The sequence below is a fragment of the Lactuca saligna genome, chromosome 5, assembly GCF_052625555.1.
Source record: "Lactuca saligna cultivar CGN05327 chromosome 5, ASM5262555v1, whole genome shotgun sequence".
Classification (NCBI taxonomy): domain Eukaryota; kingdom Viridiplantae; phylum Streptophyta; class Magnoliopsida; order Asterales; family Asteraceae; genus Lactuca; species Lactuca saligna.
The window spans coordinates 2437294-2581472 of NC_136421.1; the positions used below are offsets into that span (position 1 = coordinate 2437294).

A 144179-nucleotide genomic window follows, 5' to 3' on the forward strand; every position below is an offset into this window, starting at 1 on the left:
TAATTTCTCCTTTATTTATTCTACTCAATTTGGGTCTTGAGGGCAACCCAAAAGGACCCTGCTATTATTAGAAATATTACCAATAGTTAATGACCTTGGACACTATTCCAAAATTACATTGGGCGTACGTAATGGTTTGCCAAAATCTGAATAAGTGCTTAATGGCTTAAGCACTTAAGCCTAAACTTCAGATCCAGTGACCAAATGTGCCTAGGATCCATAACGTCACAAACTTTAACACTTTGGACGTCCACAAAGCTCTTAATACTTGGTCTTAATCCATTAAGACCTTCCTACTCCATGCATGGGACATATTAAGCCTTTGGGACCTTATTTTAATCACTCAAAACCCCTTCAAGAGTCTAGAAGGACAACTCATTTTGTCCCAATCACATCATGCACCATCTTGGGACTTTTTGTGACAAGAAGTGGTTCTTTAAAGCAAAATGGCAAGATCTATACATATATGCATAAGTTTGAAGCTTTTTACCTATTGGAACTTCTAGGGCACAAGCCAAATTCATATCTAGAAGCTTGATCTTCTTCTCCAACTCCTTGATGCAACACCTTCTTCTTAAAACACTCAAAAAACACTCAATAAGCTCAAACACTCAAGGAAATGGCTAGGGTTTTGGGTGTTACAACTCTCCCCCACTTAAACTAGACTTTGTCCTCGAAGTCCGCTACGGCCAACTATCCTGCAATCCGCTCGCATCACCCCTTCCTGATGGATACAATACCGGCCGACCACTTCCATTGACCTTCCTCCCGGTCACTAAGAATACAGCTAGTCCTTGTAGATAACATTCCTCAACTGCACTCTAAACCCGTTAATCCTTAGCACACAACTTACTCAACTGACAATCCTTCCGGTACTCCCCGAGTACCTATGTTGGACATCCTAGGGGTTCTCCCCCTTTTTCCGTGCATGTTTACTAGCCTTCCCAAGGAAACGTTCCTCTACTAACCACCTCCTTCACCACTATGAAGGACATATCCTTCATGGTATCGATTACTCCAGTCACCCCCAATGCTAGTCACTACTGCTGATACACACTGAATACTTCTTGCTACTATAACTTAGTGCTGAGCACCCAACCTAGCAAATGGATCAGGTAATCCTTCGAGTAAAAGATTCATCCTAGTAATGGTTAGACTCATACAAGAGTTGCACAATAGGGCCAAACCCTTCCCTCTGAGATGGTTTAACCCTGCTCTGAGAGGTGTAGCACTCCTTGGTCAACTAGCTATCTCGCACCACTCTCCTCTTATCATTACTCCCCTGACTGAGAACCCTGATATCTTTTTATCCGCCTCCTGGAAAAACCGAGGTCACCCTAGTCCTAACTAATCTGCCGTTAATTGGGTTACCGGACTCCTACCGGTTTTTACACCCAGCATAATCTCTTAGTCGCTCTCAGCAACTTCCATAATCTCTTAGTCGCTCGATCCCTTATCTTGACCCTAAGGTCGCTACCAGGTCCTACCTACGTTGTTATAATCTCACCGGCCTCGCCCATGGGTCTCACCCGACTATACTACTGGGAAATCCTGCCCCCAGGTCTCACCTATACCGCTACTAACATACGGGCCTCGCCCACAGGTCTCACCCAACTGCATCCTGGAGTGATCTCTCCTAAGGTCTCACCTTTCTAGGGCTATACAAGCCAACTCCACACTAAACCTCAACGACTCAACCTTTCCTGATCCCTACCTTGCTAACTAGGAGATACGGGCCTCCACCCACACTCCACTAACTAAACTTCTAATGAATGCTACGGATTACCCGTAGTCTTACATCACTTCCCTTAATGACTCGCTGCTGGGGAAAGTTGTGGCTATCCCGTAGTCCTACTACACTCTCCATGTTGTCTTTATCACTGATTACTATTACGAGGGCATCCTGACTCACCCGAGTCCTGGTAGCGATCCTCCAACCTGATTTCCAAAACCAACTCTCAATCATCAAATGCTACAACCACCTTGTAGTCTTTCATCCCTGCTATACTCGTGTCTTGTCGAGAAAATCTTTAGCTTGGTTTCCCCAAACCAATCGTCTACTAATCCCAAATACATGAGCCGAAAGTTGGGAAGTTTTTGAAAAATTCCAACTCCTGAACCCACTCGCCCCTCAGACTGCTTTCGCTTCCTTCTCGGAGGTCACTAATCCTTCTACGTCTAGAATCCTACCGACCCTGAATACTTGAAGGGTTCTCCCCCACTTTGATCTTGCTAATACCTTACGACTCAATTCTTGAAAGGATTCCCAATCCTTCCTATCATCCAGTGACTGATTTTCTGAACACCCTAAGCTTACCATAGCTAGGGATCTAACCGGTCTATCCCCAAACGACACCTTCCTGAAACTAGCGAAAGACTACCGAGTCTCGCACATACATTCTACAATTATTGCATCCAAAGTAACCTGCTCTACAGGGGACATCCTCAACTATCATTCTAAAATCCAAGGTATGCAGATGGCATATAACTCAGTCACAAGCAGGCCACAAAATTCTGAAATATCGTTATCCTCACTGATGCAGAACCATAACAATATAATCATGAGTAAAAATTAACAGTGGAACAAAAGATACACACCTGCAGCGTCCGGTGCTTTTCACGTCTCCAAAGTAGACAACTGAAAAGCCTTGTCTCCCACCGCAAGCACCTCTGCTCGGCCCTGATGGCCGTCGATGATCATCAAAGTCTGATCCCATCTTGCCAGAACCAGACTCGGACAGTGGGCCTTCTTGTGGCCCCGCTAACTACAATGAAAACATATCAGGTCTGGTCCCTGAGTGGTGGGAATAGTAGAATCTCTGCTAAAATGACCAGTCCGGCCGCACTTAAAGCCGCCAGAATCCCCACCAGTACCACTCCTACACGCACCATCGTGCGTCCTGCCACACTTCCCGCATCGGTTGCGTCTCTGATACTCCCTCGATCTCGAATCTGACCCCTGGGGCCTTTTGCCCGAACTTGTGGCTACCTGAATCTCATCCAACTTCCTCTTCCTGATCTGCTCTAGATCAATCTCCCTCTCTCTGGCCCGAGAAATCATGTCCTCTAGCGTCTTGCAGCTGGACCTGCTCACAAATTCCCTAATGTCACTCCTTAGCATCTCATGATATAGGTCCTTCTTCATCTCCTCATCCGCGACATATTGTGGAACAAGAAGATCCCTCTCTCTGAACTTGGTGGTGATCTTTGCTACAGTCTCAGTCGTCTACTAAAGATCCTGGAACTCCCGTGCCAACTGCTGCACCTCAATAATTGGTGCAAACTCAGCCCTGAAACTGGCCGAGAAATCACTCCATGTCATCGCGTCCAATGCAGCATCATCACAAATGGCATGTTCAACCTCCTCCCACCAATATCGTTCTCTGTCCTTCAGAAGATAGGAAGTAAGTCGGACATTTTCCCCCTCAGGACACCGGCTCGTACGAAAAGCGTTTGCAACATCGGCCAACCATCTACAGCTAGCAATGGGGTCCCTAGCCCCATGATAATCTGGAGCTCCACATGCTCTAAACTCCCAGAATGTCAAGGTACGTGCTCCCATCAAATCCATCATCTCTATGCGAAAGGCTCCTATCCCCTCGTCCAAAATCTCTAGTATACCCTCTATCACACCCCCGAACTGGACGGCGGAAACGTCCGAGGGCTCTTGTGACTCAAATTGAATACCATCACAATGAATATACATGAATCATAACATAATTCATCACCATGCATTGGAATATTACAACTGATATTGTTTACATTCAGTAAATTGTTTTAGACATTACAAATCCATAACATAAACTGTCTGACAGATAATTTAAGCAAAACACCATGACATTTCTTGAAGCTTATTCTTCGGCTTACCTGTTACCTGAGAATACAAGTTATTTTGGAAAACGTCAACATATGAAATGTTGGTGAGTTCATAAGTAATGTTATGGTAAAATGATTTGGTGAAGTTTGAAAACCCCAGAAAATCCGATATTTTCTGGAAAAAAAAATGTTTGTTTATAAAAAATGTGAAGATCCGTAAATATGCTTGTTGATTTTCAAAGCATGTTTAATGGTTGAACTTTATATACGTCACACAAGTGACAATGTTGAACTTCCCGGGAAAACCCGATGTTTTTCCCAATACGTAAATTACATGACTTGTTTATTGTTATACCGATACGACGAATGTTTTGATTACCCAAGTGACATTGGATTAATTAGGGTTTGTGAGTCGTTACAATCACGCATTTAAAGAAATAACTAGTTTATAACTACAGATTACGAACGATCCTTAAGGCGTCGCTCGTACTACTCACTTAATCCAACCACGCTGATTTCTCCTGATTAACGCCATGAATCTGTTTACTTGATTTCTCATAAACCCAACAACTGAGGAAAAAGGAGGGTATGAAGCCCCCTTTATTTCCAAGAGTTATTCAAGGCTATCGGGAATGCAAAAGACACTTGGCCCAACTCGCATTTGACTTCTCGACCTCACTAGCAGTACTAATGGGCCATTAGGGCCCAATAACACATTAGAGCTATTGAAAGTCCTTTTACGTGGAATTGGGTCATAGAAGGCCCAATATCACATAAGCATAATCCCTTTGGGCCCAAAGATCATGTTGATGGGCTAGCAAGGCCCAACAAGCATGATTTGAAACTTTCAAGCCCAAAGTTTGTATATTGACTCATTGTAATTATCGCGTGATTAACGAATTACTTTGGTTTAACGATTTTGTGTTGTTATTGATTCGAGACCGAATCAATTCGTTTTGTAACGATATGTGTTATTGAGAGTGTATTTATTTTCCATTTCGTCGGTAGTCGCGAATCTTGTATCTTGATTTGATTTGTTTGTAAGTAAAGTTTGACCCATTTCATTACTCTTCCTTATATAAAAATAACACTTTTGGTCCTTTTATATAAAAGAATTTCATTTTTAGTCCTTAAAACACTTTTCTTGACACTTTTGTATAATTTATTTGATGAAAACACGATTTTAACCCAAAGTTTATTTAGTCGACAGCTTCAGCCCCTCTAGAATAGTGATTCTCGGTTAAGGATCCATTTTTCACAACTTTTACAGTTTTGGCACTAAATCTAAAAAGTTTGCATTTTTAGTCCTTTTTGATAATGAAAAGCATTTTTGAATCTTATAAACATTTTATTATGCTAATTACTCCCTGTTTTACAAAAAATTTCATTTCCAGCCCTTCAACTTGTAAAATTTTCGCATTTTGAGGCTTACTGGGCCGAAAAGCCCAAAATTAGCCCATTAGGTTAAAAATTTACATTTTAAGTCCTTAAAAATTTCTAAAAATCAGGAAAATATTTATGGAAACTGTTTTAGCCCCTTTTTACCTTCCAGAAACCGTGACTTGTTGATTTTTACCCTAATTTTGCATTTTTGACAATTTAGGCCCAAAAATGGGTCTCATGTTCAAGTATGTTGATCCTAACCTTATAAACTATTTTTCTAGACTTGATTAGTGTATAATAGCTTAAGTTATGTTTATTTCCTTTCTCATGTCTTAGATCTCGATTTTTACACACTTTTTGATAACATATTCATCCCAAAACACATGATAACACACACATACATGCATCAAATCACACATAGCATACATTTACACATAGATCTACACATTTTCTTGTATTCTCCCCCATAAAAATCATAAAACCCGAAAAGGAAGGGGTATGAAACTCACCTTGAGTTGTGATTTCAGTTTTGAAGAATGTTGGGAGGAGTTTGATGTTACTTTCGGCCCTAGCAAGCCCTCCTTTGTTGATTTCGAACTTAGAGGGTTTCTAAGAGAGTGAGCATGATTTTGCATGGGTTAGGAAGAGATTTTTGATAAAACAAAGAATCTAGATCATAGATCCAAGCATTATCTTACCTTAGATGAAGAATTTGTGGGATAATTTCCTTTAAAGCTCCCTAGATCTCGAAAATTTTGGAGAGGAATGGAGAGAGTTTCTTTGAGAGATTTTTGAGTGAAGTGTGTGTGTTGGTGTTGTTTCGGCCGAGAGAAAGAGAAAGGAGAAGAGAGAGGTCTTGAGGTGATGCGTGTATGGAGACATGGGATAAGTTGCACGGAAGACCATTATGTAAAAATGAGGTGGCCATGAGAAGTCAACTCCTCCTTTCATTTGGGCTTGGGCCGAGATTTGGAGAGGGAAAAGGAAAGAATTGGGCCCTTAAATGCCTAATTCCAAATCTTAGATAATTTAGATAACTATTGGCCCAAAATAAATCAAGAAATGATTTTTATGGCCCATTAGGGCTAATTAGGTTAGTTATGGCCCAATGAGGTCCATTAAGGTATTTTATTTCATTCTAGGCCCAATATGGCCCAAAATGTTAAAATAAATGAAAGTGGGTCCAATTAGAGCCCATTCAAGAGTTCTAAGCCCAAGATAGTCCAATTGGAAGCTTATTGGTCCATTGGGCCCAATAAGGAAATCCTAGTCCAAAAATGGACTCGAACAAGGATTTTTTTTTTTTGGGTTTCCAATTGTTTGTTGGCTATTTGCAGTGCATGTATGATGTGTTTGACTGAGATTTTGTTGTTAATGAATAAGCATCTTACATGCTTTCCCATTGTTGGTTTACATTTGTTATCTGTGTTCAATGCTTACAAGGCTTCAAATTCCTAGTTGTGACATCATCCCCCCGTTAGAGGGAATTCCGTCCCGAAATTCTTTTGAAAGCCCAATTTGAGAATGTTAGAATAGATGAGGGTACTTTTGCTTCATTTTATCTTCGTGTTCCCATGTGATTTCTGGCCCACGCTTCGCATTCCACCGTACTTTCACGATCGGGATGCAACTTAGCTTAGTACGCTTCACCTCCCTATCCATGATTTCGACTGGTTCTTCAACGAACAGGAGATTCTCGTTGATTTCAATTTCGTCAAAGGGAATGATGAGAGTTTCATCGGATAGGCACTTCTTTAGATTGGAAACATGGAACACGGGGTGTACACTGCTGAGCTCAGCGGGTAGCTGTAGTCTGTACGCCACTGGACCAATTCGAGCAAGAATCTCGAAAGGTCCAATGTATCGTGGGTTCAGTTTTCCCCGTTTTCCAAAACGAATGACCCCTTTCCAGGGAGAAACTTTTAACATCACTTGATCCCCGACCTGAAACTCTAAGGGCTTTCACCGTCTATCAGCGTAGCTCTTTTGTCAGGCGCACGATGCTTGTAGTCGAGCTCTGATTTGAACTATCTTTTCTGTGGTTTCACGTATGATCTCCGGTCCCGTTAAAGTCTTGTCTGGTGCTAGTTCCCTCGCTAGCTGGGTGTCGCCCACCTCAGCCCAACACAACGGTGATCTACACTTACGTCCATATAGCGCTTCGAAAGGAGTGACTTTGATGCTCGAATGGTAACTGTTGTTATACGAGAATTCAACTAAGGGTAAGTGGGTATCTGAGGACTTCCCAAAGTCTATCACGCATGCGTGAAGCATGTCTTCGAGCGTCTGAATGGTTCGTTCGCTTTGACCATCCGTTTGTGGGTGATAACCAGTGCTCATGTCAAGATGGGCTCCCAGTGCTTTCTGAAGTGATTGCCAAAAACGTGAAGTAAACCTACTATCTCTATCTGAGATGATAGACACTGGTACTCCATGAAGCCTCACGATTTCTCGAATGTATATTCTTGTCAGTCTCTCCATCTTGTAGGATTCTTTTATTGGCAGGAAATGATCGGATTTCATCAGTCGGTCAACTATTACCCATATAGTGTCCAATCCACCTGACGTCTTGGGTAGCTTGTTCACAAAGTCCATAGAAATCCCTTCCCATTTCCACTCGGGAATTACTGGTTGCTGTAATTGTTGGGTTATGAGCATTCTAACACTCCTAAGTGTACATGCAACCCTAAATACCTTGGATCTATGTTTTCTCTATTATACATGCAAATATCAACTTTCCAAGGTATTGTTCTATTCTAGCATACTAAACTTTGAATAACACAAGTTAGAATAACATACCTTTTGTTAGTGCTTGTCTTCATGAAGCTTGAGTGCCTAGTGCCCCAAGTGTGACACCTCAAATGGTTCACACAACACCAAATACACTTGGAATAACTTGAGAGAATTCTACACTTCATGAAATCGGCTAGCCCTCTCTAGAATCATACTAGTACCGATTTTGTCAAGAATAATATCTTTATATAGTGTTACAATTAGGGAAAACCCTAATTGTCATGACTTTCCATTTCCTTGGATCCATGGGTTCAAATACACCATGGAGCATCCATGGATCATCATATGGGTTTTGGCCCAACTAGATAATCCATGGAGCATTAGCCCACTATACAAGTATGGATGATTTACACAATCAACCCATATATTTCATTAGTCTTCTTTTGATCACTTAATTAATCCTAGATTAATTCTTGATCAATACTAATTAAATAATCTTATTATTCTTATTATTAATATACTAGAACTTATAATATATTAATAACCATAAGTGTCTTATTTCTCTCATTATAGTCTATCCAAGTGCATGATGCCATGCAACCCAAATGGACCATGCCGGGTCGGGTCAAGTCTTACCAATTATAGTTATGGACTTAGACATTAATCCAACAGTCTCCCACTTGGATAAGTCTAAAACTATTACTGCGTATGACTTCAGGAACCAACTGGCAATCGTAGCTCTCAAAAGCTTCTGTCGAACTCTGGCCTTGTCGATAAACACTGACCTTTGTCAATGACTTGTCCATTAGATAAGGGATCATATATTCCTCCATTCTAGATATCATATGGACTGAGACATGGATTATAATCATTCTCTCTGTCCATTTGTTGTTTCCCGATTTCCGATTTATGACGACTGACTAATTGAACAAATCAAATCAGTCCTGGCCCGGCTGAGCACTTCCATTTGTCATCATCAAATCATCAAGGGGGCCACAGATATCGCTTTTATCCCGAAGGTAAAAGGAATGGATAAACTTCGACTCATATGGCTTGTTCTACTACTTGTTGAATCATACACAAAGGCACGTTTTATAGCACCGAGTTACCAAATGCGGTTTCGTGCAATCAATGTACAACTAACTCATAGTAACAACTCATATCTCTAGGTTTGAAGAATATAAGATATTATCGTCTCATGATCACTCGTGATAAAATCCATGAAGTGATTCCAATGACCGCGGGTTGAATCCAATACTCAGAACTTATGAGCACTCATGAGTGTTGTGGCCCTTTGTCCAACACCTTAGACCTCTACAAGCCAACCCATGACAGTCTTAATTCATATCTACTTCCAACATATGACTGACTGTGGATGGTTTGAATAACTTAGTCATTCCGGAAGAATAACCTAGTTTATTCGGGAAGTCAAAACATGCAAAGTGAAACACAATAATAATTGAATCCAATATGGTATCAAAACCTATGAACATAAATAAAACACCTTTTATTTATCACCATATGATTACACATTATTCATTGTATACTGCTTCAGCTATCAACTTTATTCTTGAATTTAAAACAATAGTTGTCCCATGCTCCAAGCATGTACACTATGTTTTCTAAACACTAGTCATGCCATACACCAAGTATGCACACTATGTTTATCTATGATCTTTACTTTGTGAACTAGATCCATTGAACATAACTTCAATGATTCTCTTTTCACACTCTCAAATCCTTACTGTAAATACAAGAATTCCAAATTCATGTCATTTACTGAAATCTGTTAGATTCTAAACTTATATGCATTGATCCTCTTGTAATGATTATGCACAAAGTCAGAAAGACTTGGCAACAATCATTACAGAGCATTCCAAAGGAGATCAACTCCTTGGAAACATCCTTCTTGCATTAAGTTTCCTTAATCTTACACAGATTGAACTTTCTGACTTTGAAACATTTCCAGATTCATTTTGACTATCACTTCTGAACAAGAGTTGCCTCCTTACAAATTATGTCAATATGGTCCTTCCAGAATTATCACTATACTTCCAATTGTCCTTTAGCAACCAATCTTTGGTAAACCTTAGATTGTCCTTGACAATTGTTTAATCCTTTTAGTCATATCCAGTTCTAAACCTTTTCCTTTCTTATTGCCCCAGGCAATTGGAAACTTTTAGAAAGGATGAATATAGCACATGTAATCGATCCTATATCCGAAGCATATGGGACACGATTCATGATGTCTCACATAAAGACTAAACCAGTCTTTTGCTATAACATTTCCATTTCTATTTGCCAAGTTCTCATAATTCGGATTATGAAAAGGGATGCCGTAATCATAATCGAATTTTAGAACGCAAATAATGGACCCATATACAAAATTTCCTTATGTTGAGCCATTCCAACATAAAATTCATATATATCCTTGACTAAATGATTAAAACCTCACGATCTAAGCTTATAGATTTGAGATGAAGTATAATTTCCTCTCCCTTAATTATAGCAAAACAACTTTTTCCCAATTGAAACCTTTTGTTTTCTATAATTAACATTGCTAACTTGCAACTTTTATCATAATTATCATGCTCCCACTAACATGATGATTATTAGCATAACACTTATGCTCCCACTAGCTTTGACATGTACTCAGAAATCAGCTGGACTTCTATAAATCAATACTTTATTGACTTTCTTACCAAAGTTCAGATTTCTGATACTGGATTGTTTTGATAGAACTTTATCAAAATCATACACCTTCCCTTAGATAGCACACTTGTGTGTCTAAACAATTATGAAGAGGGATGCCGTAATCATAATGGTTAGACCTTTTTGCCACTTCTCACAAATCCAGGTTAGTGTGCCGGTAAACCACACACGCTCCACTAACGAGTTTGAGAATGCAAAATATCACAATTGCTATCTAGCTAAATTCTACTTAGTGAAAGTGTTTCCTCACCATCATTTTCATGAATCAGAGAGAAACCTTATGACACTTAGATTTAATGGTGTATGTGTTCTTATCCATGTGAATTGTCAAAACCATAGTCACAAGACAAGGATAATGACAAATCCAAACTCATATGGACTGAACTCTATCTTAACTTCTTGCCACCTGGCAGCTCAAGGGTCTGCCATTGCTTCCAAGTTGTTGTGCAACCAATTGAGAACTCTAAGAACTCAACTTTAACTGGAATGGGCACAGACTATGTCAACACGATAGGTTATAAACCTCAAGTCGTGTGCTAGTGAAGAACTTTAGGTTTTATTCTTGATTAGTTCTTGAGACTTTCAAGATCTTTAAGACTCCCACTGTCCTCTTGACCTATAAGACTCCCTTGTCAAACATCCAAGAGATAGTGTGGATTCTAACCAAGACAAACACTTCACATAGTTGGCCTAAGTTGGTCTTTGTTTTATCCAAAACATCACAACTTACCAACTTCAAATGAACAAGAGTAGGACACTTTTACTCTTACATTTGACACGTGTTTTAAACCTTCGTAAAGACATATCACTCAAATTACAATCTTGGAGTATGACTCTAAGACTTGTATTGGAACGAAGTATGACTCATCTTCTTGATTTAACCATTTCAACAATTCAAGATCCCTTCTTCTTAGTCATAAGAATGCACTAAGACTTCCTTAGAGAACTAATTTTGATATGGTTTCTTAATCATTAAGATGATCACAAAACTGATACTAAAGTACTCTCCCATCTTTTCAGATTTGAGAAACTTTTATCCTTCTGCCTAATTTGATTCTTCTTATTCGCTCTGCCTTACATTGGAACCTTTTCCAATGTCTCATAGTTACACTTAAGCTTGTAAGTATAATCATATTTATTGAGCTTTAGTAAACTATGAGGAATAGCCTTATATCTTTTGTGGTGGACTTAATCAGTGCACATGACTATATACTCGATCCCTTAGTCCATTACTTGACTCACACATCCATGTGAATAAGTAATTAGTCTTAATTTTTCCAATACTTGAAAGTTCTCATTCATCATGCTATACAACTTGCATGATTCCAAGTCCCGGTCCAATTGAGGCTTTGGATGATGAGAATCTTTCCTTATTTGGTAAATTTAGACATTACCACAAATGAAGGAATCAATTTCATATTTCCACTCTTGTTATTAATGGAATCATATAAGCAACAATTTTTCCTCAAATGCCATTGTAAGGATATTTTTAAAATAACTAAAATCAAAATTTTCTTTTATTTTAAAACTATGCGGAAAAACTTATCCTTACAACTCATATGAAAACTTGTTGTTATCTATTCCTAAGCAATATCTCATAACTCCTAAGAAGTAGCTCAAGAATCCGATTTTCAAACTATGCGATAGAAATCCATCTATGCGATCAGATTCAGCATACTCTTTCTTTAAGTTTCTTTACTTTTCTTTGATTCTTAAACATCACCATGTGACCCAGTCTCATCATGTATCAAGAATCTCAGAATAGAAACTTAACAGAGTTAGATAGTGGACTTTACCTGAAGTAGAGTCAAACTTATTGACTTTAACATCCTTAGGTAAACTTGGCAGCTTCACAACTAATGACCCTTCCTTTGGCAATATAAACATATGGACCCTTTGATAATGGTACACGGGACTATTACAGACTTAGCCTTTTCTCTTTACCATTTGGTCAACCTAGTTGACTATGGTCAATCCCTTTCCTTGGGAAGATAATGTTTTTTCTGTATTTCCAGTGTCACCATTGTCAATGTCCATAAAGTTTCAGGAAGTTGATCTTAGCAAATAAATAAGATCATTAAGGGTCTTGTCATAGTCTGTTTCATAGGTGTTCCAAAAGAACTCACTATGTGACTTAGAAAGTGATTGAACCACCAACTTTCTCAAGACTTTGACACCCAACTCTCCCGGCTTGTCAATATGTGACTACATCTCCAAGATGTGACCACACCTAGACCTTTACTTGCCAATAGGGCTCGAGTGACCTTAAACTTTTCAAGAACTTGTGGGGTAGGGAGAATAATTGGAGGAGGTGAAAGAAGCATGATTTCCATGGGACATCATCTTCATTTAGGAAAGCTTGTTTCAAGAGATTTGGGAAGATCATAAATGTCTAAACCAGACATGTTTTGGGAGATATTCAAGATAGTTGATTTAAAGTCCTTAATATGACACCCAATATGAAATATTAAGGCTAGGACCCAACAAAACTATTTTTCTAACTTAGAAGAGGTATGCCATAATCCAAGCTATAAAATATTTGAAGGTAGGTGAATGACGATTCACCAATTTCCACCAAGATAAACGAAATATATTATTAGGTTTTAATTGGATTTGAAACTCCTAGATCTTTGAGATTCATTGAACTGTTCAATGGCATGTTTCGATCTCGAGTGTGCCCTTCAGGTTTTGTGACTGGGATGCCGAGGATCACAAAACAAGGTGTGAAGTAACCATGCAAATTACTTGCTACCCTTAAGTGTTTACCCCTCAATCGATGTGCCGGTTAACCACACACGCTCCATCGATACTATGATAAATATTAAGTTACCCTTTGCCTACCTTGTTAAATACGAGTTAGTGTGCCGGTTAACCACACATGCTCCACTAACCGACTTAAACAAAGTGCAAAGTGTAATTTCATGGATTAGCACCTTATTCACATTTTCCTAAGTAACTAAGATTGCGTATTATTAAGAGTTTAGTTACCTAGTATTTATCATTAATACTTTTAATGAAGGGAGAATTATAGTCCTGTCAAACCCGTTCGGCTAACGACCCTCCACCAGTCAAGCAAGCGGTGGGTGAGAGTGGACACCCATTAAGTTGCCATTTTATAGGCAACAACCTTATACCCACCTTATAGACCGGCTTCGTGAATGAGGCGTACTAGCGGTAAGACTGACTTTACTCTTATACATACATATATATATATATATATATATATATATATATATATATATATATATATATATATAATTAACTTATAATATTATAAAGTATAAGGGTTGAATTTGAACTTTTAAAATTCTAAGGGCTAACTTGGAATTAAAGTATTCATAAGAGAAAACTTTACAAATTCCAAAACTTGAGGGCAAGTTTTGAAACTATTCAAAACTAATTAATTCCATAATTTATGTGTTTAAAGTAGTTTTAATCCAAAAAACTCTTCAAGTTCCATAACTTATGGAAGACTTTAAACTAATAAAAGAATTAACTTTTCTTTATTTTTATAACTTATGGAATTAATTAAGGTTATATTTTTTTATTATTATTATTTTTTATTTAATGAAGAGACTCTTGGTCCTCCATAACTTGAGGACAAATTATGGAGTCATAACTCCAATTAATTAGAACTAGACTCTTCATTTTTGTAACCTTTGCCAACTTTTACGAGTTTTATGAAACTTAAATGTGACTTTTCATATAACTTGAGGACAAGTTACAAAAACATATTTTAGAATCAACTCTTAGATTAATTTGGATTGAAAACAAGTATTTCATTCAACTTTTCTATTAATCTAAGCAACTCATAAGAACAAGATAATTCAAATCAAACTTTTTCATGTAATTAGTCTAACCTTTAAACTAATACAAAACATGAATCTATTAACAATTATCTTTGAAATTGGATTAGCATGAACATCACCACATCAAAAACAAGTTTATAAGTTCAAAAACCTCTTAGGGTAATGTTCCTAGTCCATTTCTAGCCAAAAAAACTCAAAAATATGTTGTCTGGGGGTCCAACTCGTCGAGTGCATGAACCAACTCGGCGAGTTGGATCGAATTGATCACATTTTAGGCATGGACTCGCTGAGTCTCCTGATGGACTCGCCGAGTCTGATGATCAGACAGCAACAAATTCGTTTTTCAGCTTCTATTGCAGGTATAACAAGAAAACAAGCCTAGGCTCTGATACCACTGTTGGGTTATGAGCATTCTAACACTCCTAAGTGTACATGCAACCATAAATACCTTGGATCTATGTTTTCTCTATTATACATGCAAATATCAACTTTCCAAGGTATTGTTCTATTCTAGCATACTAAACTTTGAATAACACAAGTTAGAATAACATACCTTTTGTTAGTGCTTGTCTTCATGAAGCTTGAGTGCCTAGTGCCCCAAGTGTGACACCTCAAATGGTTCACACAACACCAAATACACTTGGAATAACTTGAGAGAATTCTACACTTCATGAAATCGGCTAGCCCTCTCTAGAATCATACTAGTACCGATTTTGTCAAGAATAATATCTTTATATAGTGTTACAATTAGGGAAAACCCTAATTGTCATGACTTTCCATTTCCTTGGATCCATGGGTTCAAATACACCATGGAGCATCCATGGAGCATCATATGGGTTTTGGCCCAACTAGATAATCCATGGAGCATTAGCCCAATATACAAGTATGGATGATTTACACAATCAACCCATATATTTAATTAGTCTTCTTTTGATCACTTAATTAATCCTAGATTAATTCTTGATCAATACTAATTAAATAATCTTATTATTCTTATTATTAATATACTAGAACCTATAATATATTAATAACCATAAGTGTCTTATTTCTCTCATTATAGTCTATCCAAGTGCATGATGCCATGCAACCCAAATGGACCATGCCGGGTCGGGTCAAGTCTTACCAATTATAGTTATGGACTTAGACATTAATCCAACAGTAATAACCCCGAGGGCTTCTGGTATTCCACCTTTACCTTGGCGCAAGTAAGGCATTTGCTGACATAGGTGGCAATTTCTGCCTTCATGTTAGGCCACCAATAATGTTGTTTAATATCCAAGTACATTTTGTCCGAACCCGGATGGATGGAGTATCGCGTCTTGTGAGCTTCACTCATGACTACCTCCCTAAATCCTCTAAGTTTCGGGATCCAAATACGGTTCATGAAATAGTATACTCCGCCCTCTTTCACCTCGAGATTCTTCTCCATTCCGTGTAATGCTTCGTTCGTTCTGTCTTTCGCCTTCATAGCATCTGACTGGGCTACCCTGATCTGAGTGGTTAGGTGGGATTGGATGGTTATTGAGAGAGTTTTCACACGATGATTAGAGTACTCTTTCCGACTCAAGGCATCAGCTACCACATTGGCTTTGCCTGGGTGGTACTTGATTTCACACTCATAATCGTTTAATAGTTCAACCCACCTTCGTTGCCTCATATTCAGCTCTTTTTGATTCAAGATGTGCTGGAGACTCTTGTGGTCCGTGAAGATGGTGCACTTCGTACCATAAAGGTAATTCCTCTAAATCTTCAAGGCAAAGACCACTGCTCCTAACTCTAGATCGTGGGTTGTGTAATTCACTTCGTGTGTCTTGAGTTGTCGGGACGCATAAGCTATCACCTTTCCACGCTGCATAAGAACGTAACCTAAACCCTGATTTGAAGCGTCACAGTAGAGTACGAAATCTTCTGTTCCCTCTGGTAGTGATAGTACCGGGGCACTGTAGAGTACTCGCTTCAGAGTTCGGAATGCAACTTCTTGTTTGTCTGTCCATTTGAATGGTACGCCCTTTTGTGTAAGCGAGGTAAGTGGCTTGGCGATCTTAGAGAAGTTTTGAATGAACCTCCTGTAGTAACCTGCTAGTCCTAAGAATTGGTGAATTTATGTGTGTGTTGTCGGGACTGCCGATCCTTTGATGGTTTTGACCTTAGAAGGATCCACATGTATTCCTTCCTGACTAACAACATGACCCAAAAAGTTCACGCTACGGAGCCAGAACTCACACTTGCAGAGTTTTGCGCATAGCTTCTCAGTTCGCAAGGTTTCCAGGATTTGTTGGAGATGTTGGCCATGCTCTTCTTCGCTTCGGGAATAGACTAGAATGTCGTCAATGAAAACAATAACAAAGTTATCGAGGAATGGTTGGCAGATTCGATTCATTAGGTCCATGAATGAGGCAGGGGCATTCGTTAGACCGAAGGGCATTACGACAAATTCATAATGTCCGTAACGAGTTCGGAAAGCGGTTTTGGGAATATCCTCTTCTCGGACCTTGAGTTGATGGTACCCAGATTGTAGATCTATCTTAGAGAAGTAATTGGATCCTTGGAGCTGGTCAAATAGATCGTCAATTCGTGGGAGTGGATAGCGATTTTTGACAGTGAGCTTGTTTAGTTCCTTGTAATCAATGCACATCCTAAAAGATCTGTCTTTCTTCTTGACAAAGAGGATTGGAGCTCCCCATGGAGAGAAGATGGGTCGGATGAATCCTTTGCCCAGGAGTTCACTGAGTTGGCTGGACAATTCCTGCATCTCAGCAGGAGCTAATCGGTAAGGCGATTTAGCGATGGGAGTAGCTCCTGGAACAAGATCAATTCGGAGTTCAACTTGTCTCTATGGGGGTACTCCAGGAAGATCTTTAGGAAATATGTCTAGGAATTCACGTGCTACAGGAATGTATCAAACGTTAACCTCTTCCTTGGTTTTATCCACAATATGCGCCAGGAACATCAAATCGTTCTTTCACAGATGCTTCTCTGCCTGGATGCACGGGATGAAACAAAGGTTCGTGCTAGGTTTGTCTCCGTAAATAACTAGGGTTTCATGATTTGGAAGGTGAAGGCGAACAGCCTTCTCATGACACATAATTTCAGCATGGTGGGGGCTTAACCAGTCCATGCCAATAATCACATCAAAACTCCTAATGGAAACATGCATTAAGTCTATTCGGAAGACGTGTTGATTTAGAGTTAGGGTACATCCGATGTAGACTTCCCCAGTGGATTCAGTTTTCCCATTGGCCATTTCCACCATAAAGGTTTCATTGAGCTTCTGGGGTTGTTGTTTTAACAAATGTTTAAACTTATTGCTCACAAAACTTCGTTATGCTCCGGTATCAAATAGGATGCATGCATAAGTGTGGTTTAGGAGGAACGTACCGGTAACAACAACGGGATCCTGAATCGCTTCTCCCTGACCCATGGTCAGCACCCTTCCTGTTCCTCCATTTCCGAGATTGTTGTTGTTGGGGCAATTTCGACGGAAATGCCCAGTCCGTCCACATCCATAGCAGGTGTGAGTTGGTCCTGCATTGTTGCCTCCATTATCAGTGTTGTTGTTGTTGCGATTATTGTTGTTGTTGTTTCCCTGTTGTTGGTTCTGAGGAGGGTAAGTCATGCAGTACTTTGTCGTGTGCCCCTTACGATTGCAACTGGTGCACTGCATCTCTCTGCATTCTCCATTGTGATGGAAACCGCACTTGTTGCACTTGGGAAGGTTACCAGAATAAGGTCTAGGAGCACTTGGAGCAGTTGAGGCTGGAGCATGTGGTGTGGATGGAACTTGTGTGGTTGCAACATCAACTGCCACCGTTTGCTGTTTCTTGGATGATTCGGAGCCTTGACGTCCTTTCCTCTTACTGTTCTTTCCCTTTTTGTTGTCACTTTCCTTCTTAACTTCAGTCTCCACTGGCTTCTCACCCTTCTTGTTGTTGTGGTCATACAGCTTCTTGGCCAATCTCTTGGCACTGTCGAAAGTTTTGGGATTTGCAGCTATCACGTTTCCTTGGATCGGGGAGGTTAGTCCCCAGATGAATCGCTCGATCTTCTTACCTTCTAAGGTGATCATGCCAGGGCACAACAGAGGCAGTTCACTAAACCTTGATATGTATGCATCTATATCCGCGTTGCGGACGGTGAGATTCCACAACTCTTGTTCCATTTTCTGAATTTCGCCACGAGGGTAGTATTCGGCCATCAACATTTCTTTCATCTCTGCCCATGGCATGGAATTGGCTACGGGGAGTGTCATGGCTTCCACATGTCCGTTCCACCTGTTGGATTAATGTCTAAGTCCATAACTATATTTGGTATGTACTTGACCGACCTGGCATGGTCCAATTGGGTTGCACTTCACCGGCACAATTTATATGGATAGTATTTTGAGAATAGTATATTTATGATTTATATTAATATATCATAAGTTCTAATACATTAATATAATCATATTATTTAATTAGTATTGATCAAGAATTAATTTATAATTAATTAAGTGATCAAAATGAACTAATTAAATATGGACTCTTAGATATATATGTGTAGTGGGCCAAGTTCATTTAGGTTGGGCTAAGTCTTCATGGATAGTCCATGGAGCTTTAACCCATGGATCCTAGGAAATGAAAGGTCATGGGTATTAGGGTTTAACCCTAATCCTCCACACTATATAAAGATGTCCTTGGTTGGTGAAATGGGCACTAGTGTGGTACACTAAGAAGGGCTAGCCGATTTCACTAGAGAGAACCAAGTATCCATATTCTCTAAAGTCTTCCAAGGTGTTTTGGTGATTTGTGATTCCATTTGAGGCTTCCACACTATTGGGGCTAAGCTCTTAAAGCTTGAAGACATCAAGCTACATCAAAAGGTATGTTATCTAACTAGAACTTTGTAGTATAAGAACTTCATAATATGCTAGTTAGGATTAAAGCCTTGGAAAGTTCTTATTTGCATGTATAATATAGAAAACATAGATCCAAGGTTTATAGGGTTGCATGTACACCATAGGAGTGTTAGAATGCTCAAAACCCAACAGTGGTATCAGAGCCACGAGTTGTTTTCTGTTATATTGATGCAAGTATTTTATTTTCAAAGTTGAAAAAAAAGGAAAAAAAAAACATGAAGTTTGTCAAATTTTAAGATAATTACTTGTTCTTGTGAAAAACTAATTATTTGTAAAATATGAATAATTTGCTTTATGAGTTGAATTAGGTCAAATTTAATAAAAGATAAAATGATATGATTATTTTATTAGTTTTAAAAGTTTGATCTAAAGAGTTTTATTTTTTGAAACGTCCATAAGTTATGGATATGAAAAGGTTTTTAAAAAAATTTGATTCAAAGTTTTTATGGAGTTACAAAATTTGGTGTTAATGTTTTAAAGGATTTCATAACTTAAGAATAAGTTATGGATCACCAAAAGTTTTTTGTTTTACCTTGTTTTATGAGTGAATTTAGATTAATGAATAAAATTATGTGATAGTTGGTTTTAATCCAAATTAATCTAAAAGAAGTTCATAAAATGTGTTTATGTAACTTATAAGTCACATTTATGAATCTTAAAACTCATAAAAGTTGCCATATGTTACAAAATGAAGAGTCTTTTTCCTCATTAAATTGTTTTATGACTCCATAACTTGTCCTCAAGTTATGGATGTTCAAGAGTCACTTCATTAAAGTTTTTAAAACTTTAATTAAACTCGTAAGTTATGAAAATCCAAGAGTTTTGAATAGTTTCAAAACTTGCCCTTATGTTTTGGAATTTGTAAATTTTTCCCCATGAATACTTTAATTCCAAGTTAGCCCTTAGAATTTAAAAGTTAAAATGCAACCCTTATACATTATAATATTATAAGTTAATAATATATATATATATATATATATATATATATATATGTATAAGAGTAAAGTCAGTCTTACCGCTAGTACGCCTCATTCACGAAGCCGGTCTATAAGGTGGGTATAAGGTTGTTGCCTATAAAATGACAACTTAATGGGTGTCCACTCTCACCCACCGCTTGCTTGACTGGTGGAGGGTCATTAGCCGAACGGGTTTGACAAGACTATAATTCTCCCTTCATTAAAAGTATTAATGATAAATACTAAGTAACTAAACTCTTAATAATACCCAATCTTAGTTACTTAGGAAAATGTGAATAAAGTGCTAATCCATGAAATTACACTTTGCACTTTGTTTAAGTCGGTTAGTGGAGTGTGTGTGGTTAACCGGCACACTAACTCGTATTTAACAAGGTAGGCAAAGGGTAACTTAATGCTTATCATAGTATCGATGGAGAGTGTGTGGTTAACCGGCACATCGATTGAGGGGTAAACACTTAAGGGTACCAAGTAATTTGCATGGTTACTTCACACCTTGTTTTGTGATCCTCGGCATCCCAGTCACAAAACCTGAAGGGCACACTCGAGATTGAAACATGCTAAGGGGTCTAAGGCACCAAAGGCCGACCCATTGGATTTGATATCCTAGTAGTTATTGATATGTTGAGTTGAGTTAGTGATGAATGTCAGTTGATATACTAGTCGGATAGATTTGTAGGACTGCCTGTGATACTGTATGATTATTTGTATGTGCATTAGTCATGATACATGTCGACATGTTATGTGGGATGGGTTGAGGTTGTATTGCTCCGTGCGGTAGCCAACAAACCCTAGAGTATTCCAGATATGAGCTGAGGGCCCGGTAGGCATTCCAGACTCATACTAAGGACTCGAGAGCATTCCAGATACGAGTTAAGGGCCCGGTAGGCATTCCAGACTCGTACTGAGGGATCGATGGCATTCCAGATACGAGCTGAGGGCCCGGTAGGCATTCCAGACTCATAATGAGGGCCCAGGTGGTAGTCCAGCTTGAAAAGCTATGGACCCAGTGCATGATGTTCTGTTTTGATTGATATGATATGTTAATGTTGATATTGCTATGTGGAATGTATGTGTATCGGTATTTTAAGGGAAACTCACTAAGCTTTCAGGCTTTGAGGCTTACAGTTTCAGTTTATTATTTCAGGTACATTAGAGGATCAAGGTAAGGCCAAGGCGTGATCGTACAACGCCTCCTATTGTGTTTAAGTTTCTGGGAAAAACTATGATAATCAATATTTTGAAAACAAAGTTGAAATGTTTTGATGAACTTGACATGTTTTGAAAAGTTTAAATTGGTTTGAAATTTTGGATGTTACATGTCTTCATAAAAGGGATCTTTCAAGAATTTATTAAAGCTTCGATCGTCACGATGGATTACTTCTTGCTGATTATAATGGAAGAATTTTATTATCCTTTGCACAAGGATTGCCCTTTAATCAAGGTATTTCGACCAGCAGTCCTTGGATCAGTGTTTACGGACAAGTTATCTTCCATATCGCAGTCGTACATCATATTTTTCTTCGCGAGGATTGCACAATAGTTGCGTTTGATTAACGAAGTTACTTCGTAACTTCGCTCTACGAAGACTTTTTGTGACTTGTCGCTCGTGATATTTGGTTGACGAACCATGTATCTTGAGCAAGTGGAATTTATTTATTGAAGACAGATTCAAGAGTTCCGACACCACATTTTGGGTACATCAGCATATTTCAGCAGAGCATAGATTTTTCACGCGTAGTTCTTGTTGTTACTTTGGTACTTGTTCGAGCAGTTTTCAACAATAGAATCAACCGACTACATATGACCGGATAGTAGTTATTTTACTCTCATTCTCATGTTTTATCGAGACCCTTCATACATCTAGGGTGAACATGTGAAGTTCTTGGTATCCAACATTCTCTTGTTTGGTTTATTTATTTTTAATATCCTGGCATTGTTTATCAAAAATAGGGAGAAGATTATGTTAACATCCAGATCTGATTTATGATTGTTTGATCTTGGATTTCAAGACTTCTGAAGATGATGATTTATTTAGTGATGCGATGTGGCACTGGCTTTTGGTCATCATGATCAAATTTTTGGCCTCACTAGATACTTCCCAGATCCAAATTATTTATTATTCAGACTCTACTTCGGGATGTTTTCATGTTTTAGCAGGTTATTCTTTTTGAATTACTTTGGGTGTTTTATGGATCGAGAATAAGATTTGTTTCATAATCTTTGAAGACGAAGTGTGATTTGATTATGGGACATACAGTTCAGGAGTTATTGGTAAACTTTTGAAATTGATCAACGTGGTTCACTGATCACATCTATGGATTGGAATCTCACTCTTCAGCACCGAAGATGCTTAAGTCTTGGTATTTAGAAGAATTTGATTACACTACAGAGATTTCATCGCCCGGTCTCAGAGATCACAGACACTTCAGAGTTTCATAGACATTTCAACATTTGGTTCTCATTATGTATCATTTTATTACCGCACTTGCTAGTTGGATATTATGTATTTTAGTCTTTTATCATTGTATTTGCATCCTTCATCATTTGTGAGCATTTAGGGAGAACCTGTTGGGGGTAGAAATGCTCTACAAATTATGATTCATAGATAGGTTATTTTATTCCCTTTATTGTGTGTAAGTTATCTCTCTATAAATAGAGAGGGAGTGGTCATGTATTATGTGTGCACCTAAAATGTAGTCCCTTTGTCTAGTTAGAGTGAACGGGAGAGTTGTCTCTCCCAACCCATGTGTTCTTCATTATATTATTTTATCTCTCTTTCTAGTAAAATCATTGGATTACTCATCTCATCGTGTTCTTCATATTTTTATTATCGTTAAATCTCAATATATTCTTATTACGTACAAGCCACTCGTCAAAATGGGTTCCTAAATAAAGAACTATCATGTGTCTTAAACTTAGTCCGGTTTTGTTGTAATAGTTTTTGTCTATTTTTTGGTGATTATTTGAACTCTAAAAAACAATGTGTACAAGTAGACTAGAAAATCAGGTACACTTTGTTGTTTAAGACGCCATAATAAAGTGATCATACAAAGGCTATGTTAGTAAAATATTTTTAAAATGTTGATTTATAGTTAGAAATTTCATGATATTGTCTAACAACCTGAGTCACCCAAAAGTATGGCTCAGTTAGGGCATTATAAAATCGTGACTAAACTACAATTTCATCCTTAAAGTTTTCCATGATTTATATATTTAGTTTATAAGTTTCAATTGATGCCATCTAAATCTAAAATAATTAATTTATGAAGCTTTATCATTTACTTAACTCCCTTAAAATTAAAATATTAAGTAATGTCAAGGAGTAACCCTAAAAATTAATGGGTTTGGGCTGCTACAGCCACCATGTCGTGGCACTCTACTTGCCATGTCGTGGTGATCAATAAAACACGCATCCCTAGGATGTCAAGCCACATCGTGGTATTTCATGCACCATGTTATGACAGATGGTTTTCCTTAAAAACTACACTTTTGATTCCTCTAGATAACCAACTAATTCATTCTGGAAAACGAGTGTTACACCTTGTCTCAACTTATTCCACTTTTTTTACTGATTAAAAAGTTGTAATTTTAAAGAGATTGAAATCGATTTTAATGAGATTGACATCGATTATAACCTTAAGGCGTAAAGAACTACCATGTGTCTTAAACTTAGGTGCTGTTTGATTTTCTGAAGCAAAAATTCATGAAGTCTGCGGACCACCTCTGCAACCCTCTGCAGTAGAAGAGGTGGATCAAACGGCTGCAGACTATAATAAGAAGCGTGTTTGTTTTTTTTAACATCTGCATACTGCTGCAGATATTAAAAAATTAAAATAAATTAATTTTATAAACCGAAAATAACTTTTTAATACGTAAAATTTAATAATGTATAACATTTCGGTAAAAATTAATGATATTTCAGTAAAAAAGAATGATATTTCAACAAAAAATAAAGATATTTTAGTAAAAAAATAATGATATTTCATTAAGAAATTATCATTATTGAATATAAAAAAATAAAAAATAAATTCAATAAGAATAAACGAAAAAAAAACGAAAAAAAAATGTGAAATAAAATTTTAATAACATATAATCAAATTTTCAGCAATAAAAAAAGAAGAAGATGTTGGAAGAGGTTAGAAGAGGCAGTACAAGTGCTGCGCCAAACAGAGTCTGCGTAGAGGTTTTTGACTCAGAAGACTTCTAAAAAACAAACAACTGCAATATGAAAATTGTTGCGCGTGTGCTGCACCAGCAGTAAGAGATTTGAAGAGGTTTTTTTCAAAAAACAAACAAAACCTTAGTTTGGTTTTGTTGTATTAGTTTTTTTTGTCTATTTTTTGGTGATTATTTGAAATCTAAAAAACAATGTGTACAAGTAGACTACAAAATCGAGTACACTTTGCTATTCATGATACCATAATAAAAGTTATCATACAAAGGCTATGTTAATAAAATATTTTAAAATGTTGATTTATAGTTAGAAATTCTATGATAAAACCGTAATTAAACTACAATTTCATCCCTAATAAAATATTTTAAAATGTTGATTTATAGTTATCATACAAAGGCTATGTCTAACCTGATCCACACCCGATCCACCCGAAAGTATGGCTCAGTTAGGGCACTATAAAACCGTAATTAAACTACAATTTCATCCCTAATGTTTTCATGATTTACAGATTTACTTTATAAGTTTCAATTGATGCAATCTAAATCTAAAATAATTAATTTACGGAGATTTATCATTTGCTTAACTCCCTCAAAATTAAAACATTAAGTAATGTGAAATGAGATACTTACACTTGATCGTTTTTATCCCTTTTCGTTTATTTTTTCATGTTTTCAAATACAAAAACTTTTAATTAAAATCGAAGTCAGGTATTCGAATATATATATATATATATATATATATATATATATATATATATATATATATATATATATATATATATATATATATATATATATATATATATATATATATATATATATATATATATAAACAAAAAAATATGTCCACGAGAAATAAGTGATCTGCAACCCAAAGTTTTCTTCGATATTTGAATTTGGATAGAGAACACAACAAAGAGTTGGTCTTTTTTTTAACAATCAAATCGCTCATAACCTAAACTTGTTTGAAAATAATTTTCCCGTTAGTAATAATGATCTTAATTCATGGAAACATATTAAAGTGCAATATGTAATAACATCTAAAATTCAGGAAAACATATTTAAGTGCAATATGTAATAACATCTAACCTAATGGTCCGTAGGCCAAGACTACGAAAACATATACGTACACTAATATGCACCCTCAGATGGAGGATTCATGCAGGTATATTCTTAATGAAGATATCAACATGCATGTTGAGAACGGAAAGGGACATGAAAAACACGTACATCACCTAAAGTAACCTTGTCATGAGCAAATGATGTATCTCTATATATCTGGCTTGCTTATATTGAACGGGGTTTGTAGAAATGTATACTAAGATAATAATATCATAGTAGACAATGATGGCTTTGGTGGGTAAGGGATGTCATTCACATAACAAACTGTGTAACCAACATGTTTTGGTTGTTTTGTTGGTTATATTGCATCAACGCTTGATAGGGTGATAATACATTGACTTTTTGGATGGACAAAAGATCTAATTCACGTTGAAAAATACATAATAGTCTGAAGAGGAACGTCTATTGATCATAGAACATTCACCATAAGAAATGTCTAAGTAGGTATAATATCTTATTGATCATAGAACATTCACCATAAGAAATGTCTAAGTAGGTATAATATCTTGCTATCATAGATAACGATTTAATCAAAAACCATGATGAAGAATACCATAACTATAATATGTTTAAGTAGACTATGTAACGTATAATCAAAAATCATGATGAAGAATATCACAAATATAATTGCATAATTCACTTTAAGTTCAGAGACATTAAAATGTTGCTATCTTAGATAATGATTTAGTAAGTTTTGTTAGTGTGACATATATAGACTAAACATGATCTCATATGTCTTTATATACGTTGACTATGTCATCTCGCCATAACGACATGTATCTTACGTGGTATCATAGTCAGCGTCTAGCTCCTTCATGGCTTAACACCGCCTTATTTATCAATACAGAGAATTTGTCTTCGGGAAGAGTGTTGTTGTGTCCCATATCGAATAAACATGATCTTGAATGTCTCTATGTATGTTGGAGTCTACCATTTTATCCATATAGACTCTTTTGGATAGTAAACCATGGATTCTATGTATATCTTACAAGCTTTAAAACACGGTGATATACTGTTATTTCAATGCAATGTTTTTGAACTGTTCGATTTTGGTTCTCATGGGAAAAAAATTCAATGCAATGTTTTTGAACTGTTCGATTTTGGTTCTCATGGGAAAAAAAGATATCTTCTTTAAGTGTAGACGTAGACGATCACCTCGATAGTGTAACCATGTTAAAAAAACGTTTTGTCATGTGGTTAGTAATTTTACTTTTCGGGCTGATTATTTACAATGTATTCTTTAAAATACTGTTAGTTGACATCGGCTAACGATTATTTTGCTCCTAGTTGTTTTCTGCAATCATATTTGTGTTTTCACACCAAGATCTTGAACGTTTTTTCATCAAACCTATTAATCCTTGGTTGTGACTATTTAATACATGTTAGAATGTGTGAAATCATAAGAACTTAATTTTAGATGAAGACAAAGTTTCAATTTTTTTTTAAAAAAAGATCGCTTTCGATATTTTTGGAACGAAATGGATTTGATTTGATTGTAGTTTTTTAATTCCTCTTCTTCAATAAAATAAAATAAAAAAAACAGCGATCGTTAATTAAAACAAGACCGAGAAAGAAGCAAATTGTTACATCAATGCATCTCATCAAATAACTTAACATAATAACACATTAGTATATGGAATAAAAAATGGTGTTATTATGTGTATCTACATCATTCACATAAATCGTTACATCATGGGAGGTACATAAAGTCCTACTACACTCACATCGGGGTTACACAAGGCAAATGAAGGGGTACGAATAGAATTTCCCATAAAAAACAGCGACCAAATTTTCATTAATTGATTATTTTAAACTTCAATTGTAGTTATTAATAGTTTTAGACTGAACATGTAGATTGTGATATATTAAAGGACTGGAATTGTAATTAATCTAAAATTGTCCGGCCTAAGAACAACCTATGACTTCGTATTGGGTTGGGTCAAACTTTTTCGGTCATGTTTTTTTTTACTTCCGCCTCATTCTCAACCATTTATGTATTTCAACTTATAACCCAAAACGAATCAAAGGTAAAGTAGGTAATAATATTTTGCTCTTTCGTTTCTCAGTTATCCATAGTCCTTAACTTGAGTCTAAAAGTTCTCATGGTGTTCCTTAAACTGATTAATATGTGTTTGTATCAAATGAGAATGTCGTTGGTGGTGGCGATGGCGGCGATAATAGTGTTTTTAACGGCTAACACAGGGGGAGTGTTTGGGATAAGATTTGTGATAGATAGGAGAGATTGTTTTTCACAAAAATTTGAGTATGGTGTGACGGTTCGATTTTCGTTTGTGGTTATTAATGTTGAAGATCATGATGATATTCACTATACGGAATTTCCCACCGATCTTGTGGTATTTGTTTATCTTTTTCTATAATTTTACTCTTTGAAAAATTGCATTCATCGACTTCTTTTATTAAAAGCGAAAACCTAATTCATTAAATATAATAACTACAACTCTACAAGGATTTTCTTACTTGTTAGCTTCAACTTTATTTATTGAATACTTAATTGTTTGATGTAGTTACGTCATCTTCAACCCCAACATTTTACTAAGCTCATTTTATTTATCATTCTCTATAATTTTACTCTTTGCAAGATGCCAATATTGCATCCCTCGACCTTTTTTTTTAAAAGCGGAAACCTACTTTATTAAATTTAATAACTACAAACTCTACAAGGATTTTTCTAACTTATTAGCTTCAACTTTATTTATTGAAACATTATATATAAATAGTGTTTGGTACGGAATGTTTGGAAACTTCTAACAGTTAGCGTTTGACAAAATGTTATTCTTTAAACAAATTAAAAAGCTTCGTTTGACGCTACAAACTTTAGCGTTTAGTCTAAACAAAACGCTTCAAATTCAAAATTTACTCGCGTAGTGTTTAACAAAACGCTACCAGCTACTCACTACTAATTACACATTATCCACTACTCACTATCAACTAGTTATGTGAGAGCACACCCATAGTGTTGGTGAATACTATAACACTAAACATAATGGTATATTATTCATCGACATTATCTTTTACACTACTGGATAAAATGAAATATATCTAGAATATTATTTTTAGTGTTAAATAGTATAATGGGATAAGATAGTGTTAAAGATTGAATATGGTTTTACGGATGTTCTCTATGACTTCAGGACGTTGAATGATATCTTTCATCTTACTATCATAATCTTATGATTTGAAGTCACAAATAATTTGATAAACAATTTAAGATTGTTGCAACGAAAAGAAGTATCCAAAAGAAAAAAAAAAATTAGTATATTAGGTCAAAGTGTCCCTTACGGATTAAAATTTTGGATTGAAGAACATAGTTTAAAGACTTGCATTAAAAATAGATTGAACTTAATAGTCTTTTAAGATCTATAAAAGAAATTATTTACAGCTTATATATCATTTATCAAACGATATAACCTCGTGTATAGTTTTTTAATTTGTCATGTCATATTTACATTGCTTTTTAACTAGTAAAATGTTATCGACTTAAACAATATTCAATCACAAATCTGTTTCTAAAAAAAAAAAACTTACAAAAATAACTAATTTATACTTATGTTTATGAAATATTTTATAAAACCTCTAATCTAATTTGTTATTTTTTTTAAGTACGTGTGATATGGATAAAATTAAAAAGTACTTAACAAAAACATGAAATAAAAATGTCAGTGTGGGATTAGTTCGTTTGTTAGAGGTTTTGACTCTAAGATTTGAGGTTTTTGGTTCTAATCCGAATATTGATGATTATTAACTTCTAACCACCAACCAGTCATTAAAAAAAATATGAAATAAAATAAATATATTACAATAGACAAAATTAAATATTACTATTATATCTAGAGTCCATATTTCATATTTTTATCTTGTTAAACAACATTACATATATAATTAGATTAAGAGGAATGATGATACTCTTGGCACTTTATCACATAAGTATTTTTAATGTCACGTCATTTTTCTTTGTTTAACACTTACACTTAACATTTTGTAAGGAGTGGTAATACTCTTAGCACTCAATTTTTTGTATTTTCTTTTTTCTAATTTAATTTAATTACTATCTTTTAATAAATATATTTTTTCTATTTATTTTATGTAATTTAATTTAATTACTTTATTTTAATAAACAAATAATTTTTTATTTAATACACAAAAAAACACACTTCATTATTAAAACATGATTTAATACATAAAAAAACGCACTTCATTATTAAAACTCACTTCATAAAAAAAAACCCACACACTACAGCAACGGGTCTTCCTCCAAATACTGGCCTTCCAATTCGAATTCTGGTGGCATATTTAGATCAAGATTATCCATCGTCCAAAGATGATCGGTCAAATGGCGGCAAAGATCGGTATGGATTACTGCACTCTGAATTATCCTCAATCTTTGCATCCATTCTTGACCACCATATTCTAGTGGTTGTGTCTCCGGGATGACTTCATTCTCGTCGTACTCACATATCGTGTTTCCTTCATGTTCTAATATCATATTATGCAATATGATACATATATACATTACCTCTGTCATATTAGAAATATCACGAAACATGGATGGTTTTGCAACTATCTGCCAACGCTTTTTAAGTGCTCGAAACACTCGTTCAATATCTTTTCTTGCTTTTTCTTAAACTTTCTTAAATTTAGCTCTCTGAGGGTCATCCGGACATGACAAACTTTTAACAAAAACAGAAAGGTCAGGATAGATCTCATCCACAAGATAGTACCCACATTTGTATTATGTTCCTCGCAATACAAATGATGAATCTGGGGCAGTACCGTCATACACCTTGTTGAATATTTGTGAATTATTGATAATATTAACGTCATTAAGCGAACCGGCACTACCGAAAAAGGCATGTCATATCCACAAATCTTGTGACGTTACAACTTCAAGTACGACTGTGGGATAATGATAATTGCCCTTTGTGTATTGTCCTTGATATGCGTTAGGACACACATTCCATCTCCAGTGCATGAAATCTAAACTTCCTAACATCCCAAGCAAACCATGGACATTCCCATGATGATCATACAATTGTTGTATGTCACAAGCAGTAGGCCGATTGGCCTACGCAAATATCGTGGACCATACAAAGACATGACAACTATGCAAAATTCATGAAGACTATATCGGGCAGTATATGCAGACATTCTAAAACTCCCGTCTAGTGCATCAGGGGGGTTCCATATGCTAACATACGAAATACGACAGCACATTTTTGAATTGGATCAAAGCCTAATGTACCTCTTCCGTCTGCACGTTGTTGCATATACTCAGACACTGAAGTCACACCTTCTACAATACGTATAAACAAATCTTTATGCATCCGGAACCGTCTGCGGAAATAATATCCTTCAAAGAGAGCATTCTCGTCAAAATAATCATGCAAACTGAAAAGTAAAGCTAGAACATTGCATGCAACCAATCGAAACCAAGCAAGCTTTTTCTTTCACCTCATTAAGACTATGACGACTCAACAATGGCAGGCCCCCTAGCGAGAGCTAGGGGCGGTGTTTCAATGTAGTTGGCGAGCTTAACACTTGGCTTGGCACTTTCGACTCCGCATAACCTTATAAAATTAGATAATGATAAGAATATCATACGATCATTACGAATTTAATATTTAGTATTGGTGATCAAAATGAAACAAATAAAAATAATAAATAATAATAATAAAGTTTTAAAGGTTTAATAAGGAGGGTAAATATATCATTAGTAAACCAAAAAAATGATAATTATACAAAAAATTTAATAGATAAAAATGGTTAGTATTATCGACCCCAAGATAACTATTTTGTCCATAATAGATCATTCCAAAGAGTTCTTCGGAACACTGGAGTATGATTCCGGACACTCGTTTTGGAATGGTTTTTTTTTTATGCGTAAAATGTGTTTTGTGTTATTTTTTTCTTTTTCTTTTTGTATAAGTTTTGTTTTTATTAAATCTAAAATTGAATTATAATTTTAAAATCAACAAAAACTAATAAATACATATACTTAAGTGATATGTTTTAAGTAATATTGTAATGTTCAAATGGCCTTTATCCTTATACCCTAAAAAATTTCTCAGTTATCAACATCTGCAGGAACCAATACAAAAACACCCCACAATCTCTTATATTGGCAATCTATTATGGTATGTCTGGGGCCTTTTCGAGGGTCATGTTGAAACTCTCAACTGAGATTGCATCAATTGATTCGGTACCTTAGTAGTTGATACTCACTAACAGTCTGTGGTTGCGATCTCGCATACCTATAAACCATTCATCTTCTTCTGAAAAATATACGCTCTTCTAGTTACTATCCTATATAGTCATTTTAAATGTCTTCAAATCCAAAACACCCAAAAACAATTGAGCAAATGGTATATTGATTAGGATATAAAACCACATAAAAGTTTGGAATTAATTAATGATGAAATAACATTATATTACAAATTACTATTACTTAGGTAATGTAATCCAAACACAATTATATTGTATCACATTCCGCCTAAGCTGAGTAAACGGATCCGTTAGCCATGTCACTCCAGTTAAATACATCAATGTTGAAGGCTTTTGGCACAACCATCCACCGGGCATCATCTCGTCTACACTCTATCAATTATGAGATCCACAACATGATGTGCTGCCAAGCAAAAAATATGCAGTGAAGTAAGTATTATTATTAGAAGCGTAGTACGTAATGAGCACACAATTATATAACTTACATCACATTAAAACCATCCTATGTGACTTTCCACATATAACCATGTCCAAAACTCAATCATCGGAATACTAGTCAAATAACGATGAGCAAACAACAATGAACCATCTCGTTCTTTATATAGATTGTGTATGGTAGGTTTTAAAAGATTGTCTGATGGTGTTGGATGTTGTCATGCAACACCTTTCCTTTTCATTTTTATCCATGGGTACTTACCATATGTACATAAATTTTTGGCGCATAGAATGCCTAAGAGGTGTTGTTAGTGGCGTTTTGTATTCATTCCACATAATCTTTTTTACATCTGACGATTGAATAGATGCATACATTTGCTCATGGTCGTTATTCAATGGTTTTTCGGGTGTCCCTAACCCATAATCATGCTCCCATATCTTATGGTCGTTGTATTTTGTGGTACCAGCATCTTACACGATAAGTTTTAGAAGCATGGCTAAAGTAATGTCATGCTCTGCTAAACGTTTATCATGAGGCTTCAAATGTTAGCGAAATTAACTGACCTTTTTTTTTCAATTCACAGACCTTGTTTTGTAACTCAGTAATAAGTTGGTCCATATCAATTGAAAGTGCACTGGGCGGAGGTGGTGGTGGTGGTGGGGTGAGAATGTCACACTCTCGGCCGGTAGGGGAAGCGTCGAGTTGTGTGATGTGGTACACAGTTATTAACTACATTGAACAATACACAAAAGATATAACATAACCATTAATTTTATTTATTATACATAATAGGTTACATCATTGTTTGTGGTACAAGCACATGACCATAACTTAACAAAGATTAAACTATAAGAGAACAGATAAGACTTTTAGTAGCTTCTTTAATAACTCCTCCCTTCACACTGCCACTTCCACTGCTAATTTTTCTAAGAAAACATTTGGTTTGAAAATGTCAACATAATGTTGGTGAGTTCACAAGTTTTTATAGTTTTATACTTAGAATAGTTTTATCTTTGAAATTTAGATGAAATTCTATTCAACCTGACTTTTCATTTTAGGATATATCACTCCTTTCGTACTATCCGGTAACTTCTCTTTAAAGATTTTTCATCCTTTTTGCTTATTGTTGCATACTATTACTACTTTAAGGCGTTCCCCTGTAGGGAATTTATTTTTTTCAGGTTGGCCAAACATTTTTTACAATGAGTTCCAATAATCGAGCTTTCAACTTGATATTTGCCTCACACGATGCTTCATCGGACTTCGTAAATAGTTTAGAAAGTTATGTCTACTATGACTCGACCATCAAGGTTGTAGCTAGCAACTGCAAGTGGGGGTGTTAGCCACATACAGATCTATACATATCATTTATGTTCACTTAAGATTTAACAATAATAGGACAGGATTAGCTGAAAACTAATCAGCTAAATGATGAATAGTGTCATTCTCATGTAACAACTTTTTTGTTTAACCTTAAAGTATGATTATCGATCTTGTTATTCATATATTTGGTTTTCCTTTAATACGAACTCTCTTTCATAATTACATTGATACGTGTGTATATACATATATATATATATATATATATATATATATATATATATATATATATATATATATATATATATAATTATCGTAGTTTTTGATGTTTTGTTAGGATATTAGGGTTCAGTAACAACTAGGTATAATGTTTATCCTTAGGTTTGGTCAGCGTAAGAAATAGGTATTATGTTACCCTAGAGAATCTGCCAACATAACGACTAGGTATAATATTATCGTATAATTTTAGGCAAAGTTTCTACCATGTATAATATCTTCTTATGAAACGTGAGGATAGTATTATGCCTGGTAGTATGGGTGGAATTTGTACGTTACCGGTCATTTTTTTCCCTAAACCATGTATTGTACCAATTATAGTTGGTACAAAAAAAATTATACCACTATCGTACCAAGTATAATTGGTATCAATTTGTTTGGCTACCACTAAGTTCGGTTGATACATGTTGGTAATGGTATATACCAACATGTATGAAGGTTTTTCAAATGAGGATTTCTATATTCTTGAGTATTGTGAAACGTGAATGAAGGTTTTGTGAATAAGGGTTTTGCAATTGTTACGATCGAAAAGTTGATCCAAAAGGATTTTATTAATTTCTAACATGAGAGTGGATGAAAATGGGACATGCAAAGATGAATTTAAAATTTAAACTTTACTAATATAGTAAATGCTAATATCAAAGCTCTTAAAATGTTAACCACTAAACATACTTCTTGAGAGTCGACGCATGGACGACGTCGTGCATGTTATTGAGTTCTTGGGGCAACTTGAGTTGGTAGACTGTTGTATTGATCCTTACGAGTATCTTGAAAGGTCCTATGTATCTTGGATTAAGTTTACCCCGATTTTCTAACCTTATGATTTCTTTCCAAGGAGAGACCTTTAGCATTACCTTGTCTCCAAATTGGAATTCAAGAGGTTTGCGTCTAACATCGGCATATCTCTTTTGGTGACTACGAGCGGTCTCCAGACACTTTCTGATTTGTATGATCTTCTTAGTGGTCTCTTGGATAAATTGTGTATCACCAACCTCTGCCCAGCATATCGGTGATCGACACTTCCTACCATAGAGATACTCAAATGGCGTAGCCTTAATGCTTGTTTGATAGTTATTATTGTAAGAGAAATCAATCAAGGGTAGATGACTATACCCATGCTCTTCCAAAATCTATCACACAAGCTCTGAGCATATGCTCCAGCATATGGATTGTTCTATCGATTTAACCCTCGGTCTAGGGATGATAGGTTGTGCTCATGTCCAGGCGGGTACCAAGAGATTTATGTAGGCTTTTCCATAATCGAGAGGTGAATCTACTATCTCTATCTGAGATAAGGGATAATGACACGTCATGTAATCTGACTATATCTTAGAGCTACATCCCAGTTAGCTTCTCTATTTTATCTATTTCCTTTATTGGTAGGAATTGAGCGGACTTGGTTAATCTATCGACCATTACCCATATAGTGTCGTAGCCAGTAGATGTCTTGGCAGTTTGGTTATGAAATCCATCACAATATGGTCCCACTTCCACTCAGGAATCTATGGTTGTTGTGACAATCTTGACAGCTTCTGATGCTCTACTCTGACTTTAAATCAAGTTAGATACTTGCTTACAAATGTAGCAATTTCGGCCTTCATGTTCGACCACCAATAAAGATTCTTCAAATCCATGTACATCTTCTCTACTATGGGATGAATGAAGTATCTCATCTTATGAGACTCTTCCATGGCCAGGTTCCTGGTATCTTTCTCCATCATCCCTAAGTTTGAGTTGTGTCTCCATTCCTTGCAAGCACTTTGTATCGATGTTTTCTTCCATGAGAGCATCATATTTGGCACCTTGAATATGGGTGGTCATATTGGATTGGATTGTATTGTATTGTCATCATGAGTGCTCTAACTCTGCGAGGTTTGTCTCATTCTTTACGGCTCAAGGCATCAGCCACTATGTTGGCTTTGCTAGGATGATAGTGGATCTCACATTCATAATTATTCAACAGCTCTAACCATCTTCGTTACCTCATATTAAGCTCTTTCTGATCGAAGATGTGTTGAAGACTCTTGTGGTCCATGTAAATAGTGCCCTTTGTCCCGTAAAGATAGTGGCATCATATTTTCTAGGCGAAAACTACAACTCCCAACTCTAGGTCGTGGGTGATATAGTTATTCTCATACACCTTAAGTTGTCGTGAGGCGTAAGCTATAATATTCTCTCTTTGCATCAATACACACTCGAATCCATGATGTGAAGCATTGCAATCTACAACGAAGTCATCAGTTCCTTCTAGAAGGGATAGTAATGGTGCACTACACATCATTTCCTTTGGTTTTTGTAAGGCAACCTCTTGTTTGTCTTAGAAAACAAAGTTTATTTCCTTTAGTGTTAATGTTGTGAGAGGTTTAGCTATTGTATAGATGTTCTCTATGAATTTCCTATAATAGCCTGCGATGCCTAGGGATTGACACACTTCGGTTGGTGTCTTGGGTGCTTCCCGGTTCTTTAAAGCCTCAATTTTAGAGCGATCGACATGGATTCCTTTCCTACTAACCACGTTCTGTAGAAAATGTACTTCTCTAATCAATAGTTCACATTTAGAGAATTTGGCATACAAATTTTCTTTTCTTAGCAATTCCAAGATTATTCATAGAAGATGCTCTTGCTCTTCCTTAGTTCATGAGTATATTAGTATATCATCGATAAATACAATAATGAATTTGTACAAGTAGGTTTTGCAAACACGATTCATGAGATCCATGAAAACAGTTGGAGCATTGGTTAATATGAATGGCATAACTAAGAGCTTGTAATGTCCGTAGCGAGTTTTGAATGCGGTCTTTAGAATGTCTTCTTCCATGACTCAAAGTTGATGATATCCATGTTGGGTTTTGAGCAATCTAACACTTCCTAAGTGTGCATGCAACCCTAATAAACCTTGGATCTATGTTTATCTAAATACATGCAAAATAATAATTTTCCAAGGTTTATAACCTATCTAACATGGCATGGGGAACATTTCAACATAAAAGAGTTAGAAGAGATTACATACCTTTTGGTGATTTTGGTTCTAAGGAGTTTGAGGGCCAAGCACCAATAGTGTGAATGCCTCAAATGGAATCACAAACACCACAAACTCTTGGAAAACTTTGATGAGAATATACACCTTGTATAAATCGGCCACACACATGCACACACACACTAGTTCACTAGTTTTCTCTTAGGCTCCATTTCATGCTCCATAAGCATGCTTATATAGTGTGCATGGTTAGGGTGAAACCCTAATAACCCATGTCTTTTCCTTTTCCAAGGATCCATGGGTTAAAATCTCCATGGATCATCCATGGACTTCCACATAAGCCTAGCCCATTAACAAATGAGTATTAGCCCACACTATATAAAACAAATAGCCCATAATTTAATTAGTATTCCTTTTAATCTCTAAATTAACTCATAATTAATTTAAGACTAAAACTAATTAAATAACGTAACTTCATATTAATATATTATAACTCATAATATATTAATAAACATATGTGTATAACTCTCATAAAATTATCCATAATAGTTTGGATGAGATGCAACCCAAATGGACCATGCCGGTCGGGTCAAGTATATACCAAATAAGTTATGGACTTAGACACCTTATCCAACAGACTCCCACTTGGATAAGTCTAATAACTATATTTGCCTATAACTTCAGGAACCAACCAACAATCGTAGCTCTCGAAAACTCCCTCGAACAATGAAGACTCTGTCGAACTATGAAGCGCCATTTTAGATAAGTGATCACATAATCCTCTGTTCTCATGATATCAGCCGGACAAACACATGGAACTATGTCTTGCTTATTGTCTAGCAGTTGTTTCTCGATTTTCCGATTTGTTTGACGAAGAACTTCACTGAACACATCGGTTTAGTTCTGACCAGGCCTGGTACATGGGTCAACACAAAATCATCGAGGGGCCCAGATATTGCTTCTATTTCTAGAAGGAACAGATAAACTTCGACTGATATGCTTGTTTTACTACTTATTGAATTGTACACAAAGGCACGTTTTATAACATCAAGTTACTGATGCGTTTACGTGCAATCAATGCACAAACAACTCATAGGTAACAACTCATATCTCTAGGTTTAAAGATTTATATGATGTTATCGTCTCACGATCACTCGAGATAAATTCCATGAAGTGATACAAGTGAGCGTGGGTTTATACCAATACTCATAACTTATGAGTACTCATGAATGTTGCAGCAACCATTGCCATGTCTAAACACCTTTAAGGCATCTACAAACCCAATTCATGACAATCTTGATTCATACCTACTTCCGACGTATGATCGATTGTGGAGGTTTGAATAAATTAATTATTCTGGAAGTCAAAACATGCAAAACTGAAACAATAGTAAATATTTGACAATGATAGTAACACTTTACTCATAAATAAATCACAAATTTTATTCATCATCAAACGTCGATTACATTTTACAAGTTTCAGAAAAACTATCTAATCTGTAAAACTAATATCGTCCCTCAGCCCGATGCGTCTCGCATGCTGAAAATGCTTAACCCTCGTCAGTCCCTTCGTAAGGGGATCTGCAGGATTCTCATCTGACGATATCCTCCTTGTCACAAGGAGTCCTTCTTCAATCTTGTGTCTTATGAAGTGATATTTTTGTTGGGTTATGAGCATTCTAACACTCCTAAGTGTACATGCAACCCTAAATACCTTGGATCTATGTTTTCTCTATTATACATGCAAATATGAACATCCAAGGTATTATCCTAATCTAGCATACAAAATAATGGATATAACAAAATAGAATACATACCTCTTTGATAGTGCTTGTCTTCATGAAGCTTGAGTGCTTAGTGCCCCAAGTGTGACACCTCAAATGGTTCACACAACACCATAAGCACTTGGAATAACTTAGAGAGAAATTAGAACACTTCATGAAATCGTGTAGCCCTCATACATACACATAGTGTTAGTCATTGTCACGATTTCTTGAGCCATGGGTTTCTTTTATATGGTGGCTATTAGGGTTACACCATGTAACTCATGACTTTACCCATTCCTTATGCTCCATGGGTTTTAACCTCCATGGAGTATCCATGGGTCACCCCATGGACTTAGTCCAACATAAGGAATCTTGGATCACAAGCCCACATATATAAGAATGAATGATTTACACAATCAACCCATATATTTAATTAGTCTTCTTTTGATCACTTAATTAATTCTAGATTAATTCTTGATCAATACTAATTAAATAATCTCATTATTCTTATTATTAATATACTAGAACTTATAATATATTAATAACCGTAAGTGTCTTATTTCTCTCATTATAGTCTATCCAAGTGCATGATGCCATGCAACCCAAATGGACCATGCCGGGTCGGGTCAAGTCTTACCAATTATAGTTATGGACTTAGACATTAATCCAACAGTCTCCCACTTGGATAAGTCTAAAACTATTATTGCGTATGACTTCAGGAACCAACTAGCAATCGTAGCTCTCAAAAGCTTCTGTCGAACTCTGACCTTGTAGATGAACTCTGATCTTTGTCAACGACTTGTCCATTAGATAAGGGATCATATATTCCTCCATTCTAGATATCATATGGACTGAGACATGGATTATAATCATTCTCTCTGTCCATTAGTTGTTTCCCGATTTCCGATTTATGACGACTGACTAATTGAACAAATCAAATCAGTCTTGGCCCGGCCGAGCACTTCCATTTGTCATCATCAAATCATCGAGGGGCCCACAGATATCGCTTTTATCCCGAAGGTAAAAGGAATGGATAAACTTCGACTCATATGGCTTGTTCTACTACTTGTTGAATCATACACAAAGGCACGTTTTATAGCACCGAGTTACCAAATGCAGTTTCGTGCAATCAATGTACAACCAACTCATAGTAACAACTCATATCTCTAGGTTTGAAGAATATAAGATATTATCGTCTCATGATCACTCGTGATAAAATCCATGAAGTGATTCCAATGAGCGCGGGTTAAATCCAATACTCAGAACTTATGAGCACTCATGAGTGTTGTAGCCCTTTGTCCAACAACTTAGACCTCTACAAGCCAACCCATGACAGTCTTAATTCATATCTACTTCCAACATATGACCGACTGTGGATGGTTTGAATAACTTAGTCATTCCGGAAGAATAACCTAGTTTATTCGGGAAGTCAAAACATGCAAAGTGAAACACAATAATAATTGAATCCAATATGGTCTCAGAACTTATGAATATAAATAAAACACCTTTTATTTATCACCATATGATTACACATTATTCATTGTATATTGTTTCAGCTATCAACATTATTCTTGAATTTAAAACAATAGTTGTCCCATGCTCCAAGCATGCACACTATGTTTTCTAAACACTAGTCATGCCATACACCAAGTATGCATACTATGTTTGTCTATGATCTTTACTTTGTGAACTAGATCAATTGAACATAACTTCAATGATTCTCTTTTCACACTCTCAAATCCTTACTGTAAATACAAGAATTCCAAATTCATGTTATTTACTGAAATCTGTTAGATTCTAAACTTATATGCATTGATCCTCTTGTAATGATTATGCACAAAGTCAGAAAGACTTTGCAACAATCATTACAGAGTATTCCAAAGGAGATCAATTCCTTGGAAACATCCTTCTTGCATTAAGTTTCCTTAATCTTACACAGATTGAAAATTCTAACTTTGAAAACATTTCCAGATTCCATTTCGACTATCACTTCTGAACAAGAGTTGCCTCCTTACAGATTATGTCAATATGGTCCTTCCAGAATTATCACTATACTTCCAATTGTCCTTGAGAAACCGATCTTTGGTAAACCTTAGATTGTCATCGACAATTGTTTAATCCTTTTTAGTCATATCCAGTTCTAAACCTTTTCCATTCTTAACACCCCAGGCATTTGGAAAATTTTAGAAAGGATGAATATAGCACATGTAGTCGGTCCTATATCCGAAGCATATGGGACACGATTCATGATGTCTCACATAAAGACTAAACCAGTCTTTTGCTATAACATTTCCATTTCAATTTGCCAAGTTCTCATAATTCAGATTATGAAAAGGGATGCCGTAATCATAATCGAATTTAAGAACGCAAATAATGGACCCATATACAGAATTTCCTTATGTTGAGCCATTCCAACATGAAATTCATATATATCCTTGACTAAATGATTAAAACCTCACGATCTAAGCTTATAGATTTGAGATGAAGTATATATGTTGAGCCATTCCAACATGAAATTCATATATATCCTTGACTAAATGATTAAAACCTCACGATCTAAGCTTATAGATTTGAGATGAAGTATAATTTCCTCTCCCTTAATTATAGCAAAACAACTTTTTCCCAATTGAAACCTTTTGTTTTCTATAATTAACATTGCTAGCTTGCAATACTTATCGTAATTATCATGCTCCCACTAACATGATGATTATTAGCATAACACTTATGCTCCCACTAGCTTTGACATATAATCAGAAAGCTCGACTTCTAGAAATCAATACTTTATTGACTTTCTTACCAAAGTTCAGATTTCTGATACTAGATTGTTTTGATAAGACTTTATCAAAATCATACACCTTCTCTTAGATAGCTCATGGGTGTGTCAAAACAATTTTAAGAACTATGAAAAGGGATGTCGTAATCATAGTCTTGATCGTTTTGACCTTTGCCATTTCTCACAAGTCCAAGTTAGTGTGCCGGTAAACCACACACGCTCCACTAACGACTTTGAGAATGCAAATATCCCAATTGCTATCTAGCTAAAATCTACTTAGTGGAAGTGTTTCCTCACCATCATTTTCATGAATCGGAGAGAAACCTTATGACACTTAGATTTAATGGTGCATGAGTTCTTATCCATGTGAATTGTCAAAACCATAGTCACAAGACAAGGATAATGACAAATCCAAAACCATATGGATTGAACTCAATCTTAACTTCTTGCCACCTGGCAGCACAAGGGCCTACCATTGCTTCCAAGTTTTTGTGCAACACATTGAGAACTCTAAGAACTCATATGCGAAGCCAACTTTAACTAGAATGGGCACAGAATATGTCAACACGATAGGTTATAAACCTCAAGTCGTGTGCTAGTGAAGAACTTCAGGTTTCATTCTTGATTAGTTCTTGAGACTTTCAAGACCTTTAAGACTCCCACTGTCCTCTTGACCTATAAGACTCTCTTGTCAGATATTCAAGAGATAGTGTGGATTCTAATCAAGACAAACACTTCACACAATTGGCCTAAGTTGGTCTTTGTTTTATCCAAAACATCACAACTTACCAATTTCAAATGTACAAGAGTAGAAAACTTTTACTCTTACATTTGATAAGTGTTCTTAAACCTTCTTCAAGACATGTCACTCATATTACAATCTTGGAGTATGACTCTAAGACTTGTATTGGAACGAAGTATGACTCGTCTTCTTGATTTAACCATTTCAACAATTCAAGATCCCTTCTTCTTAGTCATAAGAATGCACTAAGACTTCCTTAGAGAACTAATTTTGATATGGTTTCTTAATCATTAAGATGATCACAAAACTGATACTAAAGTACTCTCCCATCTTTTCAGATTTGAGAAACTTTTATCCTTCTGCCTAATTTGATTCTTCTTATTCGCTCTGCCATGCATTGGAACCTTTTCCAATGTCTCAGAGTTACACTTAAGCTTGTAAGTATAATCATATTTACTAAGCTTTAGTAAACTATGACGAATAGCCTTACATCTTTTGTGGTGGACTTAATCAGTGCACATGACTATGTACTCGACCCCTTAGTCCATTACTTGACTCACACATTCATGTGAATAACTAATTAGTCTTAATTTTCCAATACTTGAAAGTTCTCATTCATCATGCTATAGAATTTGCATGATTCCAAGTCCCGGTCCAATTGAGACTTTGGATGATGAGAATCTTTCCTTGTTTGGTAAATTTAGACATTACCACAAATGAAAGAATCAATTTCATATTTCCACTCTTGCTATTAATGGAATCATATAAGCAACAATTTTTCCTCAAATGCCATTGTAAGGATATTTTAAAATAAATAAAATCAAAAATTTTCTTTTATTTTAAAACTATGCGGAAAAACTTATCCTTACAATCCATATGAAAACTTGTTGTTATCTATTCCTTAGCAATATCTCATAACTCCTAAGAAGTAGCTCAAGAATCCGATCTTCAAACTACGCGATAGAAATCCATCTATGCGATCAGATTCAGCATATTCTTTCTTTAAGTTCCTTTACTTTTCTTTGATTCTTAAAACATTACCATGTGACCCAGTCACATCATGTAATAAGAATCTCAGAATAGAAACTTAACAGAGTTAGAGTAGTGGATTTTACCTGAAGTAGAGTCAACCTTATTGACTTTAACATCCTTAGGTAAATTTGGCAGCTTCGCAAATAATGACCCTTTCTTTGGCAATATAAACATATGGACCCTTTGATAATGGTACACGGGACTATCACAAACTTAGCTTTTCTCTTTACCATTTGTTCAACCGAGTTGACTATGGCCGATCCCTTTCCATTGGGAAGAGAATGCTTTTCCTGTATTTCCAGTGTCACCATTGTCAATGTCCATAAAGTTTCAGGAAGTTGATCTTAGCAAATAGATAAGATCATTAAGGGTCTTGTCATAGTCTGTTTCATAGGTGTTCCAAAAGAACTCACTATGTGACTTAGAAAGTAGTTGAGCCACTAACTTTCTCAAGACTTTGACACCCAACTCTCCCGGCTTGTCAATATGTGACTACATCTCCAAGATGTGATCACACCTAGACCTTGCCTTGCCATTAGGGTTCGAGTGACCTTAAATTTTTCAAGAACTTGTGGGTTAGGGAGAATAATTGGAAGAGGAGAGAGAAGTATGATATCCATGGGACATCATCTTCATTTAGGAAAGCTTGTTTCAAGAGATTTGGGAAGATCATAAATGTTTAATCCAGACATGTTATGGGAGATATTCAAGATAGTTGATCTTAAGTCCTTAATATAACACCCAATATGAAATATTAAGGCTAGGACCCAACAAACTATTTTATAACTTAGAAAAGGTATGCCGTAATCCAAGCTATAAAACAATTTGAAGGTAGGTGAATGACGATTCACCAATTTCCACCAAGATAAACGAAATGTATTATTAGGTTTTAATTGGTTTTGAAACTCCTAGATCTTTTGAGATTCATTGAACTGTTCAATGGCATGTTTCAATCTCGAGTGTGCCCTTCAGGTTTTGTGACTGGGATGCCGAGGATCACAAAACAAGGTGTGAAGTAACCATGAAAATTACTGGGTACCCTTAAGTGTTTATCCCTCAATCGATGTGCCGGTTAACCACACACGCTCCATCGATACTATGATAAACATTAAGTTACCATTTGCCTACCTTGTTAAATACGAGTTAGTGTGCCGGTTAACCACACACGCTCCACTAACCGACTTAAACAAAGTGCAAAGTGTAATTTCATGGATTAGCACCTTATTCACATTTTTCTAAGTAACTAAGATTGGGTATTATTAAAAGTTTAGTTACTTAGTATTTATCATTAATACTTTTAATGAAGGGAGAATTATAGTCATGTCAAACCGTTCGGCTAACGACCCTCCACCAGTCAAGCGAGCGGTGGGTGAGAGTGAACACCCATTAAGTTGCCATTTTATAGGCAACAACCTTATACCCACCTTATAGACCGGCTTCGTGAATGAGGCGTACTAGCGGTAAGACCGACTTTACTCTTATACATATAAATATTATTAACTTATAATATTATAAAGTATAAGGGTTGAATTTTAACTTTTAAAATTCTAAGGGCTAACTTGGAATTAAAGTATTCATAAGAGAAAACTTTACAAATTCCAAAACTTGAGGGCAAGTTTTGAAACTATTCAAAACTAATTAATTCCATAACTTATGTATTTAAAGTAGTTTTAATCCAAAAACTCTTCAAGTTCCATAACTTGTGGACAAATTATGGAAGACTTTAAACTAATAAAGAATTAATCTTTTCTTTATTTTATAACTTATGGAATTAATTAAGGTTACATATTTTATTTATTTATTTATTAATGAAGTGACTCTTGAACCTCCATAACTTAAGGACAAGACTCTTCATCTTTTTGTAACCTTTGCCAACTTTATGAGTTTTATGAGTCTTTAATGTGACTCTTCATGTAACTTAAGGATAATTTACACAAACACATTTTATACTCAACTCTTAGATTAATTTGGATTGAAAACAACTTTTTCACTCAACTTTTCTATTAATCTAAGCAACTCATAAGAACAAGATAATTCAAATCAAACTTTTTCATGTAATTAGTCTAACCTTTAAACTAATACAAAACATGAATCTATTGACAATTATCTTGAAAATGGATTAGCATGAACATTACCACATTTAAAAACAAGTTTATAAGTTCAAAACAACTTAGGGTAATGTTCCTAGTCCATTTCTAGCCAAAAACCTCGAAGATATGCTGTCTGGGGTCCAACTCGTCGAGTGCATGAACACAACTCGGCGAGTTGGATGCATTTTGCCTTGGACTCGTCGAGTCCCTTTATGGACTCAGCGAGTCAGCTGGGCTGACAGCATCAAAACTCGATTTTTCAGCTTCTATTGCAGGTATAACAAGAAAACAAGCCTAGGCTTTGATACCACTGTTGGGTTATGAGCATTCTAACACTCCTAAGTGTACATGCAACCCTAAATACCTTGGATCTATGTTTTCTCTATTATACATGCAAATATGAACATCCAAGGTATTATCCTAATCTAGCATACAAAATAATGGATATAACAAAATAGAATACATACCTCTTTGATAGTGCTTGTCTTCATGAAGCTTGAGTGCTTAGTGCCCCAAGTGTGACACCTCAAATGGTTCACACAACACCATAAGCACTTGGAATAACTTAGAGAGAAATTAGAACACTTCATGAAATCGTGTAGCCCTCATACATACACATAGTGTTAGTCATTGTCACGATTTCTTGAGCCATGGGTTTCTTTTATATGGTGGCTATTAGGGTTACACCATGTAACTCATGACTTTACCCATTCCTTATGCTCCATGGGTTTTAACCTCCATGGAGTATCCATGGGTCACCCCATGGACTTAGTCCAACATAAGGAATCTTGGATCACAAGCCCACATATATAAGAATGAATGATTTACACAATCAACCCATATATTTAATTAGTCTTCTTTTGATCACTTAATTAATTCTAGATTAATTCTTGATCAATACTAATTAAATAATCTCATTATTCTTATTATTAATATACTAGAACTTATAATATATTAATAACCGTAAGTGTCTTATTTCTCTCATTATAGTCTATCCAAGTGCATGATGCCATGCAACCCAAATGGACCATGTCGGGTCGGGTCAAGTCTTACAAATTATAGTTATGGACTTAGACATTAATCCAACAATTTTCTGTCAATGTGTCGGGATCTGCCATGATCTCTCGGTTCCTTGGCTAAGATAACCGCAGCATTGTTGTCACAGAAAATCTCTATAGGTTCCTTAATAGCTGGTACAACTCCAAGGTCTCCGATGAAGTTCTTTAGCCATATCGCCTCCTTCGCTGCTTCACTCGCTGCTATATACTCTGATTCACAAGTCGAATCAGCCACCGTCTCCTGTTTGGAACTTTTCCAAGAAATTGCCCCTCCATTTAAGGTAAAGGTCCAGCCCGACTGAGAGCGGAAATTATCCCTATCAGTCTGAAAACCAGCATCACTATACCCTAATATTCTCAAGTCATCACTGCCACCAAGGGTAAGGATCCAATCCTTAGTCCTCCGCAGGTACTTGAGAATGTTCTTTACCGCGGTCCAATGAGCCTTGCCAGGGTTCCCCTGATACCTGCTGACCATGCTCAAAGCAAATGCCACATCAGGACGGGTACAAGTCATAGCATACATGATCGAGCCAACTGCGGAAGCATATGGTAATTGGCTCATCTCAGCTATCTCTGCCTCTGTACTCGGACTCTGAGTCTTACTCAGTTTGGTATTGCTTTGGATCGGTAAATCTCCTTTCTTGGAATTCTCCATGTTGAACCTTTTCAACACCTTATCCAAGTAGATACTCTGACTAAGTCCAATTAGTCTTCTACTCCTTTCTCTTAATATCCTTATCCCTAGGATATAGGTAGCCTCCCCTAGGTCCTTCATAGCAAAGCACTTCCCAAGCCAGGACTTAACCTCCTGCAAGGTTGGGATGTCATTTCCTATGAGTAGTATGTCATCCACATACAGTACCAAGAAGCTAACTATACTCCCACTAGCTCTGACATACACGCAAGACTCATCTTCGCTTCTCAAGAAGCCAAACTCTTTTACCTTCTCATCAAAACAAAGATTCCAGCTACGAGATGCTTGTTTTAATCCATAAATGGATTTCTCAAGCTTGCATACTCTATTAGGGTACTCTGCATTGACAAAACCCTCTGGCTGATTCATGTACACATCCTCAGCCAACTTTCCATTAAGGAAAGCGGTTTTGACATCCATTTGCCATATTTCATAATCATGAAATGCTGCAATGGCTAACATAACCCTAATAGACTTAATCTTGGCTACCGGCGAGAAGGTTTCATCATAATCAACACCTTGAGTTTGAGTAAAACCCTTCGCAACCAGTCGAGCCTTATAAGTATGCACTTTTCCTTCCATGTCTGTCTTCTTCTTGAAGATCCATTTGCACCCGACTGTTTTACGGCCCGGTACATTGTCAACCAAGTTCCAAACTTGATTGTCATACATGGACTGTATCTCGCTATCCATAGCCTCCTTCCATTTAGCAGACTCCGGGCCTGCCATGGCTTCCTTAACACTGCTAGGTTCATCCAAATTTACTAGTGTACTATCACTAATAAACGTATCACCTTCCGTAGTAATATGAAAACCATAATAAAACGAAGGTGTGTTCCTAACCCGTGTGGAACGTCTCGGAGGTACAGACTCGTCAGCTGGATCAACAGGAGTTTCTTCCTCAGGTTGATTGCTAGTGTCTGAGGTTCCTTCATCAATTGATTCTTGAATTTCTTCAAGATCAATCTGCCTCCCACTGTCTCCTTGGCTTATAAATTCTTTCTCGCGAAAGATCCCTCTTCGTGCTACAAAGACCACATTCTCACTGGGTCTGTAGAAAAGGTAACCGAAGGATTTCTGTGGGTAGCCGATGAAAATACACCTTTCACTTCGGGGTTCAAGCTTATCATGAGTTTCACGCCTCACGAAAGCTTCGCAACCCCAAATTTTGATGTGGTCCAAATTGGGAACCTTCCCAGTCCACATCTCATGAGGTGTTTTGGTAACCTTCTTTGTAGGGACTAGATTAAGGATATGGGCGGCAGTCTCTAAGGCATACCCCCAAAAAGAGATTGGTAACGAAACTTGACTCATCATAGAGCGAACCATGTCCAACAAGGTACGATTACGCCTCTCAGCTACACCATTCAGCTGTGGTGTCCTGGGAGGAGTCAATTGTGAGACAATCCCACACTCCTTAAGGTAGTCAAGGAACTCGGTACTAAGATACTCACCACCTCGATCGGATCGAAGCATCTTAATGTTCCTGCCCAATTGATTTTCTACTTCCTGTTTGAATTCCTTAAACCTTTCAAAGGTTTATGACTTATGTTTGATTAAGTAGACATACCCATATCTACTATAATCATCAATAAAAGTCACATAATACCGATTAGCATCCCTTATGGCGGTTTTGAATGGCCCACATACATCAGTATGTATTAGGTCCAACAAACCCTCACCCCTCTCACAAGTTCCAGTGAAGGGTGATTTTGTCATTTTTCCAAGTAGACAAGATTCACAACTATCATCTGATTTGAGGTCAAATGATTCCAAGACTCCACTCTTTTGGAGTTGGCCTATGCGTTTCTTGTTTACATGTCCAAGACGACAATGCCACAATGATGCTTTATCTAGGCTAGTAGAAGAATCAATATACAACACATTATTTCCTAAGTTGTCTACAATCGACACAGTTTCATACACGCCATCACAAGGTAATGCTTTAAAATAAAACACATTATTAAAGAAAGCATTAATACCACCACATTCATTATCAAACAAAAAGGTAAAACCTTGTTTGTACAAAGCATGAAAAGAAATAATATTCCTCGCCATTTCAGACGAGTACACACATTTATTCAAATCTAATTTTAACCCATTATTAAGCAACAAAGTATAAACTCCAATCTTGGAAACAGGTGAAGCCTTCCTATTCCCCATGATTAAGTTTATCTTCCCGTGCTCCACATCCTCACTTCTTCTTAGGCCCTGCAAATCAGAACATATGTGAATACCACATCCTGTATCAAGCACCCAAGAGTTAGAATATGTTGAGTAATTAGACAATATAGTGTAAATACCTGCATAGGTGGGTTTCACTTTCCCATCCTTTAGATCCTGCAAGTACTTAGGGCAGTTTCGCTTCCAGTGTGCCTTTTCATGGCAATAAAAGCATTCAGCATCCTTTGGAATGGCAGAAGGAGTGACAGAACCGTTCTTAGTCTTTGATGAGGAGCCTTCAAGAGACTTTCCCTTGGTACCCTTCGAAGGGTGCTTCCTCTTTTTCCCTTTGCCTTGCCCAATAGCTAAAACAGGGGTAGAAGTTGGAGTAGGAGTAGTAGAGGTAACAACCGCTTTACCCTTAAGACCGGTTTCAGCGGTCTTCAAGAGTCCTTGAAGCTTGCTGAGGGTAACTTCCTCCTTGTTCATATGATATGTCATTCGAAAATGATCATAACAAGAAGGTAAGGAGTGCAAAATGATGTCAATCGCCAACTCCTCGGGGATGTTAACATTCAGCTTCAGCAAACAGTCCACATACCTTTGCATCTTTTGCATGTGGCCCGTGACGGATTCACCGTCCTTCATGCGGGTAGTTATTATGGAGGAGATTATTTCATACCGCTCCTGACGAGCACTCTGATGGTACCTTTCCATCAGGTCTTGGTGCATCTCAAAAGGGTAGAAATCTTCATACGACTTTTGGAGCTCGGCTGTCATCGTGGCCATCATGATACATGCCACCTTAGTAGCATCTCTCTCATGAGTCCTGAATTCAGCGATCTCCTCAGGAGTAGCAGTAGACTCATCAAGTTCTTTTAACTCCTTATCGAGGACATATTCCTTGTCCTCGTAACGAGTAACCATCCTGATGTTCCTAATCCAATCCATGAAGTTGGAACCATCAAAGATGACCCTCCCACAAAGATTCATGAGAGAGAAAGAACCAGTTGGGTTAGAGCCTGAAGCATTAGTGTTGGAAGACATCTGAAAGAAGAAAATAAGTTTAGATTAGATATTTAGGATCCTTAATAAGACACCCAAATGTAATATTAAGGCTAGGATCCAATCACAATATATTACACTTAGAAGAGGGATGCCGTAATCTAAGTAATAATATATTTGAAAGGTAGGTGAATGACGATTCACCAATTTCCACCATGAAAACGAAATGATTTATTAGGTTTAATTGGATTTGAAATTCCTAGATTCTTTTGAGATTCATTGAACTTTTCAATGGCATGTTTCAATCTCGATTGTGCACTTCAAGTTTTGTGACTGGGATGCCGAGGATCACAAAACAAGGTGTGAATAACCATGCTAACTCACTCGGTACTCTTAATATTATCACCTAATCAATGTTCCGGTTAACCACACACGCTCCATTGATCTATGACAACATTAAGTCACCCTTCGTGATCCTTACTAGTCCTAGTTAGTGTGTCGGTTAACCACACACGCTCCACCAACGACTTGGTAAGGTACAAAGTGTGAATTCCATGGACTAGCACCATGTTCACATTTTCCTAAAATAACTAAGATTGGGAATTAAAAGAGTTTAGTTATTTTATAATATTCATTATACTTTTAATGAGGATTTAAAGTCATTGTTCTACCCGTTCGGCTAACGACCCTCCACCGATCAAGCAAGCGGTGGGTGAGAGTATACACCCATTAAGTCGCCATTTTATAGGCAACAACCTTATACCCACCTTATAGACCGGCTTCGTGAATGAGGCCTACTAACGGTAAAACGACTTATTCTTATACATATATATAATAATTAACCATTAATGTTATAAATAGTATAAGGGTTGAATTTTAACTATTAAAACTCTAAGGTTTGGAATTAAAGTTTATTAAAGTGTGTGAAACTTTACAAGTTCCAAAACTTGAGGGCAAGTTTTGTAACTTTGCAAAACTCTTCATTTCATAACTTATGAATTAAAGGTTCATAAAAATGAAGACTCTTCATTTTCATGTAACTTATGTGTTTTAAGTGTGTGTTAAATGAAAGTGACCTTTGGTAATCCATAACTTGAGGACAAATTATGGACTCCATTAAAACACATAAATGATAAAGAATTAATCCTAAACAATTCAGCAAATAATTCCTATCATTTTCTAAATTCATAAGAACATGAACATGATCATCAAAATTCAAGAATTATATGAACACATAAAATCATGGAATTTTGATATATGCTATTGTAAATGGATTAGAACAACCATTACACCAACTAAAATAAGTTTTATAACACCAAAACAGTTTAGGGTAATGTTTCTAGTCCATTTCCAGCAGCAAAAGTCGAGATTCTGCATTCTTTCGATCCTACTCGCCGAGTGCACGAACTGACTCGCCGAGTAGGTTGAAGTTTGCCTTGGACTCGTCGAGTCCCCCCAATGGACTCGGCGAGTCCACCATGCAGACAGCAACGATTTCGACTTTTTTCACTATTTTGCATCAAGTATCAAACAAGCAAGCCTAGGCTCTGATACCACTGTTGGGTTTTGAGCAATCTAACACTTCCTAAGTGTGCATGCAACCCTAATAAACCTTGGATCTATGTTTGTCTAAATACATGCAAAATAATAATTTTCCAAGGTTTATAACCTATCTAACATGGCATGGGGAACATTTCAACATAAAAGAGTTAGAAGAGATTACATACCTTTTGGTGAGTTTGGTTCTAAGGAGTTTGAGGGCCAAGCACCAATAGTGTGAATGCCTCAAATGGAATCACAAACACCACAAACTCTTGGAAAACTTTGATGAGAATATACACCTTGTATAAATCGGCCACACACATGCACACACACACTAGTTCACTAGTTTTCTCTTAGGCTCCATTTCATGCTCCATAAGCATGCTTATATAGTGTGCATGGTTAGGGTGAAACCCTAATAACCCATGTCTTTTCCTTTTCCAAGGATCCATGGGTTAAAAGCTCCATGGATCATCCATGGACTTCCACATAAGCCTAGCCCATTAACAAATGAGTATTAGCCCACACTATATAAAACAAATAGCCCATAATTTAATTAGTATTCCTTTTAATCTCTAAATTAACTCATAATTAATTTAAGACTAAAACTAATTAAATAACGTAACTTCATATTAATATATTATAACTCATAATATATTAATAAACATATGTGTATAACTCTCATAAAATTATCCATAATAGTTTGGATGAGATGCAACCCAAATGGACCATGCCGGTCGGGTCAAGTATATACCAAATAAGTTATGGACTTAGACACCTTATCCAACAATCCATACCTCAATTTGATCTTCAAATAATAACTGGATCCTTGCAGTTGATCAAAAGTATCATTGATTATTGGGATTGGGTATCTATTCTTGATGGTTAGTTTATTCAACTCGCGGTAGTCAATTCACATTCGAAAAGATCCATTTTTCTACTTGACAAATATCATTGGCGCTCCCCAAGGTAAGAAGCTTGGTCTAATGAAGCCTTTGTCAAGAAGTTCCTATAATTGGCTAGAGATTTCTTGCATCTCAAACGATGCCAATCCATAAGAAGACTTTGCTACTTGTGCCGCTCCTGGAACTAGGTCAATTCAAAATTCGACTTGACACACCAGTGGTAATCTGAGTAGATTCTCGGGAAATACATCAGGGTACTTACACACATGATGTACATCCTTGATCTCTTTCTATTTCTCCCTCTTATCAATGATATGGACTAGAAAGGCATAACACTTCTTCTGTAGGTACTTCATGGCCTTCATACAGGAAATAATCCTAAGGTTCTTACTAGGTTTGTCTCCATAGACAACTAATGATTCTCCGTTTGGTAAGGGAAAATGTACTGCTTTTTCGAAGCATAGGATCTCATCGTGATGTGGGGATAACCAATCCATGCCTATTATTATGCCAAAGCTTCCAAGGATTATAGGCATGAGGTTGACGTGAAAGGTGTGATTATTTAACGTTAATGTAAAATTCTATAATACTTCTTGGGTACTACTGATTCGGCCATTACCCATTTATACTATATAAGTTTCCCTAATTTTATTAGAGGGGTGGTTTAATAATTGTCTAAACTTAGGAGTGACGTAGCTTTTATCGGCACCCAAATCAAAAAGTATATTTGCATACAAGTTGTTAATTAGAACGTAACACTAACCACATTTGGATCTTGGATAACATCCCTGACTCCTATCACAGATGCCCTTCTTCTGGTATTTCCAACCTGATCTCTTAACTTTGGGCAAATCCTATTGAAATGTCTAGTTTCTCCACACTTGTAACAAGCTCTAATCCCAGTAATTGTTGCAGTTTCTTGGTTCACAACAGGTGCTGGTGTAGATGTTGGGGACTTGCATTTCTGAACAAGGTGGCCCTTCCTGCCACATTTACTACAAACCCAGCAAGCACCGGTATGATGATAGTTTCACTGATTGCATTTAGGGTTATTCCCCGTATATTGTCTTGGGGTGGTAGCCTCTGTTTTTGTTGTCGGAGTAATCGCATATGCTTTAACCGTTTCATGCTTCTTCTCATATGGTTTCCTTGACCTTCCCTTGGAATCTCTCCTAAAAGTTATGTTGTTACTCGCTGTCTTTAGGAGGTCATCCTTCTGAACCATAGTGTCACGATGTATTTGCTAACTTATTAGGTTGAATGTCATCCGTTTAGCACTATCGTATGATGATGTTTTAGAAGTGGTGACTAGTCCTTGGATAGGTTGGGGTAGCCCCTAGATGTATCTATCAATCTTTGTGTAGTCCGGGGTGAAAATTCTAGGGCACAACATGGCGAGATCATTAAAACGGTTGGTATATGCGGCTATATCAGCTTCCTTCATTGTCAAATTCCATAGTTCATGTTCCAGTTATTGCATCTCCTTACAGGGACATTATTCCTTAATTACGTTCTGCTTAAGTTTGCTCCAGGAGATGGCATTAGCACTGCTATTGCCTATAGTTTTCACGTGGCTATTCCTCCATGATAGGGTTGCATCCGCCAAAGTGCATGTAGTAAATTTCACCTTGCAGTCCTCCACGCAGAAACTGATTTCAAAAACAAACTCCATCTTCTCTATCCATTGAGTTAACCCAACTACACTTTCGTTTCCATAAAAAGATTTTTGCTTACAATTAATGAAATCTTTATATGTACACGCTCTTGGTAGACCTCAGCTTTCACCTTGAGAACTGTCACCTCTAGTTTCTTCACCTGATCCTATATTCCTAGTGGCTTAAAAATTATCCATCGCGTCAGTGACGCTTTGGGCTACCAATACTTGTATGACAGCTGGATACATAGCTATAGAAATCAGGTTTGTCTGTGATCCTAGGTTGCTTTGGGTGACTCTCTGTAACCCCTAATCCAAAAATACCACTCCTAATCCAAAAATACCACTCTTAGCAATTTATGTTGGAATCGTCTACCATAACCCAAAGTAAACCACCAAAAGCGCTGACAGCTACACCACCTACTGATAAAGAAAACTGATCACCATGTATGAGGCATATGCCCTCACCTCAGAAACTATCACACTCTCCTCCAATGTCTCCATACCAAGCTCATCTCCTTCATCAAAATTTGCTACATCAGGAGATGTGACTGAGCCTCCTCAATGTGGTCATAAGTGTGTAGGATCCTTGGCTCATCGATGTCTCTACCCCACTCTAACTCTCGGAATCTACCTGTCAGTAACCTCACCTCGCTCCTCAACCCTCTAAGCTCCTCCTCTTTAAGTTATATCCTCTGCGAATGTGAAGTCGGGAGGATCTGTGGGAGGGTGGGGGTAAAGATGGTATGAAATCTAATGGTGAATCGGGAATTTATAAAAGGTTTAGTTACTTTATATTTATCATTAATACTTTTAATGAAGGGAGAATTCTAGTCATTGTCCTACCCGTTCGGCTAACGACCCTCCACCAGTCAAGGAAGCGGTGGGTGAGAGTGGACACCCAATAAACTGTCATTTTATAGGCAGTAACCTTATACCCTCCCTTATAGACTGACTTCGTGAATGAGGCTTACTAACGGTAATATTGACTTTGTTCTTATATATATATATATATATATATATATATATAAACTTATAATACTATAAAGTATAATGGTTGAATTTTAACTTTTAAAATTCTAAGGCTTAATTTGGAATTAAAGTATTCATGAGGGGAAACTTTACAAATTCCAAAACTTAAGGGCAAGTTTTTAACAATTCAAAAACTTTTCAATTCCATAACTTATGTTTTTAAAGTAGTTTTAATGAAAAACTCTTCAAGTTCCATAACTTGAGGACAAGTTATGGAAGACTTTAAAACATTTAAAAATGAGACTCTCCATTTTTCATAACTTATGGAAATTTTATGAATTTTAATAATCACAAATGTGACTTTTCATATAACTTAAGGACAAGTTACAAAAACACATATTATGAACAACTTTTAGATTAATTTAAGTTGAAAACATGTTATCACATAACTTTTCTATTAATCTAAATCAACTCATAAGAACAAGATAATTCAAATCAAACACTTTTCATGTAATTAGACTAACCATTAAACTATAACAAAACATGAATCTATTGATATTTATCTATGAAATTGGATTAGCATGAACATTACCACATCAAAAATAGGTTTACAAGTTCAAAAACAGCTTAGGGTAATGTTCCTAGTCCAATTCCAACCAAAAAACACGAAAATCTGCAAACTGGAAGCTCAACTCGTCGATTTCCCCAAGGAACTCATCGGTTTCATTCCTTAACACATGAACTCGGCAAGTTTTTGGCCAGAACTCGTCGAGTTTTCCAGTCTGGGCAGTTTTTGATTTTGAAAAACAAGTTTGCTTCAAGTATAAATGAAAACAAGCCTAGTCTCTAATACCACTAAAGGGTTTTGAGCATTCTAACACTCCTATGGTGTACATGCAACCCTAAATACCTTGGATCTATGTTTTCTCTTTTATACATGCAAACTTGAACTTTCCAAGGTATTACCCTAACTAGCATACAATCATTGATACTTGGGTAATATAAACAAGTTAGAAGACATACCTTTTCATGTAGCTTGATTCCATGGAGCTTAAGATCCTAGTGCCTCAAGTGTGACACCTCAAATGGTTCACACAACATCACCAACAACTTGGAATAACTTGAGAGAAAAGGTTCCTATGCTCAAATCGGCTAGCCATCATGTGTACAGACACTAGTGCCAATTTCTTGAGCCATAGGGTCCTTATATATTGTGGCTATTAGGGTTACACCATGTAACTCATGTCTTTCCATATTCTTCATGCTCCATGGGTTAAAACCTCTATGGAGTATACATGGGTTGCTCCATGGGTTTAGCCCAAGATGAAGAACTGTGGATCATTAGCCCATATATAAGAATGAATGATTTACACAACCAATCCCCTTATACTTAATTAGTCTCCTTTATACCACAAAATTAATTCCAAATTAATTCTTGATAATAACTAATTAAATAATATGATTTCATATTAATATATTAGAACTTATAGTATATTAACAAATCATAAATATCCTTTTCTCACAAAAGTCTATCTAAATTGTTCTGATGTCATGCAACCCAAATGGACCATGCCAATCAGGTCAAGTACATACCAGTTATAGTTATGTATTTAGACACTAATCCAACAGAATCTGGATAAGGTGAACTATCAGTTGAATTCCCGCCATTTTCCTCCTCATGGGACTCCTCTTCCTTGAAGGTTTCATCCTCCCCCATCAGGCTCCTCCTCTACTGATATGGGTGTAAGTGGTAATGGCATCGTTGGATCATAATCGTCCTCTGCCTCTGGTGTATGAGGTACCACCTGGTCCTCTTCTGGTAAGGGAAGAGTCATCCAGATACCCATGTTGGCCATGATACTCCAACAATCCTACATAAGACATCAAACACGACATATGTTTATGATAGATAGTGTGAGAATCAAAAATACAAATAATATTCATTTATAGTTATGTAGTATATAGTATTAGTGTTTCCTACAACTCTTTACATGGGTATGTCGGATACATGACTCTAGACCATCAATCCAACCATCCTTAATAGTGTAACTCAAGCTAAGTCTTGAATCCTCAAGTAGTATATCTCAATTAAAGTCTCCAATCCAAGAATCTCAAGTAATCGAACTAAGTTACCGATCCGAGAATCCTCAAGTAGTCGAATTAAGTCACCAATCCAAAGATCCTCAATCGTTTAGTTTTTCATTTATTGTACTCGAGTTTATTTGTGCGTCATTTAGATCATAATAAAACTTAGTTGTGCATTCTAGGTCTACTTGTGGTACGACTAATGTATAGTACTGACTCTAGATAGTGTATTTGACCTAAAATATTGAGTTTATGATTGCATGGATTTTGGTTATGATAGGTAGGTATATTTATAAGAGTTTATGTATATATCTCTATATCTTAATATTGTTTTATTTGGTGTATTTAATTAAAAAAAATGTACTTCAAGACTATCAATTAAGGATCAGCCAAGTAGGAAAATTCAGAGAGTATGACCATCTTGGCGTATAGTCGTTCTAAAATCCAGTAACCCAAGCGACAATTTCCAGTCTTGACACCTCTCCCATAAGTAGTCTATCAGTAGGGTAATTAATAGTAATACTTTCATTTATTAGGCTTAAGGTTTAACCCTAATTAGAGTGTATACCCGAGGTTATATCCATAGTTCCTAAGGAATTAATAGTTCTTTATAACCAATAAATCTAATACCATTTCTGTCACACCTCCGGTCGGCGGCGGAAGCATCAGATGTGCGACATTAATGATGTGGTACACAGTTATTGACTACATTGAACAATACACAGAAGATATACCACAACCATTACTTTTATTTATTATATATAATAGGTTACATGATTATTTGTGGTACAAGCACACGCCCATAACTTAAGAAAGACTAAACAATAAGAGAACAAATAAGACTTCTAATAAATTCCTTGATAACTCATCCCTTCACACTGCCATTTCCACTGCTTATTTTCCTAAGAATAAATGTGGTTTGAAAACCTCATAAGTTTTTATATTTTAATACTTAGAATAGTTTTATCTCTGAAGTTTAGATAAAATTCTATTCTTCCTAACTTTTCTTTTTAGGATATATCACCCCTTTCTTATTATCCTATAACGTCTCTTTAAAGATTTTCCACCACTTTCGCTTATTGTTGGATACTATTACTATTTCAAGGAGTTCCCCTCAAGGTAGTTTATTTTATTAAGTTTGGTCGAACATTTGTTACAATGAGTTCCTATAATCGAGCTTTCGACTTGATATTTGTCCCACACAACGCTTCATCATACATCGTAAAATAGTTTAGAAATTTATGCATGTTGTGACTTGACAATCAAGATTTTAGCTAGAAACCGCATGTGAGGGTGTTATCCCCATATAGATCTATGCATATCATTCCCGCTCATTTATGATTTAACTATTATAGGTCGGGGTTAATTGAAAACTAATCAGCTAAAGGATGAATAATGTTGTTCTCATTTAACAATTGTTTTGTTTAACCTTATATTAGGATCATCAATGTTGTTATTCATATATTAGTTTTCTTTTAATACAAATTCCCTTTCATAACTATGATATATACATATATATATATATATATATATATATATATATATATATATATATATATATATATCATAGTTTTCGATGTATTGTTAGGATATTAGGATAGAGTAACAATTAGGCACAATGCTTATCCTTTGTTTGGCCAACATAACAACTAGGTACTATGTTGCCCTAGAGAATCTGTTAGCATAACGAATAGGTATAATATTATCGTAGAGTTTCTACAAGGTATAATTGTATCTTATGGTTTGTACAGCATAACAACTAGGCATAATATTATTCCTATGATTTTAGCTAGGTAACTACCATGGTACCATGCACAATACCAACCTAACGTTTCGTGCATTTTGTAAAGTACTGATATATTACAAATAATAATACTTTGTCAAATTGATAATGTAGTATTATAGCATGTATTCCCCCCGTAAAACTTTTAAAAGCTATGAAATTGGGATCGTGAACTCACCCTAGTAGCATGAATCATGAAAGTAGGGTAGCTTTGGGACTCGACAACTTGGAGACCTCTTGCGAGCTGAAGCAGATCGACCAGAGGGGGAGAGAGATGCTTTGAGAGGGGTGCAGGAAATGCTTTGCGATCATTGTTATTTAGAGTAAATTTTTGGACCAAGCGTAGCGTAATTTGATGTGTGTGTCACGTAACTGCATTGAGGATCCAACCGGGTGTCGCCAGGTGTCACTCTCTCGCTCGGCCACATCATCCTAAATTTTCGTGAATCCAATGTCAGTGCGCGCGTCGCACATGGCATGCATGGCGTGTGTACATAAATGTTTTTCAAAATTTCGTATCTCTTGCATACAAGCTCGGTTCTTTACCCTCTTTATACCCAAGCGATGCTCTCGACTAGCACTACAACTTTCCTTTAGGTTGATTTGGTTTCATCTTTTAGCCTAAAGGGGGTATCCATAAATGATTTTATAAAAATTATAACTTCCCCATACGGACTCCGATCTTGATGTTCTCCGTCTCAAAATTCTTATATTGAGGAGCACTATGACTTTCGTTTTTGTGAAATTATTCAAAATTTAACCACTCTCTTTGTACTCTTTTTACGTCGTAAAGTTATTTATGCGGTTGATTTTTATAACTGGTAAAAATCATAAGTTCTCCATACGAAGTCGGATTTTTACGAAGTTTATATTTTTGGAATAACGTTGTCGTGTACTTTTCGAATATGTTAACCGTCATAGGTGGCGGTACGACTTTTTGCACACTTATTTTTGAGCCTTTTTGCCAAAAATAGTTGTATTCTTATGATTGTGTAACCACGTAATTGCATATATTTATTAAGATGTTATTGTATTACACTTTTATTTTGTTACATGCGTTTGATTGTCCTTAGTCCTAACTATAACACCCCAAAAATTTCAAACTTTTTCAAAGCTATGGTTATAAAATCTTTTCGGGTTTTTACCCACATTTAACAAAAATTGCTCCCACAAAACATGTATGATTAAAACATTGGGTGTTACCATTAAGGATCATACAAACCATAGCAAGAAAATAAGAATTACATCAATAATACATAAGGAACTTAACAGGTTTCGCTCCATTCTCTATTGCATAACTTCTACTTCCATCTATCAATTTTCTCCTTGAATATAACTTGGAATACATGACATTAAAAGGGATATGTAAGAAAAAATGTCCCGTGAGTTACGTGGGTTTGTGACTCAAAACATTTCAAGCATTTGTATGAAAAATCATTTCATTCATAACATACCATAGTTATAGACCATAAACATTTGCAAGCATTTTCAAGGTAAACTCTTTTAATATACATCAAAAATATCATTTCATATCTTACCATTTCATGCCTTATCATATCATTTCATTTAATCCTTTTCCATTTTCCATTTCCAAGACCAAGGTGGAAAGAACGAATCAATCCATAAAGGCATCATGCTTTCAAAGGCCAAGGTGAAAAGAACAAATTCAATTAACCAGGGTATCATTCCCTTGGATTTCTATCCAAGTACAGTGCTGAGGTGAAAATAAAGAATCGATCCACCAATGTATCATGTTGATCATGTCATCTACTTCGCGAAGGGAAGGTGCCACCCCAGTAGATTCCTCTAGTGCCTCTTATGAGGTATCATGGCCCGAACAATTTTCATTATTGCTTTACTTTCTTTCCTTTTCATTACTTTCCATTTCTTGTCATTACTTTCTTTTCTTTACAGATTTTATACGTTAGTATTAAAATACTCATATCAATAATTAAAGCATCTATATTTCAAAACCTTTCAAATACATTGTCAAAAGATTTGTTCTTCCAAAACATTCTTTGCTTTCAAAAACATTTTTTCTTTCAAGACATTCTTTCAAAAAATTCTTTTCAAAAACATTTAACACTTTCTCTTCAAAACATTTCATATATCAAAGAATTTTCATTATAATTAAATCATTTTTCCATGTACCCCAAAAGTGGGAAAATGTCAACACGTACTCACTTCAACCATACGTAGGCTAGCTAGTCTTCTTTTAGTTCTTTTCCTTTGAGCAACACTCTCAAGCACAACCTATACGAAAAGTAAGTAAAGGTCAATGAAAATGACCAAAATACTCCTCAAAGGTTCCATTACTAAATTTTTTTGATTCGCTTGTCCCTTATGAAACAATATGAACCTAGGCAAATATCGTGCGTAAATCCGAGTTCGTATGAAAAAGTTATGAGAAAAGTAATTTGACCTTTAACAGGGTGGAACACAGGCTGTGTTGATTTAGGCTAAAATAACACGGGCCATATTCACATGATTGTACCATTTCTTAACTCATTTATTCTTAAAATAACACTCTACTTTACATAACTCTTGAAGACACTTATCCACATCACTTTGCACCACTTATATAGGTTCTCACACATGATTAGGTGGTGTTTTATCATCAAAATACACCCCACTTAATCCAATAAGTGCTCATTGAAACCTTTAATATCATGATGATCCTTAAACATTAAATGAAGGGTTAATTAGTCCATTTTGCACTTGAACATTCCAAAGTCCACAAAACTTGTTCTTAACTTGTTGAATAATCATATGAAAGTTGTCAAGTACATAAATTTATAACTAATCTTATTGTAAATACCTAATCCAACTATGTAATCCTCAATTCCATTCCATGTTTCCCAAATTGCCCTTTAGGCCAATTATTCCATGTATCCATCAAGGAATCAAGTAACACCTTATGTTTTGAATCCAATTCATTCCAGAGTATTCATTCATGATTATGAACTTCCTTTACGCATCAAATGCTCAACTACAAAGGATTCTATTGATTTCATCATATTGTCCCCAAATCCATTTCAATCCAAGCTTATACATGATTCTACCATCATGGATGAGTTTAAGCATTCCCATTAGGTTTATTGTTGCCAAAATTCATCTAGGTCATAGAATCCATTCCAGTAAAACATATAAACATGAAATCACCAATTTGAATTTCTAGGGTTCATGAGGGTTTTCACCCATATCATTAAATCCATCAATATGATTATTATATTGAGATTGCGATCATCAAAACAACTCAAGGGAGGTTAGAAAACAAAACCCTAATAAAGGAATCAAACTAATTTCGAAATTGGGGTTTTCCCAAAACCTTGAAGTCTAAATATAAAGTTAGAGGATGAGAAATTACACTTCCCAAGCTTGATGTTGCGTCATATTTTTAATTCCTAGTTTGATTCCTCAACAACCACTCTAAATATCCCTTTGCTTCCTAGAAATCGCCATTCCCCTCTTATTTTCTCTCAATTACATTCTTCCCAAGAAAATGGGACCCATTAACTAGGGGTGACAATTGTTGATACGACACGATAAAAATACACAAAATGAAATAAAATTGGGATGAAACTGAAATTCGAATTCGTGTTCGTGTCAAGTGTAAAACTACGATGTCGTGTCGTGTTCGTGTTCAAAATTCGACATGAAATTGACACGATTTAGTATTTATTTTTTGTGTTTTTCATGTTTGTCGTGTTATGTATTATTAAATATTAATTAAATAAACTAATTATTACATTATGTTATTTTTATCATGTCGTGTCATGTTTGTTGTTTTTTAATTAGTTTGTTTTCGTGTTAGTTAAAAAAACATGGCATCTAGTTGTGTCGTGTTCGTGTTACATAAAACATTGTCGTGTCGTGTCGTGTCAGAAAAAAACACGACACGATGATCCGATTTGCCACCCCTACCATTAACTAGTTTTGAACTTTCCCAACTTGCCATTTTTGGTCCCTCCTTGCAAAAGCTCTTTTAAAATAACTCCAAACTAACTTAGAAGCTTCAATATATTTCCAAAATGGTCATTTTCATCCTAATCTTCACAAACATATTCCAAGTTATTAAGTTGGTCAAATCTCTAGTCAAACCTAAGTTTCACCCTATTGCCAAAAATGGCCTTTTAACTTTTAACATGTTATTATTTTCACTTATAATTTTCTAAACTTCATATAAATTAATGATATAATTATTCATTGGTGATTTATTTATATAAATCATCTTTTATTTATTTAATTTGTTATTTTAAGAATGCGGTCTTAAATTTTTGGATGTTACACTAACGGCGGTCGGTAGTGTATTTTCGTTAGTTGTCACAAAGATGGAACATTTATTTGTACTTTCTTTTGTCAAGGCTCGTGGTTAGGGGAGTGTTTGGGTGATGGTGTTAGGGAAAGTGGTCTGTAAACTTTTGTGTCAGGAAAATCAAGGCGATCATTCCACGTCAAGCTAACTATCCACCATTCAGCACGATCCTCAGCTTCCATCGACTCCAACTTCTGTATAAGTCTATTATCCTGCTAACAAAATTTTAATATTATAAATAAACATAAAGTATACATATAAAAGATAATTATAATATATATGAGTAACCATACGTTGTTGACTTTTATAAATTGGTTGCACTAAGTCGCATGTAAAGGTCTCGGTTTTGACCATGCAACAACTCAAGGGACCACATTTGCTTGTCGGATACCAAAGAGACTCCTCACAGGAAAACTCTCAAGAATCTATATCTGAAAGAATCATATATTAGATTATTTAACAAACAAAAAATAACTAATAAATTGTTAATTATGTATGTTACTTTAAAAGCATGTAGAAAAAACCGTGTACGTCAATTTTTTAGGTTGTTTTGTCTTTGGTTCCACTGGATGTATAAGCTTATCAACCGTATTGAATATAGTCAATAATTGTGAGTATAATTTATCTCAAATTATCCTCTCCATGGATATATGCGACATAAAAAATTCCTAATTAATTTTGTAAAAAATAGTAGTAATGATAACTAATTATAATCCATAATAATAAATTAAGGACATGATAAATGCTAAATTCATTAAGGTCGGATATCAAAGCAAAATACTCCTCTAAAGTAGGATGTTACCGCCCATTAAACCCCTTCTCTAACAAATATAAAAGACATACACGGACTGCATTGTTGTCTGATAAGTCATTAAGCGAATGATTAAACACATTCTTCACATCGTCTAATTTCATGGTGACATTCCTCTCGGTCCCAGGAAACACACAGGAATGGAAGACGGCGCCAGAATTGGAGGCAAGAAAATAATCTCCAAAGCGGAAGCCAGTGACAAGACAAAATTATTTCTTCCAGAAAGACAACTTGTAACCTCCAATCTCTAAAACCATTTCATCTACTTCTCTTTGGGGGTTCGTGATAACTGTGTGGAAAAACACGTAATGTAGAAGTAAAGGACCTCCATCTACCTTAGGAATGTCTAACCACCTCCCAAAACATGAATTTTAGAACATAGTTTTGCATGTCGATCTGTCTTTGATTTCCGCAAGAACATCCGCACCAGGGTTTGGGTTTACAAGACATTGTAATGGATGCATCAAAAACCTTATCGTGTTGCAAATAAAAAATTGTTATTAACCAACTCGGAAACAAAAAGTGGCGGCCAAATTTTTGAACACTTCTCAATGTTCCGGATCAATTCCTCGTGTTCCGGACCAATTCCTCACATTCAAGATCGTTCCGGAATGAAATTTTATGTACCAAAACAATATATTTCGATGTATAATAACATTATATAAATAACTAGACTACTTTTGGGATGGTCCTAATGCACTGACATCATCTATTTGTATTCCAGAACGTGGTCAGTTCATTTCCAGAGGTGTTCTTCGAATTCCAAAATATATTTTCTTGTTCTGGAACATTACTTTTCAATGAATAAACGCATTATATAAACAACTAAAGTAGGTTTGGGTTGATCTTAATGCACTAGAATCTTTTATTGCAACTTGAAAACGTTGTTAATTAGTTCATCCCAAAGGATATAAATATAAATAAAAAACTTAAGTGGGAGTAAAGGACCTACCCGTAAAACAACCGGTTCATAATGATTTTCTTCCATATTTGTAGTCGGAGTTCGGAATGAGTGTCGGAATCGGAGAGTCGGAATGGCGTGTCAGAGATCAGAATCAGAGTCGAAGAGTCGGAGTGGCGTATCGGAGAGTTGAAATCAGTATCGAAAAGTCGAGATCCATAATGAATTCGGAATATATTCCGGAATTTGAAATTCAAAAATTTAGTTCGGAATAAGTACGGATACTCCGGAATGGTCATTCCAGAGGAAAATTGATAGGTCGGCCCACCAGAAAACAATTACGAATTTGTTTCCGGAACAGCCCATTCCGGAGAATATGGTCATTTTACAAATATATATATATATATATATATATATATATATATATATATATATATATATATATATATATATATATATATATATATATATTAAAAGAAGATACACGAAAAAAATGGTTAGCTTACTCAATTTCCCTTAAAAAAAACTTCTGATTTAGAGATGCTTTTATTACATCGCCGGTATTATTAGAAAAGTACACCTTAACTAATTTCGTCAAGTATGACTTATTATATCTTTCAATTTATAAATATGTATTAGAAAATTATTAAAGGGCATGGTTACCAACGTACCATATAAGTTTTCAGAAACGATAATCAACACTTGGAAGAAATAGTTGTATCATGTGATCACGTTTGCTTTTTAACACATACATTGGTCATTTGATATTTTAAAGGCTTGTGTAATTTCTAATTGTTTTACTAGCTTCTGGTACTATGATTTGTTATCGGTTACATACTTTGGTTCCTTAATGAATATTTATCACATAATATGATTTTCTGCATAGATATTACTCATATTAGTAACCATAAACCATGTTGTGATTATTAGGTGAAGGGACCTAAGGGTGAACAAATATACGATTTTCGTGAGAAAACAAGTGGCAAATCTGATTTCGTTGTGCATAATGAAGGCGTTTATGAGTTCTGTTTCTCTAACAAATCGCCCTACATGGAAACCGTAGACTTTGATGTCCATTCTAGCCACTTTTATAAAGATGTTAAACATGCACAAAATGGTGAGACCTTGACTTGTTTGTATTACATGGGAGATTTCTTGCACTATGTAACAATACCTAGCTAGCTGTCACTTAGTCATCGGGATTGTCCATAATATTTGCATGTCTTGTTCGCGTTATGTTAATTTTTTTACTATAATGGTTTGACCATTTGCAACATACACTGTGAAACAAGTTTTTGAACCATCTTACTGGGTTGTTACGTACAAACAAAACGATGTTATAAAACAATACTACACTTGATGACTTGAGTAAAAATCCCAGTATCGTGGTCCTTACATTTGCATTTCCACAGTTTTGTCAAAGCTATTATTCTGCAAAATATAGTGGTTATTGGCAATTTAATTACTATAGCAGTTGTATGGCAATTTAATTAGAACAATGGTTATTTTAAACTGAAAAGTCAATCTTTGTGCATATGTCTACATATATAGTTGCTATTGCAATTTTATAGGACACGATATATAGATAATTAAATAATGAATAACGTTTTGTTTTGCAGATCATTTCAATTCGATTATGGAACAAATATCTAAGTTGGGAGATGCTCTACATAAGATTCAATTTGAACAACATTGGCTTCAGGCTCAGGCTGATCGACATGCAATAAGTATGATCTTTTATTCTTTAAATAGAAGCAAAACTAATAAAGCATTCATTAAACTTTTGTTTTTGTTGGTGTGGTTTAGTGGTTTGGTTCACAAATATTATGGTGAGTAAAGTTTGAATGGGTTTCTTCTTATATGCACAAAATGCCCAAATAAAAAAAACCAAGATAGTCATTTCTTGTGAGTAAAAAGTCATTTTATTTTGTTGTTGGCAAGGGCTTGTCTTTTGCGGACACTATAGAAAGTTAGGACAATTTCTCACCTTATAACTAGAGACAATGCAATCTAATTTCATTCATATTGGGGTGTGCATAAATTATTTGGAACCGAACCAATTATAAATCAACAAATTGGATTGAATATCTAATTATAATTGGATTGGATCGGATGCGAAATTTCAAAATCCAACCGGATTTGATCGATTATTGGATTATCCTAAAAATCTAATGGACAACCAAACTGATCAAATCCAATTTGATATCCAATTTTAATCCAATAAATACCCATTATTCTTGTACATATCTTATTAATGTTATAAATTATTCAATAAAGAATAAGATGAAGACTTGAGGTTAATGTTACTTAGTTAGTCTTATTTTTACTGTAATTGTGTACATTTTTATTTTTAGTTATCATAGTTTATTTTTTTATTCGATAGAAATTCATTAAACTTAGTTGAATAATAGATAATCAGTGGATTAACCTATCAAAATATCCAATGAATAAAATCAATCCAATCTAACATCCAATCGGACTAGTTCAATTCGGTTTTATACTAAAATGGATCGATCAGTTGGCAAAATCCAATATCCAACGAATGATTGGATTGGATCGGATCCATCGAAATCCACTGGATTTGAACCAATGAACACCCTTATTCTTACAATTATCCAAACATAATAGATATAAATTCCAAGAAATAAATTTTCAAAAGACGATCCCTTTAATTTATTTGATATTAATATCCTAAAAGTATAGTCTATGCCACCAGAGTCTAGTGGTGGAAGCTGCAAATTCTCATAAGTAAAGTCTAGGGTTCAATGGCACGCCTAAAATACTTTTATTACTTTGGGATTTACTTCTCTTTTATCTCCTAACTTTCTCTCCAATTTGGAAGGATTAAAAAAATTGAACAAAATATTTAATTTTCCGTTTCTCTCTAACTTGGAAATATAAAATATAATTTTTTTTCTCCCTACTTTCTTTCCCAAAACTAGGGAACAAAGTATAAGGAATTAAGGATAAAGAATGTGACTTGCCCAAAAGTATGATGTTTTATATGTTAGGATTTTAAATGACAAAAACATAATAAATATAAGAATAATTAAAAAAAAATAAGAATTAGTTGGTTCAGACGATTAATAACTCTATTATGTCCATGAAATGATCCGTAATGGTTTTTATATCTTTCCAAAACATCAAAGGGTTTTTGTTTCGTTTGATTTCTAAGGAATTTAAAGGAATTATAAACTAAATTCCAATACAAAACATGTTTGGCTTACAAAAGGAATGAAATATAATTTCCATAATTAATTTTTAATTTCCTATATGAAAAATTTTCAATTCATTCCCCAAACATCAAAAATCCACTTTGTTTCTTATCTTTTTTTTTTTCTAATTTCATAATTATCCTTCTATGTATATGAGATTTTGGTAAAAAAAAATAATATCATCTACGTGTTTATATTATTATATAATAAATGACTTCTTGTTTTGTATTATTATATATAATTATTTTATTTCAATTTAAAAAAAAATATATATTTTACTATTTGATTGTGTTCTACGAAATGTTAGTTATTTTTTTAATTTATATTTTATAGAATAGTTCAATAAAAGAAGTTGTAATTAAATAAAACTTTGTCTTGTTTATTAAAAAATATAAAGGGTATTTTTGTCATATTATAAAATTTATTTTCCAATTTCTTTGTAAAATAGCAAACCAATCCAAAAACGTATTTTATTCCTTGTAATCCAAACACATTTCAGCTTCTAGTACCTTCGGATTCTAATTTTGTTGGATTTCAATTCTTTTGACAAGTTCTATTCTTTCAAAAAATATTCTGCAAAAAAACACCCCGGGTTTACAAAATAATTAAGAGCTATATAAATTGAGAAATTTTTTCTCATATCCCAATAGATATATGGAAACTCAACCAGTGGACCTTTAGAGACCAAATTCGTCTCGAGGCCTCTAGCCTCCACCAAAATCTTTGATCCAATATCTCTCAACTATTACTAGGTCTCACTTGTGACAATAATAATCAGGCTCCATAACTCAAGAATATATATGAAACATACAAATTAACTTAAAGCAATGACTTGCTTCTCAGTTTATAGAGCCAAATAATTCCATACAATGTTACCATTTATTTCATGCAAGATTGTAGCTTTTTAGAGGAGTAAACAAAATTCTAGTCCAAAATGACGAAGTGTCCTTTGTTTGGGCCACACAAGTAACCTATTTGCAACCTATATGTGTACAAACCGGTTTTAAAACCAATACAAAAACGATTTTCCCCAAACTAGTTTTTCCCCAAAAAAATATTCTAATCCAGTTTCTTATAATTTTTCAATCTATGACTAGACTAGTTCATAACCAGTTAAGTTGTCCATGTTACAATTGTAACCTTGTTTCCACATCGAGATTGTGAACTGGTTAAAGTCGACCGTCGATCTGGTTTTAATAAAATAAAGCTGGTTTGAGATCAGATCAAGTCATCAAGATCCAAATTAGATAACCGGTTTTATTGTGAACCTCTAATGCAATCTTAATTTCCTTTCCATGTCCTTTTGGAGTTGAGATGTCGAGGATGACCCTTTATTCCATCCAAACAACAGTTTTGCAAAATAATAAATGATATATCTTATTCTAATTGATTAAATGTGTTTGAGGTGCAGTAAATGAAAAAATGAGTAAGAGAGCTATGCACAAAGCTCTCGGGGAATCTGCTGCTTTGATCGGTGCTAGCATACTACAAGTGTACCTTCTCAAACGTCTCTTTGAACGAAAGATTGGGATGTAAGAGCTTAATGCATGATCGATCTTAGAATGTTTACACTCTTCAATGTGATAGACCCTTTTTTTTAATGTTATGAAACTATCTATATAGACATACAGACAACTAGACAAGTTTCCACTTGTAACTATGTATCATTAGACATGTGAAAATAAAAGAATTAGTTACTTTTCAACACTACATCCTGTCTTTCCTGATATGATCTTAAGTTTGAACTTTGAACCTGGGCTTGAAGACCTTTTAACAAATCCGTTGGGCCGGAGAAGCCTTTTAGACTAGAGCCCGAGTCTTGCAAACTTACGGCTCGTTGACACATAAAACCGTCAAACATAAGAACAACTTACGACTTCCTGTTGGAGTTGGGTGAAACTTGTTTCTACTTCGGTCGTGTGTTCCGACTTCTGCTCCATCCTCATCGTATCTGTATTCCAACGCATAATCCGAAACGATTCAAAGGTAAACCAGTTACTGATCTGTTGCTCTTACAGTTCTCAATTACAATCCTTAATTTGGAGCGAAATTTTCAGATATTGCTTCCTTGAACTGAATTGTTTGCGTTTCTTTCAGATGCGGATGTCTTCGATTGCGATTGCGGCGGTCTTTATGGTGATTCTGACGGCGAACATAGGGGAAGTGTTCGGGATCAGGTTTGTTATAGACAGGGACGAGTGTTTTTCGCATAAGTCCGAGTACGGTGCCACGGTTCGATTTTCGTTTGTCGTCATTAAGGTCGAAGGTGCGTGGCATTATAACGAAGATGGCGTCGATCTTGTGGTATTCATCTCTCCTTGTCTTCTTAATTTTTACTCATCGCATTCCTGGACCTTTAATAATAAATTTTGAAACCTAATTCGTTAAGTTCGATGATTACGGGGATGTTTTTATTCTAGTTTCTTAGGCTCAAATCTTTGTTTGTTAATTGTTCCAGATCTTTTCTTTTTCTCCATGACTACGCGAATCCCTTGGCAATTTTGACTGTTTGAAAGTCAAAATTGACGTTTTGGGGTTTGATTAAGTATTGAGTCAAAGAGGCTTTTTTTTATTTATTTATAATAGAATTAAAATTTCGGATCATGTAATGCAATTCAAGACTTTCGCTAAAAAACTGGTATGAAACGATCGGTTTCAATAGCATATTTCTTGATAACATACATGTTATTGCCTTATAGCTTGTGGAAAGGGTTAAATTGTACTCATAGTAACAACATACTTTCAATTTCTTTGCTATCATTTTGTTAATCGAAATAGGATTAAACTATAAGATATGATTTTTTTTTTAACAAGAAACGATACTGTCTGGCTTGTGAGGTGAAGCAGGATTATCTTCAGGTTTGATTTTGGTGTGGATCTTTACGTTTTCTCATAGCTACATTAAACTTGATGAAAAATAGTAAAGATTAGAAATTATATATACAGTTCATATCCGTAGTATTTTTACATTTGGAAAGTCATAATTTTAACCTAAAAAGTGAAACACTTGCATAAAGACTTGGCAATTGGTTGTTTCATTCTAAATTATTGCTGACATGTACATGTAAGGTGTTTGTTGTTATATAAACCCGTGTAGTACCTTTAGCAGTATATTGATTGCCTAGTGACCATAATAATATAATATAATATATTGTGATTAGGTGACTGGGCCAAAGGGTGAACAAATTCAAGATTTTCGTGATAAGACAAGTGACAAGTCTGATTTCGTGGCACATAATGAAGGCCTCTATAAATTCTGCTTCACCAACAAATCACCCTACCATGAAACCCTAGACTTTGATGTCCATTCCAGCCACTTCTATAACGATGTTGAGCATGCAAAAGATGGTGAGCGAATCTTTTACTATTTAACTAGTTAATTAATACTACAAAATGGGTGATTTTTTTTTATGGGTCGAATAATGTTTTTCTTTTGCAGATCATTTCAAACCGATTTTGGAACAGATATCAAAGTTAGAGGATGCTTTATATAACATTCAGTTTGAACAGCATTGGCTTGAGGCCGAGACCGATCGACAAGCGATAAGTATAATCTCTATCTAACATCTTCCAATAGAAAAAAAAAATATATATATATATATATATATATATATATATATATATATATATATATATATATATATATATAAATATATAAAATGATTACTCACTGCGACTGGTATTTTGATTTTTGTATGTGTTTGATATTTGCAGTAAACGAAGGAATGGGCAAAAGGGCAATGCACAAAGCGGTTGTGGAATCAGCAGCTCTGATTGGTGCGAGTGTGCTGCAGGTGTATCTTCTCACGCGGCTGTTTGAACGAAAGCTTGGGTTGTCTAGAGTTTAATGTGTCATCTCAGTATGGAATCCTTTAATTTAATTTGTTACACAACTTTTGTTATCAGCTCTTTCTCTCTCTCCCTCTTATATATACACCACCAAATTTGCACTTGAAAAACTGTAATTCAGAAGTGGGTGTACAAAGTCTTGATTATAATTATTTTCACCTCAGAAATCCTTGTTGCTTCTCTCCCTCTTTTGACTATTTAATTGTTTGTTTTTCTTAATTATATGAATGTTATTACAACAGATTTGGGATGTATTTTGATTTTCTATGTTTAACAAGAAAAAAGTTGAGAAATTGTTTGAGTAAATTATAAATTTGGATGCCCTTGGCTCATTTTACAATATTGGCCTATTTTTAGTGTTTCATAAAGCTTTTGATACTTTCATATATGCCTTGCACATAGAAGGATTAACTTACATAACATAGTTAAATAGACATTGTAGGTTACCCAAATTGGGTATACAACATAGCTGCTAAAATTTTAGAAATATACATTTTTGAACTAAAAAATACACTTAAACATGGGACCAAACTTGTAATTTACTTTTATTCTTGCATTTAAACATCATAACAGCTAGTAATGTATATCGAGTCAAAATCAGTTAGATATGAATAATGAACTGTATGCGAGATTCAAAGTGAAATAAGTGCAAAATAGCTGAATGATTGTTAATTTCTTAACGAAAGCTCAAAGATAATCAGATGAGAACAAACAACGGCATCTCATTCCCCAAGCCTCAGGACCGTTACAAAGGATCTTTCTGGAAAATAAGTTGTTCAAGGGTCTTTTTGGAAAATAAAATCATGTCTGATACTACATCTCCACACCACTAAATAAGAATATTCTACCAAACTTATTTCCACTGCTCTCCTATATGTGATTTGGTGTAACATCCTAAAATCCAGATAAAAACTTTCTGTTTTTAAATCATTCTCGAACATTCAATAATCATGTCAAACCAACCAAAATGTATCATAGTAAAAATATCACCAGAGTACATAATCCCAAAATCACATAATGCGGAAAACATGGACGGATGCGGTGCGATCATGCTGAGCCCTTCCCTTTCGAGTTGGAAGTACCTGAAACATAAACTGAAAACTGTAAGCACAAAGTTTAGTGAGCTTCCTCAAAATACATCATACCATACATACATACATACATAATAATCAATACATAACTAGGTCTATTTCACCCCCCCCCCCCCCCCCTTTTGGTATCTTTCAATAGTTATTGTGTCTATTTCACTCACTTCGGTCTCTTTCAACAGGTATCGGGCCTATTTCACCCCTATAGCTAAGCATACAATCATATCAGCAAGAGTCACAAAGACAACAAGCACATGCAGGTATAACAGCAAGTGTCACCTCAACAATCAGTGCAAACTCCGTTCGGAACCAGGTCATGGCCTCATTGGTTGGGGCTCCTAGTGTATAGCCAACCTCCTCCACCAATCCTGAGCTCGGTCCCCCAGACATCCTGCAGTGAACCTTACCTTCGACCCCTCAGGGAAAAAGCTAGTCATCTAGGCACACTCAATATCTGCAATCCAACGCCTGGTGGTAATGGGGTCCTTCACCCCAAAGAGCTCTAGCACTCCACATCCCCTGAAATTCTTGAAGGGGAGAGTGTGGGCTCAGTGTTGACTAGCATCCAGATCGGCCTTAAAGATTTGAATGCGATCCTCCATCAACTCGATGATACCCTCCTTGATCAACCCAAACATCACTAGGGTCGCCTCGAGGATTCGCTTAACCCTCATCAATTGGTTCGATGCCCGCTCCTTAACCTCCTTCCCCACCACGTTTCATCACTATGCTGAAACATAACACAAAAGAAACAATCAATACACATACGAAGAGGTTCCCAGGTAAGTACGCTAACCGTACCACCAGTACACACGGCGTACTCGATGGCTTCGCATGGATCGGGATCCCAAACACGTATACTCAGCGTACGCCCTAGTTGGCCAAAACCTTCCTTTAAGGTATTAATTCGTTAACACCTAACGTCCAACTCCAGGTCTAGCTCTGTAGGGACGTCATAAACAATAAATTTGGCAACTTTATCCTTTTGTGTAACACCCCGTTTGTTAAATAAATAAATAGATAAAATTGAATAGTAGCCCTAAGATCCATAATATTTAGTGGGGTGTTGGCTTTGGGGAGCCAAATGTTATAATTTGGATTATTCGGGGGTTAAAGTGTAATTTTGGGATTTATTTTGTAAAGATTTTCAGAAGTCAGGGGGTGTTTGGTATCATTTGGACTTAATATGAAAAGATTTATGGAAGCAGGGGCTAAAGAGTAAATTCTTGACCTAAGTTGAAAAGGTTTTGTAGAGGAGGGGCCATTTGGTAACATAAGGACTTCAGTTGAAAATAATTTGTAGAGGGAGGGGCTGCATGGTAATTATTGGGACTTAAGTTGAAGGCATTTTGGATGGCAGGGGTTAAAAGGGTAAATTATGGACTTAGTTTGAAAGAAAAAGGGAAAGGAGGGACTAATTCCATCGTTATGGAAATAAGCTTATGGGGGATCGGGGTATATAACCCGTCACCCCCGTCCAAACCCTAACCCTACCCTAAAATCACCCTCCATCAAACTTATGTCTCCCACTCCCTCCAGCCGCAGACACCATTCACCTAGTCATTCTCCGACCAATTAGCGACCACCCGACTTCCTTCCTTTCCGACATGTCGAAGCTCCATTCAACTATCGTCATCAGCCGACGACCATTCTGCCACACATCGTTGTTGCTGTTCCATTGCCAGTGACGACGAAGACCACCAACGGGTGTCCGTCTCGTTGTCGTTGTTGGTGTCGTTCGCGGTCACCACGTTCCTTCTCCATTCTTACACTGATGCATCGTCTCGATTGAAGAAGAAGTCGTTGTTACCTCCAACGACACCGGCCGTAGGCGTAACGTTGCTGCCATTCGTGCCTCGTCGCCCATGGTATGTTGTACGTGTGTGTGTTGACATGTTGTTGAGCAGAAGAACACTTGCATCTTCATGCCCTCTTTAAGTTCATATTGGTTATGAACTTAAAGGTTAAGGGTTTAAGAGTTTTGGACTAGCATCTACATCAAGTTGAGTCATTGTTGGTGTCTCAAAGGTTCCACATTCTTCATCAACTTCCAAGCCTCCTAAGAGGACCCAAAGAACTACAAAGGTTGTTATTTCTTCATCCTTCTATGGTTGGTGTTTTAATCTTTCTATAACTTGCAAGAAGATCATTGGTGAGTATAAAATGTTTATATTATTTCAAAAAATTAAAGTTTTCCATTGCCATATTTTTCTAGTTTATGAAACTATTTTTGAACTAAACCCAACATGAGAGTGACCAAGCTCTCAATTTTTTAACTTATCAATCCTAAAAACGTCTAGAAATGACATTCCAATGGTCAAGAGTAGCTCTTACTCATAAACACCATGGTTATGGGGACCAAAGCATGAAAACCTAAAACTAAGTTAGATCTATCCTAAAAACTCATCAAGATGGAGACTTTATACCTCTTCAAGATGGATGAGGGGAAGGAACTTCTGGATCCAAAGTTGATTCAAGCTTCTAAGAAACTCCAACACCTTCTTCTTTCTTTAAAAAGCACACAAACACACTCTTAAGCTCACAAATACACCAAAATGGGACTAGGGTTTCAAAAGGAATGTTTGGGGGATGGAGGTTGATAATGGAAGGGCCTCAAGAGAGTTAGAGCCCTTGAATAGGGCTCAAAACCCTAAAATTAAGGTTTAGGCTCTGGTCAAGTATGTGTTGCGTACTCAGATCTACACCCAGCGTAGATCATTAAAACCCCGTCTCCAATATACCCTTCTATGGAGCGCGTAGAAGGCTATCTACGCCCTACGTAGATCAAAATCCAACATTAAGACTTAAATATAAAGAAAGGAATTTACCTGTAAGGATCGGGTGTTACATTATGTGAGGGGTTGAGTTATTTTACCATAGGACTTGATAAACTTACAGTAATAACCAGTAATTACTATAAACCCGCAAACACTTTTTACATTGGGAGGAGTCGGTCGATAACTGAATGGATCTTGGATGGATTCATTGATACTCATCGCTACTTATTATGTATCCCATATATTCAACTATGTTGATTCCGAAAACAATGTTTCTTCATGTTGATGACAAGGGCATATCGTTGAAGTAATAAAAGAGCAGAGTTGAGTAAGTTCAAATGGTGAGCCCATTCAGGACTATAAATTAGAATTTCATCAAAAAAAGATAAGGATGCCCTTGCGAAGTAAAGGTCAGAATATATCGTTCATAAGGGCTTGGAAGGTAGTCGGAGCATTTGTTAAGCCAAACTGCATAACAAGAAACGCATAGTGGCCATCATGAGTGTGAAATGGTGTTTTCTCGACATCAGATTTGCGGACTCGAACCTGGTAAAAACCCAAATTCAATTCGATTTTAGAGAAGAACATGGACCCTTGAAATTCATCAAGTAGTTCTTCTACAATGGGGATGATGTATTTGTGACACCGTAGCTTTCTACAATGGGGATGGGGTATTTGTCTGGAGTTGAAACACAGACCCCGATAGCAATGATCCTCCCATTATGTTTTAGTGAGGTGGCGAGTGTTGCTGGGAACGATTTAGGTGTCGATGTTATGGGAGAAAGGTGATTACGGTGTGATGTGGACGAAAGGATAGATGAGCTAATTGGTTTTGAGTTTAGTAAATTGGGTTAAGATTAAGCCTTGTCATTAAGTAATGGGTTCCGCTAATTAGTTATAGAGTGGGAATATGTAGTGGATCCGGGTGGACATTTTCTCCGAGAGTTGGACTGATCGATTTGTGAGGCGGTGGCTAGGCACACATGACGAGCAAAATCCATCGCCTGGTCAAATGTATCCGGATTCAATGTTCATACCTAGTTTCGGATGTCATTATGTAGGCCAGGCAAGAACATTCTGATTGTCTGCTCCTCCGATTGCAGATAGTGAGTTGATTGCTTTATGGGATTGTGGAACCTAGTACCACTAAATCTAGTCAACAATTTGGATCAAAATTGTGACCAATCGGTGTGTGGGTGTTTGATCAATAAGATGGTGAACCAATTTAGGGCTACACCATCCATACACATCTGAGCCGATTTGAGTTTTTGTGCAGGAGTGAGGTTTGCTTGAAAGTAAAGGTCAGCCTTTGTGAGCCACCCATAGGGGTCGGTACCGTTAGGGGTAATTTCACCTTTGATATGGAGAAAATTGAAAGATTCAAGGAATTTGTGCAAAAGAATAGATGGAGGACGAAGGATGACGGGTGAATGAACGGGGGGAAGAATACTAGAAGCTGGTGTAAGAGAGACGGTATCGGTATCAATTTGGGGATGTTTCTTTGGATTTCGATTGTGAGAAAGCATCTTCTCCATGGTATTGGGCAGTTCGGTTACCATGTCTTTAATAGAATGAACCACGGTGGAGCTTGTAAGTTAGTTGTTGCAACCTCCATCATGGGTGTCAAGACGAGACCGGAGAGCTTGTAAACGGGTGGTTATGGTTGCACCATTGTATGCAAGTAGGGCAATGGAACCAAATGATATAAATAATGATTGTCAATTTCTTAATGAATGTTCAAAGATAGTAGATGAGAACCAACAATGGTGTCTCACTGCCCAAGCCTCAAGGCCATTCCAAGGATCTTTCTGAAAAATAAAAACATGTCATATACTATCACTACTCTCCACTAAATAAAAATATTCTAACAAACTTATTTCCACTATTTTCCTACACGTGGCTTGGGCCTCTTCTCATAAACTTTCCGAATGTGGGGCTTGTTGGGCTGACCCAAATGAGGGGTGGTATCTACAGTCTTACTTGAATCAGCATTGGAATATATAAAATCATTAAACCGAAAACTGCAACATTTTAAACCACTTTAATACCGAGAAAAAAAAAACAGATTTGGTATTGGACCTGACAGAAACTCTTTATATATATATATATATATATATATATATATATATATATATATATATATATATATATATATATATATATAGAGAGAGAGAGAGAGAGAGAGAGAGAGAGAAGCAAATGGGACCCCAGTCTATCTAACCAATATGGGAGACTAACAGATTTCTACTCCTAAGAAAAACCAAAAGCCAACCCAAGTATATGTATGTACAGTTGTAGAGTGTGAAGACAAAGAAGCATCTACATCTACTCCATATCTAGTTTTACAGTTTTATGCCTAATTAGGCCTTTGAGATGCTTGCGAGGTGTCCCGTTTTCATTCTTGCCTTGTATTCTTCTTTTCAAGGTGGGAGCATAACCATTAGCATTGGTGGTTAAGGAACCAGCTCCAGCAGTTTTCACCATCTTCTCATCATACCACCGGATGTTGGTGACGATGGCCCGAACTGTCATTTCAGTCTTTGGGCTTGGGCTTGGGCCCATCATCATCACACTTCTCTCTACAACCGAATTCTGCCCACAATACGATCCTTTTACAGCTTTACTTTTTAGCTTCCGGAACACATGATCTTTATCCCGCTTCATATCATCCGCTGACGCCTGCAGCACCAACACACAGAACACAAGGGTATTTTAGTCATTTTCATACAAAAGTTGAAAAGAAACTTCAAGATAACATACATGAAAATCAATAGGGATTTTTATCCGGGTATACGCGCATCCACAGCCCTCGCTCAAGTTAACTTTCAAGATAACATCAAATGGTTCCGCTGTCAGAACGGTTCTCCTGAATTACAAAATGTAAACAATAACATGAATGAATATGTTAATTGGTATTATTATTATTATAGTATGTTGCAATACACAAAAAACTTTAAACTTCTTTTACCTTTTTAAATTAAAAGGATGCTTATCTAGAACAGCCTCTTTCATGGTATGGTTGCCTAAAAACGAGACCTAAAATGCAATTCCAATTCCATGTCCATTATTTAATAAAATCGAAACCTATCAATATCTTTTCTAAAACTGACTCACCTCCACAGAGGTGATGAATGGGAGCACAGCCCTCTTATCATGTACACTTGCTAAGCGCAGTGTCCAGTTTACATATCGCTCATCTGTAGAACAAACTAATCATGAGTTTTACACATAAATAATGTAATTCTTTTCATGAAAATATATATATATATATATATATATATATATATATATATATATATATATATATATACATATGTGGAAATAACCTGAACTCAATGCCTGAGTAAAAATGGTCTGGAGAAGATCTACTCTGACAAAAGGGCGAATCCGTAAATTGAGAAGCTCCATGATTCCACCAATCACCTGTGTGGATTCATATTCATGACTCGTGAGTAAAAGTAAGGAAGTAATAAAAAAAAAATGTGTCACAAATGTATAGAGATGAAGCTTCTGTGATTTATTATTATATAAGAACCTTGTCTACAAATCCATGGATGACCAGACTTGCTTTCTTGTCTTTTGGAGTTTTCTGTACAGTTTGAGAAAATAAAGGAATATGGAAAATGAGAAAGGAATATGATAAAAAAAAAAGGAACATGAAAATGGGATGAAGGAATACCTGTAGATTGACTATAACAACCTTTCCGCCACCACGGAGACACTTGAGAGGCAAATTGCACGCAGGAGTGATCTGTAAACTGCATACAGTAGAAGGAGGAATTACCAATATACCCATGCTCCAACAACAAAAAGCAGGAAACAACACATCTGATTGATTACCTTGTTCCCAAACATAATACAACATCAGCCTTTTCACAGTGTGCCTCTGCTGGATTCATCTCTTCAAAGGGCAATGCATCCTGCAAGAACACACACATCACTCACAGGATGAGGTGTGAGGAGGTATTTGGTAGTCACTTCAAAAACACCAAATAATAATATTAACAGCACCTCCCAATCAAGAACTGTGTCCTTAAGTTTAACATCACAATCTGCATTGGAGCATCTTCTTGATGTCTCCTTCAGTCCCACAGATTCAACCTCAAAGTCTCGAAAGTACTCCATACCACAGCAACTGCATCTTTCCATGAAAGAATTCCCATGCAATTCTGACAGCTTTTCCCTTGGTATTCCAGATCGAAGATGGAGCCCATCAATGTTCTGTGATTAGGAATAATTAAACTTGGCTTGATAACACACTCTCTTTGTTCATCAAATCAAATGAGATTGTATCTAGACAAGAAGCATATACTTGACTAATGACAAATTTAAGGATGCCAGCTCTCTCCAATTCAACAAGAGCCATATGAGTCATGCTTGGCATTGCACGATGAAATGGTAGTGATGCTTCAGGCAATGCATTGCCTCCCCTCTGCATTTCAAAATTATGAATCCAGTTATGCAAGTGTAACATTACATTAAGGGAGAATGTATGACAATGTATACCTGAAGTGTCCAGATCCCTGTGGGGCCACGAAAATCGGGTATACCACAAGAAGTTGATATCCCAGCTCCAGTGAACACAACTAAATGCTTACTCTGAAAAAGAAGATGAAGATGGAGTAAAATTTTAGTTCAGAGAGACTGAAAGGAAGCTTATACACCATGAATGAGGCATATATCATGAGACCAAACCTTACGAATCATCATGGTAAGCCGCTCAATCTGCCAATACAATAAACCACAGATGTGAATGTCAATGTGATTTGGTAAGCCCTAACAAAATAGCTTTTTAGGGCCCTAATTTTCAAAATTGTTTAATACAGTTTATGTGAAATGATTAAGCGTATAGGAAGCATAAACAACTATGATCCCTAAACTATTCCGTTCCGATGAAACTAGATCATGGGAACATCAATGCATAACTCATTAGAGATAAATTTTAGTAACCCTAAGCCGGATCTCTACAAACAGTCAATTTGAATTCGAACTTCAGTGCACACCGATTTTTTTTCATCTTCTTCAACTATTAACATCACACAGAAGTACAAGCACAAAACGTAAGCAACTCTGAGCACATCAATCAATTAAGATCATCAGACTAGCAACTAAAACAAGCATTAAGCAACAACATGAATACGTTATAAGGGGTGTGTGTGTATGCCCAGTAGGCCATAACTAAGGGAAAATGATCAGACCTTCTCCTGTAGGATGCGAGGTGGATCAAAAATTTCGGTCATTCCGACATTGCCAACATCCTCTATGTAAGAAAGCTTCTCTGCATAGCCCAGAGACATGGCGTCTTTTTGCTCTGAGTTAGATCGAACTTCACAAGGGGCGGATCAATGGAGTAAAAAGGAAGACGAGCAGGCAGGCTGCTCCCTGTACTGCACTTTGTAATGGGCTCTATACAACAATACAGGAGAACCCCAATGGTAACGCACGGAACGTATAGTTTTCTATATGCTTCCGTTTTACATAGCTCAAAAAGTCGCTTATGCAAACAAAATAATGACTTTAAAGTATAAGTAATTTTAACTTTGTTAAACATATATTAATCATTGAATTTTTTTATTTTTTTTTTTTTATTTTTTTTTTTTGTAATGACCTAAAAACAATATTAAAATTTTTCATTTAAAAACTATTAATTTTATTCATTGATTGTACCAAAATCCATCGATCATTACAGTATTTCAAAACATCCTAATACAAATATATCAAGTGCGGAAATCATATGGAGAGGATATTGTGTCATCACGTCTTGTCATTCCTTTTGAACTGAAAGTACCTAAAACCATAAACATAAACTGTAAACATAAAGTTTAGTGGGTTTTCCAAAATATTACATATATATATATATATATAATATAACAGCACGTGGTTGTGTCAGGTCTGTATCAACCCTCGGGTCCGGATCAACCGAAAATAACAGCAAGTAGTTGTGTCGGGTCAGAATCAACCCCCGGATCTGTATCAAACTGTAACGCCCCAAAAATACGAGCCAAAAATTTCATTTTTTTAAAAACATATATTTAGCAAGCATTCGAATTAAAACGTTTACTGATCATAACATTTTATAAAAATATCACATGTCTGAAAAACATTTCGTAAAAACATAATAATGTCAGAGTACAATTTCCCAGGAAGATCTCGCGATGCGGAATACGAAGCATGTGTGTGATGGGTCGCTACCGCACCAGCTCTTTCCCCTTGGAAGAAGAGGTACCTGCAACCAAAATTAAAAACTGTAAGCACGAAGCTTAGTGAGTTCCCACATCATACCACATACTATACAATCACGTTTCATACATATTGTCAGGCATTTATGGGGTGCCCGACCTACCCGGTCGGCCATTCTGGGGTGCCAACCTACCCGTGTCAAGCCATTCTGGGGTGCTGACTACCCATGTTAAGCCATTCTAGGGTGTTGGCTACCCTTCAGTCCTAACGACCGAACCTCGGGGACTATTTCACCCCCTACTGCTACTATCATATATCATAACATAACATTTTATTAGACATATCTGGGATGCCTAAATTATCCTTCGGTCCTAGCAACCGAACTCGGGGATTGGTCCCCTCCAACTACCTTTATTGCATATAACATAACAAGCCAGCATGCAAACATATAATCACATACTGTCAGACGTATCTGGGGTGTCTGACTACCCTTCGGTCCTAATAATCGAACTCTACTACTATCACATACAACATATCATGCTAGCATATAACATATCAGGTAGTAACAAACCTAGATGATATCACAAAGACAATCATCTATCATACATCTCCTACTGGTGGGCTGGCATTGTGGCCTTAGACCCACCGCTACTGGAAGGTAACTCACCTCGGAAGTAGCTGCTGAAATCTGCTTGTTGGGCGTCTAACTGCTGGATCGCAAATCCTCCAGCTATAAACCATAAACATAGGTTAGACACCCATAAATACCATTAGGTCAAAAGACTGACCCTCCCTTGGCCCAAGGTCAACCCCTTGGTCAAAGTCAATGCCCGTTTGACTGGACTCGTCGAGTCATGGTTGGGACTCGCCGAGTCCTTTCCCTAGTAACCCGGTCCTACCAAACCAGACCTTCTTCCCACTCAATGAGTCACTCTTCATTCATGATTTGGGACGATTGGACTGACTCATGACCCGACTCGCCGAGTTTGAAGAACAACTCGCCGAGTTCCAGGCAATCTTCATAGGACTCGCCAAGTTGTTCATCCAACTCGCCGAGTCTAAGGCCATCTTCATGGAACTCGCCGAGTTCCTCCTTTGGACTCGCCGAGTCCCTATGACCCATTTCCCATATAGGCCAAATCTGAGACATGCAACGCTTCAAAACCATAGATCCATGTCCCTTGATCATGCTTATCATGTAAAGTTGCAAACTTTACTTGCATGCATGGCCCTATAAGCTAAAAAGGCCAAAACCAAGCTCTTCAAGAGGTCATAAACTCAATGGGGACCTTAATCACTTCAACCACAGGAACTTTATGCTACTAATTCATCCAATAAGTCCATATCAGAAGTCCTTTCGGATCATTAAGCACTACACATGGAGTTTGGTGATCTAGGGCTTGAAAACCACCAATTTAGGACAAAAATGGCAACTAATGATCTAAAGATCAAGGTAGAGACTTTTCTACCTGAATGGAAGCTTCTCCCTGCGTAGAGTTCGGATCTACTCCTTTCCTTGCACTCTTCAACCACCTCTTTCTTCTTCTAAGCTCCAATCTCCTTCACAAGGCCAAAAACTCTCTCTAGATCAATAAGGGGGCTAGGGTCTCACTCTAATGCTCTCTGGAAGTGTTAGGGACAAAGGAGGCCATGATAAAGTGTTTAAATAGGGTGTAAACACCCGAATTAGGGTTTTTGCCCAACCAGGGCCTACTTGCCGAGTCCGGGGACCGATTCGGCGAGTCTAGAGTCCAAATCCCGCTCCTTGACCCACTCCTACTCGGCGAGTTGGCCCATCAACTCGCTGAGTCCAAGGCTATATATATATATATATATACATATATATATATAAAGGAAATAAATATCAAGGAGTACGTACCGGGGACCAGGTGCTACAAATCTCCCCCACTTATCTTAGACTTCGTCCTCGAAGTCTGTTGCTCGATCCCAAAACAGCTCGGGGTAGTGCTCCATCATCTCTTCCACTGGATCCCAAGTCCACTTTGAACCCTTCCGGTGCTGCCACTGCACCTTCACGAGTTCCACCTTTTTGTTCCTCAGATCCTTCGACTTCCTGTCGAGGATTGCCACAGGCCGCTCGATGTAATTTAGACTGTCGTCGACCTGGATATCTTCCAAAGGCACCACTGCCGAGTCGTCCACCAAACACTTCCGCAACTGAGAGACGTGGAAAGTGATGTGGATCTGGCTGAGTTCGGCTGGTAGATCCAACCTATACGCCACCTTGCCCACCCGGGCTACAACCCTAAATGGCCCGATGTACCTTGGGCCTAACTTACCCCGCTTTATGAATCGGATGACGCCTTTCCATGGCGACACTTTCAGAAGAACCATATCCCCAACTTGAAATTCCAAGTCTGAACGGCGCTTGTCGGCGTAACGTTTCTGCCGACTCTGAGCAGTCTGAAGCCTGCTTTGGACCTGCTGAATCTTTTGTGTCATCTGGAGCACCACTTCAGTGCTTCTCATGACCCTCTGGCCAACCTCGCCCCAACATATCAGGGTCCTGCATCTCCGTCCGTATAACATCTCGAAGGGAGGACGGTCAATACTCGCGTGGTAGCTGTTGTTGTATGAGAACTCAGCTAAAGGAAGATAGGTATCCCAACTACCACCGAAATCCAGCACGCATGCCCGCAACATATCCTCAAGTGTCTGGATGGTCCGCTCACTCTGGCCATCCGTCTGCGGGTGAAAGGCAGTGCTAAAATGCAGATGAGTGCCCAACTTATCATGAAACTTCTTCCAAAACCTGGAAGTAAAACGCACATCTCTGTCTGAAATCACTGATACTGGCACCCCGTGTCGCGCCACTATCTCCTTAATATAGATATCGGCCAACTTCTCGGCCGAGATGCTCTCCTGAATCGGAATAAAATGGGCGCTCTTGGTCAATTGATCCACGATGACCCATATAGAATCCACTCCTCGCGCAGTCCTGGGAAGCTTTGTGATAAAATCCATCGTAATATCTTCCCATTTCCACAACGGAATATCCAACGGCTGCATCTTGTCGTGCGGTCTCTGATGCTGACCTCGTACACGCAGTGTACCCCTTATGTACGCGAGGCGTATTTCGCATTTAACTGAGGATCGAGAAGCTGACCTCGTACACGCAGTGTACCCCTTAGTATGTGTGACAACCCAAAATTTCCTTTATGTACAACATATCATGTCAATAGAAGTCAGAACATTTACTGTTAATTTTCAGACTTTTTGGAATAAGTTTGAGTATTCTATGATTAACACTTTAGGAGATACCAAGAGAGATGATGCCCTAGGGTTTATTGTGCAACAATAACTTTCCATAACTCCAAGAAATTGGAGTTTACGACCCAAACATGGAGTTTGTGGTCGTAAACCCCATGGGGTATATATATGGCCCTTAGCCATTTTTAGTCATTTGTTCCATTTTCAACCAGAGAAAAACCCGATTCTCTTCCAAGGATCTTCAGTCTTTCATCCCAAATTGTAAGTACTTATATCTCAGAGTATCATAGAGCTTATTATACGTTTGTACATCAACAAATCATGAGGAAACACCAAGATCAAAGAGTTTACGGCCCAAGAACACCTTGGACCGTAAACCCTTCTTTTAAGGGCCAAAAGTGTGCCCTAGTCCCTTCCTTTCCTTGTGAAACTAGTCTAGACTCATACATTAATGTGTATAGGACTTGAAAACACAAAAATACCATGGTACATAAGGGTTTACGGCCGTAAACCCAAAGGGAAATGGTCTTAGGGCCGTAAACCCCTCAAAGGAGGGAAATGGTGCCCTAACTTCTTCCTTAGGCTCATACATCAAGTGGAAACACTTCTAAGGAAATATAAGGCTTCAAACCAACAAATGATCAAAAGATTAAGAGCTTACGGCCATAAACTCAATGGGTTATGGTCTTTAGGAAGTAAACTCATGAAAGGGGTTCTATTGAACCCTAAACTCAATGGCCTTGTCCTACAATACTTAAATGCACTCCTTAGCACTTATAACACTTATATAAAGTGTTTATCATGTCCTAGGAGGTCTTAACTTTGTTAATTAGTTATTTAAAGACTAATTGGATACATATATGTACTATTATATGTTAACTAGGATCCTTGTGTGTGTACAAGTCTTCACTTGACACTTAGCAATCCTACATCAATCAATACATCCAAACCATCAACTACAGGTGAGTTCATACCCCTTAATCAATGTTTTAAATGATTTTAAATGCTTTAATGGAGGGGGAATACAAGTAGAAAACAGTATGTTATAGATTCAATCGCATGTGATTTATGACACACCCCCAAACCGGAATGGCGGAAACATTCGGGGGTGGATGACTTCACGTAGTATCACAACGATTGAATATTGTAAAGAAAGTAACACAACCATCATATATATATAATAATGAAAACGTGTATTGTTGCGTTATACATGTTATCAAAAGAATATTACAATATGATGAATAAATGTTTAATGATAAAATCATCCTTTGTGTTCCTTCTTCCAAAAGCTGGTAGTTTACCTGTATCACTGATTCCCTGAGAAATACAAGTGGTTTTGAAAAGTGTCAACATTTAAGTTGGTGAGTTCATGAGTGTTCCGAGTTGAAAAGTATATTCCTTTTTGGTGGTAATTTGGTAAGCGGAATCTTTAGAAAATCCAATATTTTCTTGTAACCTGTAAAAGGTTCCAAAGTTGGAATGTGTTAGTAACTTTTATAAACAATTGATAACAATAATTTAGTATGAAAATATAATGTAGAAATACTGCGATGCACATATGAACCTTGTAAATCAATCTTGTTTTATACTTTTTATGTGAGTTTTATAACCATACTATCGACACTGACGGCCTGTAACAACATTCTTCAAGTGTTGTAGTGTTATGACATTTGTCACCCCAGACCTGCCGGTCTAACTATAGCTAGTAGTTTAGGTGCAGGATTGTCAATCCCGTATAGATCTATACACAAGTATCACGCTCTCCCTCCAAGAGATTATGGTATATAATACAGGACTTGAAATGCGTACAAAAATGTACGTTGAAGTTTAAATGTCTCACATTTACCTAGTATAAATAGATTTACAATGAAATGACTTTACTCCTTTTTGAAAGTGTTTCGTTTTTCAAATTGTATAAAAATGTAGGATTGACTTGCTAACTATATCCATTATAGTTCTTCAGATAGTATGTTCCATTTCGTAGACATAACTTAGTGATATAATTGCCCTTGTATACATAAGATGTTTGTATCGATATTCGAAGTTTAGAAATTGCATTTATGTTTAGAAAACGATACTTTTAACGTGTAATGTACTTGTATTTCCCCCCCCCCTAAAACATGTAAAAGGATTTAAAAGTAGGGGTATGAACTCACTCGTTAAGTTTGAAGAGAGGGGCTAGAGTTGAGCAGAGTTTCGATCTCAGATAGTTGCGTCGTCGGGTTCTTCGGGAACTTCTGCTACGTAAATCTTCCGTCGGGGCTCGAGTGCGGAAACCGAGGTGAGAAAAGGGTCTCTGGAGCTGGGAGAATTTCTGAGAATTGGTGAAGGTGTGCCAAAACCCGAGCCTTATGCCCTCTATTTATAGGGCTGAAAACCCCCGTACGCGGCGCGTACTGCCGGAGTACGCGGGGCGTACTTCGGTTACGCGGGGCGTAATAAGGCGTCATGGCTTACGACTCCTGGCTAGCTAGGCGTAGTTTGGGCAGGCCGATGGGACTCGACCCTGGGTCTAGTACGCGGGGCGTACTCCCAGATTACGCGGGGCGTAATCCCTGCTTCCAACTTCTAAATTCCGTAACTTTCGCGTACGAGCTCCGTTTTTCGCGGTCTTTATATCCACGCGTAGGTGAGATTATGCTCTACAACTTTCATTTAGACTCCGTCGGCTAGTTTTGACTTTATTTTTAATGATATAATTTTAATAGGCCGGGCCTCCTAAAGTTCGTTACAATTTCATAGATTCTTTATTCGACGTCGGTTTTCGTTTGTCTTTTTATTGTTTTATTATCACCGAGGAGATCTTCAACTTCCGTTTAGGTGGCGATAGTTAAATAATACTCGATCTTCAATCCGAGTTTTTAGCCTTTTACTACTGTTGCGAAACTTTGAAAATTCGTAACTTCTTCATACGAGGTCCAAATTAGGCGATCTTTTTATGCACGCTCATCTTTCAACGAGATCTACGACTTTTGTTTAGATACTTTAAGGCTAAAATGTATTTTATTGAGATTTCACTTTTTACATCAAATTATGTTTTAACGTCGTGTCGTAATTATACGAGTGGTTATAATTTCTTCAATATAACTCGGTTTTGAGTGTTCTTTATGTTTTTGGAAACCCGGGCATGATATCTAATATTCGATGCATCCCAACTTAGATACCTGAACACTTTATTTTCGAGGTTAATTTCGTTGTTTTTAGCTTTCGAGTGTTTACAATGCTTTTGGGAAGAATAGGGTTGTCACAATTTATAACTGTGCTTTCAACCAACCGATTTCACATACTTCAAAATGTGATACATGAAAAGGTTTTATGTCTTAAAATACTTTGTTATCAAATGAATTACTTTTGAAATGTTTTATAAAATGACATCAAGTCATTGTTCTTTATTGTTCAAAACTCTTAAATGTTTACAAAACCTCTTTCATCTTCTTGATCAAAACTATATCTATACACTTATGTTCACATATATATGTATTGATATGATAGTTTTCATCCTTCATTCAGTTCCCACACTCTTGAGTATTGGATATCAAATACATTCTAGTAAACTATTATAGGGATAGTTTAGAGTATACAAAACATTAGTCCTATTACAAGGAATTACACCAGAGTCAGTTCATTCATGAGTCTATACTAAATGTTATATGAAGAGATACACTTACATGGATACTTGTACCTAGATACTATATGATGAGATACTATTACATATTATACGTGTAGATTATTTTTGTCTATCCTAGTACAAAAGGATACTAGATGGGACTAACCATTCTGGCACCCAACTGTTAGCAACAGGGGTAATGGACATCTACGGATGCCTACGGTTAATACTTATACTAGGGTACCTTTACGGGACTAACCATTCCTACGCCCTGCTGTTAGCTACAGAGGACAATGAACATCTACGGATGTTCAAGGTTAATACTATTCGGCAGTCGCGATGTCGGGTTTATCCTAATACAAAAGGATAATACTTACATGGCTATAATTGCCCTATTACTTCTATTTTGTGATACATTCACATAAACGATGAGGTAGAATATATTTATTGTTAATAGTAGACATACAAGGGAAAAACCATCTTTGTCACTTTCAAAACATTCAAGTCTTGGTAGAAGACTACTTTTATACTAGTATGAAATATGGGATTTTCTAGGGTTTTCACACTTATATCAAATGTTTCATTCAAAGATTTACATGGCATTCATAACAGCTTTTCCAAAAATAGAGTAATGACACTTAAATACTTATGAATTCACCAACTTTATGCTAATAAACTTTTTCCAAAATAACTTGTATTCTCAAGTCACTAGTAGACAGGTACGATGATTAGGTTTTGAGAAGACGGAGCATAGACAAGACTCGTCTTTTATTTTGATTACATATTTTGGTGTCTTATTACTATTAAAGAACACACTTGTATTAAAACTTTACTTATAATGCAATGGATGATGTTGTTGCTTGTTTACTACTTTGCACTGTTATGATACTTCACATGACGTCCTCTACCCCTGAACGTTTCCGCCGTTCTTGGTTTTGGGGTGTGACAGTACGCCTAGCATATGTAATAACCCGAAATTCCAGGGTGAAAATTTTCATTTTTCATTATAGTCAAACACATATGTTACTTAATACATCCATTCAAAAACATTGCTTAATTAAAACATTTATTAGAGCCACATCCCAAAGTCACATAGTGAGGAAAACATGGGTGCGTGCGTTGCGATCAAGTCAGACCTTTCCTTTCCAAACCGATGATACTTGAAACCATAAACAAAACTATAAGCATGAATCTTAGTGTGTTCCTCATAGCATACCCCATACAATCCACATAATTACATAAACCATATCAGTCATATAAGCTACATAAGTCACATCAACCACATAAGCCACGCATGCAAACATATAAGGATGCATTAGAAACCCTCAAGGGTCTTACTCCGGGTGCCATGAGAACCCCCACATAGTCTTAGCTCAATGCCCCGGGAACCCCCCGAGGTCTTAACTAAGGATGCAATGGAAACCCTCCAATGTCTTACACCCTAGTGCCTCAGGAACCCCCCGAGGTCTTTACTTAGGATGTTATGGAAACCCTCCAAGGTCTTACACCCAAATGCCTCGGGAGCCCCCGAAGTCTTCCATGTAAGTATCACAAAGACAACTAGCATACCACATACCACATAATCGACTTGTAACGATCCAAATTTCGAGTCCAAAAATTTCATTTTAATTAACTGATTATAAAAACATTCATAAGAAAACTACGTAAAAATATATCATTCTGTAAATCAATATATCATGTCTAAAAACCCGAAAATCATAAAATAGTAACATGTCAGAGTACAATCCCAGAATGTCTCAAGTGCGGAACCAATGTGTGTGTGTATGGTGTGATGCTACCACGCCAACTCCTTCTCCTTCGCTGAAGGGGTACCTGAAACCAAAACTGCAAATTGTAAGCACAAAGCTTAGTGAGTTCCCTCATCGTTCCACATACCATACAATCATATAGCATACATACTGTTGGGCAATTCTAGGGTGCCCGACCTACCCGGTACGACCACTCTAGGGTGCCGACCCACCTGGTACAACCATTATGGGGTGCCGACCTACCCATGTCAAACCATTTTGGGGTGCTGACCTACCCGTATCAAGCCATTCTGGGGTGCCGACCTACCTGTCGGTCCTAACAACCGAACTTGGGACTATTCCCCTCCTACTACCACTATCACATATAACATATCATGTCATCATATAAACATATCATCACATACTGTAAGACATATTTGGGGTGCCTTCGGTCCTAACAACCGAACTCTACTAATATCGCATATAACATATCATGCCAACATATAACATATCAGGTAGTAGCAAACGTAGATGATATCACAAAAATGAGCATCTAACATACAACTCCTATGGGTGTGTCGGCATTGTGGTCGTAGACCCACCGCTACTGGAAGGCAACTCAACTCGAATGAGTAGCTGCTGATAATCTGTGCGGGGAATCTATGTCTGCTGCTGCTCCGGAAATCCTCCGACTATAAATCCATAAAACACTAAATCAGACACTGATAACTACTCTTATGGTAAAATGACTATTTTACCCCTGACCAAGTCAAAGTCAAAGTCAAAATCAAGTTCCAGTTGACCGGACTCGCCGAGTTGGGCCGCCAACTCATAGAGTCCCTATCCTTTCATCTGGTTTTCTTCACTCCTCAACTCGTCGAGTTTGGCAACGACTCAACGAGTTCTCCTTCTAAATAACTCCGAATAAGCCTTCATCCGACTCGTCGAGTTGTATGAACAACTCGTCGAGTTCATTACCATCCTATGAACAAATCCTGCTCTTGAGTCGCCGAGTTGTATGAACAATTCGTCGAGTTCATCTTCAAACGTTGGGAGATTGCCTTGGACTCACCGAGTCTGTTCATACACTTGTCGAGTTCCATGGTTGTAATGTCCTTTTTCGCGTCTAAACATCTACGGGACTCCCTTCCCTAACACTGGTCCATTACATTCTTACTATTAATGTAATGGATGATGTTGTTGCTTGTTTACTACTTTGCATTGTTATGATACTGTACATGACGTCCTCCACCCCATAACGTTTCCGCGGTTCCGGTTTTGGGGTGTGACAAGTTTGTTTTCACACGAATTGTTTAATCAAAAAGTCACCACATTCGCCAAATTGTTTGATAACGATATTTAGATTTATGAAAATATATGTATATTTTTCATTCTATTCATAGGTTATAAAATAATTGACTTAAAAAAATTGGTTTGACCTATTCAGCCCTTCTTTTAATAAAAATGACATTTTTTGTCCCTTTTTATGAAAAATTACATTTTAGGTCCTTAAACTAAATTTTCTTGACATTTTGGCCCAAAGACTTATTTAAATAAGGTTTTCAGCCCAAGATTTAGTTTTTGGACAGATTCATCCCTTTAAATAAAAAGTTTTGCATTTGAAGTCTAACTTTTCGCAAATTTTACAATTTTAGCCTAAAAGCCAAAAACTTTACAATTTTAGTCCTATTTGATAAATAAGACATTTTTAATCCCTGAAACATGTTTATTTGCATTTTTAACCCCTAATTTGAGAAACATACAATTTCAGTCCCTTAAAACATATTTTTCACAATTTGTGGGCCTAAAGGCCGAAAAGCCCAAAGTTTAGCACATTAGGCTAAAATTTACACTTTTAGTCCTTTAAAAGTCAAGATTTTTATAATAACTCATACTTTAATGTGATTTAACCTTTTTGACCTTTATAAAACCGTAAATGACATATATTTCTTATATTTTGCTTATTTGTCAAAAATGGTTCATAATTTAGGTGTGTGTTTTGTTTTGCTTATTTTGAATTTGTATACTACTTTGGTCTTGATAATAACATGTATAAGATGTCTTAGATGTGACAACCCGAAATTCTATTCTATACAAACAATATCACCTCAATAGAAGTCAGAACAGTTGCAGTAAGTTTTCAGACTTTTAGTATAAGTTTGAGTAATTCAGGATTCACTTAAAGAGATATCAGGAGAGAGGATGCACTAGGGTTTGTGCAACTTTGTTATTTTAGAACTCTATGATATTAGAGTTTATTTCTTGAATAAAAATATTTTATGCCTAAAATCCCTGGACTATATATATGATTCTTAACCAAATTATTTCATTAGTTACATTTGCAACTAGAGAAAAGCCATTTTCTCTCTCATGGATCTTCGGGTTTTCATCCCAAATCGTGAGTACCTCTCTATAGTTGTATTATATAGCTTGTTAAGTGCTTAATAACATAGAAATCATAACAAAACTACAAGATTTGAGAGTTTACCGCCCAAGAACACCTTGGGGAGTAAACTCTTTTATAAGGGTAAAATGATGCCTAGTCCTTTCCCCGTGATATGTAACCATCTTAGGCTTGTATGTTAGTGCTTATAAGGCTAGAAATCACCCATGAACACCAAGAGTAAGGTGTTCACGGCCCAAGAAGTTCTTGGACCGTGAACTCCAAACTCAAGGGCCAAAGAGTGCCCTAATCACTCCTAAAGCCTTGGAACTACAACCTTGATTTACTCCTAGTTATTTAGGGACATTAAATCATCAAATGCCCATCCCAAAGAGAGATTACGGCCGTAATCTCTTATGGTTTTGGTCTTTGGGACGTGAACATTAAAAGGGGGTACCAAAGTGTGCCCAAGGCCTTCATTAGCCTTAGATAATTGTCTAAAACCTATCCTAGATGAGTATAAGACATGAAAACATAAAAACACCCCTCTTCATATGAGTTTATGGCAGTAAACTCAAAAGGAATTGGCCTTGGGGCCGTAAACTCATCAAAGGAGTGTATAAGTGCCCTAAACCCTTCCAAGAATTAATCCACTAAGTAGGAATGCTTCTAGGGATCATTTAGAACTTCAAAACACCAAATGACATTAAGATTAGGAGTTCAAGGTCGTAAAATCAAGGGTTTATGACCATAAACTCCATGTGTGAGGTTTATTGGAGAGTAAACTCATGTATGTGGTCCTTTAGAACCCTAAACTCACTAGTTGGGTCCTACAACAACTTAGATGTAATCCTTAGGGCTAATAACACTTATTATAAGTGTTTAACATGTTCTAGGTGGTCTAAACAATTTCAATTAGTAGTTAAATCTAATTGGGTATACATATGTGTGATTATATGTTAACTAGGATCATAGCGTGTGTTCAAGACTTCACTTGACACCTAGCAATCCTACATCTTCAGTACATCCGTACCACTCACTACAGGTGAGTTCATACCCCTTAAACAATGGTTTAAATGTTTTTAATTGCTTTTATTGGGGGGGGGGGGGGGGAATACAAGTCAAATGATTATAGTTATTACATCAATCACATGTGATTAATAACTACAAAACCAGTGATTTCCTTATTGTTCAAATTGCTTATCAAACTGTTTTGCTTCAAACTGTTTTACAAGTTCTTATACTTATTAAATACACTTGCTTAAACTACTGTTTTACTTATTTTCAATTGCATGTCTATGTATGTATAGTTATATAAGAAATGTTTAAAGGACTTAGGAAGGCTATCCACCCTATTTCCTTTTCGCGCTTGAGATGTGGTCTGGTGGGAAATCGGGTACCCGTCTGAAGGTTGTTTAAATGTTAGTTATATATCATGTGTACATATATAGTCATAAAAGGTCTTTCCAGTTCATTCGGTACCCTTGGGTAGCAAGGGTATACTTCTATGTTCATACGTACCAATACATCGCTAGTAAGTTACCATAGGGGTAGCACAGGAGGATACTATTATTACTAGAACAATGAAACATACAATGAGTCGGTTCATTCATGAGTCAATACTTGCTAAATAGAGAGAGAACACTCATTACAGCTAGTACACACAATACATTACTATACATGCTAGATAGAGAGAGAACACACATTACAGCTAGCACACACAGAACATTATAGTACATTACCATACTATTACATAGATATGTTTACATGATTACGCTTACATGAGTACGTTTACATAGATACGTTTACATGAGTGCGTTTACATATACAATAATAGGACATACATCATTAGGTGCTATAGCATAGAACGAGTTCGGGATCTAAATATACCGATGAATCACAACGCATTGTGATAGTTATATCGGGTATACATGATCATAGTAATGTGGATGTTCACGGCGTGCAAATATGCAAGAGTCGTGTAAAGGTCCCAAAATCCCTTTGACTGGGGGGGGGGGGTCTATCCTGGGATCTAGCCATCACATTAGGCCTTATCCCTCAAATAAGGCAATAGGAGTACATAGGTAGTCACTTATTACAAATACTACAGTACTTATAAGAATTACCCTAGACTTAAGGTAATTAGTACGGTTGTAGTACGACATTACACCATAGTACTATCTCATTTTTCCCATTAACATTCACTTCGTGAATATTCACACGATGCACGGTGATGTAGAATCTATATTTTTGGTTAATGATAGTCCGAATTGGGGAAAACACACACTCTACCAAGAGACATACACACATACACTAGATGCCTTGGTAGACTGCTACAGTTAGTAGGAAACATAGGGTTTTCTAGGAGAGTTCGAACATTATACAAAACATCTTACAGAAACATTTTACAAACATTTTCATACAAACTCAGACATTAATATACTTATGATCTCACCAGCATTAAGCTAATACTCGCTTTCAAAATAACTTGTATTCTCATGTCACCACTAGACAGGTACAGGTGCAAGGCTTTTGAGAAGATGAAGTTCGTTCAAGACTCATCTTTTATTTTGATATGTATATTTTTGGTATCTATAACCTTGACAGAACACACATGTATGAAAATATATTATTAATGCAATGGATGATGTTGTTGCTTGTTTACTATTATTCATTGTTTGTGATACTGTACATGACGTCCTCCACCCCAGAATGTTTTTGCCATTCATGGTTTTAGGGTGTGACATTAGAACACATATATCCTTATCATGGTTAAGGATCTCGAATAGATCATGATTTTTCACACATATTTATCAATAAGTTCCAGAAATCACACATATCATGCAAAAACACATAGATCTGCACATTTTACTTGTATTCTCCCCCATAAAACATGTGAAAACCGAAAATAGAGGGGTATGAACTCACCTTTGCTTGTTGTTTTCGGTTTTGAAGAAAGAATGGAAGAGTTTGATGTTATTTTCGGCCCTAGAAAGCTTCTTGAGAAAACTTTGGCTTAGATAGGTTCTAAGAAGCATGATCATGAACTTTCATGATTTAGAAGGAGATTTATAAAAGAATTAAGAAACTAAACCATGGATCTAAGTACAACTTACCAAGGATGATGATTTCTTATGGAAGAACCTCCTTGAAATCCCCTAGATCTCGAAATTTTGATGGAGGAATGAAGGTGTTTTTGAGAGAATTTGGAAAGAGTTGGAAATGAATTATGTATGTGTGTGTGTCTACCTTCGGCTGAGAGTAGGAGGGAAGAGGGGAGAGATAATTAGGTGAAGTGATAGGTGCACGCGGAGGAGAGGATGGTGCATGGATACCCAAAATGTAAAGATTAGGTGTCTAACCCTCAACAATTCACTTTTTTTTTTTATTATTAATATTATGGGTGTGGGCCGAGAATTGGGCTAGGAGAAAAGAGTTGAGTAGTTTGGGCCATTAGTTGCCCTAGTTCGAAATCATAGGCCCAATTTATTATTTTTCAGCCAATTGGGCTTTTAAGATATCTTACGGCCCAATAATTTTTAAAAGAGTGAGTTTTACGGCCCAATAAAGCTTATTAGTCTAGTTAAGGCCCATTAGGGTAATTTATTTCACTTTAGGCCCACTATGGCCCAAAATGTTAAATTTTATGAGAGTGGGTCCAATTAGAACCCATTTAAGGGTTCTAGGCCTAAAATAGTCAAATTGGAAGCTTATTGGTCCATTAGGCCCAATAAGGAAATCCTAGTCCATAATGGACTTAAACCGAGATTTATAGGGTTTCCAACCTTTTGTTGACTATTTGAATGTTTGTACAGAGTGTTTGATGGAAATTTTGTTGTCATTGAATAAACATCATACATGCTTTCAGGTTTTAATCACAATGTTATCCTTGTTAAGTGTTTACAAAGCATCAAAATTCTTAGTTGTGACAGATAATGAACTCCAGAGACCTTGATCTGCCTCTTTTCAATGTATAATGTGTTGTAGAGTCATAAAAATCCAGTCTTGGGCATTAGGAGTGAGCCATGCATGAGTTATGAGCTTATTAAGGGAAGGGAATGGGTGTTTTGAGTGTTTGTGACCTAATCACCATGCAAAGGCTTAAAATCATTGACTTTATGGGCGTAATCCCAGTACGCGCGGCGTAGGGGTCGAGCACCCCCGATGTCTGCATGGTAGCCGAGTACGCACAACGTAGAGATCAAGTACGCGCAACGTACTCCATATCGTTGACTTTTGTTGACTTTTAGGGTTTGGTCAAAATTATGGACTATTAAGCATAGGGAAGGGTAAAATGGTCTTTTCACCCTTCTGTGAGTATAGAAGGGTTAGTCTAGTTCTTGGAAGCCGATATTAATTAGGGATAATTATTATAAGTTAGGCGGAGGCTAGACTAATGGGTAGAGTTCGAGATTTCCGAGTTCGATGTTTCATTTGCTAGCTTACGAGGTGAGTCTTTTCACTATACTTACCTTGTATGGTAACTTTATGTGTGACCCGTGGGTCTTATGTGTATAAGCTGTGTTTTGAAATATCATGTTATCTGTTTTGTGATATGCTTACTGTGTATTATATTGAGCTGCTGAGTTGAGGGACCAGAGGGTCCATTTGAGTTATGGGACTGGAGGGTCCTACCGAGACACATTGATCGAAGAATCTTATTGAGTTATAGCCTCGAGCGACTAATGTGTTGTGTGTGGTATTTTGGGGAACTCACTAAGCTTTATGTTTACCGTGTTATGTGTTATGTGTTTCAGGTAGTTTCGAGAATCGCGACAAGACACCGACATGATTGTACACACTGGCGGGAGATTGTTTTTATGATTCTGAGATTGTTGTTTTATTTGTTGACAATTGAGACTTATGAGATTTTGAGAATTATGAAACAAGTTTTTAGTATGGTTGAAAATGAAAAAGTTGTTTGAAAATTTACGTATTGTAGCATGTAGATGTTAAAAAAACAAATACACTTTTTATTAAAGTCTGCAACCTTTTGGTTTATCTCTTTTGCTGCAGAGGAATACATAGGTAGTCCGTAGATTTAATGAATTTTTGTTTCAAAAAATTAGTTTTTTATATGAAGCAAGGACCAAAACTGCAAAATTCATAAAATATACGGATGAAACCTATCAATTTTTAGACCAACATTGCAAATCTTACCAAAGCACATGGACCATTTCTGTAATTTACTCGATATTGTATTTTGCACAAAAAAAAAAAAAAAAAAAAAAAAAATGGTTTTATGTCTCACGCACAAGACAATGTGATGCTGCCCAGTGCCCACCTTCCCCAAATCATCTTACCGCATGGTGTGGTGGGGTATAAACGGATCCATTGTGTTTTGTGTATATTTGATCGGCTGTTATCAGTGTCATTTTAAATATAATAAAAACAATGGAAAAAAAAAAAAGATCAGGCGCATGGTAAGGTTCTCGGCCATAGTAGTTACAAGTCAATGGCTACCAAACACATGAAAAATGACATATTAATCCATCGCACCTTATTGGCCTGTAGTCTGTAGATAAGCGGAAGTCTGAAGTCTCATAACCCTAATCCTCCATTTTTGCATCGATATTCAGTTATTCAGAAGGCTTCTGTTTTTTATTGTCTTACAGGTACTCATTGTATCTACTACTCTAGTATTATAAGTTGGTATTTGATGCACAATTTGACATTTGCTTGGATCGCATAGAGCTGTTGTGTTGATAGTCATTGGAACTGTGCAGTTTATAGTTAAGGTGGAAAGCGTATTCGAATATTATATATTGCGTCTTCACGACTAAATTTATGACCGGTTTGGATTTGTTGATGAGATTTAAGTTTTGACTAAATTTAGAGTCAAGATGAAGGAAGTTATTGAAGGTTTAATAAACATGACAGAGCTAAGGGGATATCCCCAAAACAAAAATGAAAGATCGATTTGTAGTTTTCCATGCTTATTAATGTAATTACTCGGCTTGTTATATGGCTAATCATTAGGTATATGTCATTTTTGGCTCTGTATATGGACGAGGAGAGTGATAAGTTTGAATTTGTATATTTATAAATTTCGTTTAGGTCATTTTAGTATATAATTTAAACTGCCAGTGGTGACAACAGAAACTCGGATGATCTTGTATTTCTCCCAGTTTAAGTAGAAAAGGAGCATGTTAAATACTAGAGTCATTAGTTGTTTGTGATTCAATTCAGAATCCCCCGTTGGGTTATTTATCTTTGTATCCTCTGTCTTAGCGAATTGTATGATTAACAACTGTTGTTTGTTGATTCTTAGATTATACAAGCAGTTTTACATCAACTGTGGTTTGATGGAGCAATTGACAGTTGAAAATGTCCAACTACTTCCTGCAAAAAATGATGACCATGGAGGTGTAGTGATAGAGCTTGAGGAGCATATGGACTCGGATGTCTTTCTAACACTGCTTAAAACCTCATTGTCACAGTGGACAACGCAGGTTCTATTCTGATGCTGAAATAGAAGTCTTCACAAATCATTACTTTATTTCTTTTTATATATGATACATGAAATTAACTTGTTTATTGAGTTGTGTTTGTGTAATGTAATAATTATGGGAAGGTTTTGACAGGGAAAGAAGGGCGTTTGGATTAAAATACCAATCCTTCTTGTTAATCTTGTGGAACCTGCAGTGAAGGTAGGTGTTGTTACTTGTAATAGAGTAATAGTAGTATAAATTGGATTATGATTTGAATGATAACATGAAAAATTCAAAATTGTGTGGGCACTGGCAGGAGGGTTTTTGTTATCACCATGCTGAATCTGATTACGTGATGCTTGTTAAGTGGATTCCTGAAACAACAAGCACTATCCCTGCAAATGCTTCTCATAGAGTAGGTGTTGGTGCTGTTGTCTTGAATCACAAACGAGAGGTAGGTATTTTGGGCTTATTATATCTATATTATTATTTATTATTTATTTTTTGTTTGTTGATTTACAACAGATGCTTGTTGTCCAAGAGAAGAATGGGCCATTACGTGGAAAGGGTATCTGGAAGGTCCCAACTGGAATTGTTGACGTGGTATATAATAATATTTTTTTTTTTAGATTATTTTGCCAAGAAAGACACATATATATATATATATATAATATAGCTTTCTCCAGTAAAAACTAACAGAGTCCCTTCCATTCCATTGCGCAGGGTGAAGATATCTGTACAGGGGCGATTAGAGAAGTCAAAGAAGAGACTGGAGTAAGTTAGTTGACTTTAATTAATTATATGATATGATATTCCAGCTTTCACTGATAAATGTTAACATGTTTCAGATAGATACAGAGTTTGTTGAAGTACTAGCATTCAGGTAAACGTTTGTGTCTCCTAAATAAAATTATCAATGTTTAAAATGTGGAAAGAATAGAATTAGAATTTGAATTGTGTATCTTTCCAGGCAATGGCACAAGTCATTCTTTGAGAAATCGGATTTATTCTTTGTGTGCATGATGCGGCCACTGTCTTTTGAAATCCAGATTCAAGAAGTAGAAATTGAGGCAGCCAAGGTTTTGTTAATTCAACTCTTTTAATTCTATGCACTGAAAAGTTTCGGTGAAAACACTATTTAACACTTTTTCTGCAGTGGATGCCAGTGGAGGAAGTTGCAGCTCAGCCTTTTGCTCAGAAAGAGAGTTTGTTGAGGTACATCACTGATTTATGCATAGCAAAGGTAGAGAGGGATTACTCTGGATTTTCTCCGCATCCTGTAACATCAGGTGTTATTTATCTCAACAAGCGAGATCTAAATTAAAAAAATAATCCTACAGACAATGGTTCACCATTTATAATCTATTGTAACGTTACATGATAAAAAGATTGAACCCAAATGTTATAGATGTCTGTTTTACAATAGAAGAGATGCAACAATGTATAGAGGTTAACCCTACTCTACATAAATCCTACGGGTGAATGGAAAATTGAGTCTAATATTTATTTATCATTACCCTCTTGTTAAAACTGTAATTAACAAATGGACCAAAACTGAAATGAAAACCTGGACATAAAATGTAAAAAGAAAAAAATAAAATAAAATCGAACCTAAACAAAATGAATCACCAGCCACAAGGATACCTTGCAGCGTATTCTAAAATTTAATATAGATAACTCCAGATATTTCTGAGACGTATCAGAAGCTTCTATGACAACAAATATTTTTATTTTGGGATTTATTTTAAATTCTATTAGATATATCTCATGGTAAACTGGGTGTCTGTTTATTGGATCAATGAATTGGCGTTGTTAAATGGCGAGTAACATGTGGTTTGGATCGATAGAAGTTGGTTACGGGTTTTGAATTTTTTTAGCCCACCATCCCAAAAGTTTAGCCACATCAATGTCACAAGATCACCATTTTACCATCACTTACCATAAGAAATACCCACAGCTGCACTGCTTACCTTAAAATCTGAGTTTTTTAAGGATATTTCAAATATGGAAGCTGAGAGAGTTTTTAAAATTTTCACTTTAATAAGAAAACATCGGCAATTATACCCCTATTTGAATTAGGAAATACTAAGAGAAAAAAAAATCTCATTTTTGTTTCCTAAAACTCAAGGAAAAAAAAAGAATCTTCTTCTACCGATACAATTATATTATTTTCTACTAGTTTATAACCCGTGAGAACCACAGTTATAAAATTAATTAAATTTTCTTAGTAAAAACTTAAAATTATTAATCAGTTATTTTAAATAAATTATTAATTAAAAGATATTTTTGTAGTTATATAAATTTATAATCGGTTACTTAAATAAATGCATTAAATTATATCACATTATAATATGTATTTATTTTATTATATTTTTTATTTTAATGTTATTAATTTAATTTAATTGGACTGTGAAACTTAGATTTTGAAATATATCTCCCTATTCTAATAAAAGAATAGTTTTAATCTCCTTTTTACATGTGTCATTCTATTAAGTCTCCTAATTAATGCATATTTTATTCTACTTTTGCCATGTGTCACCCTATTAGGCTTCTTCATTAATGAATGTCATTTATCAACCTATTAATTCTCAATTTTAAATTTTAAAATTTAAATTTCTCACTTTAATTACATTAGAATAAAAATTAATACAAATTATAAAGTAATATAATTTCACATATTTATTTAAATTAACGATTATAATTTTATATAACTAAAAAAATATCTCTTACTTAATAATTTATTTGAAATAATTGATTGATAATTTTAAGTTCTCACTATAATAGTTTAATTAATTTTATAACTGTGGTTCTTACGGGTTATAAACTAGTATATATTCTAATAAAAGAATATGTTTAATCTCCTATTGACAAGTGTCATACAATTAGAATTTCTCATTAATGTTATATATCATCTATTATGCCACTTGTCTACCTATTAATTATTCATTTTAAATTTTAAATTTTAAATTTCACTCTAATTACATTAAATTCATAATTGATTATCCATTTCAAATTCTAAATTTTCCATTCTAATTACATTAAATTAATAATTGATTCTTCATTTTAAATTTTATATTTTAAATTTTCTCACTCTAATTATATTTAATTAATAACATTACATTGAAAAAAATTAATATAGATTATAAGATGATACTTCACGTATTTATTTAAATCAACGATTATAATTTTATATAACTAAAAAAATATTTCTTAAGTAATAAATTATTTAAATAATTGTTTAATAATTTTAATTTTTAATATGAAATTTTAATTAATTTCATAATTGTGGTTATCATGGGTTATAAACTAGTTTGAAATGAAGAATCAATTATCAATTATCTCCCTATACTAATAAAAGAGTAGTTTTTTTTGTCATATGTCACCATATTAGGCCTTGTAATTAATATCATGCCACTTGTCAATCTATTGATTATCCATTTCAAATTTCAAATTTCAAAATTTAAATTTCTCATATTAATTACATTAAATTAATAACATTGAAATAAAAAATAAAATAAATTTTATACAAATTATAATAAAATAAAATTTATACAAATTATAAGATGATATAATTTTACGTATTTATTTGAAGGGTAAATTACACGAATGGTCCCTATGGTTTGGGGTAATCTGCGTATTTGGTCCCTAAGAGCTTTTTTTAACTCGGAAGATCCCTAAGATATATTTTTGTTACGCGTTTAGTCCTTTCCATACCTAAAAAGACTAAATTACCCTTCTTTATTTCTTTTTTCATTTATTTGTTATTTATTTATTAAAAATGTTTATTAATAAGATGGGACCACTTGTATAATTTACTAGTTAAATGTATTGCCTATAATTATCCTTCCACTCATCTGATTTATCTCTTGCCGGAGTAAACTACCACCCTTATGCCACCGGAAGTCACCACCACCTCTAGACTAGACTAATTACCACGATCTCTCCCACCGGAAAAAAATCAAAAAACTCAGATGAACCTCGATACCTCAATTTGTAGAATGAATCAGCATCACATTCCACCCATCAGATTCCGACACCACCCCTGTTTTCGGATGAGTTATCCGGTATAAGTCTTCGAGGGAAATTAGACCACTAATTGTGGATCTAAGGTTGGGTAATATGGAGTTGTGGAACGATTGGGAGAATATCATAATTAAGAGAGTGGTTTAGAGGTAAAATGAATTTTGGAATAGTCCGCCAAGGCTGAACCCACAGTGACTACAAATCTCACGATTTTTCCCAAAACCTGATGTTCAAAAACCGGTTCAAAAGACCATATTTGTGAAACTCTTCTTTGTGAGAAATCAATATTTAGAAACAACGCCTTTAATGATTTTTCAGAAACCCTTATATTTGAATCCCGATGAAACAACGCCATTCATGATTTTTAGAAACCCTTATCTGTGAGAAATCGATTCTCAAACCTGCAACAAATGAAAGGGATCGTGTAATCATTTGTGGGTGCATCTGGTTCATCGATGTTCTAGAACGTACGTCGATTCCCCACCGTGATGCTCTGACGAAACCATATACCAACACCAGTTGTAGATGGGATTCTCGTTGGCAATAAGATCGTTCAATAATTTATGGATTTCTCGAAGATGGAGATAAGGGTCGCCTACGAGGGTACGGTCGTCGACGAAGGAGGATTCCGGCGTCTCCTAGTCTGGTGCCAAGGTGTCAAGTAGGGTGAAAAAAAGTAGAGAGGTCGAGATTTGGGAGACTGAAGCGACGATCGGAGGGTGAAGGTAAGGGGTGGGAGTGGGCCCCATCTTATTTAATAAATAGTTTTTGATAAATAAATAACAAATAAAGAATAAACAAACTAAAAAGAAATAAAAAGGGCAATATAGTCTTTTTAGGTGTGGTAAGGACCAAACGCATAACAAAAATACATCTTAGGGACCTTCCGAGTTAAAAAAAGCTCTTAGGGACTAAACGCGCATATTACCCCAAACCATAGGGACCATTTGTGTAATTTACCCTTATTTGAATCAACGATTATAATTTTATATACAACTAAAAAAATACTTTTTAATCAAACTAAAAGATAATTCATAAAATGTTTTTACAAAAAGTCTTATACTCTTTTTCACCAATACACATTCTATCTAGATAGAAACCGTCTCGTCGCATTGCAACTTCACGTATTTGTCTTTACTTGAATTAGATAAATAAAGTTCTTCATTTTGTATCATAAAACTTTATTTATCTACCTCCAAATTTGAATCATAGACTATCTATTAGAGATTCACATAAAAACAAATATGTCATATTGCAATACGAACGGGTAGGTTTCTATCAAGATAAAATGTATATTGGAGATAAAGAGTATACCAAACTTTTTATAAGTACATTTTATGAAGAGTAAATTACACGAATGGTTCCTATGGTTTAGGTTAATTTGCACGTTTGGTCCCTAACTTATTTTTTTAACTCGGAAGGTCCCTACTGTTTTTTTTTTGTTACGCGCTTGGTCCCTGTCTTACTTAAAAAATCTATTTTTCCCTTTATTTTTTAATTTATTTAAATAAACACACCCCTAATTTCACCCTTCTCACCTTACCTTACGTACTGCATTATTTTTTCCTATTTAAATAATAATCTTTTTAGGTACGACAGGGACCAAGCGCGTAACAAAAACAAACAATAGGGACCAGACACGTAATAAAAACAATCAGTAGGGACCTTCCGAGTTAAAAAAATAAGTTAGGGACCAAACGCGCAAATTACTCAAACCATAGGGACCATTCATGTAATTTACTCTTTTATGAATTATCTTTTAGTTTATTAATCATGTGATGTTGTTTTATTATTGAAGGCGCTCGTGCAACATCTTTTATGACTTCTTTTAAAACTTATTGAAGAACTTATAACCTAAAAATAGAATTAATGATGTAAAAAATAACCAAAAAGAAAAAATATTAAATATTAAAAAGAATTATATAAATGTCAAAAGAAAGAAAGTTGGTCATGGTTTTGTTGTATTTTTGACGGTGGCAGTATCTTCTATGATTGTTTTGCAATATTTTCTATCATTTTTTTTTTAAATTTATTGAAGGTGTTTTTAACCTAAAAAAAATAATAAAATAAAAATGTGAGGAGTATGAAAAATGACCAAAAAAAAAATTAAAAGATGAAATAGTAAAAGAAGAGGTGTAGATGCTAAAGAACGCAAATTTGGGTGGCGTAAACAAAAGAAGAAAAATGATATAATTATAAAAGTAAATCAAGTGTGGAAGATGGTTCATGGTTGTTTATGGTCGTTAGTTTTTTGGAAACTTTTTTCTTTGCTATTTCCTAATTCAATATCTTTCAATTCGGTGGAACAATTGAAAGATTTCTTGGAAAAATCACCCCCTTCAAATATGTTTCCAAAACTTATGTTGTATGCACATAATTTAATTATTTGAAATTTAAAATGGTAGTTACTTTTGTACACGTCTATTGATATATTATGCTTTTAGTGTATAACTAGAGGTTTTAACCCCGCGCGTTGCGGCAGGAGTTTTAAACGATAATTTTTGTGATATACTATGTTCTTTTGAAGTTAGTTTTGGATACCAATATAGCATCATACTTCTATTCCTTTCTGTTACGACATTGTAATTTGAGGTTATTTCTTATTATGGCATTTAAAAGTATGATGTTGTAATAACCACTTATTTTCAATAAGCGGATAAAAAACAAAAATTCAATCATTTTTTTTACATCTAGGAAGCAGAATACATGTTCTTTTAACCTATATAAAGATGAACTTGGGTCAATTAGTAGGGTGGGAGGCAACTAGACAAGGCTCGGGTAGCCACTACTTTAACCAGCAATTGTCATAGCTTGCTTTGTAACATAAAAAATGCAAGTAAAGGTTATGATAAAAAAAAATACAAGTACATTGTTATTTCTTGGATCTAACTTTCTCAATAGAAAAATTTAGACATTCCCAACTTTTAGCATTAAGATTCTTGATTTTTAAAGTCCTATTACTATTTATAATGCAAGAAATAGCAACATGCATTCTTCATTTATTTATTATAGCATAATATTTTAATAATCAAGAAATAACAGCATGTTTTCTTAATAATATTAGTAAATATTAACCTACTAATAGATTATCATGTCTGCCATTCTAAAAAAGATTAATAAATTATCAATGAGGTATCTGGTATCATGCAAAAAGTAATTTGGAAATCTGACATCATGTGTTATAATTGGTTATCTGAATGAATTAAGTATAAAAAATAAGGGCAAATTAGCCCCCAAATAATCCTACACTTGAAATTATAGTTGGCATTATTCCATTTGTTTCTCACAATTTGACTATTATAATACAAAAAACAGTATAATCAACATTAACTTTTTAAACCGTGAGAATATTATTCTAACTGAATACAAAAACCATAGAAGTAGTAGATTTCAACACCTAAGGAGCATACTTATATGCGTTTTGGATATTATTTCAATTTATGATAGATAAGAAAAAAAAAGTAATACTTACATCATTTTAACGGTCCTAAGAACAGCATCCGGAGATTGCAAGTGGTTCCCCTGGACAATTCGTCAAACACTCAAATTGATTAACAATTTTTTTTAAGAAACCAACAAAACGAGATATATAAATAAAATGGTGTGCAACTAATAATGACATTTTCTTTATAATATTTTTGTATCCTCCTTACACAACCACTACCAATTTTTATTTTTATTTTAAAAGGAAAATTTCATATATATCCCTTTTAAACTTCAAAATATCATATTTATCCAGTTTAATTTCTCAATATCATATTTACCATTTATAAACATTCAAAATATCATATTTTTAACATCCCAAATATCACGACTAAAATTTTCTTTTTAAAACATTACTAAAACCATATTCATAAAAACCGTATCATAATCATAACATAATTTCGTAGCATTAATTCGAAATACAAACTTATTATCAGAGTAAAACATCCCAAGCTAGCTGACTATGGTGTGTGCACTGCAATCTTTTCGAGCTTTTCTTTTGAAAACTGAGTACCTGAAACCAAAAACTGAAACTGTAAGCACGAAGCTTAGTGAGCTCCCTCAAACTACCACATACCATACAATAACATATAAAGCACATACTAGGCCTTGCCCACTGCATCGGACCGAGATCCGGACTAACTGGGGCCTTGCCCCCTGCATCGGACTGAAGTCCGGAAACTGACTGGGACCTTGTCCCCTGCATCGGACCGAAGTCCGGACTAACTGGGGCCTTGCCCCATGCATCGGACCGAAGTCCGGAAACTGACTGGGACCTTGTCCCCTGCATCGGACCGAAGTCCGGAAACTGACTGGGACCTTGTCCCCTGCATCGGACCAAAGTCCGGACTAACTGGGGCCTTGCCCCCTGCATCGGACCAAAGTCCGGAAACTAACTGAACATAGCATAGCATAACATATCAACTAGCATGAACACATATACTGCATACTGCATCGGGCCGTAGCCCGGAACACATAACACATAAATCCTGTCTGAGCCACGAAGGCATCAAACATACTAAAATCTGCATCGGACCGAAGTCCGGAAACTACTACTAGTTAAACGGGCCGGCATTGTGGCCTTAGACCCGTTCCTACTAGAAGGAAACTCACCTGAACTGCTGAATTCTGCTGGTAACCCTCGGACTGCTAACCAACCACCGTCTGAAACGCTGCTCCTCTAACTCTCCGAGCTACCAATAACAAAGTGACACTTAGCCTGACAGTCCTCTAAAATTCAACTAACTCAACTCCGATCAAAGTCAAAGTCTTGGCCAAAGTCAACCTTCCATGTTGACCCTACTCGCTGAGTCAGTCTACTGACTCGCTGAGTTCGCTGATTTCCGAGTTCTGTCCTGTCCAACTCACTGAGTCCCCACTCAACTCTCTAATCTGAGCCTTGACTCGAAGGGTTTGGGGTTTCGCGACTTGACTCGCCGAGTCCAAGAACAGACTCGCCGAGTACAAGGCAATCTTCATCTGACTCGACGAGCTGTTCATCCCACTCGTCGAGTTGCTCCACTACTTTATGCTACTCGCCGAGTCCACTCAAAGGACTCGCCGAATCCATTCGAATCTCCCTACATGCAGAGGGCTATTGAGTCATGCATGGACTCCAAACTGTAGATCTACCCTTCCCAAGCCTATTCTTCACGTAAAGTTGCAAACTTTACGTGTAGAGAAGGAGATCTAAGCAAAATACACCATGAACTAGGGTTTAAGGAAAAGAGGCTTCATGATCCACTCAAGGGCTGATACTTTGTGCTTCTCAAGACCATCACATGCTTAGATCTGGAGTAGCAACTTCAGATCTGGCTTCTAACTTGAAAGAATAACATCATGGCTAAAAACTCCAACAACAACACATAGATCTAGGTGCAAAGAGGGGTCCAAGAACTAGTTTGTTACCTTCAAAATGCTCAGAATGAACTCACAATCCCAGATCTATAGTACTTTCTTGCTCCTCCAAGCTCCTTCTTCCTTCTTCAAGCTTCAATGCACCTTCCAAGTCAATAAATGGCTCAATCAATGGATGTGACGGCTAGGGTTTGATGTCCTGGGTGAAAGAGGCACTAAAGGAACCTTAGGGAAGAGAATGAGGCGTATAGGCTCCAAGTCCCGATTTTAGGGTTTTCCTCGTTCAGACCAGACTCGCCGAGTCACCTTGGACGACTCGCCGAGTCAGTCGCTTACTCCTCGACCCGGACCCCGCTCGGACTCGCCGAGTCCCTCCTTGGACTCGCTGAGTCTCCCCTTAAAATTGGGGTTTTCTTTCTTTTCTTGGCTTTCCAACTTTGGGTGTTACAATATTTTCCCAAATCTTTTTTATAGTGATTTTAATATTCTATAATCATTTTTTATACATTAGAATTATTATAATAATTAAAATTTTTAACCATATTATCCTTACATCTATGATAATGGAATGTGAACTTCTAAATTGTTGGAATGTCAGCCTCTTGAAAGACAAAAAGATTCATCTTCATCCCTTTCTATGGAAAATATATTTTGATTGTTTAGTTTTTGTTGTTAATTATTATCATGTTGTAGATGGAGGATATTTTAGATATTATCATTGATATTTTGATGTTTAAAAAGTGCATATACGATATTTTGATATTTAAGAAGGACATATATGATATTTTGATGTTTAAAAATGACATATATGATATTTTGAAATTTTATGAAAAGTAAATATGATATTTAGAAATTTTATGAAGGGTATATGATATTTAGAGGTAAATATGGTATTTTGATGTTTAACAATGACATATATAAAATTCTCCCTATTTTAAAAATCCATATACTAATTAATCATTTTTTTTTAAATATGTACAATAAAGTAATATGTGTGACATATTTGGAGAACTACAACCATACTAAAGTAGTTAATAAATCCATGTTTTCTTATGACATTGGATGTTTGCCTTTATAGTATAAGTATCCTAAAAATTTGCAAACACTTCTCTACAATGCAATAGATGAAAATACTCTCCTCTCCTTTATCATTGGTGAATTGTAAAAAATAAATTAAATATCTGCAGTACTGTGTGTTAAAGATTGATTAAAGATGAGAGTTAGCCACTTGATTTTTCATATTTTCAAGAACATTAACCTGAGATTTCAATTTGAAGTACCCAAAAATGCCAGTCATCTCAGATAGGATGTAAAAACAAACATTAACATGTTTGTATATGTATGTGTGTACAATAATATAACTATTACTGATGCAAAAAATAATAGTTACCATTGAGCTGTTAGATTGTGCTTACCTTTTGTACCAGAAAATCCATATGCCCCTCGCTGTAAAAACAACTATTAATAAGTGCAAGCTTTAAAAAAACTTTTTTATCAGTTTATGCAACTGATGTTTTCTATACAACGATGCTGCAACTGCTTAAACATGTTATCAATAAAATATTGCATCTTTTGGTCCTAAATGAAAAGCCATTGCATATTTCGTGTAAAAATCCTCTTTGCTATGTAAATCGGGAAGAATGTAAATTGTCCTTACATAAATGCATATTTTAACCCTACAAAAAAATAGCAATTCTATTTAAGTACTCAAGATGATGTGTGATCACTTAAGTATCAACAATAACCTAAATGTGAATCATTTATACAATCAACCCTAATGCCTCTTGTGTATCTTCGTTTTCCTCACAATGATGAAACATGGAGATAAATATCAGATAACATTGTCATTAACAGATGTTAAAGAGCATAACTAAGAGAAACTATTAAACTTACAAAAACAACTATTCATTTTATATGTACACACATGTTTATCATAAAAAATTTACACAAATTTGTTACAAAAACTAAGGAGCAACCAAAATAAATATATCAAAACCAAACAATAGAGATAAGGAAAAAAAGCCATACTTTCTATTCTTTAAATATGAGATTGACTCCAATATTATTTTTTTCATAGATTTTAACTTTTTGAACTTTGAACTTCATGGATTCGAGATGAACATGAACTTCATATCTACATCATCTTCTAAGTGGGTGTGTGGCAAAACTTTTCAAAACAGCGTATTAGCTTTTTAGCTTTTCAAAAAGCTAATAAGCTAAAAAAGTATTTGTGTATTTAAAAAACACTTTTTAAAACAACTTTTTGGATAGGAAAAAATAAAGCTTTCAAAAAGATGGAAAATCCTAGTTTTTTTAGATTTTTAACCATTTTACTCCTGAAAAGCAGTTTTTCTTATCGAAACACTTTTTAAAAACAGTTTTCCTTAAAAGCTAAAAGTTTTGTTAAACAAAAGTGATGAACACCCATAAAATTCCAGCCAATTTAAAACTTTTTAAATCATATGAAACCATTCAATTATTACAATTTGTTTTCCAAATAGTTTATACATCGGAGTTCCCATAAATCATAATCATCAATTGAGGAAGTGTACAGTCACGCCTTCTCCTACCGACGACCATCCGTTGAACCTGAAACAATAAACTGAAACTGTAAGCCCGAAAGCATAGTGAGTTACCCCAAAATACCAACCTCATATAACCATAATCATAATCATACCATATCAACAAATACAGAAGTACATGCATAATGATCCTTCAGCCTGATTGGACCGCTCCCGAGCATTCGGCATGACTGGACCGCCTCGTAGGGCCTACAGCCTATCCGAAACCCAACCCCCAACCAAACAAACATGTGCACATAAGTATCATACTCTAGCCCCTATCATATAACAGTCAAACCGATCTAGCAGATCACTTATCATAACAACACCCCAATAACCGGGTTATAGACTTAACCGATCACTAACATAGCATCATCCTATATACCAGGATACCAACTTAAACCAGGTTACTAACATAATACCGTCATAATTTACCAGGATGTCGATCTAACAGATCAATAAGCATATCAAACAAATACAAGTAAAGAATCCGAGAAAATGGCCGACCTTGGTGCCTTAGAACCTGTTGATATAGTGAAGATAACTCACCTTACAATGTCGGACCGAACCACGAAATCACGCTCCCGAATCACTGCCCCAAACTCCAACACCTATAATCATCAACGATCCAACCAAAAATACCCGCTTACCAATTATCCTCAAAAGCCAAAACAGTCAACCCTTGGTCAAAGTTAAAGTTAACAACCGAGGTCAACAGTCCATGTTGACCTGACTCGCCGAGTGCACTATACTGACTCGTCGAGTTCATTCAAAACTCACAGAGTCTTGAAACCATCGCTGACTCTCCGAGTTTCTAGACAACTCATCAAGTTCAAACGTATCTGAAAGTCGGGAAACCCTAAAAGACTCGCTGAGTCATCTCCCAGACTCGCTGAGTTGAATTGCAATGCAAGACTTGTAACCCTAATGTGACTCGCCAAGTCGGGCGGCCCGACTCACCGAGTTTCTTCGCCCTATTCCATAATCCAACGATTATGAGCTAACCAATTGTTCCAAATTGTAGATCCAACCTCCTAGGGCATGCTTCTTATGTAAAGGTGCAAACTTTACGTGTATGCAAGGTGATTTGGCTCAATACAAGCTAGGGAGAAGGTTCATGACAAGAATGCTCACAAACAAGCTAAAGGGGCTGATACTTTATGATTTCATGGACCAAGACAAGTCTAGATCTGAAGTTGTAACCTCAGATCTAGACCCAAAACCCGAAATGGATTCTAAACATGCTAAATGGCCCCAAATCTCATCGATGAATAGATCTAGATGTAACAAGGTCAAGGTAACGACTTGTTACCTTCAAACTGATGCCACTGAGCAGAGAAATCGAATCCACCAGCTCCTCTATGATCTTCTTAAACTCCAAGCCTTCTTCTTGCAATTGCTTCAAAACACACTTTCCCTCCTTCACACACTCAAAATGGGGGGTTTGGATCGGCTAGGGCTGCTTTTGGACGTCAATGGGTGATAAGGGGGCTGAGGTAAGGACTTAGGGTCCTTTAAATAGGGTGCAAACCCTAAAGTTAGGGTTTTCTCTTCCCAGCACCAACTTGTCGAGTCTAGTCGCCGACTCGACGAGTTGGTCACTTAACACATGCCAAAACCCGCTCCGACTCTACGAGTAGGTGATGTGTATAAAACCAACTAGTTTTAATCCTACTAACTTAAACACAAAGACAAACACACAAAAGGCAGTGTACCTATCGATTATCAGTTTACTTCATGTAAGTAGAGTATCGAACACAGGTAACAATAAACAATTAAAATAAATGCTAATATTATCTAAATAAAACAAGTAATAGAAAATGGGTTTTCTCTAGTTTTGCAAGACTAGAAACTTCAACAATTAAGTAAAACTTAAACTAAGAAAACTAAGAGCTAAACAAATAAAAACCAACTAAATTCAATAATAAAGAGGGCTTTTGTTTAGGTTCGACTCATTTGTTCCCATGGATGATTTCAATGTATCGGATTAATTCTTCATTGGCTACCGACTAAGATGATTTGTTTCACGTTCGCTATTACTAATTCTTAGGAAACAAATTAACTCAAGCAGTGGCCAGTTGTGTAAATTAACGGATTTCATAGTTATTGATTCGGGTTAAATAAGACTTGTAATGGTTAGTTAAATTGGCACTTTAGTTAACCTCTTGCTGATGTTCATCAAACAAACTCACACATTAACTTACCTATCTTCTAGTTAATTCTAGTTTCACATTCGATATTCCTAGACATACAACTATGTGGTCACAATAAATCATATGAAATTAATAACTAAGAGATGTTCATACAACTTAATTACTGATTTATTAACAGAAGAATAGTTAAAGTTAACACATAAGGTTCTTTAACAAGCTTAATAAAACATAATCACCAATTAAAATTAATCCCAATCAAATAATCAATCCATGTTCACAAATTCATCTACCTAAACAGAAGTTATGAGTTTTAGCTCATGATTACAATAGAAACAAGCTCAAAAACGAAACCAATTGGTAAAAACATAGTTCAAACAAGAGATTAGGTAAGAGTAAACTTGATTTTGACTTGATTCTCCTTAAAATTGAATGTAGGGTTGATTCCTTAGCTTCCCACGCTCCAGCAGCACCATTAGTCGACAAGTGGCCTCCAAGGGTTCATCTATCTCCTGACTCTAATTCACAACTTGCTTCTCCCCAAGGGTTCCAAAAAATTTTGTGTCGATCTGAGCAGTCGTTTTTATAGATTCGCACCGACTCGCTGAGTCCATAAATGACTCGTCGAGTCTATCACTTAATTCCTGTGCATGGTAAGTCAGAGAGTCCTTATCTTCTCAATTCTTCGATGCGACTCGCTGAGTAGTTGACCCTACTCTCCGAGTACCTTGTATTTTTAACAATTTTCTTCTTTGTTCAACTCCTGAGCTCCCAACCGCTTCTCTTGCTTCCTTTTGCTTCCGAGCTTTGCTTTTGGACTGAAAACACAATTCAAACACTTTTAAGTATCTTTTGTCCATGATATGCAATAAATTAGCTAATAAATGATAAAAATCTATACTTAATATAAGGCTAAATATGCAAATATCAAAATACCCCACACTTGACTTTTGCTTGCCCCCAAGCAAAACTAAATTTTAACACATTAGAATCACATAAGACAACTCCAATCGAACCCAACCATTATGCCAAGACCGCAACGCATGCATTTGTGTCTAAAATTTTTCCTAAGGAACCCCCATACTCTAAATACTCACAATCCTCATAAACATTCGCCCACTTTTTCCGAAAAATGCTCATTTTATGCATCCCTCCGAATCCATCCGCAGAAAACCTCCTAACCTCAAGGTATTTTTGGTTGAGTAACCCAAGCGTACATAATCTAGACCATTACAATTTATGATACCACTATGGAGCTCTTTTGGAATTCTTCACTTCTTTGATATTTGATCTTTAATTTCTTTGAATTCACCACCTTGTTTGATTTGATTTTTGGTATCTTCAACTTTTGAATTTCTTCAGAATTTTCGATCTTTGAACTTCATACTTTAACTTTGATGCTCCAAAAATTCTTCAAACTTTTTCTTGTAATTCTCTCTCTTTTTTTTAACATGTAACTCACTTTTTTCACTCAAAACCCTACATGCTTAACTAGGGGCGCTCAACTTCAACCTTTATTGGTTAACGATAACAATTTTCCTGGATACATTTCTGGTACACGATGCTAAACATATTGCATCCTTCAAACTAAGCGAGGCCGTGTTTTTGTCCCATGATTTCACTGGAATAAGGAAGTCACAAATGCACTAGAACGTACATAGGTTCAACTAAACATTTGGGTCTTCGTGCAATAATCAAATATAATACTAGCATGATCCCTAATTGCTTTACCAAAATTTTCTAAATTAGCCCTAGAAATTTTAATGCAAAAATTTCAAAATTAACTAAAATTTCAAGATTTTCGAAATTTACCTAAAATTTTAACTAATTTAACCAACCCCCTACCCCACACTTAATTTATGCAATGTCCCCATTGCATATTATGCATGATAAAGAACAATAAAATAAAGAGGGAATTGGAACAAGCTCCCCTGGGATAGTAGTTGCAAGGTTGAACTTCTTCATTTAAAGCTCCGTCTTCAGCTGACTTTAGACATAGGAACAACTCATCCATGCCTTGGGTGTCATTCGTCTCGTGTGGTTGACAGCTCCAAATATGTGGGAAAAAGCATCTTGGAATCGCCTAGAAATGGTCTTCAAAAATATAGCCAATTGTCGCCTTGAATTGAATCAAATCGTCGACTCAAAGATAAAAGAATGAGCAACTCGTCAAGTTTTATGTGGAGACTCGTCGATTTGAATCGTCATATGGGCAGAAATCGTGAATTTTCGCTGGAACTCGTCGAGTTATAAGGGTGCACTCAACGAGTTTTCGGCTCTGATCGTGCAAATTCTTCTTTCTGCTTCAGGTTTGTTTTTGAGGTCAAAGAGGGTATTAAGGTAATACACCTCCTTATATTCTTCAAATACAAAACTCCTTTTTAACCGCTAAAACCATCAAACTTATAAAATCACTCAAATCTTCTAATCTTCTCGTCTACGACTCGACCCCTCACTTTATTTCCTCACGTTTTATTCGTTCATTCTATCCCTCACCCTATATTCTGAAAAGATCAAAAACAAATACCAAGTAATAATAAAAAAAAATCCTAAATTATCCCTAAATACTAGAAGTTTAGAAAGAAAAAGAAAAGCAAACTCTAATGACGGGTTGCCTCCTGCAATCACTTCTTTTTGTGCGAGTCTTTAGCTGAACTCCAAACTTAATAAACTTTTAATAAATTCGATGACCTTCCATCCATTGCATTAAATATTTTCTTTGGACCAATTTGTAAAATTCGACTATTTGCTTAAAAAATTGGCCAAACGAGCTTGAATTGATAAAACCCAAGAATATTGACCGGGGTTGGAACCGGTTGGATACTAATCATAAATGGATCGTGATTTAGAACTTTCTCCAAAGTTAGAATCGTCACCCCATGCATCGAAACACAAACCGAAAATACAGGGGGCCATATCGTGGTAATGGTCAAACCACGGGTTGGTTCCTGCAATTCAGCTTGTTCTTGTTCTTCATCTGACCCTTCTGCCAACAACCTTTCCAGCTCCTCCAAATCTCTTTCTGGATTAAATTCTTCATCTAGTAAATTTAGCTCTTGTGACTCATATTGCTCTTGTTCGTTAGTTAAGAAGTTATCTAACCATCTTCCAAATTTCTTCAAATCATCATCTGAGTCATACTCTTCATCTTCTTGCTCAATTTCCTGCACTACTTCCTCAAGAAAAGCATCAAAAGCATCGAGATTTGGAAAATACATAATAAAATAAAAAAAATAAAAATAAATATTAAACTATATAAAAAATTAATCAACAAATAAAAATAAAAATTACAATTAACAAATAAAATTAACTATTTAGAACTGTTCCCCAGCAACGACGCCAAAAACTTGATGTGTGTAAAACCAACTGGTTTTAATCCTACTAACTTAAACACAAAGACAAACACACGAAAGGCAGTGTACCTATCGATTAACAATTTTGTTCAGGTAAGTAGAGTATCGAACATAGGGAACGGTAAACAATTAAAATAAATGCTAATATTATCTAAATAAAACAAGTAATAGAAAATGGGTTTTCTCTAGTTTTGCAAGACTAGAAACTTAAACAATTAAGTAAAACTTAAACTAAGAAAACTAAGAGCTAAGCAAATAGAAATCAACTAAATTCAATAATAAAGAGGACTTCTGTTTAGGTTCGACTCATTTGTTCCCATGGATGATTTCAATGTATCGAATTAATTCTTCATTGGCTACCGACTAAGATGATTAGTTTCACGTTCGCTATTACTAATCCTTAGGAAACAAATTAACTCAAGCAGTGGCCAATTGTCTAAATTAACGGATTTCCTAGTTATTGATTCGGGTTAAATAAGACTTGTAATGGTTAATTAAATTAGCCTTTTAGTTAACCTCTTGTTGATGTTCATCAAACAAGCTCACACATTAACTTACCTATCTTCTAGTTAATTATAGTTTCACATTCGATATTCCTAGACATACAACTATGTGGTCACAATAAATCATATGAAATTAATAACTAAGAGATGTTCATACAACTTAATTACTGATTTATTAACAGAAGAATAGCTATTGTTAACACATAAGGTTCTTTAACAAGCTTAATAAAACATAATCACCAATTAAAATTAATCCCAATCAAATAATCAATCCATGTTCACAAATTCATCTACCTAAACAGAAGTTATGAGTTTTAGCTCATGATTACAATAGAAACAAGCTCAAAAACGAAATCAATTGGTAAAAACATAGTTCAAACAAGAGATTAGGTAAGAGTAAACTTGATTTTGACTTGATTCTCCTTAAAATTGAATGTAGGGTTGATTCCTTAGCTTCCCACACTCCAACAGCACCATTAGTCGACAGTTGGCCTCCAAGGGTTCATCTATCTCCTAAATCTAATTCACAACTTGCTTCTCCCCAAGTGTTCCAAAAATTTTTGTGTCGATCTAAGCAGTCGTTTCTATAGATTCGCACCGACTCGCTGAGTCCATAAATGACTCGTCGAGTCTATCACTTAATTCCTGTGCACGGTAAGTCAGAGAGTCCTTATCTTCTCGATTCTTCGATGCGACTCGCTGAGTAGTCGACCCTACTCTCCGAGTACCTTGTATTTTTAACATTTTTCTTCTTTGTTCAACTCCCGAGCTCCCAACCGCTTCTCCTACTTCCTTTTGCTTCCGAGCTTTGCTTTTGTACTGAAAACACAATTCAAACACTTTTAAGTATCTTTTGTCCATGATATGCAATAAATTAGCTAATAAATGATAAAAATCTATACTTAATATAAGACTAAATATGCAAATATCAGTAGGCATACCTACTCGCCGGATAGACTCCTTAATTTACACATAAGCCCCTAATATATACTCCTGAAGTTTGGGATGTTACAATAAAATTCATTGCAAAATAATAACATAAAAATAATGTTTTTACGTTCTCACACTATTTACTGTTTTTATTTGAACTACCTTATATATATATATAAGAAAATGAAAATATAAAAATTAAGTTAAAGGAATGAATAAAATAAAGTGTTATATATAATAATAACTAGTGAAGGTTACCCCATTTTACCGGGGGGGGGGGGGGGGGGGGTGGAAGCCTTTGGTTGATTCCAAACAAATGACATTTTGTGTATTTATCCACAGGCTCAAGTCTAAGCTTCACATTTTTGGATGTCGGCTAATGAACGTACAAAAATATCTCTACAGTTGTAACGACCATAAATTTTCAACAAATTTTTACTTTTCAAAAACATCCCAATTACTTTAAGTTTTTACAAAAAGGTTTTCAATACATTTATTATCAGAGTATTCCCAGAACCATAACATAAAAGATAAACACGAGGAGCGGTACGATCACGCCTTTGCCTTGCCACGGTCTCCTGAAGAACCTGAAAAACATTAAACCACAACTCTAAGCCCAAAAGCGTTGTGAGATACCCCCAAAATACCAACCACGTATACCATACACACATAACATGCTATATCAAAACAATCACAGAACAGCCATGCATATCGGGTCTACTGTGTGACTGGTCCTCCGTATCGGGCCTTCAGTCCACCTGCTCCACCCTCCGAGTCTAGTCATGTCCCTTGAGTCTGCAGTGTGGTTGGTCCGCCCGCACCGGGCCTTCAACCCAACTGGTCTACTCTTTGAGTCTACAGTATGACTGGTCCGCCCGCATCGGGACTTCAGTCGGCCTGGTCCACTCTCCGAGCCTCGACACGTCTGGTCCGCCCTCGTGGGGCCTACAGCCTATCCGGACCGCTCGTTGGGCCTTCGGAATAACCGGTCCACCCTGGGTATGTTGGCCTACAACACAAAGCAGATCCCGCCTCAACCCATCCCCAGTCAAACAACCATGTGCACATAAACATACAATCATATAACAATTCGCATTCAATCAAACCGATCTAGCAGATCACATATCATAACATACTCTAAACAGGATACCGAACTAACATGTCACTAGCATATACCATCCTAATACCCGGATGCAAACATAACAAGGCAACAACATAACAACGATACCAGGATTACAATCCGATAAAGGTTCGGCCTTGGTGCCTTAGACCCTATTGATATAGTGAAGATAACTCACCTTGCGATTGCCGAAACTCTGAACTGAAGAAGCAGATTCCCGAATCACCGACTCACCGAAAATCCCGAACTAGCTATCATAACAAAATAATCATTAGGCCAAACATACATCCACTTATTGGGCCAAGGCCAAAGTCCAAATCTCCTACAAAGCCCAATATTGGCCCAATTTACTAAATTAGGCCCTCCTCACCAAATGGGCCTAGATCCAAGGTCCATAATAATAATTGGGCCCAAAATACTCTATCCATACTATTCAATCAAGGTCCAATCTTATTAGCCCAATGACAACCCAAACCAACAAGGCCCAAACTTAAAATGCCACAGAGGGGGTACGTTGGGCGTACCCTTCTTGGTACGTTGGGCGTACAACAATGCTCACAAAATGGGATTGGGGCACTGGCCCGCTACGCTGGGCGTACTCCCTTGTTATGCGGGGCGTAACCTCGTGGTTCAACAAATCCATGCAACTGCTTAATGGCTTAAGCTATTAAGCCCAAACTTTAGATCCTTAGGCCAAATATGCTTAGGATTCATAAAGTCTCAAAATTTATCACCTGGGACGTCCATAAAGCTCTTAATCCAAGGTCTTAATCCGTTAAGACCTACTTATCTCACACATAAAACAACCTCAGCCCTTGGGACCTCATTTTTCTCACTCAAGACCTCTCCTAAGGTCTGAAAGGACAGATTATCTTGACCAACTCGAAACATGCAACAAGATGAGGACTTTTGGGACAAGAATGGTGTCAAAGCTTCACAACACATAGATCTACACAATATGAATGTCAAGCAAGAAGCTTTATACCTCAAATAGGCTCCAAAGGATGATGTCTTTCCAAATCTATAAGCTCCATCTGTTCCTCTCCTTCTTTGACAACTTCTCCTTTCTTCCTTTAGCTTCTCTTTTGCCAAAATAAGCTTTCCAAGACCAAACACACCCAACCAAGGAGGTAATACGGATATCTAGGGTTTATGGGGGTAAGAGAGTGCTTATGGAGGCTAAGGAGGAAGCTTTTATGTTCTTTATATAGTGGTTGCCTCAAAATTAGGGTTTTGGGGATTCTGAGAGTACGTTGGGCGTACCTCTAGTACGCTGGGAGTACTCAACCATGCACCCATGTTTTTTCCCCCCACTACGTTGGGCGTACGTCCAGCTTACGCTGGGCGTACCCAGCATGATCCCTTTTTCATGCATGGTCTTCCCTTTCCACTTTTCCCTTAAGAGCTACAATCAATATTATCTTCGAAATGCCGAAACTCCTCTACTCTAAACCCGCTCTCGATAAACTTTACATTCACATGAGGGTGGCGAGAAGCCCTATGCTTCTATCAATATACACCAGTCCGAAACCTTCTCGGACAAAACCCATTTCCCGTAAAAGGACCAAAATTACCCTTCCTCTTAAATCTCAGGGACTCATAATTAAATACTTTGAGAACGGGGCGTTACAATTCTCTCCCACTTAAATTAGGCTTTGTCCTCGAAGCTTGCGGCTACTCAACTCCCGAACTGCCCCCGCAATGCACCACCTAGCATTCATCGGACCGGGTTCCTCAAGACACTACCATCAAAACCCGAAACCCAACTTTCCCTTTCTTGCTGACAAGATGACACATCCCTCAGGATGAATTTCTACAAAATACACAATCCCTTGATCAAAATCAAACTGGGAGTCCGAGACTCCATCTCTGCATCCCTTTCGAGCCTCTTGGCTCTACACCCTCGGAATTCCTTCCGTGACCTCAGCAGACATCCCAACCGAATGTGACTCCATACCACTGCCACAATCCGCTACTTAATGACCATAATTGAAACACCCCAATCATAATTTCACACTACTGCCCTCACTTTCTTGAACTTACACTCCCTCTCGGAGCTACATTCTTCTCCCTTTCCTTACTAAGGAAAACTACTTGGCTGCCTTGATACTACCACAAGTTCCACGATGCTCACTCAATACTACACCGCTCTCTTATAGAATAATTGCTATCCTATGCACCGCACATACTCTGGATCCGTTCGCGAGGGTTCTCAAGTCCATGCTCGACCTTCCACCATGATCAATACCCGGGGCCAAACCTTCTAATGCTAACATACCGCGATATACTCAATCCATTTCCTCGCACCGATCTAACGACACATGCAAAGTCTTCAGGATGACTGGACCGCCTTACCATGCCTTCAGCCAATCTGGACCACTTTCGGAACCTTCAGTAGATCTGGACCTCCCTCCAGGGCCTTCAGTCTAGCTGGACCGTTCTCCGAGCCTTCGGCCTGACTGGTACGCCTTTCGGCCTTCAGTCTATCCGGACCGCTCAACTAGCAATCAACATTCTGAGTTACTCCTTTGGGAAACTCCTCCCATGCATACTGTTCTAGCCCTCTAGGGGTTCCGAACTCTACCTCCATCCCACATACTAAGTCCTGGCCCGATCCCAGGCCTTCCACAATCAATCACCCTTGGTCTGTATTCCGCCCCGCACGCTTGCCACTTACTTATACCAGCCTACGCTTTTGGCTGACCGAAACACTGTTGAGTCCCACGCAGCTAAACAAACTCTCATGCTCACCGATCTTCCGCAGAATTTTCCAATTCTCCCCCACTTAGAGCATTGACTATCAACTACCGGTCGTCGTTACCGACCTCCCTCAATAAACCCTCACGACACAAACACTTATACGCGATCCGATTCCCACTAACACGAGCAACCTTCACAATCACATATTAACACTGATCATCACGGGCTCGAAAGAAACTCGATCTTCAGCTAACAACTCCTCAGACTGTAGATGCTACCCGATATTCAGACCAAACACCTGATTCCCACTATTAACCCTCATGAATGATAATGAACGAAATTCCCAACACTAAACCCATAACCATGCCATAACCCTCAAAAATCAATGAATACAATACCTAAAACCACACAACGAGACTAGAATATAAACAATACTCCACAATAATCATAAAATAATAAGACATCAAGAAGAAACATAGCCGCAGTTGCATCCGGCACTGCCCTGACCTCCTCCAATGTAAGTTGGAAAGCACGATTCTGAGCCCTTGGGGGCTCCACTCCACCCTAACCTCCACCCGTGATCCTCAATATGGTTGGTGCTGGAGCCTGCACCGGTCCCGCAGCAAGCTGTGGACAATTGACCCTCAAGTGTCCAACCTGATGACAATGGTAACAGATCCTCAAATCCCGACCCGGGGCTGCCTGCCAACAATCCCTCGCATAGTGCCCCTCCTTTCCGCAGTTGCGGCATGCACCACCAGACCTACAAACTCTGGTGTGACCCTTCCCACACTTCCCACAAGTGTGGCTGCTCTGATCTCCCAATCTAGAATCGACGGTCTTAGACTGCTTCGGCGCTGGCTGCGACTGCACCGGAGCCTGCCTCTGCTCTCGCAACTGCAACTTAATCTCCAACTCACGCCGCCTGGCGGCCTCCTGCAACTCTAACAAGGTCTCGTACCTCTGCGTAGACACGAACTATCTAATATCCCTCTTGAGCATACTCAGATATCGGGACATTTGAGCCTGATCCGAAGCAAACTCAAGGCAAAACATCACCCTCTCAGTGAACATCCAGCTGATCTCCGTCACCGACTCCGAATCCTGCTTCAGCTCAAGGAACTCCTGAGCCAATCTCTCCCTCTCAACCCACGAAACATAACGAGTGCTAAACATCTCTCGGAACTGATCCCATTAAACCGCAACCCTCTGTGCATCCGAATATGACCATGTGGTCAATCTCCACCAATCCTTCGCCTCAAGCCTTAACAGGTTCAGAGCACACCTCACCCTCTGATCAGCAGGGCATGAACACGTGAAGAAACACCCTTCCACGTCTGACAACCATCTCATAGCAACAATCAGGTATTGAACTCCATCAAAGGTAGGGGCTTCGTATTATCGAAGTCCCGATACTGGAAACCTCTACCAGCTCCTCCCCCTGCCGCTGCTACAGCCGCCTCTGTGAGAGCCGCATAATGCTCATCAAAATACTCCACCATGGCGGTCTTGATTGACGCAAACAGTTCCGGCATCTCGGCCCGGAACAACGCATCTGTTGGATTAGTGTCTAAGTCCATAACTATTTTGGTATGTACTTGACCCGATGGTGCATGGTCCTTTTGGGTTGCCTTCACCAAAGCAACTTGATAGGATGAATTATGAAGAGAAAGGATTAAATATGATTTATTAATATATTATGAGAATAATATATTAAAGGAGAAATCATATTGTTTAATTAATATTACTTAAGAATTAATAAGAATTAAGTTTGAGGCTAAAAGAGATTAATTAAACTTAAGGGACTAGAATTGTAATTATAAGATAATTGCAATTGGGCTATGGATTACCTTATAATATAAGGTTGGACGAATTCTATGGGGAAACCCATTAGAAATCGTCTAAGGCTTATTAAAGAAGGGTCCATGGGTTGCTTAGGGCCTAATTAGGGTTTCCTAGTTGAAAACCCTGATAGCCTACATGTATATATAGTACCCTTAAGCCCCAAAAACGTGGTGAACTTGTTCTCTAGGGTTTCCACACATTTTGGGCAGCCTCCTCTCTCCTTATTCTTCATCCTCTTGCTCTTGGTGTTTGTTAACCATTAGAGGAGTGACATTTGTGACTCTAAACTTTTTAAAGTCATTACAAGGAGGAATTGTGATTGTTATTGCTACATAACAATCAAGGTAATATCTTAAACCCATTCTTATGTTAATATTGATTATCATATGCTATATTTAGGGTTTAAAGTCTTGGATGAATAGCATGTACAATAGAGAAACCTAGATCCAAGCATTAGGGTTTGTATGAGCACATAGGATGTTCTTATGGCCAAAAACCCATCAGTGGTATCAGAGCCTTGATTGGTTTCTATTGTATTGATGTCTAGTGTGTTTGTTCAAGTTGCAAAAACGTTTTTTGAGCTCCCTTCCTGATGAACTCGGCGAGTACCACAGTGTACTCGGCGAGTAGGCTCCTACTCGGTGAGTTTGAGCGTCAGAATGAGGGGATTTCGGGATTTCTTGTTGTTTTACTCATGGATAATTGCCTTATTTATTCTAAGTCATTAAAATCCGATTTTATTCATATTTGTGAGTATACGCTTGATTAAACAAAAGATAATTACCAATTGATTAGATAATAACTTCCTTATTTGATAAAGTTTGATTATTTGTATTAATTGGGTAACTTATTTTGCAAGAAATTGAAATCAAGGTCAAATATAGATAATTTTAAAATTAATTGTTTAATTTATATTATTTGTTGTTTGATCCTTGTGTTATGAAAAGTTTCAATTTTCCCACTTTAGGTTTTATAGTTTAAATTTGAATTTAATAGTTTTGGTTTTGAAATTTAAATAGTTAAAACCCTAATGTTTTGAAATGTTTCAAAACTTGCCCTCAAGTTTTTGGAATTTAAAAGTTGATTAAAAGTTTAATTTAGAAATGTTAAATTCTAAAACCCTAGTATTGTTTTGAAAAGTTCAAATCACACACTTATAGTTTTATTAATAAATTAAGGTGTATAATTAAAAGAGATTTAATAAAACCATAAGTTTTGGTTTACAATTTAATTAAATTAAGAGTATAAATATTAAATTAGACCACCTAGTATTTTAAAAGTGTAAAATACACCCTATACTATATATAACATTATAAGTCTAACATTATATATATAAGTAAAAGTCAGTCTTACCGTTAGTAGGCCTCATTCACGAAGGTGGTCTATAAGGGGTGTTTAAGGAAATTGCCTATAAAATGGCGATTGAATGAGTATCCACTCTTACACACCGCACTCTTGACTAGTGGAGGATCGTTAGCCGAACGGGTAAGATAAGACAGAAACCTTCCATTATAAGTATAATGAAGTATAAAAGTAACTAAATGCTTTCATAAAATTCCCAATCTTAGTTACTTTAGGCAAAAGTGAATTGATGCAATTCCATGAAATTACATTTTGTGCCCTTGCGAAGACGTTAGTGGAGCGTGTGTGGTTTACCGACACACTAATTGGTTCTAAGAAAATGTAGCAAAGGGTGACTCAATGTTTGTCATAGTTCAGTGGAGCGTGTGTGGTTTACCGGCATATTGAATAGGTGACCGTAACATGTGAGGGCACCATGTAAGTTTGCATGGTTATTCACACCCGCTTTGTGATCCTCGACATCCCAGTCACAAACTAGAGGGGCATATCGAGATTCAAACTTGCCATTGAAAAGTTCAATGAATTCAAAGGATCTAGGAGTTTTCATAGATTTAAAACTTATTTTTTTTCGTTTTTCATGGTGGAAAATTAGTGAATTGTCATTCAATTACCTTCAAATATTCTGCAACTAGATTACGACATCCCTTTTTCTAGGTTGTAGCGTATTGTGTTGGGTCCTAGCCTTAATATCTCATTGGGGTGATTTATTAAGGACTCAATCTATCAACTAACTTAAATTTATTTTTCTCCCATTTTGTAGATGTCAAAGTACGACAACTATGGTCTTCCCAAATCCTGTGGAACAAGCTTTCTACATGAAGATGATACTCCACGATTCGATCGAGGAACAAGAGATCATGCTTGACTTCCTCCTCCTCCTCCTCCTCCTGTTGTTCTCCCTAACCCACAAGATCGAAGAATTGAAAGGTTCAATGTCACTAAAGCCCTATTGGAAACGAAACATGAAGATGGTAAAACTGTGTGTGCCCACGTTCTAGGAATGAAATCACACATTGATAGGTTGAAAATGTTGGGTGTGTCATTCCCGGATAAGTTGGCTGTGAACTGGGTTCTGCAGTCACTTCCCGAATGATATAATGAGTTGAAAAGAAAGTATTATATGATGGATCATGACGAAAACCTCATTGACCTAACTTACATGCTCATTGCTGCTAAATCAGAAATGATTTGGCAAAGCAATGGAGCATATTTGTTGGGAGAGTCAACCAACCATGCTTCCGAGGATGTTCTAGGAGAACCGACCTGCGTTTGCTGCCAAGAGAAAGGGCGTTCGATACAAGTCTGCCCTAAGAGCCTGAAGAGTCCAGAAGATGGGAGAGTCAAAGAGTATGACTGTGCTTCAGGTAAAATCCACTATATAACTCAATTAAGTTCCTATTCGTTGATTCTTAACGTGATAAGATTGCATTTGAATGTTTTGCAGGATCAATGAAAAGAGAGGAAGCTTGATGAAAGAGCAAGATGAATCTAATCACGAAGAAATGGATCTTGATCGCATGGGTTCGATGATTAGATTTTGAGCTTAGTAAGTTATGATAGAGTAGTTAGGAATATTTGATTACATAATTTTTCAGTTGATTTTGCATTGTAAGGACAAATGTTTTCCGCTGCTTTTATGAATAAAATAAATTTTGGTTTGACTCATTTATTTATTTCCTTGCAATGAAATCGTTATGAAAAATCAATGTTTGCATATTTCTACAATGAATGAATGTGATTCTGAATTATGTTATTTGTGGAAATGTCAAGAATTTACCAAATAGGGAAATTTTCTCATTGCCTAAGTTTCAATTGGATAGAGACTTGGAATCATACAACAAGTATTGCATGATGAATGAGAAATTTCATATTTGGAAATTAGAGTAATTCGTTGACAAAGTGTCAAGTGAAGGACTAGGAGATCGAGTACATAGAGTTGTGTGTTGATCAAGTCCACCACAAGAGTAACAAAGATATTCGTCATGATTTACCAAAGTTTAGTAAATATGATTATACTTATAAGATTAAGTGTAATTCTGAATTGATTGAAAGATTTTAAATCAATAGCAAAACAAATAAGAAGAATCAAGTAGGCAGAAAGATAAAAGTTTCTCTATTCTAAGAAGAAGGGAGAGTACCTTTTATTATGTTTTATGATAGGTATTAATGATTAAGAACCATATATCAATTGATCCTCTAAGTAAATATTAGTACATTTGTATGTCTAATAAGAGGAATTAAGAATTGAAGAAATGGTTAAATCAATAAGTCAATCATACTTCGTTCCAAAACAAGTCTTAGAGTTAAGACTGTGACATTGAGTGACAAGTCTTAAGAAGGTTTACAACATTCATCGAGTGTAGAATTTGGAAAAAGGATTTTATTATTTTCGTACATTTGAAATTGGAAAGTTTTGATGTCTTGGATAAGACAAAGACCAACTAGGACAAATTTAATATGGTGTTTTGTCTTGATAAAAGCTACACTAACTCTTGAATATTTGTTTGTCAAGAAATGTTTATTGACAAGAAAATCTTATATGTCAAGGAGTCAGTGGGAGTCTTAATGGTCTTGAAAGGATTCAAGAACTAATCAACAATAAACCTTATCGATCATCACTAGCACACGAGTAGAGGTCTACAACCTATCGTGTTGACATTATCTTGTTTCTGTGCCGTTCCAATCGAGTTAATTATGCATATGAGTTCTATGAGTTCTCATTTGAGTGCACAAAAGGCAAGGACCTTAATCAATGAAAAGTACATTGATGGGAAAGGGTGAGCTGCTTGACTACTTGGAAGACATGGTGGGCAGTCGTGTTACGATAAGGCAAGAAATCAAGATTGAGAAAGTTCGGTCCATAAGAGTTTGAATTTGTCATAAACTTTGGTTTAGACAAACTCACATAGGAACACATACACCATTAAAATCTAAGTGTCATAAGATTCCCTACTTCATGAAAATGACTGTCAGGAAATACTTTCACTAAAAGAGATTTTAAGAAGATAGTGATTGTGATAATTGGATTCTCGAATTCGATTATGGTTACGGTATCCTTTTCCATGATTCGAATTGTGAGATTTGGCAATTAGTCTTAATTGTTTAGACACACATATGAGCTATCTAAAGGAAAGGTGTATAACCTTGATAAAAGATTATCAAAGCATTAGGTATTAGAAACATGAACTTAAGAAATTCAATAGGTATTGTTTTTCTGAAAGTTAAGCTGTTTATGAATATATGTCAAAGCTAGTGGGAGCATAAGTGTTATGTTTATAATAATCATCATGATAGTGGGAGCATAAATGTTATGATTGTATGATTATTAAGGCAAGTATTGCAAGTTAGCAATATTTATTATAGAAACAAGAGTCATACTTTGCAAAGTTGTAAGGGTTGAATAGTTGTTTTGCTATAATTAAGGGAGAGAATATTATGCTTCATTTCAAATCTAAAGGCTTAGGTTATGGAATGTTAATACTTTTTGGTCAAAGATACATAGTGTATTCTTAAATTTCGATTATGATTACGGCATTCCTCTTCATAGTTCGAATTATGAGAACGTAACACATAAAATATTATGGCAGAAGATTGATAAAGTATTAAATCTTCATGTAAGACATTATGCATCATGTCCCATATGCTTCAGGTATAGGATCGATTGCAAATGCTATAATATTTGACCATTCTAAGATTTTTCAAATGTCTAGCGCATTAAGAGGGAAAAGGACAAGAATCAATTTTGACTAAGATAATTAAACAACTATCAAAGGACGATCTAAAGTTCGCTGAGGATTGGTCACTTGTAAGTAGTTGGATGTAACACCCCAAAATTACCAGTTAAAAATTTCATTTTTAATTTAGGTGAAAACATAAAACATCATTACAAACATTCATAATAAAAATCCATGTCTGAAAAACCGGTGACATCATAATCATAATTCAGAGTACATCCCAGAAAATCTACAATGCGGAAAACAAAAGGCGTATGTGTGATGTGCTGCTACCGCGCTGGCTCCTTTCCCTTAGCTGAAGAGGTACCTGAAATCAAACTGCAAACCGTAAGCACAAAGCTTAGTGAGTTCCCCCATAATACCCCATACCATGCAAGCATATAACCACAACATTCAACTATGAGATACGGGCCCTTTCCCACACTCGTGAAGATACGAGCCCTGCCCACACTTCGCTTTCTGGGAGATACGGGCCATGCCCACACTCGTGAAGATACGGGCCTTGCCCACACTTCGCTATCTGGGAGATACGGGCCTAGACCACACTCCACTCTCGGAGAGATAAGGGCCTAGCCCACACTCAACCGCCAACTCATATCATACAAGTATCACACAGACAACAAGTATAAACAGCTCTATCCTACTAGCATATATCACAATCACTCAATTAAGAGATACGGGCTCGGCCCACACTCTAATACTAACGTCTCGTCTATACGGGCCGACCTTGGTGCCTTAGACCCGTTACTACTGAAAGGAAACTCACCTCGAAATAGCTGCTGGTGCGTGTGGGAACCGACTGTCTGCTGCTGTTGCTACTCCGGAAATCCTTCGACTGTAATTCCCACAACATACTCAACCAATCAATATTTACTGCCTTTTGGGTGAAATGACCCTTTTACCCCTGACCATGCCCTAAGTCAAAGTCAGAGTCAACTTCCAGTTGACCCGACTCACCGAGTTGGCTATCCAACTCGTCAAGTCTATATCCGAACGACTGACCAGGATTCTGTTTCTACTCGTCGAGTTAGGCGTTGACTCAACGAGTTCTCCATCCAAACTGATGTTCACGTCCTTCATCCTACTCGCCGAGTTGTATGAACAACTCGGCGATTTCATCTTCATCCGATGAACACTTATGCTGCGACTCGTCGAGTTGTATGAACAACTCGCCGAGTCTGATCTTGATCCAAGGAGATTGCCTTGAACTCGTCGAGTCAGGGCATCGACTCGCCGAGTTCCATTATGGGTGAGTTTTGGCTTCCAACTCACCGAGTCCCTCCTGGACTCACCTCACGACTCGACATAACAAAAAGGGGGCAAACCCGGAGACTTGCAACTGGACTCGCCGAGTCAGATGAGCGACTCGCCGAGTCCGTTCCATGCAAGAGCTCAAAATGCGATTTTTCTTGAATCCAATCTATGACATTTGTAGATCTGGGCTCCTAGAGCATGAATAACACGTAAAGTTTCCAACTTTACGTGTAAATATCCATCTATGGGGCTTTTAGGGTTTGAAATGCACCAAAAGAGTAGATCTAAGGTTTATGTGCAATATGGGCTCATAAAGGTAGTGGATCCGAGCTCCTGGATGTAACGCCCGTGTTTCTAGGCTTGCCATTTTTAGCAATGTAATAGTCTAGGTTAACCTTGTAACTCAACTTGAAATAATAAGAATGTATTATTTGTGAATTATTTGAATTATGTGATTTATGTGTGTATTTTCTTAATTTTTATAATTTAATAAATTAAGAATAAAATAAGCATCAAAATTAAAGTGTGAGATAAGCCCGACATCTTTGCATAAAGTTGTAGTGGTCGAAACAAGGATTCCGGGGATATAAGGAATGCCAAAATCCGAGTTATAACGAAGAAGTTATGACCTGTCGAAGTTTCACGACAGAACCGACACGACGCCGAGTGACGTAAAATATGAATTTAAGATAGAGCGATATTTAGCCTTAGCAATCTAAACAAAAGTCGTAGATTTCGTTAAACCGAGAGCGTGCATAAAAGGAACGCCCAAATATGACTTCGTATGAGGAAGTTATGATTTTATGAAGTTTCGACTTAGCAGTATACAGCCCGAATACTCGATTTGAGATCGAGCGGTTTTTAGCCGAAACAATCTAAATGAGAATCGAAGATCTTGTTGTTAGTAGCGAAACGATGAAAAGTTAGGCGAGAACAGACGTCAGACGAAGAAGTTATGAATTTATAACGAAGTTTTTCTGTCCCGGCCTTCTAAAAATAAATAATAAAAATAAAAGTCAAAATTAGCCGACGGAGTCTAAATGAAAGTTGTAGAGTATGGTCTGACCTTCGCGTGGATATAAAGAACGTCGAAAACGGAGCTCGTATGCGAAAGTTACGCAATTTAGAAGTTTGACAAGTCAATTACGCCCCGCGTAATTTGAGTACGCCCCGCGTACTCAGTCGGATGCAACTTGTCTGACCAATACTCGAGTGCCACCAGTCGACGCACGCAGTGACGTCAAAGTACTCCCCGCGTAACCCGAGTACGCCCCGCGTAATCCCAGACCCAGCAGCCTATAAATAGAACTCGAATTCAGCCATTTTCTCTTGTTCAAACTCTTCCCTCTCTCTAAGTTTTGCCTCGTTTTGCATGCCGTTTATACCCCAAAGCCCCAGTAATATTCCCGAGCCCTGAAGTAAGATCCGAAGCCCCGAGAATCCCGAAGAGCGTTATTCCCGAGCCGAAACGCTGCCTGCGAGGAGCCCGGTTTTGTGAAGATCTTCCAGATCTACGGAGAAACACCTCTTCTGCAAGCCGTAGTGCTGCCCGATCATCTTCTGATCAAGTGAGTGTGTAGTTATTTTCATTCCAACGCAATATTATGAAGTATTTCATATAAAATACGTGTTAGGTGTATATATTTGGTTGTTATACGTGTGAGTGTATATTCACTCTCTTCTATCTTATAAATATGATGTATTCTCTATGAAATACGTGTTATGTGTGTATGCCTCATCTATTATGTGGAATATGTATTGCTTAAAACATGTTATACAGGTTTTTAAACTATGTATAAAAATGTATATTTTTATCTACTAATATGTTGGGTAGAACATGGGTAGATAATTGGTGTGTAATAAACAGATGAGAGGCCTCGGTGTTATTGGTGTTATTCTAGTCATTCAGCAGAGTATGGATGACGACCACGGACTATTCTAGACTGTCCTGTGGAACACTAGCAGGCTCATTACCTGTAGGTGTTGTGAACGACGTGTTCACCGGTGTACTCTATCCCCCGCATGGTTGCCTTTAGGACACTTATTGTTGAGGAAGCCCCTCTGCAGTGATGTCCGTCCCGATGAAAAATCCTGAAATAGGTTCCTTATAATAGACGTTATTTTTAGGAACGTAAGGTGAGGATAACGGGAATGGGTAATCGGGTTTATTGTTGATTGTTGAAATTAAATATAATTATTGTGGGTTGAAAACCCTATATGCTCACCAGGCTCCCAAGCCTGACCCACTCAGTTGATTTATTTTACAGGAAGTGGCGCAAGAGCTTAAGATGGGCGAACATCAAGTTGTTTTGTTTACAAGTCTGTATATGTATATATTTGTTGAATGACTTGTAATGCTATCGTTTATGCTTTATGATCTGTATCGGAACATGACATCCCGACTTTTGATTGTGAAATGAAATCATATTTCTTTATGAAATGTTTTGATAAATATCTATTTTATCATGTTTTGTTTTTGGGAACAAATTCCGCATCTCTTTTAAAATTAAAAGGATTTACTCTGAAAATTATTTTAAAAAGCATAAATGAAATCGGACTTTTCTGGCCGAGATTTTGGGGATGTCACAGTTGGTATCAGAGCATCAGTTTAAGCGAACTAGGAATTTGTAGGATTTCTAGACTTAAACTTAGGATGCTAAGTGGAGATTGTGAGATGTGTGTCTGATAAGTTTTAGACACAAGCACTAGTTTATTTTAGGGAAGTTGCCTAAAATGCTTTTATGTGCTAAATGTTATATGTTGCCATATATGATATTATTTGTTCGGATCTACGGTTTATTGCCAACCGGATCTGAAGGTTTATGTGTTTAGGATTCTAAGCGTATATGTACGATATTAGAACTAGCATGTAATCATTTGGAGTAATAAGGTGAAATTATTCGGTGTATAGATCAAAATGGTGAGAACAAGAAGCGGAGTTGGAAATGCTAATGAAAACAGGAATCAACCGCCTGTAATCGAGCAAGTACCTATCGTAGCTGCTGCACCTGAGCCGATAACAATGGTTGGTGTGCAAATGATGATTCAAATGATGTTGGATCGTCAGATGGAAGAAACAAGATGCCTGCTTAGGCAGAATCGTGAAGAACCGTCAATTCAAGCGGAAGAGCCCGAGGAGAATGGAGGGCAGTCTGAAGGAGAAAACTTTAGTGGGATCATTGGTCAAGACGAACAACCAGTGGTTAGACGCAATAACCAGTATGGAGGAAATGATGGTCGTGGGTGCAAGTATAAGGATTTCATGGCATCCAAACCACCATGCCTATCCGGAAGCCCGACGCCGGTACAAGTTATGGACTGGGTCTCTGAAATGGAGACTATGTTTGAAAGTTGCGAATGCAGCAACAGGCAGAAGACCGCTCTTGCGATCCCTCTGCTAAAATCTGGCGTGTTGAGTTGGTGGAAGCTGTTAGCTGATTCTATGCCCAAGGGAGAAGCAAGCAAAATGTCTTGGGAAGACTTTCTGGAACAACTAAAACTGCAATACTGCTCCGAGCAGGACCTTCTGGAAATCAGTAATGAGTTTCAGAATTTGAAGAAAGGGAAATTGAGCGTTACTGAATACGCTACAAGTTTCACGGAAAAGATGAAGTTTATCCCATATTTGGTGCCTACAGAACTCTCTAAGGTCAACAAGTTTGCCTTTAGACTACCAGCGGACTATGGTCCAATGGTTAAGCAAGCAACCACATTGAAAGCCGCCATCTGGGCTGCTAGAAATGTTGAGACACAGATCAGGGAAAAAGGTCTAGAAAGGTCAGAGGTTGGTGAGAAAAGGAAAATCGATGGATTTTCAGGGTCCAGCAAGAAAAGTAAATTCTCGAAGTCTAGTTCGAGAGGAAGTGGAGGAAAGGTAGAGGCGAAATGGTGCGACAAGTGCAAGAAGAAGCATCATGGGAAGTGTGGCGGGGAAACCACATGCTACAAATGTGGAAAGCCAGGGCATTATGCCAACGAATGCACCTTCACCAAGAATGTTTGTTATGGTTGCGGTGAGGAGGGGCACATCTCAAGGGATTGTCCGAAGAAGAAGGAGGCAGCAAGACCCAACATTCCGCCAAAACCAAAGGCGAGAGCATTCCAGATGACACTGGAAGCTGCTAAAGATGAAGCTGATGTCGCTTCAGCTACCTTTCTCGTTAACAAATTGCCTGCCCAAATTTTATTTGATTCTGGAGCCAACTACTCCTTTATATCACATGAATTTGGTAGAAAACTAGCTTTGCCTATTGTGAGACTAGATAATGCTTTGTTAGTCGAAATTGCTAGTGGCAAGATTGTACCTGTTAGCCATCGTATGAAAAACATTTTAATTGATTTGAATGGGAATAATTTCCACGAGGAATTATTACCTATAGAACTTAATGGTTTCGACATCGTTTTGGGAATGGATTGGCTTAGTGCCAATGATGCCGAAATTTTATGCAAGAAGAAAATAGTGAAAGTAAATCCGCCTGGAAAGGAATCGTTTATGGTGTATGGAGATAAACGCAGAGTAAATTCTGGAATCATTTCTCTAATGAAAGCCAGAAAATGTTTGACCAAGGGGTGTACATCATACTTAGCATTCGTGATCGATGCTAAGAAGGAAAAGAAGGTGATGCAAAATATTCCTGTTGTGTGTGATTATCCGGAAGTATTTCCCGAAGATCTTCCTGGATTACCGCCCGATCGACAAGTAGAATTTCGTATTGACTTGTTGCCCAGAACAACGCCAATTGCAAAAGCACCTTATCGATTAGCACCGACGGAGATGAAGGAGCTAATGATGCAACTTCAGGAGTTATTGGACAAAGGTTTCATTAGACCTAGTTCATCGCCCTGGGGAGCTCCGGTGTTATTCGTAAAGAAGAAAGATGGAAGCATGAGGATGTGCATTGATTACCGAGAGCTGAATAAGGCAACAATAAAGAATAGATATCCGTTGCCGAGGATTGATGACCTATTCGATCAGCTACAAGGTTCAAGTTATTTCTCAAAGATCGACTTGAGGTCAGGATATCATCAGCTAAAAGTAAGAGAGCAGGATATAGAGAAGACTGCATTCAGAACCCGATATGGACACTATGAGTTTTTGGTTATGTCGTTTGGACTAACCAATGCTCCCGCAGCATTCATGGATTTAATGAACAGAGTTTGTAACCCGCTCCTTGATAAATATGTGATAGTGTTCATAGATGACATTCTGATTTATTCAAAAAGCCAAGAGGAGCATGGCAGACACTTACGAGAAGTTTTGGAAGTCTTGAAGAAGGAGAAGCTGTATGCGAAGTTCTCCAAATGTGATTTTTGGATTCGAGAAGTCCAATTCTTGGGTCACGTGGTCAACCAAGAAGGTATAATGGTTGATCCAGCAAAGATTGAAGCTGTAATGAAGTGGGAACAACCAAAAAGTCCCACGGAGATTCGAAGCTTTTTAGGATTAGCCGGATATTACCGAAGGTTTATCCAAGGCTTTTCTTCGATTGCTAGTCCATTAACAGCTTTGACCCACAAAGGAGCTACTTATGCTTGGAGTGATAAGCATAAAGAAGCATTCGAGAAGCTAAAGAAGAAACTATGCGAGGCACCGATACTTTCTCTACCCGATGGAGTTGAAGACTTCGCTGTTTATAGCGATGCGTCTGGTGTTGGATTGGGTTGTGTCTTGACCCAAAGAGATAAGGTGATCGCGTATGCATCTCGACAGCTGAAAGAGCATGAAAAGAACTACCCGACTCATGATTTGGAGTTGGCAGCGGTAGTTTTCGCTTTGAAAATATGGAGGCATTACCTCTATGGCACGAAGTGCAAACTTTTCACTGATCATAAGAGTCTCCAATATCTCTTTAGTCAGAAAGAATTGAATATGAGACAACGACGCTGGCTGGAACTACTTAAAGACTACGACTGTGAGATACTTTACCACCCCGGTAAAGCCAATGTTGTCGCTGATGCTCTCAGTCGGAAAGTCAATCTTGAAAGGAGAAGGCCAAGAGCGTTGAGAATTGAAGTTGTCTCGACTATTTTGGAAAGTATAAAGAAATCTCAAGAGGAAGCTTTGGAGAAGAATGACCGAAAGGAGGAACGTTTGGGCAAAACGTTGGTGTTCGGTGTAAACAGTCACGGACTGAAGGTGTTCCAAGATCGGATTTGGATACCTAAGACAGGAGGAGTCAGAGATCTTCTGATGGAAGAAGCTCACAAGACCATGTACTCAATTCATCCCGGTAGCACTAAAATGTATAGGGACCTGAAACCCTATTATTGGTGGCCGACGATGAAGCTCGACATTGCGAAGTATGTGGCCGAGTGTGTGACTTGTGCAAGAGTCAAGGCACAACATCAGAAACCGTACGGGAGTTTAGAACCATTGTCTGTGCCTATGGGTAAGTGGGAAGACATTACTATGGATTTTGTCACTAAACTGCCCAGAACAAAGAATGGTCACGACATGATTTGGGTGGTCGTCGATCGATTCACTAAGAGTGCGCATTTCATAGCAGCCAATGAGAAATGGTCTATGGAAAAGCTTGCGAATTCTTATGTGAAGGAAATTGTGAGACTTCACGGTGTTCCGCTAACAATTGTGTCGGATCGTGATAGTCGTTTCACCTCAAGATTTTGGAAAAGTCTACAAGAGGAATTGGGTACCAAGTTGTGTTTAAGTACAGCCTACCATCCGCAGACTGATGGTCAGAGCGAACGGACGATACAAACACTTGAAGATATGCTGAGAGCGTGTACCTTGGAATTCCTAGGTAATTGGGATGAACATTTACCTTTGGTAGAATTTTCCTATAATAATAGTTTTCACTCGAGCATAAAGATGGCACCTTATCAAGCTTTGTATGGACAGAAGTGTCGTACGCCGTCTTGTTGGCTTGAGGCTGGGGAAAAGCAGTTTATGGGGCCGGAGATAGTCCATCAAACTGCTGAAAAGTTGAAAATAATTAGGGAGAGAATGTTAGCAGCTCAGGATCGTCAAAAGAGTTATGCTGACAAAAAGCGAAGACCGATGACTTTTGAAGTTGGAGATTCGGTTTTGCTTAAAGTCTCGCCGTGGAAGGGACTTATAAGATTTGTAAAAAGGGGAAAGTTAAGTCCAAGGTTTATTGGACCGTTTAAAGTTCTTCAGAGGATTGGGAACCAAGCTTACAAGCTCGAACTACCAGAAGAACTAAATGGAATTCATAACACTTTCCATGTGTGTTATTTGAGGAAGTTCACGGGAGAAGTTCCCGACATAATTCCACTTTCAGAGTTGAGGATCGATGAGAACAAAAGGTTGATTGAGGAACCGGAGGCAATTGTTGACCGAAAGACTAAGAAATTGCGACGTAAGATGGTGGAGTTAGTGCTTGTCTGATGGAAACACACGAATGGGCCAAATCTCACCTGGGAGACGGAGAGTGACATGATGAGTCGCTATCCGCATTTGTTTGCTGGTGTGTGATTCCGGGGACGGAATCATTCTAAGGTGGAGAGAATTGTAACGCCTGTGTTTCTAGGCTTGCCATTTTTAGCAATGTAATAGTCTAGGTTAACCTTGTAACTCAACTTGAAATAATAAGAATGTATTATTTGTGAATTATTTGAATTATGTGATTTATGTGTGTATTTTCTTAATTTTTATAATTTAATAAATTAAGAATAAAATAAGCATCAAAATTAAAGTGTGAGATAAGTCCGACATCTTTGCATAAAGTTGTAGTGGTCGAAACAAGGATTCCGGGGATATAAGGAATGCCAAAATCCGAGTTATAACGAAGAAGTTATGACCTGTCGAAGTTTCACGACAGAACCGACACGACGCCGAGTGACGTAAAATATGAATTTAAGATAGAGCGATATTTATCCTTAGCGATCTAAACAAAAGTCGTAGATTTCGTTAAACCGAGAGCGTGCATAAAAGGAACGCCCAAATCTGACTTCGTATGAGGAAGTTATGATTTTATGAAGTTTCGACTTAGCAGTATACAGCCCGAATACTCGATTTGAGATCGAGCGGTTTTTAGCCGAAACAATCTAAATGAGAATCTAAGATCTTGTTGTTAGTAGCGAAACGATGAAAAGTTAGGCGAGAACGGACGTCAGACGAAGAAGTTATGAATTTATAACGAAGTTTTTCTGTCCCGGCCTTCTAAAAATAAATAATAAAAATAAAAGTCAAAATTACCCGACGGAGTCTAAATGAAAGTTGTAGAGTATGGTCTGACCTTCGCGTGGATATAAAGAACGTCGAAAACGGAGCTCGTATGCGAAAGTTACACAATTTAGAAGTTTGACAAGTCAATTACGCCCCGCGTACTCAGTCGGATGCAACTTGTCTGACCAATACTCGAGTGCCACCAGTCGACGCACGCAGTGACGTCAAAGTACGCCCCGCGTACTGAGTACGCCCCGCGTAATTTGAGTACGCCCCGCGTAATCCCAGACCCAGCAGCCTATAAATAGAACTCGAATTCAGCCATTTTCTCTTGTTCAAACTCTTCCCTCTCTCTAAGTTTTGCCTCGTTTTGCGTGCCGTTTATACCCCAAAGCCCCGGTAATATTCCCGAGCCCCGAAGTAAGATCCGAAGCCCCGAGAATCCCGAAGAGCGTTATTCCCGAGCCGAAACGCTGCCCGCGAGGAGCCCGGTTTTGTGAAGATCTTCCAGATCTACGGAGAAACACCTCTTCTGCAAGCCGTAGTGCTGCCCGATCATCTTCTGATCAAGTGAGTGTGTAGTTATTTTCATTCCAACGCAATATTATGAAGTATTTCATATAAAATACGTGTTAGGTGTATATATTTGGTTGTTATACGTGTGAGTGTATATTCACTCTCTTCTATCTTATAAATATGATGTATTCTCTATGAAATACGTGTTATGTGTGTATGCCTCATCTGTTATGTGGAATATGTATTGCTTAAAACATGTTATACAGGTTTTTAAACTATGTATAAAAATGTATATTTTTATCTACTAATATGTTGGGTAGAACATGGGTAGATAATTGGTGTGTAATAAACAGATGAGAGGCCTCGGTGTTATTGGTGTTATTCTAGTCATTCAGCAGAGTATGGATGACGACCACGGACTATTCTAGACTGTCCTGTGGAACACTAGCAGGCTCATTACCTGTAGGTGTTGTGAACGACGTGTTCACCGGTGTACTCTATCCCCCGCATGGTTGCCTTTAGGACACTTATTGTTGAGGAAGCCCCTCTGCAGTGATGTCCGTCCCGATGAAAAATCCTGAAATAGGTTCCTTATAATAGACGTTATTTTTAGGAACGTAAGGTGAGGATAACGGGAATGGGTAATCGGGTTTATTGTTGATTGTTGAAATTAAATATAATTATTGTGGGTTGAAAACCCTATATGCTCACCAGGCTCCCAAGCCTGACCCACTCAGTTGATTTATTTTACAGGAAGTGGCGCAAGAGCTTAAGATGGGCGAACATCAAGTTGTTTTGTTTACAAGTCTGTATATGTATATATTTGTTGAATGACTTGTAATGCTATCGTTTATGCTTTATGATCTGTATCGGAACATGACATCCCGACTTTTGATTGTGAAATGAAATCATATTTCTTTATGAAATGTTTTGATAAATATCTATTTTATCATGTTTTGTTTTTGGGAACAAATTCCGCATCTCTTTTAAAATTAAAAGGATTTACTCTGAAAATTATTTTAAAAAGCATAAATGAAATCGGACTTTTCTGGCCGAGATTTTGGGGATGTCACACTGGAGCTCAACTATGCTTGGATCAAGAGACCAATCGGCTTATTTCGGAACATTATGCACATATAAGCTTGGGGAATGGCTCAAGAATGTCTTAAATGAAGCAATAAGCATGGAAACAAGTTAAAAACGAGATATACCTCAATGGAACTGCTGAGAGAACACAATGGTGCTTGGATGGCTTCCCCTTCTTCTGGATCTACTTCCCTTCTTCTTCAAAACCTTCAAAAACACCAACAATTGCTTCAACTCTTCAAAGAACAAGCTTAAACAAGGGTTAGGAGCTCTGGGGGCTGAATGGGGGCTGGCTTGGGGCGGATATGTTGCTTAAATAGGGTGAAAACCCCTGAAACTTAGGGTTTCATCCAACAGCGGTGACTCGCCGAGTCCAGGATATGGACTCGCCGAGTCGCCAACTTAAACGTGTTCCGTGTCTCGTCCCTACTCGGTGAGTCAGACCTATGACTCGCCGAGTCCAAGGCTTAAAAAGGAAAAATACTCAATGAAGATTTACATACCAGGAACTAGGCGCTACATTGGAAGTATGATATTGGATGGAGCATATCGACATTAGTATGAATAGATAAGATTCTATTAAGAATGAGTTATGGTATGGTAAGTATGGAAAGGTTTCCATATTGGGAGTTAGATATTGAGAATCTATGTCTAGATTAGAAACTTTATGAAAAAGGATGTTCAAAGGAATGTACTTTGAGTGAGAGACATCACATCTATGGAATTGTCTTGTAACAATTTCCGATAGAGAGCTTTGTAATTCATTGGTAATAGTCATTGTGACCTTAGTGCAGTGACATTACAAAAGGATCATTGCATAAAATGTTAGAATCTAGCATATTCTACAAGTGGCAAGAATTTGATATTCTTACACTTGTGATAAGGATTGGGAGTTGTGAAATGAGTATGATTGGAAATGTGTTCATTTGATCTATTTCACAAAGTAAGGACCATAGGTAAACATTGTGTGCATGCTAAGAGCATGGGACAAGTATAGTTATAGTTCAAGTAAGAAGTTGATTACCCGAAACGACAAATAATGAGTAATCGATATGGTGATAAATAAAAGGTGTTTTATTTACTCAAAGGTTTGAGGCCATATGGGATTAGTATTATTCTAGTGTTTCACCTTGCATGTTTTTGACTTCCTGAATAATTTAATTGGTTAAGAACAGTCAAATTATTTGAACGGACCACAATCGTTCATATGTTGGAAGTAAGTATGAATGAAGAATGTCGTGAATTGGTGTGTGGATTGTCTAAAGAGCATTAGACATAAGCAAATGTTCGCTGCAACGTTCATGAGTGCTTATGAATATGATTTAAGCATTGGATTAAACCCACACTCACTTGGATCACTTCATGGATTTTATCACGAGTGATTGGTGAGACGATAATATCTTATATTCTTGAAACCGAGATGTGTGAGTTGTATCTTGCGAGTTGGTTGCACATTGATAATATGTAAACGCACCGGTAACTTGGTGTTATAAAAATATTGTTGAGTGTGATTTGGTGAGTGAGTGCAAGCGAGCATTGAGTCAAAGTTTATCCATTCCTTTTATCCAAAGTAGGATAAAAGTGATATCTGTGGGCCCCTCGATGATTTAGTGATGGCACCTAAGCGCTTGGCCAAGCCGGGACTAAATTGATGTGTTCAATTGTAGTCTATTGTCAGTCGTCATAAATATGAATTCGGGAAACTGTTGGATAAGGTGTCTAAGTCCATAACTTATTTGGTATATACTTGACCCGACCCGACATGGTCCATTTGGGTTGCATTTCATCCAAACTATTTATGGATAATTTTATGAGAGTTATACACATATGATTATTAATATATTATAAGTTATAATATATTAATATGAAGTCATGTTATTTAATTAGTCTTAGTCTTAAATTAATTATGAATTAATTTAGATATTAAAAGGAAGACTAATTAAATTGTGGGCTATTATATTTTATATAGTGTGGGCTAATACTCATTAGTTAATAGGCTAGGGTTATATAGAAGTCCATGGATGATCCATGGAGCTTTTAACCCATGGATCCTTGGAAAAGGAAAGGTCATGGGTTATTAGGGTTTCACCCTAATCATGTACACTATATAAGCATGCTTATGTTGCATGAAATAGCCACTAGTGGAACTAGTATGTGTGTTTGTGTGTGACCGATTTTATAAGTGTGTATACACTCTCTCAAAGTTTTCCAAGAGTTTGTGGTGATTTGTGATTCCATTTGAGGCATTCACACTATTGGTGCTTGGCCCTCAAACTTCTTAGGAATCAAACTCATCATCAAAAGGTATGTAATCTCATCTAATTCTTTTATGTTTAAAAGTACCCCATGCCATGTTAGATAGGTTATGAACCTTGGAAAATTATTATTTTGCATGTATTTAGACAAACATAGATCCAAAGTTTATTAGGGTTGCATGCACACTTAGGAAGTGTTAGATTGCTCAAAACCCAACAGTGGTATCAGAGCCTAGGCTTGTTTTCTTGAATACTTGATGCAAATTGCTGAAAATCGAAGTTTATGTGCTGTGTGCACAGCAGAATCGTCGAGTCCATGAAGGGACTCGACGAGTCCAAGACAAAATTCATCCAACTCGGCGAGTTGGTTCATGCACTCGACGAGTTGGACCCCAGACAGCATATCTTCAAGTTTTGGTGCTGGAATTGGTCTAGAATCATTACCTTAAACTGTTTTGATCTTATAAAACCTGTTTTTGATGTGGTAATGATGATGGTGGACCAATTTCAAAGTTATAATCAAAATTTCAAGTTTATATGTGTTCATATGATTCTTGAAACTGTTGATGTGGATGTTCATGTTCATATGAGTTTTGTTAGATCATAGGAATTATTTGCAAATTGTTTGTTAGTTAATTCGTGATCTTAATGTGTTTTAATGGAATTCATAATTTGTCCTCAAGTTATGGAATTCCAAAAGTTTTTCTTTTAAATGTTTTTTTAAGAAGTCATAAGTTACACTTTTGAAGAGTTTTTCTATTAAATACTTTTATGGACTCCATAACTTGTCCTCAAGTTATGGATTTCCAAGAGACTCTTTATTAAAAGCTTTAAAACACTTAATTAAAACTCATAAGTTATGAATATCCAAAAGTTTATGAATTGTTCAAAACTTACCCTCAAGTTTTGGAATTTGTAAAGTCTCACACAAACTTTAATTCCATACCCTAGAAGTTTTAAAAGTTAAAATTCTACCCTTATACTATTATAAGATTAATGGTTAATTATTATATATATGTATAAGAACAAGTCGTTTTACCGTTAGTAGGCCTCATTCACGAAGCCGGTCTATAAGGTGGGTATAAGGTTGTTGCCTATAAAATGGCGACTTAATGGGTATATACTCTCACCCACCGCTTGCTTGATCGGTGGAGGGTCGTTAGCCGAACGGGTAGGACAATGACTTTAAATTCTCATTAAAAGTATAATGAATATTATAAAGTAACTAAATATTTTTTATTTAATTCCCAATCTTAGTTACTTTAGGAAAAATGTGAATTTGGTGCTAGCCCATGGAATTCACACTTTGTACCTTACCAAGTTGTTGGTGGAGCATGTGTGGTTAACCGGCACACCAACTTGGACTAGTAAGGATCACGAAGGGTGACTTAATGTTTTTCATAGATCAATGGAGCGTGTGTGGTTAACCGGCACATTGATTAGGTGATAATGTTAAGGGTACCAAGTGAATTGGTATGGTTATTCACACCTTGTTTTGTGATCCTCGGCATCCCAGCCACAAAATTTGAGAGGGCACACTCGAGATTGAAACATGCCATTGAAAAGTTCAATGAATCTCAAAAGATCTAGGAATTTCAAATCCAATTAAAACCTAATAAATTATTTCGT

The 144179-nt window shown here is 36.6% G+C and overlaps 4 protein-coding genes across 6 annotated transcripts; 3 read left to right on the forward strand and 1 right to left on the reverse strand.

The window, feature by feature from the left end:
* Positions 1 to 27575: 27575 nt before the first annotated feature.
* On the forward strand, positions 27576 to 70105 carry LOC145047347 (transmembrane emp24 domain-containing protein p24beta2-like). The gene is made up of 4 exons (XM_078995602.1): positions 27576 to 27973; positions 66091 to 66277; positions 66780 to 66887; positions 69787 to 70105. Exons 1-4 carry the CDS (start codon positions 27722 to 27724, stop codon positions 69909 to 69911), a joined length of 672 nt encoding a protein of 223 aa, XP_078851728.1. The 5' UTR covers positions 27576 to 27721; the 3' UTR covers positions 69912 to 70105.
* Positions 70106 to 70215: 110 nt separating this feature from the next.
* LOC145047348 (transmembrane emp24 domain-containing protein p24beta2-like) lies at positions 70216 to 72391 on the forward strand. The gene is made up of 5 exons (XM_078995603.1): positions 70216 to 70361; positions 70473 to 70679; positions 71537 to 71723; positions 71815 to 71922; positions 72090 to 72391. Exons 2-5 carry the CDS (start codon positions 70473 to 70475, stop codon positions 72221 to 72223), a joined length of 636 nt encoding a protein of 211 aa, XP_078851729.1. The 5' UTR covers positions 70216 to 70361; the 3' UTR covers positions 72224 to 72391.
* A 5888-nt stretch (positions 72392 to 78279) lies between these two features.
* Positions 78280 to 81548, reverse strand: SRT1 (sirtuin 1). Of its 2 annotated transcripts, XM_078958108.1 has the most exons (13): positions 81288 to 81548; positions 80785 to 80814; positions 80596 to 80688; positions 80402 to 80521; positions 80101 to 80310; positions 79930 to 80009; positions 79769 to 79847; positions 79625 to 79678; positions 79416 to 79512; positions 79204 to 79286; positions 79058 to 79125; positions 78850 to 78955; positions 78280 to 78768 (listed from the first exon to the last, which is right to left on the reverse strand). In XM_078958108.1, exons 1-13 carry the CDS (start codon positions 81384 to 81386, stop codon positions 78415 to 78417), a joined length of 1473 nt encoding a protein of 490 aa, XP_078814234.1. In that variant the 5' UTR covers positions 81387 to 81548; the 3' UTR covers positions 78280 to 78414. The 2 variants fall into 2 exon arrangements, with proteins under 2 accessions (XP_078814234.1, XP_078814235.1); XM_078958109.1 differs by lacking the exon at positions 80785 to 80814.
* Positions 81549 to 98568: 17020 nt separating this feature from the next.
* On the forward strand, positions 98569 to 101182 carry LOC144997138 (nudix hydrolase 2-like). Of its 2 annotated transcripts, XM_078956971.1 has the most exons (10): positions 98569 to 98661; positions 98753 to 98853; positions 99510 to 99690; positions 99823 to 99888; positions 99986 to 100123; positions 100195 to 100272; positions 100393 to 100443; positions 100518 to 100552; positions 100640 to 100748; positions 100826 to 101182. In XM_078956971.1, exons 3-10 carry the CDS (start codon positions 99544 to 99546, stop codon positions 100991 to 100993), a joined length of 792 nt encoding a protein of 263 aa, XP_078813097.1. In that variant the 5' UTR covers positions 98569 to 98661; positions 98753 to 98853; positions 99510 to 99543; the 3' UTR covers positions 100994 to 101182. The 2 variants fall into 2 exon arrangements, with proteins under 2 accessions (XP_078813097.1, XP_078813096.1); XM_078956970.1 differs by lacking the exon at positions 98569 to 98661 and having other exon boundaries at positions 98713 to 98853.
* The last annotated feature ends 42997 nt before the right edge of the window (positions 101183 to 144179 follow it).

Coding starts and splice junctions, on each gene's coding strand:
- LOC145047347 (XM_078995602.1), top strand. CDS start 27,722: ATGGTGTTCCTTAAACTGATTAATATGTGTTTGTATCAAATGAGAATG. Junction 27,974..66,090: donor AATTTCCCACCGATCTTGTG/GTATTTGTTTAT, acceptor TGTGATTATTAG/GTGAAGGGACCTAAGGGTGA. Junction 66,278..66,779: donor TGTTAAACATGCACAAAATG/GTGAGACCTTGA, acceptor TTTGTTTTGCAG/ATCATTTCAATTCGATTATG.
- LOC145047348 (XM_078995603.1), top strand. CDS start 70,473: ATGCGGATGTCTTCGATTGCGATTGCGGCGGTCTTTATGGTGATTCTG. Junction 70,680..71,536: donor AAGATGGCGTCGATCTTGTG/GTATTCATCTCT, acceptor TATTGTGATTAG/GTGACTGGGCCAAAGGGTGA. Junction 71,923..72,089: donor GACCGATCGACAAGCGATAA/GTATAATCTCTA, acceptor TGATATTTGCAG/TAAACGAAGGAATGGGCAAA.
- SRT1 (XM_078958108.1), bottom strand. CDS start 81,386: ATGTCTCTGGGCTATGCAGAGAAGCTTTCTTACATAGAGGATGTTGGC. Junction 80,689..80,784: donor TTACCATGATGATTCGTAAG/GTTTGGTCTCAT, acceptor CTTCTTTTTCAG/AGTAAGCATTTAGTTGTGTT. Junction 80,010..80,100: donor ACACAGTTCTTGATTGGGAG/GTGCTGTTAATA, acceptor GTGTTCTTGCAG/GATGCATTGCCCTTTGAAGA.
- LOC144997138 (XM_078956971.1), top strand. CDS start 99,544: ATGGAGCAATTGACAGTTGAAAATGTCCAACTACTTCCTGCAAAAAAT. Junction 100,124..100,194: donor TCTTGAATCACAAACGAGAG/GTAGGTATTTTG, acceptor GATTTACAACAG/ATGCTTGTTGTCCAAGAGAA. Junction 100,749..100,825: donor TAGAAATTGAGGCAGCCAAG/GTTTTGTTAATT, acceptor CTTTTTCTGCAG/TGGATGCCAGTGGAGGAAGT.